We start from the raw sequence: 117,008 nt of genomic DNA on the forward strand, positions 1-117,008 counted from the left end.
GATGGAAACTGCCTAGAACTGCTCCAGATCTGCCATGCAAGTGTGAAGCATGGAAGATCTGAGAATTTTAAGTAATATTACAGATCTGTTCTACTGGTCTTGGAGCCAAAATCTGGCTGTGCATGGCTACACTACCAGATGCACTGTTATTTGGTTGTTGGAGTCCTGGATGTAAGCCCTGGCTGCATGGGACCTAGCCCTAGGTGGTAGCAGCCTTGGATCATCATTTTACATCTATTTCAGGCTTTGCATGTAGCTAAGACTGAGTTTTATACCTGAAGAAAACCTTGTGATACTATTCACTAGGCAGTCTAGGCAGCCTCTGGCAGCCAAGTGGTGGGCCCAGTGGAAAATCCACATGGACCAAAATGGAGATCACCCCTGGGGTCACCTAATACCCTAACATGCATGGGGAGATGATTTGGTCACTGCCCATAACCAGCAACCTAGGAATCTCAGCCAGATCTCGATTTGAAGACTCTGGGCGATGCACCCAACGCCTAGAGACATCGCCCAGTGAGTAATTTACTGCTATTTTGATGTTTTGACTTGGGGGACCTCACCCAGTGGCCATGGTACTGTATGGGAAGGTGGAAAATTACCTAAATGCCCCTCCCTACATCTGTCCATATGAGGGAATGCTTGGGAACCCAAGTGGGCCCGCAGGACTTGGAAACCCTGCTTGTGCTTGGTCCTGCAGCACTGTTAACCTGGGGACAGCACTGTAAGCCTATTATGACCTAGGGTCAGGTACTAATACTATAAATGATCATTTTACCCCTAGGCCACCATCTTTGGATGATGCACCGGGACATAGGCCTAAGGCCCAGTGCAAAGCCCAGAGAATTCCAAGTGAAAACCAACTGAACAGTGGGTAAAGCCAGTGAGCTCAGGTTAATCCTAGGACCACCAGTGATAGATTGGAATATTAAAATGATAATTTCTGATTTATATCTAGGATTTGATCCCGCGCTCGAGGCCTACAGCCAGACTGCAGTTGGAACTGAATTTGCAACCGAGTTCTTAGCACCAGACCCAGTTGAGTGAAGTAGTTTCATATATGTATGTGTAACTGTGTTACTATGCCGGCAGTTAAGAATCTTAAATTATAAATGTTGTGTTATCTAATTTTGTTTAATTACTCAAATTACTACACATTGACTGTTTGTTGATCAACACTGTGAATTTTATTTGATGATTGTTAATGTTAGACTAGATGCCGTAGTCGGCTTGGAAATGAGGCCTATGGTAGCCTGTAGAATGGGATACGATTGACACCGCCCGACTCATACGATACCATATAGACATGGGGTTAGAGTTTCATCACCCATGCTACGCACCCTTGCCAACAGGGGTTAAGGTGTTGGATGCCTGTGAGGGTGACCATATGTGTATATGAGAAAAGAAAAGAAATGCAAAGAAAGAAATATGTTTGCACCGGAATGGTGAATTTGGGCTATAATCCAAGAAAGAAAAGAAAAGAGAAAAGTGATGGATTGTCCTACAGGTTAATCACAAAGGGCTGGTCGGGCTGACCTTGGTGAACGAATGCGGGAGCTGACTGGTCCTCTCCGACAACTCAATGGCTGTATCATGGAAAGGGGTAACCAAGCCCGCACCAGGGATATATGTATTGGGGATTGTAGTAGCACTGACCTGACTTAGCTGTATTGTTAGGTGGCTAATAGATAAACTAGACTTGCATATCATGTAGGATCATGGGGATTGTGGTTGCAATATGCATGCATGATGATATATTTTACTCACGAGCTCAGTGGGGCTCACACTCTGTTATACATGTTTTTTCTTTAGATGATTTTGCAAATCGATGCCGCTGTGGCATGGAGGCTCATTACGAGGAGGAGAGCCCTTGTTATTATGATGATATTGGTGTGGACCCTGACGGAGGTTGTGCCGATGATGCGTGCATTCTCGGTGGTCATTGATGAAGACCGTTGAAGAGTGTACTTGATGCTTTTTGCCTACGGGACTCCTTTTTGTTTTTTATAGTAGTTTGTCCCCGTCTTGCTTGTGGTTTTGCTATAGTTTTTCTTACTTTCTTTTTGGGGTTGAGACAGCTCACCCTATATATATATATATATATATATATATATATATATATATATATATGTATGTATGTATTTTCTTTGGCTTTTGTTCTTGTCAGCTTTACTCATCAGTTTATGGGTAGTTTGGGGAATGTATCAGGACAAACAATTGTATGTATATATTATCATCATTTCCCGTATCTCTACGCTTCTCTTTGTTATTGTAATTGTAGTTTATCTACGGCACTCTGATCTTACCCGTAGTAATGTGATGAATGTGGGACCGTGAATGTAATAACTGCTTCTAGATCCGTGGGATTTGGCGGATTGCCGTTACGCAATTCGGATCACCTACCTAATCCTCTCAGGGGGTGATTTGGGGTGTGACAGTAAGAATCTAATCTTATGATGTCACATGTCATAATTGGTTCCATCCAACTTATTGACTTGGTTAAGATCAGCAATAACGGTCTTGGTGGCCATCACTACAATCCATAATATACAAGAGATGACATTTACTATACATTCAAAGATTTTGTTCAAGAAACCCTTATCAAAATTAACTATTCCCTTCTCCACAAGGTAAGATCAAAAATTTTGCTAGGCTCGTAATCAAATCTCACAAGTGTGTGGATTTGGGGACGTATAATTTCAATCAATTTTGAACAAAAACAAGTCAAAGAGGAATGCGTCATCCATCGAGTGCGCAAGGATCTCACACAAGAGACCCAAATTGGTATTTGAAGTGATATGCCGAGTCGATACAAGAACATGATACGCAGTGCAGTAGCTTCTCTTTACATGGCTTCTCAACACAAAAACTTAAAATTACAACCGTCTCTTTACGTTGAAGAATCCTACTACATTACTACTAAAGAGCACGCACTTTGCATCACATTCAAATACCAACTCTATTGCACATACACAAAAATACATATCCCTTACACAAGCACCAATAAATTTTCCATCTCATAAGATAAAAAAAAATATATAGATTGCATGGGACGGGGTTTGACCTCTTACTATTCATATGATGCGAATCAAACAAATTCAATACCGCCACGAGAGGGTAAAATTACCAATTTAAATTTGCAAACACATTATAACAAAAAAAAAAACTCAAGGACAATTAAAAAATTTGGGCATACAAACACAATTATAGCCTAATTAGGAAAAAAGAAAGAGTGTGGGTAAAGGGATTCCCACTTCACCCATTTCCTTCCCAAAAATCCTAAATCAAATCCCTAAAATAAAATTTTGAATCTACCCTTTTTTTTTTTTTTATCGTGTAGCAACTCCAATGGAATTCAACAGTACAAGCTGTACGGCCTACGTACATGGGCAACAGCCCTTACGCCCGAGCCTAATTTAGCCCTCCTTATGTTCCACATCCACTCATGCGCACCAATAAAAACAAAAAATAAAAACCGTACGTTTCCCAGACTTACATAGATATGGTATAACATAAAGTTACATAATGACAGTTTTTTTTTTTTAAATAATGGTGGGCTTTTAAACACTCATGAAAGCCATCATTATGTCTTTTGAAAGTCATGATTATGCTATTCATGACAGTAGCATCAATGTTGCTTTATTTTTTTTTTATTAAAAAAAAAAAATGGAAGCATCATAACTTGGTGTGCATGTTCAGGGCGAGGGGTAACGACTCGTGGCCAAGGCTGCGTGGCAACAAAGGTACATGCGGGGCACATAGCAAAGGCGCCAGCAGTGCGAACGGGTAGCCAGTTGCGATGCATGTGTGCTGCCATTGCAACATCCACCTGGTTGCGGTCTCAAGAAACTTTAAAAAAATTCTTCTTAAGTCAAGACCGAACCAAACTCTAAAGGCTCTAATGCTAATTATGTAAATAAATCATCACCCTTTAGGGTGTTACCTGAACGGAGATGGGAACGGAGCGGAAGAGGATCTCGTACAGGTTTGTTTACTAGCTTCACGAACTCAAACAATCTCTCTCACGATCTTCGAATATCTTGAAAGGTTTCTCCACAAAGAAGAACTCCACACCACAAATCTCTGGGAAGAAATGGAATCCCAAAGAGAACACAAAATACTGGAGAGAGGGAGAATTAATTGATTTCTCATATGATATGGTCTTAGGGTTACAGGCTTTCTATATAAAGCCAAAAACCTAAAACCCCTGTCCATATTTAGACTCCCACTAGGAATCGATCAAAGAGGGGGGAAGAGACCCAACCACCTAAGTGGCTGGTTCTCTCCACGCGCAACAGGTCGGGTCAGGTCCGACCTGCCCCTTCTGGGCAGCTTAGACCGAGCCGGACCCGTGTTCGATTTACATACTCTATACCAAGTCTCAAATTTCTGTTCTATTTTTTTACCCAAAAAAAATATTATGTTCTTTTCTCATATTATTGAAGAGAAGCAAGCAATAAGATAATTAGTTTTCTATTTTTATGGAAGTTCTGGTATTGATGAGTTGCAGAAATCTGTACTCCTTGAAGAGGACACGATTAAGATTTAAAAAAAAAAAAAGTTGTAAAGGGACTGGTGGGGTGGGGCTGTGAAAGGTCGTACGGGGTGGGGGCAGGGAATGGGGAAAAAGGACAGAGGTAGAGGGGCTGGGGGTGGAGAGTGAAGGTGGGGTGGGATGAGGTGAGGCTGCAGAACAGGATAGGGCGGAAGGATTAAGGAATAAGGTGGTGTTGCCAGGGAGGGAATGCGTATGGGAAGGGTAAAATTGGGATTATAAAAAAGTAAGAAACCTCAAACAAGATATCATGAAATGCGAGGTACCCTAAATAACATTTCACATACGTTAGGTATCCTAGGTGAAATTTCACTAAACCTTGGATACCATAGATCTCATTCAGATATAACTTGTATTATGCCAGGTATGTTCTAGATGGAATCGCAAATCTTCCTTCATTGTAGTGACGTCATCTCAGTTCCTTCTTTTTCTGTTTTTAGGTAAGAATTCCGGGAGGTTTACTTCATTAGGATATTTAATCTGATATCTTAAATAAAAATTAAACTCAATATTCCGGGAGTCTCACAATATTTTCATCCCATTCTCTCCGTTAAACAAACGGGGCCTTAATGTCATACGGAACATGCAAGATGCAAATGATGGAAAATGATGCAAACGAACAATTTTCAAGTTATAAAATTGTCACAATCATTGAGATAGATCCAATGGAGTTCCAATGAACGATTAAAATAAGTTGTTTTTAAATCGCCCGTATTGATTGTGCTGCTGACCTTTTCTTGAGTGTGGAGAAGTTCCTATAAAATAAAACTTAAGAGGAAAAGAGTAATCAGAAAAGGACATGAAATGAAATGGGGAGTTTCATACTGTTTCAATGGCTAATGGTTTTGTTGTCATAATGACCGTACTTCCATTTCCTCAACACATGCTCACAATTTTTTTTTTTTGATGGGACATATGCTCACTATTTATTTGTGAAAGTATAAATAAAGAAAGAGAAGTAGTTTTCTGCACTTGAGTGTGGCCTACGTCAGCACTCCCTTGTGTCTATCTCTATCTTCCTTAAAACAAGGGGTAGAGGTGTCTTTTCACATGAAAAGAAGAGAGATAAACTCATGAGAGTGCTGGCATAGGCCACATTCTCGGACAGAGAATTTTTTCCCATAAAAAAATATCACTTAGTTTTTTTTTATGGAACACATGCTCACTATTTATTTGTGAAAGTATAAATAAAGAATGGGAAAAAGTTTTGTCCGAGAGTGTTGGCGTAGATCCGGGAGTGTGGCCTACGCCAGCACTCCCAGGAGGCTATCTCTCTCCTTCCCATGTGAAAAGACACCTCTGCCACCTTGTTTTAAGGAGGAGAGAGATAGACTCATGGGAGTGCTGGCATAGGCCACACTCCCGTATAGAAAAATGCTTCCCATAAAGAAATATCACTTAGTTTTTTTTTTTTTTTTTTTTTGATTAACAAATAGTAGCTCAGTTTACGTGCCAAGAAAGAAGGATTTAAAAAGATGCATAGACAAATTGAGAGAGAGAGAGAGAGAGTCATTATTGTTAGCTGACTTTAAAGTTAGGATTCTTCGATTAGAGAAGAACATTATTGTTAGCCGACTCTTTTTCGCATTATTATGATCTATGATTAAGGGTAATAGAACACTACATCCATAACTAACCCTCCAATTGGAATTGAATTACCAATTTAACCTAAAAATTGTCTCAAAATTCAATTTGGATTAAGGATGTAAACAGCAGAATTCGGTCCGACAGTTACATTATCATATACGTATTCGATTATATTCAGACAAATTCGAATAATATCCTATTAATTTTTGAACGTATTTGAATAGTTCTCAGATAATGATTTATTTTTTTTTAATACGTTTCTTCTAAATGGACATTTTTACCGTTTTGTTGATGATGGTTATGGTTGAGACTTGAGAGTTCATCAATTACCCTTTCTTCTACTCTTCTTAGTCTTTGATTATCTTACGTTTCTTTTACTTTTACATTTATCTTATATTTATATTAATAGATATGTGATTTAATGTATCACAATGCATAAAACAATATATATAAATGTTGCGTCAAGAAATCGTCGAGCGGTCCTACGAGTGTCGTCACCTGCAAGAGGACCAAGTAAGTCATCAAAGAGAACTGGTGTGGTTCCGGCCTAGGGCTCTTCGATGCCAAAGTGAGATCTCCTGAGCAAACAGATGAATAGAGATTATTCAAGATGAGTTGAGGGTGTGAGATACCTTCTCTTTTATAGTAGTGCATGGCGGAGTGGAGAGTCCCTAGTTGATGTGAAGTCTTCTTCATAGGTGGAGGTTTCCCTGAGTAACAGGGCTCCTCTCTGGTTGGTCATCTTCCTGCGAGATTTAGAGTCCCAGTAGGGTTGTCCTTCTAGATGGATAGATCCTTCCGGAGGGATAGATCCGTCCGGATGACTAGGTCCTTCTTGAGTCCATGTGGGTTACGTGAGTAGTAAGCCAGGCTCCGGAGTCCTGTAGAGGTGTTCATCTTGTTGTTGACGTAGTGTAATCTAACTCGTACTTATATCCCGTTGGAGTACGTTGCCTCGGAGGAGAGGACGTCCAGGTGGATCTTCTTTCTTAGGGACACGTGGCATCTTTCGATTGGTGGGGATGATTTGTGGTTCATCATTTGCCCCCCACTCTCTTGGAACAACATGCTCAAGAGAGTTCTTCATGCATTTGTATGTCATCGAGGGGGTTGTTGGCAAATAATTCCTCTCTAGGGGTGAGTCTACAAATTGTTGATGTGAGGAGGTTGTGGGTTCAAATCCCTCCTCTCACATCCTTTTACCTTTTTCCTTTCTTTTCTTTTTTGTATAGATATATATTCTTCTTCCCCTTTTTCATTTTCACTTTTTCTCTCTCTTGTCTTGTGCTTCCTACTTTTTGATTTTTGGCTTTTCTTCCTTGCCTTGTTCTTTGTCCCCATCTTGGTTTGCCCCCCAAGTGTTTGTTACATGTCCTTTCTCAAGCTTTCTCTTGCCCACTAGCCTTGGGGCTTAGTGTCTTGTGGTTTGCTTTGAGCTTACTCTTGTAGTTGCTTTTGCCTAGATCGTCTGCCATCGCCTCAAGTGCCTTGGTGTGTCACACTTGCCCAGGTAGTCACGCCCTCCTGGGTCATTGTGCCTTCGTCCGTCGCGCCCTCATCTTTGCGCCCGCCTGGTCCATCGTGTCCTCGATCACGTCACACCCACCTGATCACGTCGCGCCCCCCTGGTCCGTCGCACCCTCGGTTACTCACACCCGCCTGGTCACATCACGTCCGCCTGGTCTATCACACCCGCTTGGTCACGTCGTGCCCTCCTAGTCTGTCGTGCCCGCCTGGTCCGTCGCACCCGCCTGCTCACGTCGCGGCCATCTGGGTCCGTCACCCGCTCGGTCACGTCGTGCCCGCCTGTTCCATCGTGCCCTCCTGGTCTGTCACGCCCGCTTGGTCACATCGCGCCCTCGGTTACTCGTGGCCGCCTGGTCACGTCGCACCCGCCTGGTCATGTCGCGGCCTTCTGGGTCCATCACGTCGCGCCCTCTTGGGTTTGTAGCATCTGCCTGGCGTCGTGCCTGCCTACCGGGGCTTTCCCTGTCGCATCCCTAACCGCTGAGCCCTCCTTGGTTGTTGCGCCCGCCAGGGTCACGGTCACGCTCTTGTGGTGTTTGGTAAGAACTTATGCATTTTCTCTCTTTCTTTCTTCTTCTTTTTTTTTTCTTATTTATTTATTTATTTTTTGGATATGATCTTCCCTGATTATTTTCACATGTTGGTGCTTGTAGGTTGACGTCTCTTTTCAGGTGTTGGAACTGTCGCTCCGAGTACATAGCTTCACCCTTCCCTTTTTATTCATGTCATCCTCCGACGACCCCTATCCGAGTACAGCATTGGTTGAGTCTCTTGGGGAGTCCTTGTCGGGGTCGTCCTCTCCTATGGGTACCACCTCGCCGTTGCCTTTGCCCCCTGCTAGTGACGAGGAGGAGGAGGTCCCTAGAGGCTCTACTTCCAGTGTCGACAGGGCTCGCAGGGTTCCTCGGGCCTTGCTGGGAGATCCTCACAGTGTGTTGGCCCAGACTACTAGTGTCTTGACTGCCCCGAACTTAGCTTCCATCCGTTGCAAGTTTCACATCCCTCCTGAGATCATTCTTCGTGTCCCCGATCCCGACGACCGTGCCTACTCCCATAGAGCATATGAGGTTTGCCTCTTCCGCGTTTTCTTCCCCTCTGGTCTTTGTCTCCCCATTGTTCGCTTTGTGGAGTTAGTCTTGGAGCACTGGTGTCTCACCCCTAGGCAGGTGGTGCCCAACTCGTGGCGAATTATCTTAGGAGTGTATGTGTTTTTTGCCCGGGCGGGGCGTGCAGCCACTGTTCCCCTATTTTCGTACTTCTATCTTCTGAGGAAGGGGGACAGTGGGTGCTACCACTTTGCCAGTCGCGTACCTAAGGCCGCTCTTGCTACATTTGATCCTATTGTGGGGATCACCGACTCGGTGAAGCATTGGAAGGATCGCTTCTTTTTCACCATGATACCTCGATGTGGGTTGCGGGCCTCCTGGGAGGCCGTTGGTATCAGGGAGGTGAAACGTCCACTTGCGCTGAGTGACTCGGAGCTCGATACCCTCCGGCAGTGTCAGGGATTTGACCCATTCAATGTTCATCAGTTGGATTCTGAGGCCTTCTTGTGCCTCTAGAAGTTGAGTCTCGGTAAGATGTTTCCTTTTTTGGCTTGCACCTACATTTATCTTTTGCTTTACTAATTGCTTGACTCATTTTGTGGTCTTGATGTGATGTTGTCATGCAGTGGATACGCGTCCGGATTTCAGCTTGCTCCGTAGTAACCTACGGAAGAAGGTTGCTTCTCAGGGAGGTTCATCTGCGGGGGTCGCATATGTCGGTGGCTTTTCCTCGCCTGTGGTTGACTGGGCCAAGCGGAAGGGCGCTCCAGGCTCTACTCACGTGACGAGCTCTGGTGTATGACTCATCCTTCCTCGTACTTCTTCTGCTATTGACGATGCCTCGGGATCTCCGCCTCCCCCTTCTACTACCGTTTCCTCAGGGCCTTCTGCATTGCCCCCCTCCAAGGGGAAAGGGGTGAGTTCTTTCGGTGGTGCTGCCGCTGATCTTCTCGTTGGGAATGAGTCACTGGTGATCACTTTGGGCATGCCAGAGGGTTCGACCTTGGCCGGGTCTGGCGTGTCTCGGGAATGGGTGGATAAGGGGAGGCTTCCTACCGCGAGAGTATCCTTGTAGAGGCTCAGCGATGCATGTCTAGTCTAGATTCTCTACCACGATATGGCTTCGGTGAGTTATTCATCATGTTCGTCGCTCCTCCCATGTTTAGAGTGTTTACTGCTTGTTATGCTGATTGTAGGTCCATCACCGTCTTGCTGAGGCGGTGCTTCGACTGGAGGGTCACGCTTCCCGTGAGGTACAGATACAGTGCGCTCTGCGCAAGGTGGAGAAGGAGCTCCAGGGGCATCGTGATGCCCACGAGAGAGTTGAGGCCCGTACGCAGAGGGCGTCGGAGGAGCTTGTGGTGGCATCAGGGAAGCTTTTGGAGGTGTCCAAGGAGCTTCGAGTATCCTCTGCTGTCGGAGCTGAGAGTTCGGCTAGGGTTCTTGCTTTGGAGGAGGAGCTACATGCGTTGAGGGAGAGGCATAAGGCAGAGCTAGAGTCTGCGGGCGAGCGAGCTATGGCTGAGTTCCAGACGTCTCCAGCGTTCTAGGTGTTGTACCAGGCTCAGCTTCAACCGGCGTATGAAGGGGGGATCCGGGACCTGGCGGCTTGCGTCTAGGAGGTGACCCCCGATTTTGACTTCTCTGACCCGGGGTTCTCCGAGTTTACGGCGGCTCTTCCTGATGTTGCATTGGTGGCCAGCGTCCCAGTGCCGGTGGTGGATGCTGCTTTGCCTGAGGAGGGTGCTATTTGTTTTCCTCAGGTTGACATGATATCCCCCGCTGAGTCGGACGTGACTCTTCCTTCCTAGGCTCCTTAGTTTTATGGTTGTACCGGATGCATAGACTTGTCTAACTTTTGTGTTTTGAACTTCGAGCTATACATATCATGACCTCGGTCATTTGTAGTTAATGTGTTTTCCTTCTATTATTATTTGCTACGTAGGACCTTAGTGTTTCGACAGTCTGGAGACCTGTGTGGCTTTGTCCCTTGGTGGCCTATGGGCCTCGGTGGTCATCGGACCTGGGTGGCATTATGCCTTGGTGGCCTTTGGGTCTCGGTGGCCTTGTGCCTTGGTGGTCAGCGGACCTTGCGCTTTGGTGGTCAAAGGACCTTTGGTCATCGGACCTTACGCCGGGTGGCCTACGGGCCTCGGTGGCATTACGCCTTGGTGGTCAACAGACCTTGGTAGCATTATGCCTTGGTGGCCTTCGGGCCTCGGTGGCATTGTGCCTTGGTGGTCAACGAACCTTGCGCTTTAGTGGTCATCAGACCTTGCGCCGGGTGGCCTACGGGCCTTGGTGGCGTTATGCCTTGGTGGTTAACAGACCTTGGTGGCATTACGCCTTGGTGGACAACAGATCTTGGTGGTATTGCGCCTTGGTGGTCAACGGACCTTGCGCTTTGGTGGTCATCAGACCTTGCGCCGGGTGGCCTATAGGCCTTGGTAGCGTTATGCCTTGGTGGTTAATAGACCTTGGTGGCATTACGCCTTAGTGGCCTATGGGCCTCAGTGGTCATCGGACCTTGGCCTTGGCGGTAGTCGGTCAATGAGCATGAGTAGACAATCGCATTGTAATCAAATTACCAGACGTCTTTCATAAATAAAAAATTTCAAATGGCTGACTGCCAACTTTGCTACTATTGCTGGTATTCTCCTCACTAGTAATACTTCATCAGGTTCTCCAAGTTCTAGGTGTGGTCTATCTTCTTGCCCCCCGGAGTCTTCAGGCGGTAGGTTCCTGGACGTATCTGCTTGGAGACTACGTAAGGTCCTTCTCAATTGGCTAGATGGATCAATGTCAGCTTGGTGGTGGGTAGATGGGGAACAAGGGCGAACAACTGACACTGGCACTTCCTCACGCACTGTATGGCCTCCTCCTGCATTCGTGGCCAGTAGAGTCCCTGGTGGAGGACCTTGTAGGCTAGGGCTCGTCCTCCCATGTGGCTTCCGCATATCCCCTCGTGGACCTCAGTCAGGGCATACTCGGCTCCTTTGGGTCCTAGGCACCGGATTAGTGGTGCCGTGGCCCCCCTCTTGTTTAGTACTTCGTCTAAGACAGTGTACTTCGCAGCTCTCATCCTGACCTTTCTTGCCTCGACCTTATCCTCCGGTAGGATGTCGTTCTGTATGTAGTCAAGTATGGGGTCCATCCAGCTGGGCCCTTCCTCTATGGTATTAACCTGCTTTTCCTGGTATGTTGGTTCATGCAGCACCTCAATGTACACTGCTCCTGCCAGGTCCCAAAACTCGTCATTGGCTAGCCTGGACAAAGCATCGGCAGTCGTGTTCTCGATCCTGGGAACGTGAGCCATCTCAAACTTCACGAACCCCTTGATCAGTGATCGGGCACGTGCTAGATATGCTGCCATTCGCTCGTTCTTTGCCTCATATTCTCCATTCACCTGGTTCACGACGAGCTGAGAATCGCTCCAGATGGATAGGTGTGTTACTTGGATGGCCTTGGCCACCCGGAGTCCAGCTAGTAGTGCCTCGTACTCTGCTTCATTGTTGGATGCCGAGAAGGTGAATCAGAGTGCATACTGGATCCGGAATCCCTCGGGGTTGGTAAGTATGAAGCCAGCCCCACTTCCTGCTGTGTTACTCGAGCCATCCATGAACATCTCCCACGATCCGTGATCCTATTCCTCTGGTTCATCTGCCTCAGGGTCGGTCTCGGGTAGGGTGTACTCGACGATGAAGTCTGCCAGGGCTTGGCCCTTGATGGCAGTCTGTGGTTGGAATCTAATGTCATGCTCACTCAGTTCCACCGCCCAGGCTATGAGTCTTCCAGATACATCTAGCTTGTGGAGTACCTTCTTCAGGGGCAGGTCAGTAAGGACTGTGATGGTGGGCTTGGAAGTATAGTCGTAGTATGGTCATAGCTTCCTTGCTGCCATCACCAGTGCATAGGCAACCTTCTCGATCCTTGTGTACCTGGTCTCTGCATTGATCAGAACATGGCTGACATAGTAGATAGGCCTCTGGACCCTGCCCTCTTCTTTCAGGAGTACTGCGTTTACGACAATCGGGGTGGCCGCCAGGTAGACCTACAGATCTTCATTGGGCTCTGGTCGCCCGAGTAGTGGTGGGCTTTCCAGGTACCCCTTTAACTCTTCGAACGCCTTTTGGCACTCCTCTGTCCACGTGAAGTCCTTTGGACTCCAGAGGTTCTTCAATGTCTTGAAGAACGGCAAGCATTTGTCTCTTGACCGCGACACGAACCTTGAAAGGGCTGCCACCCTTCCATTCAACCTTTGTACTTCTCTGACTGTTCGAGGGGGTGACATCTCCCGGATGGCTTTGATCTTGGACAGGTTGGCTTCTATTCCCCGTACTGAGACCATGAACCCCAGGAATTTTCCTGACGTTACACCGAAGGTGCACTTGGTAGGGTTTAGCTTCATCTGGTTCCTTCTCAGTATTTTGAAGGCTTCCTCCAGGTCGGCTAGGTGCCGGTGGGCCTGGGTGCTTTTCACAAGCATGTCGTCTACTTACACTTTCATGTTACGCCCGATCTGCTCCTCGAACATCTTGTTGACCATCCTCTGGTAGGTGGCCCCTGCATTCTTCAGCCTGAATGGCATGACGCAGTAGTAGTGGTTCTCCATGTCCGTCCGAAAGGCGGTATAAGACTCATCATCCTCATGCATGAGGATCTGGTTGTATCCGGAGTAGGCGTCCATGAAACTCAGCATCTCATAGCCAGTAGTAGCATCGATCAACAAGTCGATCCGGGGCAGTGGGTACTTGTCCTTCGGGCATGCCTTGTTCAGATCGGTGTAATCAACACACGTCCTCCACTTCCCGTTAGGCTTCAACACCATGACTACGTTCGCCAGCCAAGTGGGGAATTTCTCGTTCTTGATGAACCCAGATTGGCTGAATTTCTCTACCTCTTCCTTGATGGCTGCTTGTTGATCCAGGGCAAAATTTTGCTTCTTCTGCTGGACAGGCTTCCGGGTCAGGTCTACATACAGGCGATGTTCTGCTATGGAACATGGTATGCCAGGCATGTTGGAAGTCGACCATGCAAAGACATCCACGTTCGCTTGGAGGAGATGCCCTAACTCGTTCTTCTGCTCGTCGCTCAACAATGAGCCTATCTGTACAACCCTGGAGGGGTCATCCTTGCTGAGTGGCCATGGGACGAGATCCTCCACTGGCCTACCCCTTCTTTCTGTCAATTCATCTCTCTGGTCGCTGACCAGATTCTCTATGCAGAGTGTCATTCTGCGGGTGTTACCATTATTTTTCTTCATGAAGGTCGCGTAACACTCCCTTGCCTTCTTTTGATCTCCCTGAACTTCGCCTACCACGTTCTCAGTGGGGAACTTAACCTTTAGGTGGAGTGGTGACACGACTCCTCTAAGGGCTACCAGGGAGGGTCGCCCTAAGAGGCCATTGAATGACACCACGGACTTGATAACCATGAAGTTCACCATGATCCTCACTTGCTGGGGGTGCACTCCGAACGTGACAAGTAGTTCTATGGTACCTCTAATGGAGGCAGTTGCACCAAAGAATCCATGGAGATAGGTAGGCTCCGGCTTGAGCTGATTGTCTCCGAACCTAAACTGCCGGTAGGCATCCAGGGAGAGCACGTCTACCGATGCCCCTGTGTCTATCAGTACCCTGTATACGGGTCGGTTGGCTACCTCCACCTGTACCACCAGTGCATCCTCATGTGGGAAGCTCAGTCCTTCTAAGTCTTCCTCTGAGAAGGAGATCACTGTCTCGGTCTTGGCTATCTTGCTTGGCTTCTCTGCAACTCCCACAAACCTGGCATGGGCTTTGGCCTTTCGGGTGGACTCCTGCCCCGGTCCCCCTAGTATGGTGAGGATGGGGGCTCCCTTGGTGCCACTCGGTTCTGCTGCATCTCTCCACCCTTTTGGGCGGTCCCTCTCTCGATCCATCCTTCTTTCCTCTCTCCTTGGTTCTTCTCTTTCTTGGTCATCACCTCTGTCTTCCTGACCCGAACGGCCATCACGCCTTCCTTTCACGTACCTGTTTAAGCTCCTTGCCCTTACAAGGCCTTCTATCTCTCTCTTCAACAGAAAGCAGTCCTCTGTGTCATGCCCATTCTCCTTATGGAAGAGGCAGTACTTGTTAGGGTTTCTCTTCTCAGGTCCTGCTAGCATGGGTCGTGGCCACCGGATCAGGCCATGGTCCTGGATCTGCATGAGGATTTGTGACCTGGTAGTGTTCAACGGTGTGAACTCGGGGCTGTTGGCTCTTTCACTTCTCTCAGGACGACGATCAGTTCTTTCGGAGGGAAGATCTTTCTTCTCCAGTCGGCGCTCGGTCCTTATCCGCTTGCCTTCCTTACGGTCATCCGATGCTGACCTCTTGTTATCTTGGGGCTTGGCCGTATCACTTTCTTCCTGGCTTGCAGTACCTCCGCCATATTGGCGAACTCGTTGCACCGCTCCAGGAGCTCCTTCATGGTCCTGGTCTCATGACGTGCCAGGTCCTTGATCAAGTCCAAGTCTCTGATGCCTCTTGCCAAGGCTGCATGCTGGGTCTGGTCGTCCAAATCTCGAACCTCTAAGGACTCCTTGGTGAACCTGTTGACATACTCCCTGAGAGATTCCCCAGGGTTCTGTACCATGTTCAGTAGGTTGACGGTGGTCTTCTTCAGCTTGACGTTGCTCTGGAAGCTGGTGACGAGCTATTCGCATAGCTCTACAAACGAGCCTATCAACCTTGGTCGTAGCCTGGAGAACCATGATGTAGCTGCACCCTTGAGGGATGCAGGGAATGTCCGGCAGGAGACCATGTCCGACCCACCATACAGTGTCATCATGCCATTAAAATAGTTGATGTGGTCATTAGGGTCCGTGGTACCACTGTATAGTTCAAAGGTAGGCAGTCGAAACCCGGAGGGGAGTGTGGCTGACATGATCTCTATGGAGAACGGGTGTTGTCTAGGTATGGAGTGTGTCTCTCCTCTGGCCTGTTTCTTCAACCCTTCCAGCTTCTCGTCCAGGTCTCGGAGCCTTTGGTCCAACTCTTCCTCTCGTGCCTATCCTTCATGTCCGGTAGGACGCTCACTACGACCTCGTTCACGACTTCTCCTTGATGTCCCCTCCCACCTTGAGTGTTGGTGGGATGGTGAATGGTTACGTCGCGATGAACCCTGACGTGATGGGGAGGGGCTCTCCTCCCGTCGGATCCGGCTTTGTCCTAGCCTGTGACTCTCCCCCAATCGACCTTGGACCACCGACCTCCTGGCGGATCTCTCTGGGTTTGGCACCCGTGCCACAGGCGCCGGTGTCCTTCCACGGTCTGACCGCCCCAGGAGGTCTCTCGTCCTTCTAGGGTGCTGAGAAGGCTCCCCCGGTGGGGGAACGGGTGTTCGCCTGGCGAGTTGCTGCTCCCTTGGTGGGGGAACGGATGCTGATCGCCTAGCGAGTCTCTCTGACCTTTCCTCTCGGAGTGGTGGTCCCTAGGATCAGGCTCTTGTTGAGGTACAGGCTCTGCCCTTGCAGCTGCCGATACCCTATGGCAGTGGGACATCGAACGCTGCGTCAGATAGTCTCGAAAGAGTCGGCGATCATCTAGTATCTGTCGCTGTAGGTCATGGACCTGACCTACAGTTACCGGTGCATTGGGGTCGGGTACCACCTCCACCACCGCCTCGTTGTTAGGTTCGACTACGACAACCTGATCATTGTTTGGGACCTCCGCCTCCAGAGAGACATGGTCATGGCCATTGGTTCTACGACGACGAGAGCTCTCCGGGGGTGGTGATCCGTTCCTCAGAACATTATTGGTGGAGGCAGTGGTCTTCCTTCGTGGCAACATTGTATGACTATGGAGGCGAGCTAGTAGGTGTAATGGCTAGCATCGTTCCCACAGACTGCGCCAATCTGTTGCATCAAGAAATCGTCGAGCAGTCCTACGAGTGCCGTCACCTGCAAGGGGACCAAGTAAGTCACCAGAGAGAACCGGTGCGGTTCCGGTCTAGGGTTCTCCGATGCCAAAGTGAGATCTCCTGAGCAAACAGATGAATAGAGATTATTCAAGATGAGTTGAGGGTGTGAGATACCTTCTCTTTTATAGTAGTGCATGGCGGAGTGGAGAGTCCCTAGTTGATGTGGAGTCTTCTTCATAGGTGGAGGTTTCCCTGAGTAACAAGGCTCCTCTCTGGTTGGTCGTCTTCCGACGAGATTTAGAGTCCCAGTAGGGTTGTCCTTCTAGATGGATAGATCCTTCCGGAGGGATAGATCCTTCCGGATGACTAGGTCCTTCTTGAGTCCATGTGGGTTACGTGAGTAGTAAGCCAGGCTCCGGAGTCCTGCAGAGGTGTTCATCTTGTTGTTGACGTAGTGTAATCTAACTCGTACTTATATCCCGTTGGAGTACGTTGCCTTGGAGGAGAGGACGTCCAAGTGTATCTTCTTTCTTAGGGACACGTGGCATCTTCCGATTGGTGGGGATGATTTGTGGTTCATCAATAAATTAATATAAAATCTAGAAAAAGAATCACATTATCTTAACTTATAAAATTATAAAAATGAGAAAACAAAATCCAATAAGGTAACTTAATCAGCTAGACATACAAAAAGATATATTTCAGACATTTTATTATAGTCGGATTGCTAAACAAAGTGGATAATAATCAACCGGATAGAGAGATTATCATATTCGTATCCGATTAGTTTTCGAATGGATTCGAATTCTTCTAAACAGATACGAACACGGATCGAATATGAATTTTCGAACATCCGTTGACATCCTTAATTTGGATTCTCTATTGTCGTCTACCCATGCGTCCTGACATGCAGCCACACACAGGTAAACGCAAAATAACCGCTCTACCCACCGCCCAAGCACCTGCCAGGACCAAATCAAAACTTCAAAGAGTTAATTTCATGCCATATCGAAAGTGAATTAATGTTGTAATTACTCCAAGTGAGGGCAACAGGGGAATATTCTTTTTTTCCTTTTTTGGTAAACACCAGGGGAATATTCTTGTTGTTTATCAGTTTGTGTATAAATAATAATGATGATGTATATACTTTACCAAAAAAAACAATTTTTTTTTTATGGAGTAGACAGTTTTGTTAAATTGTCCAAAAAAAATATGACTGTTGTACCCAGGATTGTATAACACTGTTTTGCCTATTTGTGTAATTGTGATCTTTTCTTTGGTTATATTTGTTAAATTAAAGATGGAGTAGACAGTTTTGTAAAATGAAACTCATTTGTGGTTAATCTCGTAATTTTCCCAAAAAATAATAATAATAATAATGATGATGTATAGGCAGTAGGGTTGGGCCAGCCCTACTACACCGTGGGAGTCTGATTTTGTGTGAGTGGAAAACACAATCACCGAATTACCAAAAAAATAAAGGGTTAAATACACATACCCCCTGTGATGCACCCAATATTCCTCGTACCCCCCTAAGCTTCTGATAAGTCCACGTACCACCCCTGCTTTGCCCCCCTAATGTCAGACAAGTCCAAACTGTTAAGTTTAGCCGTTAAGTGCTAAAAACTTAACCATTTTACCCTTTCTTCTATTTTTATAAATATGAATAGACCTAATTTCCCTAACCTAATTTGAAAAGACCATTTTACCCTTTCCCTCCTTTCTTGAACGAACTCCCTCAACCCTAATCGCCCTTTCACTTTCACGATCGAACTCCCTGAACCAGCGGCAACCCCTTTCATCTTCCCCAATTGTTGAACTCACGGGAGGCTTGGAGCTCCCCTTCCTCTTCTCCGATCGTAGAACTCATTAGAGATTGTGCGCTTGCCTTCTTATACTAAACCAACTTAAGATGCCAATCAGAGCCAATTTAGAGTGGGAAACCATTGACCCACCAACTCAATAATAAAATGGCAAACAATTTGAAAGGTGCAGTCACCACCATATCCCTACTTGGGAAACTATTAATGGATCCTACTAATTTTAATGCTGCTAATTAGATGACTCAGCGAGAGACCCGTTTGGTGAAGAAGCCCAGAAACATAATGGCGCATCTTGTACTCTTGTTCGATAGTGGTCTTGAGCATTCTTGCTGTTCAGAAATTCTATACAACCTCTTTAATTGGTGCAACAAGAAAAATTGACAAAGATGGGCTAACAAAACAGTAGTATTCAGTAGCTAGCCAAGACCAAATCATTGGGACAAGGCTTAGCTTAATCTGTTTGATGAGTAGCTCGAGGATTAAGCCAAAAATTTGATACCCTAAAATTTAATCCTAAATTGAAATCATACGAAGCAAATCAATTAATTGAAGGCGCAGAAGAAGGAGCAGAGAAGGAGCAGCCACGGAGCAAATAAGAAGCAGAAGGAGCAGAGAAGAAGCAGAAGAAGAAACAGAGGAGCAGAGAAGAAGAAGTCGAAGAAGGAGAAGCTGAGAAGAAGTTACCTGCAGAAGATTGTCATCGCCGGAAAAGGAAGTCGTGGATGGAGCAACAATGGTCACGGAGCAGGGAGCTGGACGCCTCGCTGGAGCAGCAGGTTCTTCTCCCAAGCTTTTCGTTTCTCTCTCTGCTTGGTAAATAGTTGGGGTAAAATGGTCTTTTCAAATTAGGCTAGGGCAAAAAGGTCTGTTCATATTATGAACAAATAAGTGAGGGCAATTAGGTCTTTTTAAATTTATAAAAATAGAAAAAAGGGTAAAATGGTCAAATTTTTAGCACTTAACGGTTAAACTTAACGGTTTGGACTTGTCTGGCATTAGGGGGGTAAAGCAGGGGTGGTACGTGGAATATTGAGGGATGATACGTCGACTTATCAAAAACTTAAGGGGTACAAGGAATATTGGGTGCATTACAAGGGGTACGTGTATTTAACCCAAAAATAAAACGAAAACATCATCACCATTTCATTATTTATATCCTCGTCGCTGCTGCTCTCTGCTCTCATCAACTTCTGCTTAATATTCCTAATCACAATTTACAATTTAAGTCTCAATATTCTCAGTTTTCTACAACTGATCCTGTGTTCGAGTTTGATTAGCAGGTAGTGATGGGGAAGATCGCGTTAGGCAATGGTCAAGAGGCAGTCCAGCCTGACTGCATCAAGGCACTGGTCGCCGAATTCATCTGCACTTTTCTCTTTGTCTTTGCCGGCGTCGGTGCCGCCATGACCACCGGTACTCTCTCTCTCTCTCTCTCTCTCTCTCTACTTAAAATTGTGTTGTGTTTCGTTTCGTCTCATATTTCGATCATTCATTAATTAACTAGCTATTTAGCTGATCGATCTGCTTCATTAATTTAGGTAAGATGCTTGGAGATTCCCTGGTTGGTCTGTTCGTCGTTGCGATGGCGCATGCAATGGTCGTGGCTGTTATGATCTCCGCCGGATTCAACACCTCCGGTGGCCACCTCAATCCCGCTGTCACTTTGGCACTTGCCGTCGGGGGTCACATCACCATCTTTAGATCTATCCTCTATTGCATGGATCAATTACTAGCTTCTTGCCTTGCTTGTATTCTCCTTAAATACCTTACCGGAGGACAGGTATACCACAACAAAATCTAATACTTGCCTTAATTTTTTTTTTTTTTGGTAAAGAATACTTGCCTTAATTTTGATCTTTGACAATTGCATGCATAATTATAATAGGGAAAATTGGAAAAGGATTCTGGGGAGCTGGAGCGATCAGCCCCGCTAAACCACAACAAAAACAGGAGTGGTATGATCATTTCACATGTGGGTCCCACCTAGGCCCACATGTGAAATAACCACCCTTTTTTGGGTGGTTTTCCAGCGCTGGACCGTCAATTTCCCGCCACAATTTAAAAAAAGAAAAATCTTAATTACAACTGACATTGATTCCATGATTGCAGGAGGTACCAGCACACACACTTGCCAGTGGGGTGGGGGTCTTACAAGGAGTGATAATGGAAATAGTTCTCACCTTCTCCTTGCTTTTCGCAGTCTATGCGACCATTGTTGATCCCAAAAGGGGATCTGTGGATGGGTTTGGTCCACTGCTAATTGGGTTGTTGGTGGGTGCTAACGTATTGGCTGGTGGGCCTTACTCTGGGGCTTCTATGAACCCAGCCAGATCCTTTGGACCGGCCTTGGTCAGTGGTGTTTGGACCGATCATTGGGTCTACTGGGTTGGACCGCTTATTGGTGGTGGACTTGCCGGTCTTGTGTACGAGAACTTTTTCATCGTCAGATCTCATGCTCCTCTCGCAGGAGAAGAAGAAACTTTCTAGACCCTCCATGAGCCCAATATAACGTCTCTCTCTCTCTTTTACAACTATCTATGCTTGTATGTTGTAGCTCATGCTCTTGTTTCTCTTGTTGTACTTTGTGAGTGCTGTACTTATCTGTTACAAGGTTAGCTCCTAGCCTCTTATCTTCCACAAGCCCCGTAACTATTATAATCTATTCTGGGTTGTTGTACTTTAATGGTTAATAGAGTTTCTTCAAGAAATGATATTGTCATCGTTGGTGCTCCAATCAACAAATCCGGCATCTAGAATCAAAACAAATCATCCGGTCTTGCTCTCTTACTCGTATGTTGATGATAAATAATCAAGAAAACCCTTTCAAATACTCAACGATCACAATCTTGATCCGAGTCTTCTACAACCTTCTATCAGTCTTTGTTTCTGTTCTTTGGGGGAAAAAAGAGGAATGCTGAACATAGAATACAGGGATGCATGATCACAATATTTATAATACTGCCCCAACCCTACTTCACTTCTACAATGTATAGGATTGGCCTATCTCTAAGATTGACAGACCAAAGTGGTTCATGTATGTAGACTCCCACCAAATTACTAATTCTATAATTAATTAATCCCACTTAACCGAGAACTCCAATAGTCTCTCACTTGAGCTACACTAATTAAAAAATCGTCATAGAGTGATGTGACAATGGAATCACATTACAAATAATTATTACAAAATTTTAATTCATTCAATAAACATACTCATGTTAAATAATAGCAGAAGATATACCTCAATATATAACAAACAACTTTCTGTCATTATAAACAAAAGTCCATTTATTAACATGAACCGCCTTGAGACAGATATAACCATGGAAATAATAGTCCATATAAGTATATTTCTTTGACTTTACAATCAATCTACTTAAGAATATCCTTCTAGCAATAAACTTTGATATTAATCATTATTTTGGCAAACTGCCATATACTTGGGTAGAAACTTTGATAAACCATCATAACAACATTGGTCAAATAAAACTGTAAAAGAAGTACCATCCAATAGAATGAATAATGAAATAATTCCTCATAAAAGTAAAGGTATATATCATAATCACTGTCAATAAAAAACTGTACCCAGACAAATAGACTAAGGTTCCAAACATAAATAAAATAGTCATAGGATACAAAGCTCCTACTAATCTAACATATCAAAATAGTTAATTATTCCCATGTTAAAAGCATGACTTTTGACCATTTCCACCAGTAAATGATAATTAACATGATAGGGACTATAAACTAAGAAAACACAAAAAGTCTACCGAATATTCATTTTATGACGATTGTAGGGCCGGGTTATATATATTGACATCCTCTTCCACCTCTCCGTCTAGTGTCCATGTTGCTGACTGTATTTCCATCCATAGGTGGTACCATCATCTTGATCACCCTCACGAGAGTCTTTTGTGTTTTATTTTACAAGTTAATAATATCCCGTGTCAGTCCACATAGTTGCACTCTGATTAGAAGTGGTTAATGATCGTTTCCCATCCCATTAAAAGGTTATTTTGTTTGTAGGAATGAAATGGGTAAGTGTACTTTTTTTTTTTTTTGGGTAAATGAAATGGGTAAAGAGAGTAAGAGTCTAAAAGAGAGAGAGAAGGATGAGAAAAGGGCATGAAATGAAATAGGGAGTGTCATACTCTATCAATGGTTAATGGGTTTACTGTCACAATGAGTGTACTTCCATTTTGTCAACAGTGCTCACTATTTATCTGTCAATGTACACTATGTGTATTACACAAGAAAGAAGGATTTAAAAGTTTGAAGTGAGGTAGACAACACCAAAACTCTTTAACTCCACAATTTTAAAGTTGAGACTCAGACGTTTTGCATTATTATGATCTATGATTGAAGGTAATAGAACACTACATCCATAACTAACCCTTCAATAATTGGAATTGAATTACCAATTTAACATAAAAGTTGTCTTTAGTTGATGGATCTGCGTCATCAATTTAGGTAAGATGCTTGGAGATTCCTTGGTTGGTCTGTTTGTCGTTGCGGTGGCCCATGCACTGATCGTGGCTGTTATGATCTCCGCCGATTCAACACCTCCGGTGGCCACCTCAATCCCGCTGTCATTTTGGGACTCGCCATCGGGGGTCACGACACCATCTTTAGATCTATCCTCTATTGGTTAGATCAATTGCTAGCTTCTTCCATTCTCCTTAAATACTTCACCGGAGGACAGGTGGAATTTTTATCCGTTGCTGTAATTGGAACGTTATTGTGTGCATTGTGCGGTGCAGCAGTGGTCATGTGGGCATAGCGAGTCCCACTGTGCGCATATGGCCGTTGCTGCGCTACACGATACACACAACAGTGCTCCAGTTACAGCAACGGATAAAGGTCCATTCCATGATTGCAGGAGGTACCAGCTCACACACTAGCTAGTGGGATGGGAGTCTTCCAAGGAGTGATTATATATGGAAATAGTTCTCACCTTCTCCTTGCTTTTCACAGTCTATGCGACCATTGTTGATCCCAAAAAGGGGTCTGTGGATGGGTTTGGTCCACTGCTAATTGGATTGTTGGTGGGTGCTAACATATTGGCTGGTGGGCCTTACTCTGGGGCTTCTATGAACCCGGCCAGATCCTTTGGATCGGCCTTGGTCAGTGGTGTTTGGACCGATCATATCATTGGGTCTACTGGGTTGGACCGCTTATTGGTGGTGGACTTGCCGGTGTTGTGTACGAGAACTTCTTCATCGTCAGATCTCATTCTCCTCTCCCTGGAGACGAAGAAACTTTCTATACCCTCCATGAGCCCAATATAACGTCTCTCTCTCTCTCTCTCACAACTATCTATGCTTGTATGTTGTAGCTCATACTCTTGTACTTCTCCTGTTGTACTTTGTGAGTGTTGTGTCTGTAGCAAGGTTAGCTCCTAGCCTCTTACCTTCCACAAGCCCTATAATTAATATGATAATCTATTCTAGGTTGTTGTATTTTCATGTTTAATTGAGTTTCTTCAAGAAATGGTATTGTGATCTTTGGTGCTCCAATCAAATACGCTATGGCTAAGTAACTTTTCTAACTCAGTTTACGTGCCAAGAAAGAAGGATTTAAAAAGATGTAGAGACAAATTGACGGTAAGAGAGAAAAGAACATTATTGTTAGCTGACTTTTTTTTGCATTATTATAATCTATGATTAAGGGTAATAGAACACTACATCCATAACTAACCCTTCAATTGGAATTGAATTATCAATTTAACCTAAAAGTTGTCTTAAAATTCAATTTGGATTAAGGATGTAAACAGTTGAATTTGGTCCGACAATTACATTATCATATTCGTATTCAATTATATTCAGACGGATTCGAATAATATTCTATTAATTTTTGAACGTATTTGAACAGTTTTCGGATAACGATTTTTTTTTAATACGTTTTTCGTAAATGGACATCTTTACCGTTTTGTTGATGGTTAGGGGTGAGACTTGAGAGTTCATCAACTACCCTTTCTTCTACTCTTCTTAATCTTTGATTATCTTACGTTTCTTTTAGTACTTTTGCATGTATCTTTTATTTATGGAAGAATGTTCTCTGTGCCGTAGCGCACGTTGCGCCCAAACACATGGGCCTGCCAAACTCAGGGGGTAGAGTGGTCGTTGTGCCAACCTCCATGTGTCTGGGCGCAGCCTGTGCCCCCGGTACAGAGAACATTCTCCCTTTATTTTATATTAATAGATATGTGATTTAATGTATCACCATGCATAAAACAATATATATAAAATTATAAACTAATAGAAAATCTAGAAAACGAATCACATTATCTTTACTTATAAAATTCTAAAGATAAGAAAACGAAATCCAATAAGGTAACTTAATCAGTTAGACAGACAAAAATATATATTTCAGACATTTTATTATTGTCGGATTGCTAAACAAATTGGATAGTAATCGGTCGGATACGGAGATTATCATATTCGTATCCAATTAGTTTTCAAACAGATACGAATGCGGATCGAATAAGGATTTTCAAACATCCGTTGACATCCTTAATTTGGATTCTTTGCTGACGTCTGCTTATGCGCCCCTGCATGCAGCCACACACAGACAAACGCAAAATGATCACCCTACCCACTACCCGAGCGGCCCGAGAACCCTACCAGGGCCAAATCAAAACTTCAAAGGGTTAATTTCATGTCATTTCGAAAGTGGATTAATGTTGTAATTACTCCTAGTGAGGGCAACAGGGGAATCTTGCTGTTTATCAATTTGTGTATAAATAATTTTTTTTTTTTTAGTAAAAGAGAATGTATTGATTCAAGAAAGAGCTAGATTCAAGGAATCTAGCAGCCAAGAAGGAGAAGAATATAAATAATAATGATGATGTATACTTTACCCCAGAAAAAAATAATGATGATGATGTATATTTTACCAAAAAAAATAATAATGATGATGTATAGGCAGTAGAGCTGGGCCTACTACACCGTGGGAGGCTGTTTGTGGGAGTGGAAAACATCATCACTATTCCATTATTTATAGGGTTAAATACGCATATCCCCTAAAATGCTCTCAATATTTCTCGTACTCCTAAGGTTTCGACAAGTCCACGTACCACCCTTGAAAATTCCACGTATCACCCCTACTTGATCCCCCTAAAGTTATTTAAGTCCACACCAGGTAGGGCTGCAACAGGGTTGGGTTGGGCCGGGCTTCATAGAACCCTAGCCCAATCCTAAGTCCCCTTAGCTGAGCCCAGGCCTGACCCGACCCTGACTCAGGGCCAGAAAAATCCAACCCTGACCTGCCCTCAGGGTCGGGCTGGGTTGACCGTGATTGGCCCTGATTATGGGGAGGGGAAAGAAATGCACGGGCTGAAATGGGCCGAAGAGAATATTATCAATTTTACATAAAATAACACTATAATAAAATGTATTATATCACTTATTTTATTCATATATAATATATTATATAAAAAAAAATGTGGGTGATGTTTAAAGTTTATAACGTATATATTATATCAATATATATTTTATAGTATAACTTAAATCAAGGTCGGGTCGAGCCGGGCCAAGCTTAGCTCGAGGCCTCAACCCTAACCCGACCCTGACTTAGGGCCAGAAATTTTCAACTCTGACCTGCCCTCAGAGCCAAATATCTCAACCTAGGCCCTGTTCGGGTTCAGGCCAACAGGGCCAAACTTGCACCCCTAATACTAGGTGTTAAATGCTAAAAAATTACCAAACTATCCTTTCTTCTATCTTTTCTAAAATTTGAAAAGACCTAATTGCCTTGAACTATTTGCTAAAATTTAAAAAGACCAAAATGCCCTCATCTTTCCCAAATAATCATTTCTTTTACATACTCAATAGCACCACCACCACCATCGCCACCCACCATTAACACCATCACCACTGTGAAGCCCCACCTCCAGCACCATCACAATACAATATAATGAACCACTCACCATCACACACACACTGTGTTTTCTGCAACTGAGAGACACAGAGAGAGAACGTCAATAAACACTTCAATTTCTACCAAAAAAAAACACTAAACACTTCAATGGCGTCACCAGTGCTACCATGGAAGACGAAGATCGTCCTCACCATCCTCTCCACAGTTACAGGCACCGTGCATCGCCCTAACGGCACCATCAACCGCCGTTTGCTCAAGTTCTTAGAAGTCAAAGCCCCTGCCAACAACAATTTTAAAAGTGAGGTAGACGACACCAAAACTCTTGAACTTCACAATTTTAAAGTTGATACTCTTCGATTAGAAAAGGACACTATTGTAAGCTGACTTTTTGCATTATTATGATCTATGATTGAAGGTAGTAGAACGTACGCTAGATCCATAACTAACCCTTCAATTGGAATTGAATTACCAAATTAACCTAAAAGTTGTCTCAAAAATAAAAACTTGAAAGGGTTAATTTCATGTCATTTCGAAAGTGGATTAATATTGTAATTACCCCAAGTGAGGGCCCAAGGGCAATTTGGATCCTCTGCTGCCGAGCTGCCCGGCAGAATCGTGCTGTTTAGATACGGTAAGGTATGCAATTGTTGCGTGTGAAAACCTCCGGTGCTTGGTTCGCCCGTGGATGAACCTGCAAAAACCAAGCAATGAGCGCAAGAGGGCCGGTGTGGCTCCGACCTAAGACTCTCCGATGCTCAAGTCAGGTCTCCAACGCGACAGCGTAACTGCGTAATAAAAAGCCAGATGAGGAATAGTGCTCCATACCTGGGTATTTATAGAGTAAGGAGGAGATGAGACGGTTGGAAGAGTCCTAGTATGGTAGGAGTCCTTCTTTCGGAAGGTTCTCTCGCGTAGAGCGGAGTGGAGAGTTATTTTCGGGGTCGGACTCTTATTAAGGTAAGAGTCCATGTAGAGTGCGATTCCGTGATGCGCTAGGATCGTGGCTGGGTCCTTATCCCGTGATTCTCGGGATGTGCTGACGTGGCCCGGAGATCCCCGGTGGGATGCTATGGGAGCTTCAATGGAGGAGGGCTCGGCCTACGAGGTCGGCCCATGGGGTCGGCAATGGAGGTCGGCCCAGGAGGTTGGTCTCGGCCATGAGCTCGGCTAGGAGTCTATGGCTGACCCGTACAATCTCGGCCTCAGCCACCGGCTAGCTCGCTCCACTCAGGCTTTGTCAGGTGACTTATCGGAGATGGGGTCGGCCCAATTTCCTGCTCGGCCCAACTCTGTTCTCGGACTGAGGTCGGGTCGGCCACGTGGCAGCCTCCGATAGGTGGGATGTTTTATGCCTCATCACAGGCCCCCCACTCATCAGGGGTCGGCTCGGCGTTGATGAGTGAAGTTTCCTGGTCGCTTGTCTGGAAGATTCTTGCGGTTGAGCCGAGATTATTTATTGCTGCGGATTTGACGTTGCACGATCTGACGGTTGGGTGTCTGTACCACGTCAGCAAAGTCATTATGGCGGGCTCGGGAATTCGAAACGTCCTTTGATCTGGGCCGTTGGATCATGTTGAGCTCTGGTCGGCCGTTGGATCAGTAAAACCCAAGGATTATAAATAGGCGACTCCTAACTATTCATTCTTCACTGCTTTAAGTTATTGACTTCTCGGCAAGTTTGGATCCGTCAACTCGGTAGATCTCGTCGTTTGCTTGCTCGTGATCGACTCGGCCGTCGTTTCGTTCCCGCTCAGCTCTTCTTCAACCAGTAAGTCTTCTCCGCCTCGTATGTCAGTTGGTAGTAGTCCTATGGGCGAACTGCTCGCCAGGGTGGCAGAGGGCGCGAGTTTGAGCCGAGAACTCCCCGCTCGCTCTCCCACCATAGACCTATTGGGCTCGACCTCAGACGAGCTCGATGTAGTGGAGCTTCGTTAGGCCGAGGTGGCCGAGCCCCCGTTACCCATGGAGTTAGACCACGCGGCCCAATCCACAGTCGCAGACCGGGCCGAGAACTCCGGGTCGTCGTCATCCGATGAGGAATCAAGTGAGGGAGATTCGTCCGAGGTGGGGGTTGGCTCGGTCAGCTCGTCTACCGACGCCCCTGAGCCCGAGGAAGGCAGTGTCGGCACTGTTCCGAACACGATCTCGGAGGTCGACCTCGACTATCTGAGGACGACCTACGCCATCCCCGAGGACATTCAGCTCCGAGTTCCTAATCCCGGGGAGATGGCCTGCTTCATCAGGCCCGACGAGGTGGCTCTGTACGAGACACCCTTCAAGTATGCGTTCCGACTCCCCGTTCTTAGCCTGGTGGACCAGATCTTGGACCACTTCCACCTGTCTCCTGGTCAGTTGGTGTCGAACTCTTGGCTGGCCGTGTATGGCTTCTACGCTTTGTTCTGCGAGATGGGCCGAGGTGCGAGCGTGGCGCTCTTTTCTCGGCTCTTCTTCCTGAAGAAGTCTCCCGAGAAGGGGTGGTACTACTTCTGCCGCCGATCGGGGAAGAGTGCGGCTCTAGGCGGCCACAAATTTCTGGTCGGCGCGCCGACCTTCAACAAGTATTGGAAGCCCCGTTTTTTCTTTGCTTCTATTCCCAACAGCCCTCTCCGAACCGAGTGGAAGGAGATGAACCTCAACTATGTCAATAGGGTACTACCCCTGACCGAGAACGAGATGACCTCGCTCGACCTAATCCCCCAGCGTCCGCCCTTCGATGTCCTCCAGCTTCAGGACGAGGGGTTTCTTCAGAGTTGGCATATGACCCCTGGTAGGAACCCTTACCGAGCTTGTCTCTGTACTCCGAGCTGACCCCTTTACTTTAGTTTTCTTTTCCTTTTCTGACTTGTTTTTTATGTTTTCGGTTTCTCTTGCAGTGGTCGGCCATATTCCTCCTATGGACACAGCTCGGCTAAGGGCCGAGACCATCGCAGATAGGAAGAAGAAGAATTCAGAGAAGAAACCCCGGGGCGAGTCCTCCAAGGCCTCCAAGGGCAAGGCCGTAATGCCGGGACCGTCGGACGCGGTGGTCGGTCTGGAGGCCGAGAAGAACACGGGTCAAGCCGGGTCTCTGAGGAAGGGGAAAGGCCGAAAAGGCGAGAGGAGCCCGCCGAGAGATATCAAGCTTCAAAAGCTCTCGGTAAACCTGACGAGTGGCGGCCTTCCGCCCGTGGCTTCTCCCACCAACATCTCCCGATACATCCTTGGGAGGGCTTCGGCTAACACTCTTCCCGGGGGACTCGGCCTTGACGTCGGCCGCTCATGCCAAGGAATGGCTTGATGCAGGTCGGCTTCCGGCCGACAAGGAGAAACTCGAGGCGCTGTCCGACCCCGAGCTCCTCTCCACCTTATTCCAAGATTTTAACATGGTAAGTTTTCTTGTCGGCTTTCGTAATTAGATATGATCTGGGTAATTTGTCTTGATTTTTGTTCTCATGCTTTTTTGTAGGAGTTCGCCAAAGCAGTGGAGACCATGCTCCGCTTCGAGCGGCTCCTGACCGAGAACTATTCCTTGGACGTCCAGTGCAAGAAGGCTTATCAGGATGCCCAGGATGCCGTTCAGAGGCGTCGGGAGACCCAAGAGAAGCTCACCGCTGCTGAGACCGAAGTGGAGAGCTCTCAGGCCGAGGTGGCCAAACAGAGAGAGAAGGTCCGAGCTCTGCAGGCTCGGCTCACCGAGGTGAAGGAGAAGGCCAAGGAAGATCTGGCCACGGCTCGGAGCGCGGCAGTCAGCGACTATCTTCAATCGGAGGAGTACGCCGATATCTGCCATGAGATCAGGAAGCCACCCTTCGCCGAGGGTTTTGAGGCAGGCCGAGCTGAACTTTTGGCCGAGATCAAGGCGGCGTACCCTGATCTCAATCTCTCCCGTTTTGATGATGATGCGACTACCTTCGCAGGGGAGATGGGGGATGAGGAGGGAGCCGAGGTCACCCAAGCTCTGCCCCTTGAGGCCCCTGCTCCGACCGACATCTTCCCTCTGGGAGCCGAACCCCAAGACCCTGCTGCTGAGCCCAGTACCGTGGATGCTTCCGAGGTCGCCTCCAAGTCCCACGCCGAGGAGACGGAGATGTAAAAATTTTCTTTTTCTTTTTCTTTTTTTTTTTTTTGGGGCCGAACTGCCCATTTTGTAACCGTGCCGATCAGTCGGCTTACAATGAATTAAAACAACTTATTTTTGCCAGAATTTGTCTAAGTATTTTAACTCGGCGCCCTCAGTATTCTTTTCCTTGCGTATTCTGTTTTGTCTGTGGCCAAGTTGCCGAGTCATTTCACTAGCCGAGCTTAGGAACTCGTATCTTTTTCATCGATGCCTCATGTGGTCGGCGGTTTCGGCCATGCCACGCCCGAGGTCAATGTGATCCTCGCTTTGGTTGGTTAATTCGCCTCTTCCTTCGGTCCGATTGGAGAGGCTATCATATAAGCGGACGCGTGGCCGAATATCCTTCCTGGCCGAGCCTAATGCCTTAGCTTAGTTTTGTACTTTGTTAGGCTCAGCCAAATAGGGATGTCGGCCCTTGAGAGGTCGGCCAGGTCTATGAGGACAGGTCTTACGACTTGACTGCCGACCTACAAGGGTCAGTCTTTGAGGTCGGCCAGGTCTATGAGGACCGGTCTTACGACTTGGCTGCCGACCTACGAGGGTCGGTCTTTGATGTCGGCCTGGTCTATAAGGACCGGTCTTACGACTTGGCTGCCGACCTATGAGGATCGGTCTTTGATGTCGGCCTAGTCTATGAGGACCGGTCTTACGACTTGGCTGCCGACCTACGAGGATCGGTCTTTGATGTTGGCCTGGTCTATGAGGACCGGTCTTACGACTTGGCTACCGACCTACGAGGGTCGGTCTTTAATGTCGGCCTGGTCTATGAGGACCGGTCTTACGACTTCGACTTGGGAGCTTGCCAATACGTTAAGTGGTGGAGAAAAGACTTTATTGAATCGAATGTCGGAACTGAAGCCGAATACAAGCATGCTCAATTATTGAAAAAACTTCTTCAAATTTTCCGAGTTCCAAGGTCTCGGTACCTTCTTGCCCCCCGGAGTCTGCAAGCGATATGTGCCAGGGCGAATTTGCTTGGAGACTATGTACGGGCCTTCCCAATTTGGTGCTAATTTTCCTTGTTGCCTCGGCTGGGATGCGCTGAGTTTTCTGAGAACAAGGTCCCCTTGACGGAAATGCCGCTCTTTGACTCTTGAATCATAGTAGCTCGCCGTCTTCTGTTGGTACGCCACGTTCCGGAGTAGGGCATTTTCTCGGACTTCATCGAGGAAGTCAAGATTGGCTCTCAGCCCATCTTCATAGGTTTTCTCATCGAAGTTGAGCACTCGGTACGATGAGGCCATAACTTCAACCGGTGTGAGGGCTTCGGTCCCATAAGCGAGGCGAAATGGACTCTCCCCGGTTGGAGTTCTTACAGTCGTCCGATATGCCCATAGGACGCTTGGGAGTTCTTCCACCCATCTCCCCTTGGCCTCATCCAACCGTCTCTTAATGCCGGCGAGTAATGTTCGGTTGGACACTTCTACTTGTCCATTTGCTTGTGGATGAGCTACCGAGATGGGTCGGAAGTCAATGTGGAAGTGCTCGCAGAACTCTCGGAAGGCCGGGTTGTTGAATTGTGTGCCATTATCAGTGATGAGAACTTTCGATAGCCCGAACCGGTAGATGACCTTATCTCGGAAAAATTTCTCCATGTTCTTCTCAGTGATGGTGGCAAGGGGCTCGGCCTCGACCCACTTGGTGAAGTAATCGATCGCTACTACTACGTATTTTCTGTTTCCCGATGCCGGGGTGAAATCTCCGAGAATGTCCATTCCCCACATAGCGAATAGGATTGGGCTCAGCATTGAGGTTAACTTCGTTGCTGGTTGGCTTGGGATTGGCGCGAACAGTTGGCACTTCTCACACGTCTTCACGTATCTCATGGCCTCTTCTTGCATTCTTGGCCAATAGAATCCTTGCCGAAGTATCTTGTATGCAAGAGCTCGGCCGCCCATGTGACTCCCGCATATTCCCTCATGCACCTCGGCTAATGCATACTCGGCCCCTTTCGGTCCCAGACATCGGAGAAGAGGGGCCGAGATTGCTCTTTTGTAGAGTACTCCGTCGATCATCGAGTACTTGGAGGCTCGGATCTTGACCTTCCTTGCTTCGTCTCGGTTCCCCGGGAGCAGGTCATTCTCCAAGTAGTTGACAATGGGGTCCAACCAGGTCGGCCCGTCCTCTTCAATGTGCTTTACGCTTTCTTCTTGTAAAGAGGGCTTCTCCAATATTTCTATGTATACTGACCGGCTCAGGTATTGGAGGTCGGCCTCGGCCAGCCTGGATAAGGAGTCAGCCGCGGCATTCTCTTTTCTCGGTATTCTAGTCATCTCAAAGTGCTCGAGCTAGGAGATCAGATCTCGGGCTCGGCCCAGGTATGCTATCATCCTTTCGTCTTTCGCCTCGTAGTCTCCGTTGACCTGGTTGACCACTAGTTGGGAGTCTCCTCGCACCTTCAACCGCTTTATGCCCATAGCTTTGCTAACTCGAAGTCCAGCTAGAAGGGCTTCATACTCAGCCTCGTTGTTCGAGGTGGGAAACTTGAACCTTAGGGCATATTGGACCAGAAACCCTTCGGGGCTTACAAGTATTAGGCCGGCCCCGCTTCCTCCAGAGTTGCTTGAGCCGTCGACATTCATGGTCCAAATTGGGTCGGCAGTAGCCCCGATCTCTTCGACTGTCTTTTCTTCTCCGACCTCATGTTCGGGCCCCGTGCATTCGACAATGAAGTCGGCAAGGGCTTGTCCTTTTATCGCCGTCCTCGGTCGATAGCTTATATCGTATTCACTCAGCTCAACCGCCCAGGAAATCAGCCGTCCCAAAATGTTGGGTTTGTGCAATATCTTCTTGAGTGGCTGGTCGGTCAGTACCGCGATCGGATGAGCTTGGAAGTATGGCCTTAGTTTCCTTGCAGCCGTGACTAGAGCGAATGCTACTTTCTCGAACCCAGAGTACCTGGTCTCGGCATCAACAAGAACGTGGCTGATATAGTATATCGGCCTTTGAGTTCGACTCTCTTCCCTAATCAACACCGCACTGACCGCTACGGGAGTGGCGGCTAAGTAGACTTGAAGCTCCTCTTTTGGTTCAGGTCGGCTGAGAAGAGGCGGGTTCTCCAAATATTTCTTCAGCTCATCAAAAGCTTCCTGGCATTCGGACGACCAGATAAAGTCTTTTGGGTTCCGGATATTCTTTAGGGCCTTAAAAAACGGTAGGCACTTGTCGCCCGATCTCGACATGAATCGCGCCAACGCCGCCACACGTCCGTTTAGCCTTTGTACTTCTCGGATCGTCCTTGGAGGACTCATCTCTTGGATGGCTCTAATTTTTGCCGGATTGGCTTCGATGCCTCTGATAGAGACCATGAAGCCGAGGAGCTTTCCCGAGGTTACGCCGAATGCACACTTGGCGGGATTCAGCTTCATCTGGTTCTTCCTCAATACGCCGAAGGCTTCTTCCAGGTCGGCCAAGTGGTGCTCGGCCTTCAAACTTTTCACCAACATGTCGTCCACATAGACTTCCACGTTCTTTCCGATCTGCCCGCTGAATATATAGTTCACGAGGCGCTGGTATGTCGCTCCGGCGTTCTTCAATCCGAACGGCATGACCTTGTAGCAGAAATTCTCTTGGTCAGTTCGAAAGGCCGTGTACGACTCGTCCTCCTCATGCATCATGATTTGGTTGTAGCCGGAGTACGCGTCCATGAAGCTCAGCATCTCATGACCTGCATTGGCGTCGATCAAGAGGTCGATCCGAGGTAGTGGGTATTCATCTTTTGGGCAAGCCTTGTTGAGATCGGTGTAGTCGACACACATTCTCCACTTCCCATTCGGTTTAAGGACCATGACGACGTTAGCCAACCAGGTCGGGAATTTCTCTTCTCGGATGAATCTTGATCGGCGAAGCTTCTCCACCTCTTCTTTGATTGCGGTTTGTCGATCAAGTGCATAGTTCCTTCTCTTCTGCCGGATTGGTTTTTGACCCGGATCCACATGGAGTCGGTGCTCAGCTATATGTCTGGGTATGCCCGACATGTCAGCGGTCGACTAGGCGAAGACATCGGCGTTCGCTTTTAAGAAAACTCCGAGCCGCCTTCTTTGATCTTCATTTAGTAGTGATCCGAGCTGGACCACCTTGGTCGGGTCATCTTCGCTGAGATGAAGTGTGGTGAGGTCTTCCACGGGTCGTCCTCTTCTCTCGATCAGCTCATCCCGCTGATCTTCGGGGAGATGCTCGGCGCACATGGCCATTCCTCGCACATTACCCTTGTTTTGCTTGATGAAAGTAGCGTAGCACTCTCGTGCCTTCTTCTGATCGCCTCGGACCTCGCCGACACCGTTCTCGGTGGGGAACTTCATCTTCAAGTGTGTCAGGGAGATGATGGCTTGGAGGGCGATCAATGAAGGACGGCCGAGTATGGCGTTGAAAGCCACTACCGACCTTACCACCATGAATTTGACTTGGATCGTCGCCTGGCATGGAGCTTTCCCAATTGTGACTAGTAGGTCGATCGAGCCCTTGATGGTCGCGGCCGCTCCCGAGAACCCGTGAAGCGAGGTGCCTTCGGGCTTGAGCGCTTCATCGCCGAAGCCAAATTGTCGGTACGCTTCTAGTGACATAAGGTCCACGGATGCGCCGGTATCGACCAATACACGGTGGACGGGTCTGTTCGCAATTTCTACCTGCACCACTAAAGCATCGTCATGAGGTAAACTTATACCTTCAAGGTCGGCTTCGGTGAAGGAGATCGTCACCGCCGGCTAGAGTTTCTTGGCGGGCATCTCGGCCACTCCGACAAAGCGCGCGTTTGCCTTAGCCTTTCGAGTAGTCTCTTGCCCGGGCCCTCCGAGGATAGTGTATATGGGGGCTCCCTTGTCATTGCTCGGCCCGGATCCATCCTCCTTCTTATCGGCTCGGACCTTGTCATCGTCTCTTTCAACTCGCCTATTTTCGGCCCTAGGCTCGGCTCTTCTTTGATCTCGGTCATCAGGCCTCCGACCTCCACGATCTTCTCGGCCTCCTTTGACATATCGATTCAAGTGGCCCGCTTTTATCAGCTCTTCGATTTCTCTTTTCAGCTGATAATAATCTTCGGTGTCGTGACCAGTGTCCTTGTGGAACTGGCAATATTTGTTGGGATTCCGAGATGACCTCGCTTGCATCGGTTGGGGTCGGCGGATGTACCCCCATCTTGTATTTGCATCAGGATCTCCTTGCGAGACGCATTCAATGGTGTGTAGTCGGGGCTCCGAGCTCGATCCGACCTGTCAGCTCGGCAATCCGTCCTTGGCCTTTTGTCTTCCCTTCGGTCGTCTGTTGTCGGCCTTTTCTTGTCGGTACGACCTTCGTTGCCCTTCCGGGCTTGGAGGACCTCGGCCATATTTGCGAACTCGTTGCACCTCTCCAAGAGCTCGGCCAGGTTTTTTGTCGACTTCCGGGCCAAGTCCTTGATAAGGTCCATGTCGGCCAAACCGTTGCTCATAGCCGTATGGGCCGTGGCCTCATCCAAATCCTTGATATCTAAGGATTCCTTGTTGAAGCGGGAGACGAATGCTCGGATCGACTCGTCGGGCCTTTGCTTCACGCTAAGGAGGTTGACCGTTGTCTTCTTATGTTTCATACTACTCTGGAAGCGCGTGACAAAGGCTTGGCAGAGTTGAGCGAAGCTTTTTATGGAATTCGGTGGCAACCAGGAGAACCATGAGGTCGCCGCACCCTTGAGGGATGCAGGGAAGGCTCGGCAGGAAACGATCTCGGTTCCCCCGTACATGGTCATCATCGCATTAAAGTAGTTGATGTGATCTGTCGGGTCGGTCGTCCCGTCATATCGGTCGAACGGGGGAGGTTTGAAACAGTTTGGTAGCGGTGCAGTCATGATCTCGGGAGGATAAGGGTGACGCCCGACCAAAGAGTAGGCGTCCGGGGTCGCCTGTTTCTTCAACCCCTCCACTTGCTCGGCCAAGTCTCGTAGCCGATTCTCCAGCTCAGTCTCAAGTGCTCGGCCAACCGGCTCCTCGGCCCAGGGTGGATAGGGTCGGTCGTCCCGTTGTAGTCGACCATTCTGGTCAGCTCGGTCCTCACCATCCTTCCTTGTTCTTTTTTCTTCTTGGAAGTTGGACCCTCGGGGGCTCCCCTGTTGTTCTTCTCGGGGAGGTGAGTTCTGATGCCGAGGAGTATGACGCGATCCTGCTCCTTGTCTCGGCGCGCGCCTTTCAACCGGGTCTTTCCTTTGTTCTCGAAATCTCCTCGGCTGTTCGTCCTCTCCGATCCGTCCAGAAAATACCGACCTCCTAGCTACAGAGCCGGCCGGTTCGATTTCCTGCCCTGTTCGCGGGCTTTGGCGATGTTCTTGTTCACCCCGCCGAGCTCCTCTGCTGGGGCGCGGAGGTGTAGTCTTCGACGAGACGGGTACGAGGACGTGGCCCGACTCGGCTCGGCTCTACGCCGGCCACCATTTTGCTGCAAGTTTCTTTCGCCGCGCACCAGTCTTTGGGGGCGCGCGGCTGGCTGGCCCATCAGCCCTCCTAGGGCCATCTGGTTCATGAAGGTGCGCAGCATCTCGTTGGTGTGGAGCATCTGCAGCTGCAAATCCATAACCTGTCGATTATTTGTCGGGGCTTCTGGGTCCAAACTCTTCGGCAAGGGTGGCGGTGCTGGTAGGCCGTTCCCGTCCAAACTTGGCTCGGCTGTCCTCGCTAGCCGCTGCCGTGGTTAGCGCACCTCCCCATTCCCACTCTCGGAGGGGAATGGTGCCCGTGATGGGCTGCGCACCACCTGCCCTAGGGGGTCTTCTGTTTATCCCCTGCCGAGAGGCTTCAGGGGGCAGTGATCGCCTCATCTGCACAACGGGTTGCGGCTCCTCCGTGCGGGAAGTAGAGCCATGCTGCCCTGACCTCGTGTGCACCATTATTATTGCTCTGGGAATTGATAGAAACGACGATGCTTGCTGATGTCGTTCCCACAAACGGCGCCAAATCTGTTGCGTGTGAAAACCTCCGGTGCTTAGTTCGCCCGTGGATGAACCTGCAAAAACCAAGCAATGAGCGCAAGAGGGCCGGTGTGGCTCCGACCTAGGACTCTCCGATGCTCAAGTCAGGTCTCCAACGCGACAGCGTAACTGCGTAATAAAAAGCCAGATGAGGAATATTGCTCCATACCTGGGTATTTATAGAGTAAGGAGGAGATGAGACGGTTGGAAGAGTCCTAGTATGGTAGGAGTCCTTCTTTCGGAAGGTTCTCTCGCGTAGAGCGGAGTGGAGAGTTATTTTCGGGGTCGGACTCTTATTAAGGTAAGAGTCCATGTAGAGTGCGATTCCGTGATGCGCTAGGATCGTGGCTCGGTCCTTATCCCGTGATTCTCGGGATGTGCTGACGTGGCCCGGAGATCCCCGGTGGGATGCTATGGGAGCTTCAATGGAGGAGGGCTCGGCCTACGAGGTCGGCCCATGGGGTCGGCAATGGAGGTCGGCCCAGGAGGTTGGTCTCGGCCATGAGCTCGGCTAGGAGTCTATGGCTGACCCGTACAATCTCGGCCTCAGCCACCGGCTAGCTCGCTCCACTCAGGCTTTGTCAGGTGACTTATCGGAGATGGGGTCGGCCCAATTTCCTGCTCGGCCCAACTCTGTTCTTGGACTGAGGTCGGGTCGGCCACGTGGCAGCCTCTGATAGGTGGGATGTTTTATGCCTCATCAGCAATGACCGCCTTAACCCTGCCCAAACGCCTTGCCCGAGTAGGAATAAGGCGATCATTGTGCACCTCAACGTGTCTGAATAGCACGGCCCTACTGAGCAGCTTGGCAGTAGAATAATAATGATGATGTATATGCAGTCTCGACTGGGGAAGATCGCAGCAGGGCAAGTGGAAAACATCATCACCATTCCATTATTTATATCCTCATCGCTGCTGCTCTCTGCTCTTATCAACTTCCACTTAATATTCCTAGTCACAATTTACAATTTAAGTCTCAATAGTCTCAGTTTTCTACAACCCCTGTGTTCGAGTTTGGTAATAGTTTGATTAGCAGGTAGTGATGGGGAAGATCGCGTTAGGCAATGGTCAAGAGGCAACCCAGCCTGACTGCCTCAAGGCACTGGTTGCCGAATTCATCTGCACTTTCCTCTTTGTCTTTGCCGGCGTCGGTGCCGCCATGACTGCCGGTACTCTCTCTCTCTCTACTTAAAATTGTGTTGTGTTGCCTTTCATCTCATATTTCAATTGAAAATGGATTCTGTCCAGTAGTAGCGGGAGTTGAAACGTCCAGCCTGATTAACAGGGTGGGCCCCACATGTGAAACGACCACTCATGTTTTTGGGATGGTTACCGAACGCTAAAACGTCCAGCTCTCCCCATGGTTAAACACGGTTGAACAGGAGCCAGGTCCATTTCAATCATTCATTAATTAACTAACTATTTAGCTGATGGATCTGCTTCATCAATTTAGGTAAGATGCTTGGAGATTCCCTGGTTGGTCTGTTTGTGGTTGCGGTGGCCCATGCACTGATCGTGGCTGTCATGATTTCCGCCGGATTCAACACCTCCGGTGGCCACCTCAATCCCGCTGTCACTTTGGGACTCGCCGTCGGGGGTCACATCACCATCTTTAGATCTGTCCTCTACTGGATGGATCAATTACTAGCTTCTTGCCTTGCTTGCATTCTCCTTAAATACCTCACCGAAGGACAGGTATGCTGAGTTACCAATATTATTTGTCTTAATTTTGATCTTTGACGATTGGATGCTTAATTAATTATAGCTTCAAAATTCATTCCATGATTGCAGGAGGTACCAGCTCACACACTTGCCAGTGGGATGGGAGTCTTACAAGGAGTGATTATGGAAATAGTTCTCACCTTCTCCTTGCTTTTCACAGTCTATGCGACCATTGTTGATCCCAAAAAGGGGTCTCTGGATGGGTTTGGTCCACTGCTAACTGGATTGGTGGTGGGTGCTAACATATTGGCTGGTGGGCCTTACTCTGGTGCTTCTATGAACCCGGCCAGATCCTTTGGACCGGCCTTGGTCAGCGGTGTTTGGACCGATCATTGGGTCTACTGGGTTGGACCGCTTATTGGTGGTGGACTTGCTGGTCTTGTGTACGAGAACTTCTTCATCGTCAGATCTCATGCTCCTCTCCCTAGAGGCGAAGAAACTTTCTAGACCCTCCATGAGCCCATTTTAATATCTCTCTCTCTCTCTCTCTCTCTCTCTCTCTCTCTCAACTATCTATGCTTGTATGTTGTAGCTCATAGCTCATGCTCTTGTACTTCTCTTGTTGTAAATTGTGAGTGCTGTGCTTATCTTTCCACAAGCCCCGTAACTATTATAATCTACGCTGGGTTGTTGTACTTTTGTGGTTAATTGAGTTTCTACAAGAAATGGTCTTGTCATCGTTGGTGCTCCAATCATCAAATCCGGCATCTAGAACAAGGACAACTTATCCTGTCTTGGTCTATTCTCTTGATAGTTGAGACAATCAAGGATGCCTTGTTATGAAATTCCGATCATAAACCATACAATAAATTCAGAACACAATGTAATGAAATATAGGACAAAATTGTGCTGCTACACTTGCAGCAGGAATGTTCCTGCTACAAGGTTGGCAGCCAAGGAAATGACATCTTAAAGGATATTTTCCCAAAGGGTAAGTGATCGAATTATTCCATTTCCTTGGTTGCTAGCCTTGTAGAAAGAACATTCCTGATACAAGTGTAGTAGCAAAATTTTTTCCTGAAACATAAAGAAGAAATTGAGCATACATTGCACTGTTCGTCTATTAATGGTGAATAATCAAGAAAATATTTTTCGAATACTCAACGATCACAACCTTGATCCGAGTCTTCTATAAGCTTCTGTCAGTCTTTATTTGTTTCTCTTCTTTGTGGGAGAAGAGAGGAATGTCAAACATAAACTGCAGGGACCCATGACCATAGTATTTATAATATTACCCCAACCCTACTTCACTTCCATAATGAATAGGATTGGCCTATCTCTAAGATTGACAGACCAATCCGGTTCATGTACGTAGACTCCCACCAAACTATTAATTCTATAATTAATTAAGCTCACTCAATTGAGAACTCTAACAGTCTCCCACTTGGGATACATTAATTATAAAATCACCATAGAGTGGTGTGACCATAGAATCACATTACAAATAATTATCACAAAACGTTGATTCATCCAATAAACATACTCATGTTAAACGATAGCAGAAGATATACCCCAATATATGACAAACAACTTTCTGTCATTACAAACAAAAGTCCATTTATTAACATGAACCGCCTTGAGATAGATATAACCATGGAAATAATATTTCATATATGTACTTTCTTTGATTTTATAATTAGTCTACTTAAGAATATCCTTCTAGCAATAAACTTTGATATTAATCATTACTTTGGCAAACCGACTTTGGTTATTACCGTTAAAACAACATTAGTCAAATAAAATCATAAAAAGAGTACCAATAAAATGAACAATGAAATATTAATTCTTCATAAACATAAAGGTAAATATCATAATCAATGTTAATAAAAAACTTTGCCCAAACAAATAGGCTAGGGCTCTGTATGGTAATGTTCTATTTTAGTGTTTTTGGTATTTTTCCATTTTTTTGGACTAAAAACTGAATGGTATGTCCAGTTTGATTTTTTTATTTTTTGAAACAAACCGGGCACTTGGCATACTTTTAGCACACATTTGCAAAATTCCAAATTGGTGTTTCTCACTTGGTAGAAACACTTCTATCAATTTTCGGAGAAACACAAGTCCGACTTAAGTTGACGAGAGCAATAATAGAATTTGCCATCTAAAACATAACAATGTGTAAAAGTAGCCCTAAATCGCAAAGGTCTCTCATCTTCTCAACTCATCTAAGCAAGAACGACGACCTCTGCAACTCGCCCTCTCCATCTTCGCGCAAAATCTCTGCAACTCAACCTCTCCATCTTCGCGCACGACCTCTCCTCTTCGCTCATGACCTCTGCTACACAACCTCTCCTCTTCGTGCTTGACCTCTGCAACTCGTCCTCTCCATCTTTGCGCTCGACCTCTGCGACTCGAGCTCTCATCTTCACATTCCGACTCTACTTCTCTGTGAAGATTCACCTACAACCTCTGCTCCTCATCCCAAGACTCACCGATGGTTAATTTGTGATTTATGATAAACCCTGATCCACAAATGGCCACTCCCAAAGTACCTCCAACTATGTGCAGCTTCTTATCTGGTATGGCATCCTGCCCGCTTGTACTTTTTGTTTCTGCTCTTTCTAGTTTTGTCTCTATACAGAAAGTCTTCGAGGTTCATTTATTAGGGGGATCTAATGTTGGAATAAATCGATCCGAATAGGGACAAAATCCCAAAAGCCAGGATCTCCATAGGGCATTCAAGAACACAATCAAATAAATAATAGAAAATAGGGATAGAACCACTGACCTTGTTTCGCATCCATAGTGATGATGATTGCAGCGGAAAATAAAGAACAAAGATCTAGGCGCTTCCCCTCTATTCCCAAAGTAACTGGCCTGATGAGAATACCGAATGCGCAGGGACGACGAACACTGAATATCTCTCTCTCTTTCTAGAATGCACTCCTCAATAGCAATTGAGAATAATAAGTTGTGTTGGGTAGAGAGGGGACCTAGCTCTCCTTATATAGTAATCCCTATAGGGTCTGACTCATCACAGTCCCAATAGGAATCTATCTGGCCCACACTAAGCCAGTCCACATTAGACTTCTAATATAACTTAATGACCCCACTTTATTAGACCAAAACCCTAATTAGCCTGGTTTAGGGATTTAATTATGTCCATATAGAATTTTATTAGAACTAAAATTCTAACATTCTCCCACTTGGACTTACATTAAATTCCTTATTTTTAAAAGGATTTAAAAACAGTTTTGACCAAAACAAATCACAGGCTAACAACTCTTTAAGAAAACTTTATGTGCACAATTTTTAAAATAAATTGGTCTAGAGGTCATATTAGAAAGTCAATCCTATCCCATAGAGTTTTAGACACCGAATCATGGTGGTAACTGCATCTATGATCAAGCGACACAGAGCCTTCCATGGTCACGAGAGTCCTCAACTCTACTAACATGGATACAATGTGGTAGTGTGGCAACGAGATAATAGTCACGCAGTGATTCCTTATGTATTATCCGTTTATCAGTCCAAAATTTCTCTTCTTTAAGTGGCACAGGCTCACTAGAGAAATAAACTTCGTGATTCTAACAAATCTGTATGTCTCATCATAAATAACTCGAGTTATACTTTATGTGTTACAAGACATACCTTTAGGCTAACAACTTAATGCCCCAGCCTTGCTTAAGGTTAACACATTCCTTAAGACTTTAAAATCAGAAATATATACATCATGTCAATAAATAAAATACTCATGTGTTTAAAAGAAACTGCATGCAATGACACCTGATATGTATATAAATCAAAGTTTACCATAAGGTAAAAATACAGATGAAAAGAAACTTTAAATTGAAATGAAGCAAAATAAAACAAACTCCCACTAACTAACCACATCCCATGATGCAACTAAGCCCATGCCCATGACATGTCTCTCAAAAACACAAGGGCGAAGACCTTTGGTTAGGGGATCTGCAACCATATCATCTGTACTAATATGCTCCACTGTAATGTCACCTTCCTTTACTCTCTCCTTTATGGTCAAATACTTGACCTCCATGTGTTTAGACCCTCTAAGTCCTTTATTGTTGTTTATAATCAACACAGCAGAGCTGTTATCACAGTATATCTGGATGGGTCTATCCACAAAATCTACAATAGTCAACTCCTTTATGAGATTTCTGAGCCAAATAGCCTGAGTAGCAGCCCCATAGCATGCCACAAACTCTGCCTGCATAGTCGAAGTGGTCACCAATGTCTGCTTTTTACTCTTCCATGATACTGCCCCTCCTGCCATCAAGAAAACATAACCTGATGTGGATTTCCTGTCATCCTCACAGCCAGCAAAGTCAGAGTCTGTATACCCCACTAGCTTGAGTTCAGGAACGTGTCTGTAAGTCAGCATATAATCTCTTGTCCCCTTCAAGTACCTCAATACTTTCTTAGCAGCAACCCGGTGACTAAGACCAGGATCTCGATGATACCGCCAAGAAGTCCCGTCACAAAAGCAATATCCGGTCGTGCATGCACTGAGCATACATGATACTACCAAGTGCGCTAGCATAAGGCACCTTCTTCATTTCATCCTCTCAGCTTTATTTTTCGGGCACTTTGTCGAACTCAGTTTGTCACCCTTGAGAATAGGAACATTCCCAGGTTTGCAATCCAGCATATTGAACCTCTCCAGAACACGATCAACATAAGCCCTCTGAGAAAGACTTAATAAACGGCGAGAACGATCCCTATGGATCTCAATCCCAAGAACAAAAGAGGCCTCACCAAGGTCCTTCATGTCAAATTCCCTAGATAAAAGTTGCTTTGTATTATGCAACATCCCTAGGTCACTGCTTGCAAGCAGGATGTCATCCACATACAGAATGAGAAAACAGAATTTGCTCCCACTGACCTTGTGATACATACACTGATCCACTTTGTTTTTCATAAAACCAAACGAAGTCACAACACTGTCAAATTTCAAATACCACTGCCTAGAAGCTTGTTTGAGACCGTAGATAGACTTCTTGAGTCTACACACAAGATGATCTGAATCATCCACTACAAAACCCTCAGGCTGAACCATATATACTTCCTCATCAAGATTGCCATTAAGAAAGGCGGTTTTAACATCCATCTGATGCAGCTCCATATCAAAATGAGCTACCAATGCCATGATCACCCTGAAGGAATCCTTCGAGGAGACTGGAGAAAAGGTCCCATTGTAGTCTACTCCCTCTCTCAGAGTGAATCCCTTGGCTACCAGCCTGGCTTTAAACCTCTCAACTTTTCCTTTGGAATCTCTTTTGGTTTTATACACCCATTTACAACCAATGGGCTTACAACCTTTAGGTAAATCAACAAGCTCCCAAACATCATTATGTTTCATTGATTGCATTTCATCTCTCATCGCATCTATCCACAAATCTGACTGAGGACTAGAAACAGCGCCTGAATAAGTAACTGGATCGACCACACAACCAATATCATAGTCATGTTCTCCCAGATAGACCTCATAGATAGGTGATATAGCTGACCTTCTCTCCCTGGTGGATCTCCGTAATGGTGCCACTACTGCCTCAACCTGAATCTGAGGAATCTCAGCTGGAACTACATCAATGATAGGATCCTCAACCGCATCCTGAATAAGAGGAATCTCAACAGGTGCTACATGAATGTCGGGGACGGTATCAATATCAGGCTCCTGAACTCCAGCAGGTGTAACCAATGGCACAGTATGCCCCACATCAGTCTGAATAGGTAGAAGAATGGGTACCGATGTACCAACCATGTGACTATCTTGAACAGTCTGAGAACAGTCATTCTTTTCGGCCACATCAAATTCCAGAAACTTCGCTGTCTGTGACTCCACAATCCTAGTGCCTCCGCAGGGATTATAAAATTTATATCCCTTTGAATGATCTGGGTAGCTGACAAAGTAGCAACGAGTAGTCTTGGGATCCAACTTGTTTAAAGTTGGATTATACAACTTCACGTCTGCAGGGCACCCCCAAACTCTAAGATGGTTTAAACTGGGTTTACGGCCTATCCATAACTCAAAAGGTATAAGAGGAGCGGCTTTAGTAGGTGCACGATTAAGGATATAAAGAGCAGTTTTCAAGGCTTCACCCCATAAGAACTTAGGTAAATTTGTCCTACTAACCATACTCCTCACCATGTCCATAAGGGTACGGTTACGCCTTTCGGCGACCCCATTTTGTTCAGGACTTCCTGGCATAGTAAACTGACTAACTATTCCAGAGTCCTCAAGGTATTTGGCAAACGAGCCCTTAAGCTGTCCAGCATCGCCATGTCTGCCATAATACTCACCCCCACGATCAGATCTAACAATTTTAATAACTTTCCCTAACTGTTTCTCAACTTCAGTCCTAAAAATCTTGAACTTGTCAAGAGATTCAGACTTTTCTTTAATTAAGTACAGGTATCCATATCGGGAATAGTCGTCTGTAAAAGTGATGAAATAAAAATTTTTACACAATGTGACTGAATAGGGACCACTGATGTCAGTGTGAATGACCTCTAACAGGTCAGAACTACGGACTGCAGTTTTCTTCTTTATTTTGGTCATCTTTCCCTTACAACAGTCTACACAAGTTTCTAGATCACTTTTGAGAGTAGGCAGGATGTCAGACTTTATCAGCCTTTCCACTCTTGCCTTAGAAATATGACCTAGCCGCTTATGCCACAATGTGAAAGACCGTTCTTTAGGTAAGGGTCTTTTAGAAACAACACTTTCAACATTACAGGAGACGTAGATATCAGTGGGAGACAAACACAATCTGTACAATCCGTTGGACATAAAGCAGGAACCAACTTTAGTTGAATTAAAAAATAAATTAACCATAGTATTCTTTATTTCAAAATAGAAACCACTAATGTCCAAAACTGAAACCGAAATCAAATTCCACCTAAAGGACGGTACATAAAAAGTGTTCTTTAAAGTCAATTTAAAACCAGAATCTAATAATAAAATGACATCTCCCACGAACTCTACGTCAGAATGTCCATCATTTCCTACGACCAGCCTTGATTCATCCTTGTTTGGCCTCCTCCGGTTTATGAACCCCTGTATGGTAAAAGCAACATGGTTAGTTGCACTGCTATCTAGCCACCAAGAACTGGATGGGGCTTCTGATAGATTGGATTCACAAACAAAAGCCAAAGAATTATTACTGATGGCTGCTTGGGCTTGAGTAACCAAGCCTTGTATTTGTCGATCCTTCTTCATGTGACCCTTCTTCTTGCAAAAGAAGCAGCGATCACTCTCTTTCTTCAAAGAGTCTTTCTTGGGTCCCAAATTGTTAGTCCGATCGTGTTTATTGCGAGACTTATGAGTATGGTTTTTAGACTTTTTACTCTTACGGGCTTTGGAAGTAAATAGGGCGTAGGCTTTTTCTCTTTCTTCAGTTTCTCTTCCTCAGACACAACCCTAGAAATTAGGTCATTAATGCTCCAGACTCCATCTTGGAAAATGTAGTTGGTTTTTATGATGCCAAATTCAGAAGGTAGGGTATTTAAGGCTTGATGGACAATTAGGGCATCTGGAAGAGGAATGTCTAAGGCCTTGAGTTTAGTTTGGTAATCAACCATCCTAATAATGTAATCCCTAACACCCCCAGAACCATCATACTCCATATTAAATAACCCTTGCAGAAGTGTCCCAATCTCAGCATTCGATGAAACTTTGTATCTCTTGGAAATTGCATCTAGCAATTCCCTGGCAGTACATTTCTCAGGCAGACCACTTTTTAGGTGTTCCGGTATCGACCTCTTTATGGACAGTATACTGAGTCGATTACTCTTTTGCCATGCAGCATGCACAGACTTTTCATCCTCAGTACTATCAGCAGTTAGTTCCATTGGTGTGTCCATAACAAGGGACGTGTGCACATCTGCCATTTCCATAGCAAACATAATGTCCTCTTTCCACTTCTTAAAGTTTGACCCAGTGAGGAGCTCAATAGTAACCATGTTATTATTGACAGAGAAGGTAACTGAAAATTTAAACAATGAACAGTATAATAATTAAAATGATGCAAGTACAGCTTGAAAACTTTATAAGCTAATGAGAATTTTACACACATCATTGTGAAATCACCTTTGGGCTGAATTCTCAATATGCAATTGTAAAAATCCCTACATACCAGTGGCCATGGGAATACAGCTCAACTTTCAAAATCCACCACCTTTGGGTGTGCAGAATTCTAGGGTCAACCTATTCACAAGCATACTGTATATGTACCCCTTCAAGTACCAATACATGACCACCACCTTTGGGTGTATGACCACACATTAGAGTTGAAGGACACCCCACAACTGTATGAGACCGGTGTTTCACAAATCCAACAAGGAAGGTCGCTTTGGCGGCTGCATCCTGTCGAACCCATGGAACCCTCTCTTGGGATATTCCAAAATTACTTACATCCTTAAACAAATTGTGTTATTTTATACTTTATGACAAGGGGCTTTAAATGTCTTAAAATTAACACAAAAATAATAATAATACTGTTCATCAAGGTAGGTATTCCAGCAATTGAGAAATTGGTTCGGTTCCCAATAGAACGAACCGATAAATTATATAAAGGGCATGCATCAAAAGAATACCAAAAATATTTAAAATATTCATATCTGATCAAAACAGATGGCACCACTGTGTAGAGCACAGAAAAACAGAGCCAACGCAAAAAACGGGACCCCAAATGGAGTCTCGTAGCCCCCAGAAAGCCCGATCAAAGTTCAAGTCAAAATCTGGTTGACTGTACTGGTCAAACGGTCCGAAAGTCAAACCAAATCAATTTGGTTCAACCCCCGGTCCGATCGAACCGGTTCAGACCCGGTCCATCCGGGTTCGGGTCAGGCCAAATCGGGCCATTAGGCGGGTCAACGGGTCGGGTTTTCGGGTCAAAAATCGGGTTGACCCGACCCGAGAGGCGCACGTTAGCATCGTCTGTACATAGAATCAGGCGCACGATAGCAAAACCCAGATTCTTTGTTTTTTTTTTTTTTTTTTTTTTTATAACATCTGCCGGCGAGTGAAGATCACCCGCGGCTGCCGCCGGCGCGTGAGAGCGCGTCCGGCAGCCGCCGGCGGTGATCCACCCACCGAAAACTCTGATTTTGCGAGCTCTACGCCCCCATGTGATCAGATTCTGTTTTCGCCGGCTAAAAAAATCGGCAGAATGCCAGTGTCCGTACGGGTTTTTGGAAAACTGGAAAAAACCCTAAAAACCTTGATTCGAATCGAAAAATTTTCGATTCCCTTATTATGTTCTATTATTTTGAATCCATATAGGTTCAAGAACGGATCTATGGAGGCTCTGATACCACATGTTGGAATAAATCGATCCGAATAGGGACAAAATCCCAAAAGCCAGGATCTCCATAGGGCGTTCAAGAACACAATCAAATAAATAATAGAAAATAGGGATAGAACCACTGACCTTGTTTCGCATCCATAGTGATGATGATTGCAGCGAAAAATAAAGAACAAAGATCTAGGCGCTTCCCCTCTATTCCCAAAGTAACTGGCCTGATGAGAATACCGAATGCGCAGGGACGACGAACACTGAATATCTCCCTCTCTTTCTAGAATGCACTCCTCAATAGCAATTGAGAATAATAAGTTGTGTTGGGTAGAGGGGGGACCTAGCTCTCCTTATATAGTAATCCCTATAGGGTCTAACTCATCACAGTCCCAATAGGAATCTATCTGGCCCACACTAAGCCAGTCCATATTAGACTTCTAATATAACTTAATGACCCCACTTTATTAGACCAAAACCCTAATTAGCCTGGTTTAGGGATTTAATTATGTCCATATAGAATTTTATTAGAACTAAAATTCTAACATCTAAGGCTCAAGCAGGGGCTAATTCTATGCGAAAATATATCAGTGATCTACCTATTTCAATTTCACGAAATGAGTCTTTCTTATTTGCTATGTTAATGTACTTGGTGTTGATTGCAGTATTGTTTAAACCGTTTAAGAAACCCTCCTCTAGTAATATGCATTGCTCAGATTTTGATTGTTATATCTACATTTTGTGCTTTCCTATCTCATCTTTTAGTGCAGAAATTTCAAATTATTTAAAAGGAATTTAGTTTCAGAGAGATGTTGAGCAATTAAGCAGCGGATTTTCATGAATCAAATAGTAATGATTTGTAGCTTCTTGTGTATGCTAAAAATATCTGGAACGAATGATACATCAATGTATTTCTGGGTTTTTCTGCACCCTGGGTCAGTGAAACATCAGACCTATGAACTATGAGATTGAATTGATACTGTTATTATTTCAAGCTATTTTTGGAATGGAAGATGAATTTGAATTATTGCCTGGATTTAGAGTTTTGGCCTCTTTTATTACAGAGTTAATCACTTCCAGTTTATTACCCATTGATAACAAAAACACTGATCTTCCTTAACATTGAATAGATGGGGTTATTGACCAATCCACTCATTGGAGTAGGTAATGGATCAAGTGATCTTAAGGAGAAAGTTGATGGTGAAAGGGTGAGGAGAAATAGCTCCACTAATACTATGACCTGAATTGTAATGGATGTTTAGGTTATGGGGTGTGTGGTATGTGCCTGGACTGCATGTCTAAACTTAAAAGGCTGTGTTTGAATTGACTGTTCTCATCAATTACGTGGATAAGTTTGTCCTACTAGTTATTGTGGTCCCTTTGTATCGAATTCTTACTTGGATTTAGAGTTTATGAACCCATCTCTCTCTCTCTCCAAGTGCATCTGTGTATTTAAGGTTTAATGGAGAGTTTTGATTATTATGTATCTGTTTGCTTGTTTACTAGCTCAATTATGAAGAAAGCTTGCATCACCTAATATTAGAGAATCTAAAAGTTCTCAGCTTGCATATGCTACATTCAAGGATTTGCAAGGAGCAGACACAACAGCTCTTCTATCGGTTAGAATTTAGAGGGTTAGACCTTTAGGGTATCACTTTGAATCTTTTCTGTTAGGGTTGTCGTTGAAAAATTCATGCAAGAAGCCATCATCTTTGATCTTTCTGTTGATATAACACTAGTTGAGAAACGATCTGTTAAGTGCAACCCATACAAGTTTCTGTTTCTTTTTAGTTACAGATACATTTTTTTCAATGTTACCATACAACATTTTAGGACCCAGAAGCATTCAAAAAAAACACAGAAACACAAAGAAATGTTTCGGACCCAGAATCGAGTTTTTAAAACAGAAAAGTTGCCATATAGAACCTAACAGTCCAAGGGTTAAACACTTTTTCATGTAGATTATACAGTCTAACTAAATAAACCAAATAAGGGGCACAACTATTATTACATTCCAATCATTTGAGCTAAGAATGCTTGTTAATCTGTATTTACTGCGAAAAGAACAACAATTTTCAAAAAAAATTTAAATCTTTGGGCAGAAGGAACCCCTAGGTTATTGTCTTTTCTAATATTTGTTTACTTACATCACCTTTGGGCATATTTCACCAATTTTGATGCGGAGATAAAACCATAAAAGAATAGGATGTGCCACTTTGGTGAATTTCACCCAATCCTTTCACGATTTTCCAATACACTGTACAACTAAAAATGTGCGAAAGCTCTTAGTATACAAGATAAATACATCCAATTTATTCATATGGTGTTCCGAACATGTCATGTATGCATTAAAATGCCATGAATTTTCTATCTACATTTGGTCATGAATAACTTTTCAAGTTCATGGTAAACATAAACCAATTCATAAATAGGTATAGACAGAGATATTTATAGGAATACATATTTTAAAGTGTTTCTGACTTAAACTGAAACAAAAATAATGCATAAACTGGTCAACGACGTCGGTCAATTGCCAGTCAACATCGATAATAGTCGCCATTGGTAATAGAATTCCTACGGGTGTTGACTCGATAGGTCGGATAATTGGGTCTCTTAACAGGGTTATCGATTTAATCTGATTATCAAAACTGGTTTGATTCAGTTCAATTGATTCAATTCGATTCAACCCACAGATACATTATATATCAATTAGGGATTCAAGAATACAAAACCAAACAAAAATAGCATTGTTCATGCAAAACAATTTAAAATTAGACCCCAAAACCACCGCCATTGCGTCCTGAAGGGTCCAAAACCCTTAAGTGCAAGAGTGGCGACTCTAACTCTCTGTAAAGTAATGGCAATTTAAATCAGAACACAAATAAACCTTATGGAAATAGAAACAGTTTCAAAAACTGTTCCAAACACAATATTCTAAACTGTTTCTCTTCCACAATTTTTATTTTTTTTTTTATTAATGAAGGACCTAAAATTTTGAAGGAAAAAGTTTATGCTCGACTGAAATTCACCTTGTAAAGAGGCTTGGCGGCTGCATTTGTTGCCCGCATGTCCATGTCCGGTAATGCCTTCATATAAACAGGAGAAGATACCCTGTTTGTCTTGTCATAAACTGTATAGTAAATTGGTTCGGCTGTGTTTGGATTATTTATTTATTCATATTTTTAATTATGAAAAGGTTTGACTTATAAAAAAAGAATTTATAAAACTAAAAGATAACCTTTTGACGTCTACCAAAAAAACAACCACGATAACCTTTTGACTTTGTTACATTTCCTTTTCTTATCTTTATTTTTTATTTTTTATTTTTTCTTTTAATAATTATTTCCAATCCAATCACGATAGGTCATGATACCTACAAATGGTACATTATATAGTCCTTTTGGCTTTTTAGACTCCTACCGCAACAGAGTTTAATAAGACCCAAAAAACACCGTCATCCTTTTTTCTTTTTAAAAAAGGGAAAATTTCACGGACACCCCCTGTAAGTATATGAAATATCACGAACACCCTAAACTATGTCAAAGTATCAATTTTCCCCGTAATGTTAAGTATAGTTAGCACCCAAAGTTGAAATGTCCATTTTTTTTGGGTCAAGAACAGAAAATTTTATTAAGAGAAATCGACAACAGAGAAACTCTGGCCGACTGAAAAATGTACAAGAATGGGGGGTGGTAGGGACCACCAGTACCGAAACGATGTAAACCTAGAAGCTCCTTTAGCAAGAAGATGAGCTCCTCTAACACGGTCTCGAGAAACATACAAGAAAGAAATAAAAGAAAAACTACTACACAGTGACAGGATATCATCAACCACAATCTTTGCTACCCAGTCCAAAGTAGACGGCAACCCTTGAAGAGCAAGGACAACCGAGAGGCAATCCGAGAGAATCTGCAACCTAGGCAAGTGGAGCCTGCTGGCGAGAAGGACAGCATCATGGACAACCTCAGCTTCAAGGGACGCGGCAGAACTACCAATTGAAGCTTTGCAACGGGCCACTAAGAACGATCCAGAATCATCCAGCATTATAACGCTACAGCCACCTTTGCAAGAGCTAGCAGACCAGGCTCCATCAATAATAGCGTAACAACAGGACACCTGAGGCCGTAACGGGGGCACCACCTTTGCCGAGGGTATAGAGCTTGGTGGAGGGGATGTTTGTAGACCAATCGTACTTTCATCCAAAAACAAATAAAAGGAAGACATTAGTGTATGGAGATCAGGTTGAACAAACTTGAAAGCGAATCTATTTCTAGTATTCCAGATCTCCCAACAAAGGGAAGTCCAATGCAAAGTAAAATCGCCTATGTTTTGGCAGTTTTGCCCTATTACTCCTAAAAAAGAAACCCAATCCCTAAAGCTTGAGCCATTAAAAAGTTGAGTGTCAATTCTATGAGGCAAAAAACGCCGTACGGTGGAGGCAAAAAGACAAAGGACTAAAGTATGAACAATGGACTCTTCAATATTATTACAGAAAGGACAATAGGGAGACTGCACCAAAGATCTCCGAAAAAGGAGGTCATTCACTGCAAGGGCATCCGAACTAGCACGTCACAAAAACAATTTGATTTTAGGGAAAAGCTTCAACCCCCATAACCACTTCCAAAACGAGTCGGAAGAAGAGGAAGGGTGAGAAAAGGTAGCCCCAAAGATGATGTGATAAGCTGATTTAACCGAAAAACTACCATTTTTTGTAGGAGCCCAAACCCAACTGTCTACAACATTTGAGGTAAGTAAAGGGAGACACCTGATAGCCAACCCCTCACTAGGTGAAAACAGGTTTAACAGAGCCTGCGAGTCCCACTCTCTAGTCATCGGATGGAAGAGATTAGAGACCAAAGTATATTTATTATTAAGATAACAACTAGAAATGTGCCCCCCAGGGAGAGAAGCAACCCAAGCATCCTCAAAAGTTCTAGTAGTTTGGCCATTACTTATACGTCTTCGCAAGGCAAGAGAAAGGGAATCGCTACCTCTAAGGATGCTTCGCCAGCCCCAAGAACAATTCTGCTTACTCTTAGCTTCGAGAAATGACGAGTTGGGAAAATATTTTCCCTTAAGGACTCTGACCCAAAGGGCCTCGCTATTATGGAGAATGCGCCACCCTTGCCAAGCTAAGAGCACAAGATTAAAAGACCCCAAGTCTCTAAACCCCAAACCACCTACAGCCTTGCGGGAACAAAGGACATCCCATTTCTTCCAACAAACTCCCTTGCCTTTCCTATCTTTCCACCAGAACTGACGTATAAGGCTGGTGATATCATCAATGGTAGAACAGGGTAGGGAGAACATAGACATAGCATAAGTTGGGATGCAAGTAGCAACCGATTTAACTAGGACTTCCTTTCCCGTAAGAGATAGGAGAGATTCCTTCCACCCAGATAAGTGAGATTGTACCCTTTCAGTAACACTAGAGAAAAGCATTTTCTTAGAGTGACCAAAGTCTGTTGGCAGACCCAAATATTTCCCATGATTCTCTACCACCGGGAAACCAGAAGCAAGGGCAATTGCATCTTTAGTCTGAGAGGGTACCCTAGGGCTAAACAGGATGCAGACTTGCGGATGTTAACAGACTATCCTAATACCAAACAATAATCTGTTAATAAAGATAACAGAGTCTCACTGTTAGCAAGGTTTGCCTTTGAGAATAACATACAATCATCCGCAAAGAGAAGATGAGTGACCTGAGGGCCAGTTCGACTGGTTTTGATGCCCCTGATTTGATTACTAAGCTCAGCCTTCAATAGATAAGAAGAAAAGGCCTCTTGGCAAAGGATAAAAAGTTAAGGAATAAGTGGGCATCCTTGTATGAGTCCACGCTGAGGGAGGACTCTTCTAATAACAGATCCATTAGCCTTAATGTGGTAGGAAACAGTAGAAACACATTCTATAATCCAATTAATCCATTTTCCCTCGAACCCCATCTTAACTAAAAGGCTCTGGAGAAAAATCCATTCCACTTTGTCATAGGATTTGTAGAGATCAAGTTTCATGGCCATAAACCCTGATTTGGACTTAGAGGAGCGCATTTGATGGAGAATTTCATGAGCAACATAAACATTATCTGAGATTGCTCTTGAAGGGATGAAGGCGCTTTGGTATGGGCTGATTAAAGAGTTTAAAAAAGGTTTAAGCTGATTGACAAGATACTTGGCAATGACCTTGTAAAAGACACAACAAAGGCTGATAGGCCTAAACTGGGTAATATTTTCAGGGTGTTTCTGTTTAGGGATTAACACAATGGCTATACGGTTAAACTCCTTAAGCATGTGCCCGGTTTCAAAGAACCACTGCACAGCACTAACCACATTCTTCCCTACAATGTTCCAGTGGGTCTGATAGAATTTGGCAGGGAGTCCATCTAAACCAAGGGCTTTATCAGCTCCTATTTAAAACATAGCTAACTTTATTTCTTCTTCAGAAAAAGGATGGCAAAGAGCAACATTCTGTTCTTGGGAGACACAGGGGGTCACACAATCCAAAAAGCTGTCAATGCCAATAGGATTCGACGTCTTATAAACGTCAGAGAAGAAATCAACAATATGTTGAGAGAGCTCTACTTCTTCGATAATCCAAGCTCCCGACAGCCCAGAGAGCCTAGATATATGGTTATATTGCCTCCTACAGGCAGTAGCTGTATGAAAGAAAGAGGTATTCCTATCTCCAACCTGAAGCCACTTAACCCTAGAGCATTGTGTCCAATATTTCTCCTCTTAAAGTAAAAGCTCCTCCAACCTCCTACAGCATTGGCCTTCCTCTAATTGTAAAAAAGGTCGAGTGGGAGAACTTTGTATGGAGGAGAGGGTAGCACTAATCTTTGCAATTTCTATACTGTTGTTTTGGAACTGGTCATTACTCCATTTCTTAAGCCTAACCTGGCAACTAAACAATTTGCGGGCTAGAAGGAAAGAAGGTGACCCATAAAAATGAGAGGCCCAACAGCTAGAGATCACATTTGGGAGGTCTGGGTGACCCTCCCATTTTGTTTCATAATAAAAAGTTTTACCTTTCTTCCTATTTGGGGCTAAGAGCTGCGCCAGAAGCGGTGTATCGTCTGAACCAACCATAGCCTGGCAATGGATATCCACACAGCTAAGGGTTCGAAGAGCCTCCCCATTACAAAAAACTTTATCAATGCTTGATAAGATCAAATCAGCTCTTGATCGCTTGTTAGACCAAGAGAAAGCAGGCCCAGAGAAATGCATCTCTACCAATCCACAATCATTGATAGCATCTTGGAATGGCCTATTTCGGCTTGGTTCTTCAATCTGCCTCCAGATTTCTCTGTTATTGATAATACTTCGTTGAAATCTCCAAGTCAAATCCAAGGCCCAGAGATAGTCCTTCCTAATTGAGATAGCTCGTGCCAGAATCCATTCTTAAGCTCACAGCGGGGTTCACCATATATAAACGACATTCTTACTGATTGTGGTAGAAATGAAGCCATGACGTGTGTATCTATTAGCCTAACAGAAGAAGAAAGAATTGAGAGTGAGACTGAATTATTCCAAAATAGGGCTAAACCACCTGATTTATCAAATAAGTTAAAAAAATAGGAAAAAGGAAAACCTAACCTTTTCTTTATCTTCTCCATATAATCCTCAGTTTGTTTAGTTTCTATAAGGAAAACTAAACACGGTCGCTTTATAGAAACCGTTCTACAAAGATATTGGACTGTCAAGGGGCGACCGATCCCTTGGTAGTTCCATACCAGTAAACTCATGGCTCCTTAGGGGGGCTGGTTAAGGGCAGCCACCCAAACCCTTTCAGTATTTGCGGAGGACGATACTGACGAGAAAAGTAAATGTCATTTCCGGGCTTGTACTTTGATCCCCCTTTGGGGGGAGTGAGAGGTGAATAGCGCCAGAGGGTGAACTCCAAGATTGAAACGCGGTGATATTTGAAGTCGTTGGAACTTTTTAAGCACAGGACTTGGCATATAGGTAGCTTTCCATTTTAGCGCATGTGCTCTATCCTCGTATTCTAGCTCAATTTCTTCAATAACCATAGCTAAAGGAGCAAAGTCCTCAACTGCTGCAGGAGGGGTAACAAGAATAATTTTTGCAACTTGTGCCAGGGTCAAATTATCACCATTAGCGGCTTGATTTTTTGTCTCTGCTGGGGCTACCAGATCTATCTCCCTATATTGATTGTTGCTACTTTCTTTTGGATTAGCAAAGCCCAAAGGGATAACAGCTCCCAGCTTGATATTTCTGTTTGGAGAATGAACCTGGCCTGCTAGAGGGGACCCTGGAGATTGTGGCACTAGGGGGGGTATCCAAAAGTATCTTAACATTCCGCTGGGTTTTAGGAGATTGCATGTAATCCTCTATAGAAGTCTTCTTAACCATGGCTAACGCAGGATTATCGTCCACTGTAGAAGTCTAATTTATGACTCCCAACGGTCCATCACCAGATCCTGAAGTAATGGGGTCAAAACTGCTGGCAGGTTTCCCAAGAGCAACCGGCTCCATAACATCCATTACAACAGAACCCTGCCTATCCATGTCACACCCTTGTCCACCCCGCCATCCCCTAGTAACCCCACAAAACAGTGCAGGCCGAAATGTTAAGGGCTCTGAGCCTCGATGGAGTTTTGGAAGTGGGTTCAAGAGGGACATAACGAGATCCCTGAGATGGTGCAAGGCTTCAGGATTTTGGGCCTTTACTTGCCCAGGCATAAGGCTAAGTCTCTCAGTCTCCATCAAAATTATTTTTGCAGTTAAATGCATCTGAACTACAGGGATAGGCCTGCCAGACAAACCCCCTAGGCGAAGCCAATCTTCAAAGTTAACCATAAAGCAATCATCCCTAAGTTCTGGAGGGATTGATAGGAACAGCTCGGGAAATGTCCATTTTAACCCCCAAGTAGTTATTTGAATAAATAAATTTAAGAATGAAATCCCATCCTCTAATCTTCTTCAACTTTCCTATAGAAAACCAGGCGACAACTCTGGCATTAGTTCACCCACCGGCGGTAAAGTCAAATATGCAAGATCGATGGTTCTTTGTTATGGGAAAGCTTTTAAAACATATTTAAGTTGTTTCCAAAGGGTAGAAGGTGGTGGTATAGTCCTTCAAGATTACAGCAAAGATTTTGTGAGAATTTTGGTGGTTGGTGATGTGCATCTCTTCAATTCCTGTATGAACAAACCAGATTTACCAAAAATTTAAGAGCTCTTCAATTTTTTTTCCAATTCAGTTAATCCATTCTTCTTATTATGGCTCATTTTGCCAACAAAAGAAATAAAGATTTTTTGCCTGTATCTTCAGAGAGAGAGATCCGTTAGTTTTCCGACGAGTGATTTTCCATCAGTTTTCGGCTTTTCATCAGTTCTTAGAAATCTCTGTTTTCTGATTAAGGGGAGATTTCTTCTTTTCCAGGTTTTTTTTCCCTCCTCAGAATTGTTTTTCCTTTTTTTCTTTTCACCCCTGTTCTTGAGCATCTAAGATTATGGGGTGAGTATAGTCTGGTTTTTGTCTGCAAGTTTTGGAGCAGTGTCTGCAAATGGTGATGGAAGGTTTTACAGGGAAGTTTGAACAATGGAGTTTGGAGAAGAAGGGGATATAAGAAAATCGTCAATTTGTATTCAATTTAAGCTTGGAGGAGGAAATCAGAGATTTTGACTTCAACTATATCATTGCATCCATATGGGAACAGTAGAAAAAGCAAGGAAAAGTGACAAAAAAGATAGGACTTATGAAGAATCCCCCAAAGTCTAGAGATGGCCTTCAGTAGAGGTCTTTCAATTCCTGAAGAGAAAAGGAAAGATTTCCAGATTCAGGGATCCTAGAAGCCAGTGACACCGGCAGAGCCCATTCCGATGAGGTTACAACCGATCCCGGCAGAGAGGCAAGGGAATCAGATAGGCAGGACGAATTGGTTGGAATCAATGGGATTCCCTGCTAGGTTCTGTCAAGAGACTCCCTCTGCAAATGGGGCAGCTGCATGTGTTGATTCCATGGCGTCTCTCGGTCAGAACAGGAGCTTAGTAATTGGGAATCGGCCATGAATTGAAGACAGATGAAGAGAATGGTTTGTAATCTAGGGTTTTACCCTTAAGGGTATTATGGGAAGTTCACCCTGTGGTAAGGGTAATTTTGCCATTATAAAATAATTAACAGTGACTTAACTGCACAGATCTAACAGAGTGGATTAAATTGAAATAAAATCAAAAAGTAAGGATTATCTGTGATATTTTGGCATAGTTTGGGGTATCTGTGATATTTCATATACTTATAGGGGATGTCTATGAAATTTTGCTTTCAATATGAGTTTGCTTTCAGTATGAGTTTGTCGCAGGTGGAGGCGGAGGAGGAGGAAGGGTGCAGGTCGTCGATGGTGCTCGTAATGGTCGCCTCCCTTTGAGTTGCAGGTCTTCAATGATGAAGAGAATGGTTTGTATTTGGAGTTTTATCCCTAGAGTATTATGGTAAGTTCACCCTATGGTAAGGGTAATTTCGCCATTATAAAAGACTTAACAGCGATTTAACTGCACAGACCTAACGGAGTGGACTAAGTCAAAATAAAGTCATAAAGTAAGGTGTTGTCTATGATATTTTGATAGTTTCTATGATTTTCGACAAACTTACATAGGGATGTCCATGAAATTTTTCCTTAATATTTTGATAGTTTTTGGGATATCCGTGATATTCGATAAACTTATAGGGGGTGCCCATGAAATTTTTTCCATTTTTTAAGGTATAATGTTAATGTTTCCTACTCAAGGTTCTTAATCCCAGGATCGGTCAACGCCGAAATCGATTCGATACCAAGCCGGATTGGTTAAAATCATTCTAGATTTGTCTAAAGTAAAAAAAAAAAAAAAATCTCGGTTTTGTTGGATAGGTCCTAGAATCTGTTAGTACTGGTCAGAAAAATATTTTAAAATTAAAAAAATATAACCTTCATGAGCCCATTATAACCTCTCTCTCTCTCTCTCTCTCTCTCTCTCTCTCTCTCTCTCAAGTATCTAGTGCATGTATGTTGGAGCTCATGCTCTTGTACTTCTTTTGTTGTACTTTGGGAGTCTTGTGCTTATCTTAATTAAGGTTAAGTAGTTGTAGTTGTTTAAGCTTTAGGAAGACTAATGTACTCCTTTAAGCTAATTATTGTGGCTCTCTCTCTCTCTCCCCATCTCCCATCCCCCACCCTAATGGAAGGTTCAGTTCAGGGTTGGTTGAATGGATTTAGATCCTCTCCAACTCCCTAATGGTGTAGGGCGATGCAATTTGGGGTGGAGAGGTTGACATTGGTAGGTGCGACATCCAATGGTCCAAGCTCATTGGCCCAGTTTTTTTTCTTCTTTTTTCTTGAGCTCAGCACTGTTGAATGTCACCGCATCTGCCAAGTGTCGATCTCTCCACCCAAAACTACTCCGCACTGCACTTTTATAGTGAATTGGAGAGAATTCTTTTCCTGGTTGAATCGAGTGTTTTCCTGGTTGAATCGAGTGTTTCAGGATGAGAGATGCAAGCCCAGACTAAAAAGGAACCTAGCAGCATTTTTGGGGTCTAAGTCAATAGGTCTCAAGATAACTCATGGGTTTTACGTGTACAAACCCATAATAGGTTGGGCTACTCCAACTCTTGTTCTGGACGGTGCGATGGGCCCATATGTATATTTATTGTATAGATGGGGTCCAGTTAATGGTAGGTCCCAAACATTTAAGTTGGTATTTCATCATGCCAAAAGTTGATTGGATGATCTTGACCGTCGGAACCCTTTTGATTTTTTTTTTTTTTTTGATAAGAACTCTTTATTAATAAGGGAACAATGTTCCCACCGAGTCAGCAAATAACAACAAGGAAATAGAGGGGGGAGGGGTTGGAAACCAAAAGGAAGAAAGCTGATTCTCTGCAGCTAGCGTGGCCAGAGAGTCAGCCACAGAATTGGCCTCCCTAAGTGAGTGGGAAAAATACACTTCTGAGAGTAAGGGAATGCAATTGAAGCAATCAAACAAGATGTTCCTAATACGCCATGGGATCGACTTTGAATCAGCTCCCTCAGGACCAGCTTGTAGTAGGGAGACCAGCAGAAGATTATCACTTTTGATAATCACTTTATGGAAGTTTAGATTCAGTGCAATGAAAAGGGCCTTCCTAGCCGCCAATGCCTCAGCTACAAGGGCTGAATTCCAACCCACTCCTTCTGAGAAGCCACAAACAAAGGATGCTGAGCTATCTCTACAGACACCTCTGATCCCAGCGAATCCAGGATTTCCACGGCTCACTCCATCCACGTTAAATTTTAGATAACTGAGCTTGGGCCTAGTCCAAAAAATCGTGCGATGCCTTCTACTTGCTGTGAAGTGAAAGTGTTTGATGACTTCCTTGGCTCCAGACGCTGCCCGCAGAAATATAGAAGGAGGATTGAAAGGCTTTTATCGATAAATATGATCCCAGTAGGCCACCCATATATTCCAAATGATATTGCAGCATAAGGCTATAGCAAGAATATTGTCCCTAGACCCATTGTTTTGATGCTTGATTAGACTAGTCATCGCATTTATGAAAGGTTGGGCAGTGAAGTGTGTTGAAAACCCTGCATGTTGCCAACCTGAACCGCAAAAGGACACTCCCAAATGAGGTGCTCTCTAGTCTGAATATGTCCTTGACAAAGAGAACAATTAGAGTTGTGGCACAGTCCTCTGCGACTGAGAAGATCTGGCAAGGGTAACTTATTATGAAACATTTTCCACAAGAGGTGTTGAACTTTGGGAATAGCAGGGAGATGCCAGATTCTGAGCCATGTTGAACTTGGTGGTTGTAAGATTCCTTTCGTGACGATACTATATGCAGATGCCACCGAAAAATTACTTGTGGAGGTAGCCGACCAAATTATTTTATCTTCCACTTGAAAGAAGGGAATTGGAATTGATATTATAAATGCCGCTATATCCGGTGACCACCAATGGAATATAAGATCGATCCTCCAGGTTCTGGATGCTTCATCAATGAAATCAACTACATGATTGGGGCATCTCTATGAAGTGGGAATGGGGCCACGCCTGGAGGATGTTGCGGAATCCAGTAGTTTATCCAAGGGTTAATCGATCTGCCATTACCTAATTGAAAGAAGATGCCCTTACATAGGAGGTCTCTAGCCGACCAAATTGATTTCCATCCCCATGATGTAAATTCTGGACACTTGGCCTCGAGGAAGGAGGAATTTGGAAAGTACTTATTTTGCCATAAGCCTGCCCCAAAGTGAGTTGGTAGTGACCAGAAGATCCCAGGCTTTCTTTGCTAGCAACGCCTAATTCATTTCAGCCGAACGTTTAATATTTAGACCACCAAATCTCTTGGGTTCACAAATAGTTGTCCACGAAATTGTAGGGATCATGTTCTTGTTGTTACACCCGTAACCAAGTCATAACTAACTTAAACCTTTGTGTAGGGGCGGAACTCAATTATGTTGGTGACCTCTGGAACATTATTGTGAAGCCAACCTTTAAGATATTCGACATGTCCAGTGGCGAGCCAGTTAATGAAAGCTTTCTTGATAGGGATTGAGGAAGGTTCATTGATGACTCCGCGTACGTCAACCTTCCCCTGGGACCACCCCTCCCGAATGTGGGATGAAGGTACGTACCGTTCTCATTGTCGAGTCCCAATTATACCCCTTAGGTAAATGGTGTGCCGACCCATAGATGTGACCCTTAATATCCCCTCAGTAATCGGGACCCACCCTAGAAGCCTAGGTATATTGGGGGCCTAAGCTGCCAAGTCTGGGACTGGCGGATCATGCATGAGCCGCCAGCCCATGATCCGCCAGAGTGCAAGATTGTCTCTGTGAGGCTGATGGCTACTTGGTTCACCATTGCCTTGACCCAAGGCTTAGCCAAGGACTGAGCCTAGGTATTTGGGACCCCAAGGTTCACTATGGGCTTCTAATCATGAACCTTTGGACCACTTGGGCTACACCTTAAAGGCAAACCCATTTTTGAGTCTCAAACTCAAACCCAAGCCAAACAAGACTTAGACCACTTATATAAACCAAGCAAACCCTATTCCCCTTCATTTCCACTTATCTCCAGCCTTTGAGAGAGAGCCAAAAACGTGGAGAGCAAGCTTGGGTGAGAGAAGGAGGAAGAAAGGAGGAGAAAGAGAAAGAGAGGGAGGCCTCCATCCCCATTGGAGCTATTCTTGAGCTCACCTCTTTCCCCAACCAGCCCATCACTCACCAATGGAGTAGGAGTCCGTAGAGAGGCTGTCTTGGAGCTCAAGCTCAGCTTAAGGACTTCTCTCCTTGTTGCTCTTGCCTAGAATTCATTGTAAGCCATCTCTTCCACCTTGTTTCTATGTAAATCCATGGGGAATTCATGTATGGGTGCCCAATCCATGCTCCTATCAAGGGGCTTTTCATTTTTAAAGGCCTAACCCACTAATTACTACCTGTTTGAGCCAATTAATACTGAAGGAGGGGCCAACCCCTCAGCTATTAGCTTAGATAGCTTGGAAACCTCCAATGGACACCACTTCCATAGATGTTGGGAGCTTGGATAAAGCTCCAATCTATTGGGCATAAACCAGAGTCTTAACCACTGATCTAATTGCTTCATTTGGATCCCTCAGTACCCCCCTTGCTGTCCCTAATGAGCCCCTAAACTCTGACCCCAATTTGGGAGCTATTGAAGCTGAAGAAAGCTCGGACTCCGGTGGATGATGCAGTGGCGGATAATGCATGATCCGCCAGACAGCACAGGGTATCATCCGCCAAGGCCAGAATGCTTTGTCTTGGTTGGTTCCAGTCTTGGGACTTTGTTGGGGCCTCCTCTCACACATTACACCTTGTTATTATGACATGATAGGCTGACGTACGTGTGAGGGTGGGACGTACATTGCACGGAGGTCCTTATTTCCCCTATGTGTGGTACTCGGTGAGTGGATTGAACACTTGAACTATTTTATGGAGTGTTTCTCATTAGGCATCCGATTAGTTGTGCAGGTTGAATTAATTATGGATCATGAGCATGACTATCGCTCCTATGTTATGTGTAATGAATGGGGGCGGGTTTATTCATGTGAGAATAGTAATGGACTTTACATATTGATCATGAAATTATGGGGGGTGTAGATTATAAGATGCTTTATTTATAATTCTTTATTATGATGGATTGTGGAATTGATTCGGGTGTGACTGGCTGACCGTTATCTCGGTATCACACCCACCATATTGCTACTTTGGTGTGGGTGTAAGTTGGAAGATGAGAAGGTAGTGACCTCCGAATTAGGCACTACGGACTCAATCTCCTGATTACACTCGCAGGGTGTAGGATTGTAACCACTATCATTGCATTCTATGGTGGGGGAGATCCGTAGCTTTTTGGGCCTGGCCGACTACTACCGGTGCTTCATCAAGAACTTCTCACGCATACCTACCCCCATGACCAAGTTAACTCAAAAAGGGGTAAAGTTCGTGTGGTCTGATGAGTGTGAGAAGAGTTTCCAGGAGTTGAAGGGAAAGTTGACTACTGCACTGGTCTTGACATTACCAGAGGGCACAGGTGGGATGGTTCTTTACAATGATGCTTCAAGACTAGGGTTGGGGTGCGTGTTGATGCAAAACGGGAAAGTCATAGCTTATGCTTCGAGACAATTGAAGGAGTACGAGAAGAGCTACCCCATTCACGACCTTGAGCTGGCGGCGGTCGTTTTTGCATTAAAGATTTGGCGCCACTACTTGTATGGTGAGAAGAGCGAAATTTATAGTGACCACAGGAGCTTGAAGTACTTCTTTACACAAAAGAAGTTGAACATGAGGCAGAGGCGATGGTTGGAACTAATAAAGGATTACGACTGTGCGATTCATTATCACCCTGGCAAGGCGAACGTAGTCGCGGATGCCCTCAGCCAAAAATTATAGACTACATCTTTGGTAGCCTTGACCACTTGTGAGCATTTAATCGAGGAAGCTAGCCAAATGGAGTTAGAGGTGCTGACAGAGGGAGAGTCAGTCTCTATGGCCACCATGATTGAGCAGGGAATGATTGACGAGGTGATGATATCCTTGGCGGCTCTCACCATGCAATCGTCCTTGCTCGAAAGGGTTAAGGAGGCCCAACCCAATGGCCCAGAATTTCAAGGGTTGATAAGGAAGGCACTGGATGAGCATAACCCCGATGCAGACTTCACTGTGTCCAAGGATGGCATTCTGAGGTTTCGGGGAAGGATTTTCATACCCAATGATGATGAATTGAAGAAGGAGGTATTGAGCAAGGCCCACCTCTCACCATACACAGTACATCCTGGTAGCACCAAAATGTATAAGGATTTGAAACAGAGATATTGGTGGTACGGTATGAAGATTGACGTAGCAGTCTACGTCTCTTGGTGCCTAACTTGCCAGCAGGTAAAGGCAGAACGGCAGCGATCCCATGGGCTACTACAGTCGATACCTATCCCGGATTAGAAATGGGATAACATCACCATGGATTTAGTCATTGGGTTGCCCCATACTCCAAGAGGGGTAGATTCTATTTGGGTCATTGTGGATAGATTGACCAAGGCTGCACACTTCATCCCCATAAAGTTAACATATAGCATGGACCGGCTGGCCAAGCTTTACATTAACAATGTGGTTTGTTTACATGGTGTGCCGGTTAGCATTGTTTTGGATCGGGACCCAAGGTTCACTTTGAGGTTTTGGAGCGGGTTTTAGAAAGCCATGGGCTCCTTATTGCACTTTAGCACTGCCTTTCATCCTCAGACCGACGGGCAGTCGGAGCGTACCATCCAGACATTGGAGGACATGCTTAGGGCATGTGCTATCGATATGAAGGGTAGTTGGGATGAACACAGTGCTCTGGTCAAATTTGCGTACAACAATAGCCAGCAAACATCCATTGGCATGGCGCCTTTCGAGGCCTAGTATGGGAGGAAGTGTCGGACACCATTATATTGGGGTGAGTGGGCGAGCGACGCATCTTAGGATAGGATCTGATTCAGGAGACAGTCGAGGTGGTAGACTGGATTTGGGAGAGGTTGAGGGCTGCTCAGGCAAGGCAGAAGAGTTATGCTAATATTAGTTGGAAGGACCTCGAGTTTGACGAAGCGGAGAAAGTGTTCCTCTGAGTTTCACCTACTAAAGGGGTGATGAGGTTTGGGAAGAAAGGGAAGCTTAGCCCACGATACATTGGGCCATATGAGATCTTAGCTCGTGTTGGACAGGTGGCATATAGGTTGGCCCTACCTCCTATGTTGGTTGGGGTACATGATGTATTCCACGTGTTCATGCTGAAGAAATATGTTCCAGACCCGTCTCATGTAATCTCCCAAGAACTACCGGAGGTAAACGAAGACTTGACATACAACAAGCGGCCTGTGGCAATATTGGACCGAAAAGAGTATAACCTTCGGAACCGCTCAGTCCTGTACGTTCAGGTGCGCTGGAGCAATCACGCTGATCAGGAGGCGTCCTGGGAGCTTGAGAGTGAGTTAAGGGCGAAACATTAGAAACTATTCGGACTATCAGGTATGTCAAATTTCGAGGACGAAATTTCTGATAAGGAGGGGAGATTGTTACACCCGTAACCAAGTCATAACTAACTTAAACCTTTGTGTAGGGGCGGAACTCTATTATGTTGGTAACCTCTGGAACATTACTGTGAAGCCGACCTTTAAGATCTTCAACATGTTGAGTGGCGAGCCAGTCGATGAGAGGTTTCTCGATAGGGATCGAGGAAGGTTCGTTGATGACTCTGTGTATGTCAACCTTCCCCCGGGACCACCCCTCCCGAATAAGGGATGAAGGTACGTACTGTTCTCATTGTTGAGTCCCAATTATACCCCTCAGGTAAATGGTGTGCCGACCCATAGATGTGACCCTTAATATCCCCTCAGTAATTGGGACCCACCCTAGAAGCCTAGGCATATTGGGGGCCTGAGCTGCCAAGTCTAGGACTGGCGAATCATGTAGTAGGGAACTAGTGGATCATGCATGAGCCACCAAACCATGATCCGCCAGAGTGCGAGATTGTCTCTGTGAGGCTGATGGCTGCTTGGTTCACCATTGCCTGGACCCAAGGCTTAGCCAAGGACTGAGCCTAGGTATTTGGGACCCCAAGGTTCACTATGGGCTACTAATCATGAACCTTTGGACCACTTGGGCTACACCTTAAAGGCAAACCCATTTTTGAGTCTTGAACTCAACCCCAAGCCAAACAAGACTTAGACCACTTATATAAACCAAGCAAACCCTATTCCCCTTCATTTCCACTTATCTCCAGCCCTTGAGAGAGAGCCAAAAACGTGGAGAGCAAGCTTGGGTGAGAGAAGGAGGAAGAAAGGAGGAGAAAGACAGCACAGGGCATCATCCGCCACGGCCAGAATGCTCTGTCTTGGTTGGTTCCAGCTTTGGGACTTTGTTGGGGCTACCTCTCACACATTACACCTTATTATTATGACATGATAAGCCGACGTACGCGTGAGGGTGGGATGTACATTACACGGAGGTCCTTATTTCCCCCTACGCGTGGTACTCGGTGAGTGGATTTAACACCTGAACTATTTTATGGAGTGTTTCTTATTAGGCATCCGGTTAGTTGTGCATGTTGAATTAATTATGTATCATGAGCATGACTATCTCTCCTATGTTATGTGTAATGAATGGGGGCGGGTTTATTCATGTGAGAATAGTGATGGACTTTACATATTGATCATGAAATTATGGGGAGGTGTAGGTTATAAGATGCTTTATTTATAATTCTTTATTATGATGGATTGTAGAATTGATTCGGGTGTGACCGACCGACCGTTATCTCGGTATCACACCCGTCGTATTGCTACTTTGGTGTGGGTGTAAATCGAAAGATGAGAACGTAGTGACCTCCGAATTAGGCACTACGGACTCAATCTCCGGATTACACTCGTAAGGTGTAGGATTGTAATCATTATCATTGCATTCTATGGTTGTCAATCGGCTAGGAGGGGATGTACCCAGTACTACAACCCTTCCGATAGGGGTGTAGGTGTCGGGCAAACCCATGGGTCCCGATCGTATTTTGGGATAGCCCACCGTGAAGTCATCGCCGTACTTCAGTGACGCCAGGACGGGATTTGTATTGGGGGCTCGCGGATAACTAGATGAGTGAGTCCGGTCTCATAGGTTTCCTTGGTAACATGGGGTTGACATGGTCGGAATACCATCCGTTATGACACCGTTATTTGTCATCCATTTATGGCACCGTTTTTGTCATCCGTTTATGGCACCATTATTTGCCATCCGTTTATGGTACCATTGGCCGATGATGCTCCTTGTGTTACTGTAGTACTCTACCTGACTTAGAGTCCCATTGTTAGGGGGGAAAGGTATCGATTAAGGACATTCATGCATCAAGTGTGGTGAGCATATTTTTGCATGCATTGATGATGTATCTATTTTATATACTGTGATTGGTTTGATCGCTCGCTGGGCTTTGTAAGCTCATCCCTCGGGAACCTTTTTTTTAAATATGGATATAAGGGTTGCCGATACTATTGGAGGTGATTCGACGGCGCCCTCGGGAGAGGACTATGTGGCTTGGGGATCTCAGTCGGATGTAGAGCCGACGTCGGATTATCTTTGAGATGATTGCACTCAGGAGGGTTACTAGTTTGGGCTTGGGTACCAAACTAGGTTCGATTATTTGGTACTTAGGAACTCATGGATGATTGTAATAATAACTTGCACCTTTTACCTCCTCCTGCCTTTCAGTATTAGTATTACTTATCTCTTTATCATACTTTGTTGTTGAATGACTGAATTCTTTATATTACTTATATAGTATCACTTAGACTTCCTTATTTATGATGGTCTCTATATGAAAATCCTGTCGCCAATCTCTGTTCCCTTCTTATTTCCCGAATAAGGAGTCGGGTTAATGTACATGTCACAGCAAGGGATGTCGATCCTGCCGAATAGCTTGGGATGTGGGGACTTTCCCATCATATTTCCCATGTTTCCATTAGACCAATAGAAATCTTTGCTAATAGCATCCAAGGACTTATGGACCGCAGATGGCAATTTAAAGCAGGACATGACATAAAGGGGCATTGCTGATAGAGTTGATTGAACTAGGACGACCTTCCCTACAGGGCTAAGGAATTGTGTTTTCCAATGTTGGAGTTTATTGTTGACTCTAGTAATCAGCTCATTGCAATGATGCTTGGCCAGTTTTCCGCCAATGTAAGGGATTCCCAGATATTTATCAATGGATGATGTGGGGCTGATTTGGACGAATTCGTGAAGTGCCCTTTTAACTCCAGAATCCACATTGGGGCTAAAATAGGCCTTAGTTTTGTTGATGTTCAAAGCCTGTCCTGAGTAGGAACAATATTCCTGCACCACCTCGTTGAGCGCTCGAGCCTCCGCTAAGGTGGCGTCCCCAAAAAGAATGAGATCATCTGCGAAGGCCATGTGAGAGATACGCTCTCCCCCTATTAATTTGAATGCCATGGATACGTTTTTCCTGAAGGGCAATGGCCAGCTTTGTTGATAGGACTTCGGCACAAAGAACAAACAGATAGGAAGAAAGGGGATCTCCTTGTCTAAGACCTCTTGTTGGCTTGAAGAATGAAAGTGGGGATCCGTTCAAAAGAATGCCAAGCTGAGTAGTTTCGACGCAGAACATGACTTTTTGAACCCAGTTAGCATCAAATCCATAGCTCAGCAGGGTATTTCTGAGACAACACCACTCCAGTCTATCATACGCCTTATTCATATCTATCTTGATTGAAACGAAGCCCTTTTGACCTCTCCTAGTCTTCTTGATCTTATGAAGAAGTTCGTGACAGATGAGGACGTTATCCTGAATATGCCGCCCCTTAATGAACCCATTCTGGTTGAATGAGATAATCTTGTTAAGTATAGGTCGCAGTCTATTCACCATAATCTTTGAAATGATTTTGTAAATGAAATTACAAAGACTTATGGGCCTGAAATCATTGACTGAAGAGGGGTAATCCACCTTAGGAATGAGAGAGATAAATGTATGATTCATCTGAAGCGAGAATGTGCCCATGTTAAAGAAGCCCTTGATGCACTTCACAATATCACTGCCAATAACCTCCCGTGCTTTGTGAAAGAACATTCCAGATAAGCCGTCTGGGCCCGATAACTTATTCGAGGGCATGGCCATCACTGTGCGATAGACCTCATCATAAGACACAGGCTTAGTGAGAGAGAGGTTATCCTCTGAGCTCACTCTACCATGAATTGGCTCCAGATAGATGTCATTGTTGGGGGGATTTTGAGTCTGATAAACTGACTTGTAGAAATTGATGAATTCCCTTCCAATGTCTGAATCTTCTGAGAGGGTGAGCCCATTTGAACTTAATGACTTGATTGTATTCCACGCACGCCGTTTAACTGTTGTCAGGTGAAAAAATCTCGTATTGCGATCCCCCTTTTCCAACCAATTCGATCTAGACTTTTGTTGCCATAATACCTCTTCTTGGTGTTGGAGTTTGATGAGCAGCGCAGTGTGCATTTTCTCATTCAGAAACCAGTCCTCAATTCTCAATTCCGGTGGAACTTCATAAATATCCGATAATGTCCTCCTAATTTCCTCAGCCCTTTTGAAAATATTTCCAACAGAGTTCTTATTCCAATCCTTGAGAGCTTGTTGAATATTTCTAAATTGACTGCACACTTTGAACGAAGAGGAGCCAGACAGTGCTTGTATGTTCCAAGAAGAAGATATAACTTGCAGGAAATCAGGTTCCAATAACCACAGTGCCTCAAATCTGAAAGGGCGTTTCCCTTTAGACCTATTCTCCTCAAGCTGAAGAACTATCGCTCTATAATCCGAAGTTGCGATGAATTCAGTTTTGACAATTGCCCTTGGATGCAAAGCCAGCCATTCAGGGTTGTATAAAAATCTATCCAAACGGGCATCAATTCTTCTAGTTCCCCACTGTCGATTACTCCAAGTGAACTGAAACCCAACTTGGGGTAAGGCATCAAGGCAATTTGAGTAAGCAAATTGATTAAATTCTGTGAGTTGAGAACTAGAAAGGGCTCTTCCTCCAATTCTATCTTCATTGTGTAGATACGAATTCCAATCGCCCACTAGAAGCCATGGGGAATGATCTTGCACTGGGAGAGACCGAATAGCAGCAAATTGATTTCTACGAATTATATCATCACAGCTCATATAAACAAAAGTCATAGTCCACATTTCATTAAGATCATTCACCATAAGATTAGCATGGATACACCATTCTAACTGCCATACAATGTTTACTTGGACAGAATTACTCCACAACAAGATAATTCCTCCTGCCCCATTAACTGCTGGTGAACACACAAAATGATTGAAAGAAAGTGACCGACAAGGTCCATGTAGGTAGGTTGAAAGATTCAGACAAAAAACCCACAAAAGGTCTGTACTTAAACACCAGTTTGCGGATTTCCCGCCTTGTCCTGGGTTGACCAATCCCTCGACAGTTGAGAGCTATAACACTCATTTCTCCCCGGGTGACTGTTGTTGGCCAGTCACTAGAGCCTCAGCATCAATGATTATTGCAATCTTCTTGGATGTCTTCGCTTTCTTAGAAGGTTCTCCTTCCCCCATCGGGAACAGTTGGAGAGTAGGAGGCTCAGTATCCTTGATTTGCAGAGGCCTCTTCGATGGTAAATTAGGACGCAATCCTCCTATCGCAGGTGCATTAAACACTGGATAACCTGTGAGGGCTATAGCCGCTGCATTGTTCGCCCACATGGTGTTGCATATGGGTTGTCATTGTTGGCAACCAAGCACAGAGCAGTGATGAGGTGGCCAGTCTTTAGGCTATGACAGTGTCCAGTGGCTTAGGAAATGTTGTTGGTTGCAGTTCAGAGCATTACAAGCATGGGCAGCAGCGATACAAAGTGTTTGGAGGCTTATGGGTTCCTATTTCATAAGTCACTGCAGCTGTGCTACCTTCAGGTATTTTTTCAGTGGGTACCGCATCAAAATTTTGAAGAGGTTTAAACTAGAAAAAGTTAGTTCGTCGAGTCCTCTTTCCAATGGTTCAAACGGTTTGTCAATCCAACGTCAAATGAGGGAGTTGTGATTTTTTCCGTTTGGATGCGCAAATTACAAGCAAATTTGGAAAGTTGGATTTCAAATTTTGCTCGCGGCCAGCATCTTAAGATCACTTTTTGGTCTCAGGGGTTTACATGCAAATAAATTTAATTAATGTCTATGATGACACAAATAAGTGAGGTTAGAGGGGCTCTTTTTGAAATTATCAAAGTTGAAGAGATTTTCCAAAAAAAGGAAATCATTACTCTCCCACGTGAAGGTTGTGAATGGATGAGTTAAAAAGCTTTTCAAAAAGTCTTTGATTCCATTTAAAAGTTTTTGATTGGTTCTTCAAAAAGCACTTTGGAAACTGTGCCAATCTCTCCCTACCTTAATAGAAGTATTTTAATCAATGCTTGATTGAAGATTCTTTTTATGTAAATTCCATTGACCCATCTAAAAAGGGCTATTTAGTCTTTCACTTGATCTTTCGTAGAAAGAAGAGAGAAATGGTTCTTCTTCTTCTCTAAGTGAAAAAGAAGCTATAGAACCGTGGAGAGGTTAAGAAAAAAAAAAAAGGGAGAAAAGAGAGGGAAGAAGAAGAGAAGAAAAGAAAAGAAGAAAGAGAGGTTTTTGCTTGAAAAATAGAGCAACCAAATGGGTGAAGATGGAATCTGATTTCTCTCTCTACATTTTTTATTTTTGAAGAAATAGAAGGCTGTTGTGGGGTTCCATCAAGCTGGTTCTCAATGGTTTTTGAAGATCTATTTATGGAGAAATTGGGATTTTTGATTGATTCTTGAAGAAATACAAGAAGAGGAAGAGACAAGAAGAAATGAGCAATCTGTGATCCCCTTATAGCAGCGTGCACTTGAAAACCCAAGTCTCTCCTTGCAAGGGAAGAGTTAGTAGTTCCAGTGGGCTCTATCACATCTGAGATCAGTACAGACAAATCGTTGTAAGGCTTCCAATCTTCCATTTTTCTTTGTGATTGTCTGTGTTCTCTATTTTTACTAGTGTTAGGTGATACATGTTGATAACCTAAGCTAGTCTGAGCTTATTTGAAGGGTATTGATATAAACCCAACTCTATTGATTTTTGTCTTGTATTTAGTGGGTGCTAAATACTAGGAGTGGGTGCTCTCAGGCATTGGGTACTTTTTGTACTGGCTTAATTGCCCTCTCAGTTCTATACTGAGAAAATTTGGGTGTGGGTGCTCCCAGCTATAGGTGCAGCGAAGTTGAGTATTTGAGCAAATACGAAGCCCATAGTGGCATTGCTCCGTGGATGTAGGCAACTTGCCGAACCACGTATACCTTGTGTTGTGCGTGTGAATTTTTGCATTATATCTTTATTGTTGCATTTGGAGTGTGTGGGCTGCAGAATGGGTGTACACACTTGGTAGAACCTTTAAGTCTGGCTAGGGTGTGTACACGACCTTGTGGTTTGTTTTCAGATCCGCCCAATAATTACCAGTGCCAGTGGCGAAGAAATTGAAAATTTTACATCACTGATTCACCCCCCCTCTCAATGATAACCATTGAACAACAAGTGGTATCAGAGCTTGGGACTCAGTGACAGCTTCAGAGGCCGCTAAGTGGTTCAGGGTCAGTATGGCTTCAGGAGAAGAGTCTTCAGGAAAGGCACCACACTTTGATGGAACAAATTATGCTTTTTGGAAGAATAGAATGGAGACCTATCTAGGGTCTCTTGGATATGATATTTGGGCTTCAGTGTTGAATGAATACACCATGATTGGTGTTGCACCTACAGACAACCAAGAGAAGAAGAAATATAAAAACAACAGTAGAGCCATGCATGCAATCAAAGGTGCTCTTATTGATAGTGAGTTTGTAAAAGTGATGGAATGCAAGTCTGCCAAACAACTCTGGGACAAACTAAAAAGCATCCACGAAGGAGATGCAAAAATTAAAGAAGCTAAGCTCCAAGTTTATAGAGCTCAGTTTGAAGGATTGAAGATGTTGAATGAAGAAAATATTGAAGATTATATGCTTAGAGTCAATGGGGTTGTAAACTCCATCAGAGGACTGGGAGAGAGTCTAACTGACTCTGTTGTTGTGAAGAAAATTCTTAGATCTCTACCAGATAGACTTGACTCCAAGGTTTCAGCTGTTGAGGAAGCTAAGGATCTAGAAGGACTTAGCTTAGATGAGCTACATGGGATCTTTACAGCTTATGAGATGAGAAAAGGCAAAGGGAAGTTAGTTGACAAAGAGGCAGCATTTAAGGCAATAAAGAAATTAAAAATAAAAGAGCAATTGGAAAGTGAAGAAGAAGACAGTGATCATGATGATGAGATCATAGCCCACTTTACCAGAAAGCTAAAAAAGGGGACAGGGAAGTAGAAAAATAAGCTTCCATTTAAGTGTTTCAACTGTGGTAAAGTTGGACACTTTGCAACTAAATGTCCCCACAATGGGCAAATGGAGCGTGATGATGAAGAAGAAAAGAAAACAAGTTTCAAGGGAAAGAAGAAGAAGTTTTTCTCCAAGTCATCCAAGAAAAATCAATTCAAGAAAAGAAGCTTCATTTTTAAGAAGAGCAATGACACATCTGAGGAAGAATCTGAAGATGAATCAGATGATGATGTAGATGATCATGCCATTTTTATGGTGTTTCAAGAAAAAGAGGATGAATTGCCAAGAACATGCACAACTTCTGAAGATGTAGAAGAAGAAGGAGAAGTGAACTTTGAAGAAGAGTTTAAAGCTGCTCTCAAAGAGCTCAAGAAAGAAAGAAAGAAGGTTAAACAAGTTTCACAAAATCTTAAGGAACAAGAACAATTAGTTCTTCAGCTGAAAAACCAAGCAGATGAATCAAGAAAATTTTTAGAAGATCCTGAAGAAAAGTTATCACAGAAAACTACAGAATGCACAAAGCTTGAATCAGAAAATCTATCTCTGAAGGCTAAATTGGAAGAAGAGTCCAATGTCCTAGCTGAATATTCTGATTTTCAGAAGGAGATTGATGCTCTCAAGGCAAAGGTAGCAGAGTTTGAGAATGACTCAAGTATGCATGACATAGAAACATCTTCACAAGTGCATCCTAGTAGCAAGAAGCTTGATGAGATCCTTAGTTCTCAAAGATCAACTCACAACAAATTCGGTCTTAGATTTGTAGGAGAATCATCAAAGAGTGCCAAGGGTAAAGGAAAAGGCACAGCTCAAAATCCTATTACTGTGAAGGATAAGAGAGTTGAGAAAAACAAAACTCCACCCCATAAGACTAACCATGCTAGACAACAACAAATGGCATGGCCAGGCAGGAGAGTAGAGAACTTTGGTTATTACTATCATTCTCAACAGAAAGCTAGAAATATTGTTGATCACAGGGCTCAGTACAAATGGCAAAGAGAGCCAATGAGACAAAGACAGTTCTTTCAAGGTCATTGTTTCAAGTGTAATACTTTTGGACACAAAATTTCAGATTGCAAATTCAATCTTGGTCCACCAAACTTTGTTGATAGGAATCCTTTTGCACGCTTAATGGATGTGATGGTTGAGTGCTATAAATGTAGCAATTATGGACATATTGCCAGGGACTGCAGAACTGTATTTCCTCTACAGAGATCATATAACAGAGATAGACAGGGTAATGTCAGAAGTGTTAAAGCAACCAAGCCTAAGAAACAGATTTCTAGAGAGAAGCAGAGTATGGGTTCAGAAGAGCAGTGCAGAAACGGGCAACAATTCTATGGTTGTACAAACAGCTTTCAGAGCTCAAGGGGACTCAACACCATGGATTCTTGATAGTGGCTGCTCAAGTCACATGACAGGAGACAAGAAGAGGTTTGAGAAGTTAGAGACCTATGCAGGTGGGTCAGTGAAGTTTGGGAACAATAATGGTACCAAAATAGTTGGAAAGAGTACCATTAGTCTCAACAATGGGAAGGTGCAATCCCAAGATGTCTTGTATGTGGAAGGGCTTAAACACAACTTACTCAGTATCAGTCAAATCTGTGATAGGGGACATTAAGTGGTGTTTAATAGCCAAGGCTGTGAAATTAGGAGAACAAGCACAGGGAAGTTGATGGCCACAGGAAAAAGAACTTCAGGGAATCTCTTCACCTTGACAGAGTCAGTTAAAGACACTTGTATGCTAAGCATAGAGGAAGAGACATGGTTATGGCACAGGAGGCTTGGACATATTGGGTTTAACAGTCTTGGAAAAATTTCTTCAAAGAAGGCTGTTAGAGATATACCTATTTTGAAAAAGCCATCAAACCATATTTGTGGTTCTTGTCAGAAAGGAAAACATACTAGAGTATCTTTCAAGTCAAAAGAGTATCATACTAGTCAACCATTGGAGTTGGTGCACAACGATATATGTGGTCCTATGAGGACACAGAGCATCACAGGAGAGAGATATTTTATCTTATTTATTCATGACCACTCCAGAATGACATGGGCATATTTTTTGAAGCACAAATCAGAAGCATTAGAAATATTCAAAGTCTTCAGAAAACAAGTTGAGAAACAAACAGGGAAAGTGATTAAATGTCTGAGATCTGATAGAGGAGGTGAGTACACCTGGACAAACTTCAAAGAATATTGTTATGAAAATGGCATCAGAAGACAGACCTCAGCTGCAAGAACACCTCAACAAAATGATGTTGCAGAAAGGAAGAACAGGACTATTCAAGAGATGGCAAGGACCATGTTGATTGAAAATGACATGGGTAACAAATTTTGGAGAGAAGCAATACACACTACAGTATATATTCACAATAGGTGTATGTTGAGAGCTCATGAGAACAAAACTCCCTATGAGATTTGGTTTGGTAAGAAAGCTACAGTAAGACATTTCAAAGTCTTTGGTAGCAAGTGCTACATCAAAAATACCAATCAAGATTTGGGGAAGTTTGATGATAGAGCTGATGAGGGCATCTTTCTAGGCTATTCCACCACAAGCAAAGCCTACAGATGCTACAACAAAAGACTTGGCAAAATTGTGGAAAGTGTAGATGTCAAGGTTGATGAGAAAAGAGATTCCTCTACTAGCTTAGGAGCTGATTCTATTGAAATTGAAGACCTCACTGAGGTGAGTGAAGCAGGTGAGGATAGGCAAGAAGGAAGAGATGAACATGGGCATGAACATGACAAGTTTGACACTGAGGTAGATGAGCAAGAAAGGCAAAATAGGACTGTTAAGAATCATCCAAAAAATCAAATTATAGGTGATCCTAGTGCAGGGATGAGAACCAGGAGTACAAGTAAGCAAACTAGAAGAGTGTACTCCAACACCTACTCTCTTCTCTCACAAGTTGAGCCAAAAACTATTGAGGAGGCAAGTAGAGATGAGAGCTGGATGAAAGCCATGAATGAAGAGCTTGACCAGATTGAAAGAAATCACACATGGGATTTGGTTCCTAGGCCAGTTGACAAAAATGTAATTGGCACAAAATGGGTCTTCAGAAACAAACTCAATGAAGATGGTCAAGTTGTAAGAAACAAGGCTAGACTTGTATGCAAGGGATATGCTCAAGTAGAAGGTATTGATTTTGAGGAGACTTTTACTCCAGTGGCAAGACTTGAGGCAATCAGATTATTCCTAGCATTTGCTGTTCACAAAGGTTTCAAGGTTTATCAGATGGATGTTAAGTCTGCTTTCTTGAATGACACATTGGATGAAGAAGTTTACATAGAGCAACCGGATGGATTCCAACTTAGTGAAGATTCTACACTTGTCTGTAGGTTGAGGAAGGCTTTATATGGGCTGAAACAAGCTCCCAGAGCTTGGTATGCTAGATTAGACACCTATTTATGTCATTTGGGTTTCAAAAAGGGCATGGTGGATAGTAATTTGTATGTGAAATCAACTGTAGATAGTCAGCTTGTGGTAGTTGTGTATGTAGATGACATCATTTTTTGTGGCCACAAGGATGAGATGTGTAGAGATTTTGCAGAGAAGATGCAGGCTGAATTTGAAATGTCTATGTTGGGTGAACTCTGATTCTTTTTGGGGTTGCAGATCAGTCAACTAAAAGAAAGAATTTTTATCTGTCAATCCAAGTATGTGAGAGAAATGTTGAAAAGATTCACCATGGAAGACTGCAAATCTGTCAGTACACCCATGATGACTGGATGCAAGTTAACTAAAGATGATGCATCCCCATCAGTTGATCACACCACATATAGGTCAATGATTGGAAGTCTCTTGTATTTGACAGCTAGTAGACCTGATATTCTGCAGGCTGTGTGTATGGTTGCTAGATTTCAGGCTGGGCCCAAAGAAACTCATGTAGCAGCTGTGAAGAGAATTTTTAGGTACTTAAAAGGTACCAGTGACTATGGCCTGTTGTATCCCAAAAGTAAAAACTTCACATTGTCGCTTTTTCGAGATGCATTGGGAGTGATGTGGATGACAGGAAAAGCACCGGTGGTGGTGCATTTTATTTGGGTGGCAGTTTAGTGGCTTGGCATAGCAAGAAGCAAGATTCGGTCTCCCTTTCTACTGCAAAGGCTGAGTATATAGCAGACACATCATGTTGTACACAGGTGTTGTGGATGAAACAGATGATGAAGGATTTGAGTGTTGAGGTTGATAGGTCTGTGGTGATTTATTGTGATAATACAAGTGCTATCAACATCTCAAAGAATCCAGTCATGCACTCCAGGACAAAGCACATTGCAATAAGATATCACTTTTTGCGAGAGAAGGTCACAGAAGGAGTGGTGAGATTGGAGTTTATCCCCACAGCAGAACAGTCAGCAGATATCTTCACAAAACCATTACCCAAGGAGCAGTTTGAGTTCCTCAAACAGAAGTTGGGAGTGGTTCTTATTCCTAGGCATTGAGGTGCAGAGGGGCAGGGGGAGCATGCTTATTGTAGATGATTTGCTCCCATTATGGGCTCAGGGGGAGTCCTTGTACATCCCTTTGTACTTGTTGTCAAAGGGGGAGAGAGAGTCTTCATCACTGTATGGGGAGAATTCCTGTCTTTCATAGGGGGAGAAAATACAGGCTTTGCAAGCAGGGGGAGTTTGAGTATGTTGTGTTGGTTGTAGATGCAGGCACACAAATGATGAGAAGGTTGCCAACAACTCCAAAGGGGGAGATTGTTGCATATGGGTTGTCATTGTTGGCAACCAAGCACAGAGCAGTGATGAGGTGGCTAGTCTTGAGGCTATGACAGTGTCCAGTGGCTTAGGAAATGTTATTGGTTGCAGTTCAAAGCATTACAAGCATGGGCAGCAGCGATACAAAGTGTTTGGAGGCTTATGGGTTCCTATTTCATAAGTCACCGTAGCTGTGCTACCTTCAGGTATTTTTTCAGTTGGTCCCGCATCAGAATTTCGAAGAGGTTTGAACTAGAAAAAGTTAGTTCGTCGAGTCCTCTTTCCAATGGTTCAAACGGTTCGTCAATCCAAAGTCAAATGAGGGAGTTATGATTTTTTCCGTTTGGATACGCAAATTAGAAGCAAATCTAGAAAGTTGGATTTCAAATTTGCTCTCGGCCAACAGTTTAAGATCACTTTTTGGTCTCAGTGGTTTACATGCAAATAAATTTAATTAATGTCTATGATGACATAAATAAGTGAGGTTAGAGGGGCTCTTTTTGAAATTATCATAGTTGAAGAGATTTTCAAAAAAAAAAGGCAATCATTACTCTCCCACGTGAAGGTTGTGAATGGATGAGTTAAAAAGCTTTTCAAAAAGTCTTTGATTCCATTTAAAAGCTTTTGATTGGTTCTTCAAAAAGCACTTTGGAAACTGTGTCAATCTCTGTCTATCTTACGAGAAGTATTTTAATCAATGCTTGATTGAAGATTCCTTTTATGTAAATTCCATTGGCCCATCTAAAAAGGGCTATTTAGTCTTTTACTTGATCTTTTGTAGAAAGAAGAGAGAAATGGTTCTTCTTCTTCTCTAAGTGAAAAAGAAGCTACAAAACCGTGGAGAGGTTAAGAAATAAAAAAGGGGGAAAAAGGAGAGGGAAGAAGAAGAGAAGAAAAGAAAAGAATAAAGAGAGGTTTTTGCTTGAAAAATATAGCAACCAAATGGGTGAAGATGGAATCTGATTTCTCTTTCTAGATTTTTTATTTTTGAAGAAATAGAAGGCTGTTGTGGGGTTCCATCAAGCTGGTTCTCAATGGTTTTTGAATATCTATTTATGGAGAAATTGGGGTTTTTGATTGGTTCTTGAAGAAATACAAGAAGAGGAAGAGACAAGAAGAAATGAGCAATCTGTGATCCCCTTATGGCAGTGTGCACTTGAAAACCCAAGTCTCTCCTTGCAAGGGAAGAGTTAGTAGTTCTAGTGGGCTCTATCACATCTGAGATCGGTACAGACAAATGGTTGTAAGGCTTCCAATCTTCCATTTTTCTTTGTGATTGTCTGTGTTCTCTATTTTTACTAGTGTTAGGTGATACATGTTGATAACCTAAGCTAGTCTGAGCTTATTTGTAGGGTATTGATATAAACCCAACTCTATTGATTTTTGTCTTGTATTTAGTGGATGCTAAATACTCGGAGTGGGTGCTCTCAGGCATTGGGTACTTTTTGTACTGGCTTAATTGCCCTCTCAGTTCTATGCTGAGAAAATTTGAGTGTGGGTGCTCCCAGCTGTAGGTGCAGCGAAATTGAGTATTTGAGCAAATACGAAGCCCATAGTGGCATTGCTCCGTGGATGCAGGCAACTTGCCGAACCATGTATACCTTGTGTTGTGCGTGTGGATTTTTGCATTATATCTTTATTATTGCATTTGGAGTGTGTGGGCTACAGAATGGGTGTACACACTTGGTAGAGCCTTTGAGTCTGGCTAGGGTGTGTACACGACCTTGTGGTTTGTTTTCAGATCCGCCCAGTAATTACCAGTGCCAGTGGCGAAGAAATTGAAAAATTTACATCACTGATTCACCCTCTCTCAGTGATAGCCATCGAACAACACATGGTGCTCAGCAAGGGGTAGACTTGGGCCTAAATATTAGTAAGCGAACCATGCTCGAGTGCCTGAAGTTCTTTGAGCCACATTGGAGATTTTTGTTTTTGATCTGAAGCCTTAACAACTCGGGCTACAGTATGGGACGTCCCTTCTCCTCCATGCACATGCTGATACTGAACATTGGAAAGAGAAGGGTTGTTTTTCACCAGGTCCACCATAATCTTCCTAGTGTTGGAAGATGTGAGGGGAAGTTCGATTCCAAAAAGATGAGCCATGTGGATTATTGATTGAAGAATCTCCACCCTTCTCTTCTGAGAATATGCTGAGTCTTGCCGCTGTATATTGTCCTTGTCTCCATCAGCATTAGTATTGCTCCTGCCCTCCAGATTAGCCAAGAAGAACTCATCATAGATCTTACCCACCTCCGTGAGAAGGCTAGCTCGACGGGGAGGGATTGCAGCCCTTGGAAGGAGCTTTATCTCAGCATTCGGATCTGCCTGTGCAATGGTAATTAAATATTCATTTTGTGGCTTAAAAGGGCACACACGACCAAGATGTCCGAAATTCATGCAATTTGAACATAAATTTTGGGGATCCGACCTCCTCTACTTCCAAGGCTCAACTTCCGTACGCCCAACTTTGCCCAGCATACAAGGCGGGCGGAAAGTACCGCCTTACCCCTGCTTGGGCAGGGGCAAGGCGGTACTTTCCGCCTTGTATGTGGGGCAAAGCTAGACGCACGGAAGTACAGCCCGCATTAGAAGTAGAGAAATCTTTTCCAAATTTTGGGGCCTATTTTCAAAGGCAAGATGCAGAGTTGTGGAGGACTCCTGGTTCATGTTAAACAACACTTTTGTCACCCACGGGTGCGAGAGTGGTATGACCACACGAGCCGCGGGGTTGTAGTTAGAGCCTGCAGTTCCAGATGGACACTCAATCTCCAAGCATCGACCAGCTTTAGAAAAAATCGATGCAAAGAGATCATGTTCATGATACATCCAGTGCAATCCTTCAAGCTGGATCCAAGTCACTGCCATGGTAAAGACTACTTGATCTGCTGGAATTTCAGGCTGCCATTTCTGGAGTACCACTAAGTGGCCCAAGTACGTCCAGGGCTGGGAAAACAGAATAATATTCATATCGCGAGCATTTCGGAGCTTGATGATGAAGCGATCAGGTGCGTTTTCCACTAGTTGTATTTCTTCGACTTTCAAAGTCCTGTTGCTGCCGGCCCTACTAAACATTGCCCTAAGCTCCAACAGTGAGATGTGCACTTTGTCAAGCACCCATCCCACAATGGTGAACCGAAGATTACGCCTCGCGCTTTGCATGATAGACTCGGATACAATAACAGAAGGAATCTGTGTCACTGGTAGATCCAGCTTGGATGCAAACTCAGCAGCCAGATGCTCTGCAAACGCTATGCCAGAACATTCACCAAAGAGAGCCGAAGATGACGAAGCTCCGAGAGGATTCATAATAGCAGTGTAGAACTGAACTTCACACGACTCGATCACAGGCTTACTCACACAAGGGAGGAGAAATGCTAGGATCGTTGAAGGTGGCGATCGTCTACCACAACCATCCCCCTTAAATAGTTCAACCCTCCATGGAGAACACCAAAGCACAGATGTATAACACATTCCAAAGAAAGCACCAACTTGGAAGAGCATAATTAATAGGGTCATAGAGCTCATAATGAAAACGTAAAGCGAGAAGAAATGAGGCATAGATGCAATAATCAACAAGTAGATAGGGCGCATGCAGGGTAAGCTTAGGATAACCAAACGACGAGAACATCACACCATCAATAGAAAGAGAGTCTATACAAACAATCTCGAGACCACATCTCCAATACAGCCATAGCAAAGAAGAGAGAGACTTACAGCATTCTATTAGCCATAATAATGATCGATCTGCTGAGAATATCCAGATGACATAAATCATCACATCCATATAGAGATCGCTGCATGCAGGATATACGTACGGCGGCTGAAAACGGCAATGTTTGCTCGATCGGATTAACTTAATCCTGAATCTGGTGGCTAATCTTCATCAGTGATTGGTGAAGAGAACCAAGTTGCCTAATAAGTCATTAATGAAGGACGCATGCACTTGATCTTTGGATCAATCTTCGGAATAGATTGAGGAGAAGAAGCCACCCGGCGCAAAGAGACTAGCTGTTCAGTAGTTGATCAATAACCGATAAAAACATTCACCGTCCCCTATCTATGCGTATCCACCGCAAACCAGCCAGAAAGGGCTATGATCCACTGATAGAAGCTGTAACCCTAGTAACCTATCCAGGTGTTCAGAAGGAGGCGAAGAAGCAACGATACTAGCAGACACAATTATGAAGGAGCCACAAATCTACACGTACTTAGAGAAGAAGATTAGAAGGAGAAGGAAGAGATCTTCAGTTTAAGCCATCAGAACCCTAATTCAGGCTTAATGAAGGAAGAAGAAGAAGTTCCACATTAGCTCCGCTTGCCCCTCGTTAGCTGCGCTTCCCTCTCATATTGGATTGAACAATGGATACTACTTCAGGATCTTTATCATCTCCAGTTGGTTGCCCGGCCCAATTCCCCAGTTCATCTAACAAAGGGGGATTGAAATGACCTCTCTACCCATGCCCAAACATTCTACCCGGATGGAATCCACCATACCCTATTAGAGGAACTGGGGAACTAGGCTGGACCGATCAGCAAACTGGAGGAGATCAGTCAAAAAAATTCCTTAAAGCTCAAATAGTGGCAATTGGTGATGAGTGATGGGTGATGGGTGATGGGTGATGAGATGAGATAACAATTGGAAGCCAAAAGACAGATTTTGTCTTTTGATTGTTATGAAGGGTATGGAGAAAAGGAGACAAATGGTTGATTGGTGGGTTTCCAGTGTGGAGTGTGTTGGGGCCTGAAATCATTTAATGGGCCCAATCAGATGGAGGGTTCAGTTCCCCCTTCTGGCTGGCCCAGGTGTTTGTTGGCATTGTCACTTTTTTTATTATTTTTTTGGAATTGGCATTGTCACTTTTTTCCTGTTTCGGAAAAAAAAAAAAAAGGCTTTCGGGTCGCATGACATATAATGTACATGATCTTTTACCAAAAAAACAAAAAGACATAATGTACAGGATCATTATGGGCTCCATTTATTGGGCAGTTTCATTTCTTCAAGTTCCTCAAATGAGGGGCAAAAATGACTATCCAACTCCTGCTCGATCACACTGTCTGAGTGGGGTCCACCCCCCCCCCCCCCCTCTATTAGAGGCAGTTGGGGAAATGGAACGGGCAAGAAATGGAGTTGATAATTTTCCACCAAATTATCACTCCCCCCTAATGAAATAAAAAATTTCATCCATGTTGATGTCCTCACCGTGACTTCGTCAAGTTGTGTGGCTCTTTCACAAGCACAAGACCAATAAGAGCACGTCCAGCCGTAACATCAAATATGGTACAATTTTTTTATCTTTTTCATTTCAAGAGGGGTGGGATGTTATTTCACATGGTCCTGTATAGGCGTAGGCTCCGCACAGCCTGGCAAGATCTGTTTCCCTATATCTTTTTTGGGTGTCGCATGGTTTATGTATGGGGTCTCATACTCTCATAAGACAGGTAAAAGAGAGTGCATACACCCCTTGACATCTATAAATACACCCGTCTCACGTTGAGGAGGATCCCTTAGTCACTCCTCATTGGTCTTTGGTCCTTGGTTCCTCAATTGCTCAATTGGTCCTCTTCCTCAATAGCCTTTGGTCCACCATTTGGCCTTAGCCTATTGTCTCCATTGTCCATTGAGTTCATACACTTGAGACTTCAAAATCAAAGCTTAGAGTCATCCATTCGGTGATTTTGATGTTTGGACAACGAAGTGTCGCATACAAGAAGACAAGAGAAGCCACTACAAGCGGCAAAACTTGCTCCACATACGAATCTCTTGATTCACGAAGGGAAACCTCCACATCTTCTTTTTGGTCGTCTCCTAACTAGGTAGGTGACACTTTATTCTCAAATCTTTTATTTAATTCATGTTGTTTCTTATTGCTTGACTCGTTTTGCATCTCTAGGGGAGTGTGATCACATCTCTTTAGATGGTGATCACACCTCTTTCTTCCCCTTTTCCCTCTTTTCATGTTGTGAATCTTATGCATGCATGTATTATAAGATATTTTTTTAATTTCTTATTATTGGTTAGCCCAATTAACCAAGTATTCCAACGTTCATGTTAGTTACACTTTGGATGCTTAGTTCCTTATTTGTTAGGGAATTCCTATTTGTTATGGATTAATACATTATGGGATAAACCACTTTCCTACTATCCATTAATATCTAACCATTATGGGATGCTAGATATTAACTATTTAATAAGGAGATGATGAGCACATTTATGTGTGAAATTATCCCATTTAATTCTGTATTTTTATCTGCTTAGAATGGAGCTATTCGGGTACTTTTTTGTATTTCAGGGTACAGGGGTATTTTTGGCATATGGGAAGAATTGGAGAAAAAGTGCATTTTCAGAGTCTAAATTGAGAAAATCAAGTTGGAGGAATTCAATGCTACACAAGTCCGGCCCAATGAAGACCACTTGTATTTTTAGGTTCAAGGAGTGGTCTCCACCTAGTTCCATCGAATTTGATCTCAGGGGTAAAAATGTAAAAAAGGTGTTACAGGGTCATGCACATAAAAGATGCTGAGTGGAAGGATTCGATGCAATCTAGACACCAGTCTTCCCATGGATCGACTCACATGTGATCAAGGGCGAGATGGGAAGAAGTTTCACTGAAGACCCAAGAGCATAACTATAATTTCAAAAAATTGGAAAATTTTCAGAAGATATCCGATATAGGGCTCATATCGTCCAGAATATTAATTGGAGCAACTTTAATTCTCAGATTGGATCCACCCGGGGCCAGGAAGGAGACATATTCTTAAAAAGAAAATTTTAATCAAATTTATAATTTAAATTAAATTCTCTCTCCTCCCTAATATCTCTCTCTCATCTACTACGGTTCCATCTCTCCAACTTTAATTCTTTCTCTCTCTTCCTCTCCCTCTCCCTCTCCCTCTCAAATCCCTCATGGGTCCCATCTTTCTTCATTCTATTTCACTTATCTCACTCCCTCACAAACACTACCTCTCTTTCTAATCCCTCACAGACTCTCTATCTCTACCTCTTTTCCATCTCTCACGTTCTCTTTTTCTTTTTTTTATTAACTTCTTTTTAAAATAGCAACTATAAAACCCACGGATTTAGTCCAAGGCAGCACAACCGTGCTCTCTCTTTCTCTTCTTCTCTCTATTTTTCCTCTTTCTTCTTTTGTTTTTTGTTTTGTTTTTTATCTCGGGTTCGGCAAGGGGAGGAGGATCACCGTTCCAGCAGTTTCATCTCTATAGATTATCGTCACCATTGCTGCCCTTTGTCTCTTAGCACCATGATTGGCTAAGTTTCCTCTATCTTTAGGTGTAGATGAACTAATGGTGTTTGCTATTTAAAATTCTAGTTTATATTCTTGATTGCTTGATGTTGAGACCCCATCCCTATTTGGATGATTTTAATAAATATATTTAGTTAGAAAATTCTGTTTCTGTGATTCATTATTTTTCATTCAAGCAATGGTATTTTGTTCTTATGTGGTTGTACCGATGATGGATTATAGCTGAACAAACTAAGCGTGCCAAGCCCTATAAGTGAAGGACGATAGTACTCGTCAAGATAGTCCATACCTAGGAGGAACCCTACATTCTGTGCTATTATTAGGCCTGTGGTTATAATAAATCGAAGCATGCAACCAAATTGAATAGCAATCCATTGGGGATTCGAACCCTAAAGATAGTCTTCTCCCATTTTTGCATACCGTTGTTAGCTTAGATTTGTTTCTTTCGTTCGTAGTTTAAAACCAGATTTATTGCAATTTAATTTTCATCACTTTCATCTTATCATCTTAGTAATTTAGCCTTCCAGTTCTCCGTAGATCGACCCCTTACTTGCTACTTGCTAGATTAATTTAGGGTTTTATTTTTTACCGGTTAACGACACGATCAGGAGACTTAGGTCCCCTCTCTACCTTAACGTATACTCATACCCATTGATGAGTGAGCATACGGCTAAGGCAAGGGAGAGAAACCTAGCTCCATTAAAGTCTTTAGGAAAGGAATGTCAAGCAACGACATCAATGGCTTCATCCAACTCTGTCGGATCGTTGGTGAACGGTACTTATCTCTAATACCAAATGTACGATTAATTCCCTTCTATATACACATATAAATATGATCTTACCTTAAAAAAAAAGGTTTCTGGGTAGCCAAAGGCTGCCATTAACGGCAGTCGAGGCTGCCATTACTATGAACCAACAAAGGGGCTAATGGCAAAACCTTTGTAGGTAAATTTTTTTTTTTTAAGGAACATGGTGTAAGCCTTGGGCTCCTCAACTTATTAAAAAAAATTTCTAGGCAACCAAGGCTACCATCAATCGACAGCCAAGGCTGCCATAACCATGTTAATTAAAAAAAAACCCTACGAAGGCAGCCATGGCCACCATGAATCGGCAGCCAAGGCTGCCATTATTGGACTGTAGGGAGATTGCAATGGTGCTCGCCCCATTCCGTAGTCCACCCATGTCACACCCCAAACCATCCCCTGGGAGGATTAGGTAGGTGACCCGAATTACGTAACGGCAATCCACCACATCCCATGGATCTAGAAACAGTTAATACATTCACAAATACACATCCATAGTAATACCACATGTAAACTCAGAGTGTTGCATCAAACTATATATACATTGATAAAAGGAAACGTAGCGGTACGGAAAAAGATAATATATACATAAGTAGGTTTGCACTTTCCCCCACACATACCCATAACTGGAACAGTAAGAACTAATATATACAATAGCTAAAATAAAAGAAGATATACACAGGGCGAGACAACTCAAACCCCAAAAAGAAAGGAAGAAAAACTAAAAGCAGGGATGGGGATAAACTCCTGACAAAGTCAAAAAGGAGTCCCCAAGACAAAAAGCATCAAGAGCACCCTTCATGGGTCATCTTTAATAACCACTGAGAATACTCGCATCAACGGCACGACCTCCGTCGGGGTTCATACCAAGATCGTCATAACCACCATAGCTTTCCTCCGGGAAATAAACCTCCCCGCCACAGTGACATCGACTTGTAGAATCATCTAATAGAAAAAAAACATACATAACAGAGTGTGAGCCCCACTGAGCCCATGAGTAAAACATATCTTCATGCATGCATATGCAATCACAATCATATAGATCCTACATGAAAATGCAGTCCAGTTATTTATTAGCCACCTAACATCACAACTAGGGCAGGTTAGTGCTACTACAACCCCCAATACATGTACCCCTGGTGCGGGCTTTTAACCCCTTCCCGCGATACACCCATTGAGTTGTCGGAGAGGACCAGTCAGCTCCCGCATTCGTTCACCAAGGTCAGCCCGACCAGTCCTCTATGATTAACCTGTGAGGTAACCGTTGACATTTAGCTCAATAATCACATTTCTTTTTTTTTCTGGCTCAAAGCCCGACATATAGCTCATATTTCTTTTCTTTTCTTTTTCTGGATTTAAGCCCAGCATATAGCTCAAAATTATCTGGCTTAAAACCCGGCATATAGCTCATATATACGGTCGCTCCCACAGGCTTCCAACACCTTAACCCCTATGGGCTACCACAGGCCTCATTTCCAAGCCGATTACGGCATCTAGTCTAACATTCACAATCAGCATAGAATATTCAAGCAGAGTTGATCGACAGTCAACACAGTGTTGCATTGTATTTATAAGACTTGAATTAAACATGAATCATATTATTAATATTTATGAAAATTAGATTCAGCATATTATTCATGTTACACATACATACACGATGGCATTTTACTCACCTTGGTCTGGTTCTTCAAGTTCAGTCGTTGTTTCAGTCCCGGCCGGTGCCTGGCAGTGTACCTCGAGTGTAGGATCAAATCCTATAGTATAAATCAGAATTGTGTCATTTAATATTCCAAATTGTTTTTGGATGTCCTAGTGTTGATCTAGGCTCACTGGTTTGACTCGATGCTCAGTCTGACATCACTTGGAATTCTCTGGGCCTTGCACTAGGCTTTAGGCCTATGTCTCAGTGCATCATCCGAAAAATGTGGTTTAAGGTCAGTATGGTATTTTACCACTGTAGTACATGGTTCATGGTCCCAACAATCTTATAACATAGTCCCTAAGTCAGCAGTGCTACAGGACCAACATAGACAAGGTTTCCAAGTCCTACGGGGCCCACTTGGGTACCCAAGGTACAAATAAATGTGGACAGATGTGAGGAGGGGTATTTTTATCATTTACCACCTCCTTACACTATTTATAGTCCATTGGTGGAAGCCCCATGGTCAGATCTGCAAAATAGTCCATTTTAATTCTTTGGGCTTTGCACTGGGTGATGTGTGCATCGCCCAGTGCATCACCCAGTGCCTATTCAAAACGTGAACAGGCCCATTTTCTTGGGTTTTGCACCATAGGCAGTGCCATGTTCGATCCCCCTTGCATGTTAGGTCATTGTGGACCTCATGGGGAGTGGTTTGCAGTGGTCCACTCAGATCTTGACCTGGGCCCACCACTTGGCTGCCAGGAGCTGCCCAGGCAGCCCAGTGAATAGTAACCCAGCTATGTTCCAGCATATGGGCATGGATTGGGCTGCATGCAAGGCTGATCCTACGTGAAGTAGGGTGGTCTAGGGCTGCAACAACACAAGGCTAGGCTGAGGGTAGCCTGTGTGCACAGATCCAAGCCCAGACTGCCTATTCTTGGTGCAACAGTGCAGTGCAGTTTGGCACAGAGATGGATTTCGGTCTCAGGTGAACAACAGCAACCAAAATCACCTCAAAATGCTCAGATCCTCCATGCAATATGGTTACATGTTGGATCTGAAGCAGCACATGGCAGCCCCCAGGTGTTCTGGGCTGTCCATGACCAGATATGCTTCAAAAAGACCAGAGATTCATGGAGAAAAATAGTAACAGCAACATAGCAGCAGGTATGGGTATAGTTTTTATACCTGAATCAGGTTGGGTAGGCTGCTGGAACAGATTGGATGCAAGGGTGAGCTCCTCCCATTCTTCCTCCTTCCTTCCTTCTCCCTCTCCTTCTCTTTTCTCTCTTCTGTCTCTCCTACGTTTTCAACAGTGTTTGGAACCTCTAAAATGAGGCTGGGGTCCCCTATTTATAGACCAGCCCCCTATTGAGGCCTGGTTGGCAGCTTAGGTCCATTCCAAGAATGCATTTTTAGACTGATTCTCAGTCATTCTGGGCACTCTGGTGGGGTCCACAGGGGTCCAGGGGTATGTGGTGGTTCCCAAGACTCCCTTCTACCACTGGAGAGTGTTTATGGCTAGTAGGGGTGGTCCCCACACATCTGCTGATTAAAATACCCATTTTCCCCACTCTGGGCAATGTCTCTGGGTAATGTGTGCATCGCCCAGTGCATCACCCAGAGAATACAACAAAGTTGTTTCTCAATGGGGCTTGCACAGGGGTTTGGCTTAGGGTCTTGGCCTTACACCCACACCTCACCCAGGATCAAATGCACCATTAAATTCAATCACTGGAGTGATACTCCACAGTGTACTTGGATGCCATGTCAGGGGTTCCTGTCCTTCATTCAAATTCCCAGCCAGTTAGGGGCAGTTTTGATAACCCACCCCATGTCTTCTGTTGCGGTCGCCGATCTAATAGGTGACCTATAGATTCAAAAAAAAAAAAAAAATACTGTAAAAGAAGGGATGGTGATAACCAAACAGAGAAGTAATTTTTTTCTTTTGGTTGTTTTTTCGGCGATTGAACTCCGGCATAAAGGCCGCTAGAGTTTCACAATCCTTCGCCATAGTTTACGGAGACCGGTGCACCATCGGGTGAGGCCGCAATATGCGCCTAATTTTTTGGATATGGTTCTGTTATGTTTTGGCCAAAGGTTAAAGACGGGGATATGACCCCGTCATTTTGGTAATTGTTTTGGACCTTTAGGTCCATTAAGTTTCTGAATTATTAAAGAATAAGTTAACAAATCTGATGGGTCATTCCTTAAGAGTCTCTTTGTGTTTTAAAACCCATATTGGGCTATTTCTTTTTTTTTTTTTAAAGCCCATAATGGGCCTTAGCCCATTCATACATGATCTATTGGAATCCTTTTGTTTGGTTTAGCATGAACCAAACCGAGTGAACCAACTGAATCAACTCGAACTGGGTAGAACTGATCAGGTCACCGATTCGAGTTTTTGGGTTACCCATGTACTCGACCTGGTAACCCGTATTTTTTACCCGACGGGTTGCCTGCCGACCTGCCGGATTTTGGTTGCCACCAGCGGGAATTTTCAGCGTTGACTGGTGAAACAGAATTTAAAAAAAAAAAACAGAAATAAGAGAAGAAATTGGTTTGTATTCTGATTCCTATTTATGATTTATGTTTATTAAAGTATTATGTTTGTTTTAGTTTCTGTTTATGAATTCTATTTCTGTTTAAAGAAATCAATTTGTCTCTATCTATTCTGATTTCTATTTATGCTTGATGAAATCATTTATGATATAAACAGTTTATGGATTCTGTTTGTTTAAATTTTTAATTCTGTTTCTGTATGATTGAAACTTTATTAGAATTACTTCTGTTGCGATATCTTTATCATTTTGATTTCGTTTATTTCTATATTTCTGTTTTTTGGAACACTTTAATATGATTGAATGATATGATTAGTTGTATTTTGATTTGATTTAAGTTTTATTCCTGTTACATACACTTAGATATTGGGAACTTAGGGGATAAAACCAAGAACTTAGAGATTAAATTGCTACTAAAGTAAACATATAATGAAAATATTCAAGGGGATTGAACCCAAAAATCATTAATGAAAGGGGAAATATTATCCCCTTCCCCTCTAAGTATCCCTTATATCAACCCAATACCCAAATTTTGACAAATGATAATGCCCTCTCCTACTTTTCAAAGATTCTATCAACGGTACCCTAACTATTAAAAAATGTCATTAATTGATGATGTGGCATGTCCAATTTTTCTAAAACCCCAGATTACCCTTAATCTAATTTAGGGGATTCCATGTTTACCCTTTTTAGTCCCCAAACCCCTTTTGCAGTGTTTTGTCCCCCCAAAATCAAAAGCCCTTTTTTCACACCTAAAACAACAAAAACAAAGAAGACAAATGAAGAAGACAATGAGGATGAACAGTACTTTTTGTTCCCCTCCTTCTTGCCTCTAACTGTTCTCCGCGTTTCTTCTTCTTCCTCTGCTTCCTACCCGCGTTTCTCCTTCTTCATCTTCTTCCGCTAGCACCACCATCACCACCGATCGTCTTCTTCTTTGCCTTCTTCTTCATCTTCTTCCGCCAGCACCACCATCACCGTCGATCCTCTTCTTCTTCATCTTCTTCCGCCAGCACCACCCTCATAGCACTAGCGCCAGCACCACAACACTGCCGCCGGTCTTCTCCTTCTCTTCTGCGAAACCCCTCTGCAACTTTCATCATCTAAATGTAAGCTATCAACGACCCTACCTCTCTATCGTCTCTTCTTCTTGTGATTTTACTAAATGCAAGAACTGAATCGACTGTGTTGTTCATTTAGATTCCTGGGTTTTTTTGTCTTCTTGTGCCATCTGTTCTTTTATGTTGTCATGGTCATTGCTTTTCTTGAAATCAATTTTTAAGGTTTAGATTCTAAATCTTCTTTGTAATTGGTTGTATTACTTAATCTGGGATCATCAGTTGTATTTTTTGTATTTGTCCTCAAAGCTTTTGCTGGTTTATCTGAGTGTTGCTATAGTTGCGTGGAGCTATATCTTGTACTCTGGTAGTTTGTATTTTGTTGTGTTGGGCTTGATGGAATTTTTTGGTATAGTGCAAGTGTTATTGGTCTGGGCTTAAACTAAGGCACTTCTATGAAGACAAACCTCAATCTTGGTGCGGATATCTTAACTGGGACCTTGTGTTGGTGGGGAAGATCTTTGGTCCATGGATAAAGGAGGGTGGAGGTGGTCAATGGACCCTGGCTAGTGAAGCAGTTTCTAATTGTATTTCAACCATGGATAAAGGAAACTCCCCCGGCTATGCTTTGATTGGATGGAGCTTTGGGTCCATGTGTTTGACCTCCCCTTGTATCTCCACACAAGGGTGATTGCTAAGAGAATCACTGGGTCAATAGGAGTGTTTCGTGTTGTGAGGCTCCCTGTCTCACTTAGGGATTACTCATTGGAAATGATGGCAAACAGAGGAAGCACCTTCAATGTTTAATCTTAAACATTTGAATTTAAATGATTGGAGAGCAGGGGTACCACCACTATGAGAAAGATTTGGTCACTAACTGGCTGGGGGAGTAGGCGGGGGAGTGGGGTTGGTGGGTGGTTGGGCATCACTGGAGGAATAAAATGCAGCTTCTTACATGTTTAAAATGGAAAAAATATAATTGGTTGAGTGATGTCTTAATCTTTGATCAAGTGTTGCCATGACTGCTGGTTCCTACTTTTTCCTTTGCTTTGTTATAGTGTTGCTATGTTATTTCTGTTTTAAGGAATAGGACATCCAAATACTCTTTAGTGTGTTGTATTTGACTATTTTCAACATTACCTTATATCTATGTGAAATAAGCATATAGAAGAGAAAAAATGCTACTTAATTTCAGGTTTATATTGATCTAATTTGCATCTGTCTTCAAGTAAGGTGAAAGAAACTTCAAGTGGATGTTATTGAGTTATCTAAATCTGTTTAAATATAAAATATGGATGTAAACTGTAAAGCACAACTAAGATAGGATTTGCTTGGACTTGATTTCATTTGGTTAATTTGGATTTGATTGCATTATACCCTTCCCTTATGTTTATCTTCAGGGTAATTTGAATATTTCAAGTAATGGAGATTAGGGCAGCAATATGTTATCACTACTACATGGATTCCTCTAAAGTGACTATTGCTGACCCAGACTGGTATGGCTACCGGGACATGGTATGCGACATATACAACACAATTATGAGGTATGTCCCGGTAGGCCATACTGTGACATTCAAAGTCAAGTGTATACTACCAAACAACCAGGACATGCAATTGAATGAGGAATCAAGTGTATATGAGATGTTTGAATTGAACAAGAAAGTAGATGTCATTAATTTGTTTGTATATGATGTTGAAGTTGATGACCACGCGAGCTATACTTATACAGTCAATGACTTCCCTGGTGCACTAGTGATAAGGGAAGGCGGACATGATATCCAACAGACTCAGAATGGTTCTGGTACTGTTATCCAGCTAAGTCAAACTTGGGAAGGTGGAAAAGGCATCCAGCAAAGCCAAACTGGGTTTGGTAGTGGGATCAAACAGAGTCAGGTAGGGGAGAGTAGTGAAATTCAACAGAATCAACTTGGGGATGGTAGAGTAAAGATGCAAAGTAGAAGGGGTGGTGGTACTTTTAGTAGGACTGATCCAGAGGATAGGGTTACAATTGATCTTTAAGGTATTGATACTGATTTTGAGGAGTAATCTGATTCTGATTGGAAATGTGCAACTGTTGATGATAACATTTTGGAGGAGAGTGATAGTGATGATATTGATACTGAATTTGAGGAGGAAAACATGGAAGAAGACAAGTCTCAAGAGGAAGATATGGCTGCTGCTAATGCTTGGAGTGATTGTGATTCTGAGGATTATTATGGACCTTTCACTGATCCTGCTCATAATGTTGGAGATGGTAAGTTAAAATTAAAAATTGGGATGCTATTTGATGATGTGGGACATTTCAGGAAAGTACTTCAAGAGTATGTTATTCAAGAAGGTTTTGATAGACTATTTGTTAAGAATGAGAAGCGAAGGGTTACTGTTGTGTGCAAAGGAGATGGATGTACATGGAGAGTACATGCTTCAACTTGTGCAGATGGAATCACATATGGAATTAAGTCATTGTGTGATGAACGTACTTGTGCTAGAGGAGGATCAAACAAGGCTATTACATCTTCTTGGGTAGCCAAGAAGCTTGATGTTCATTTGAAAGCAGATCCTAATATGAAGACCCAGGTAATGGAAGCCTATTTCATGGAGAATTATAGAGTTAAAATACCTTATCTTACACTACACAGAGGCAAAAAAAAAAAAAAAACCCCTTGCAAAGCATGAAGGCAGTCATACAAAATCATATGCCAAGCTACCTAATTATATTGAAGCACTTAAAGAGAAAAGTCCATTAAGTGTGATGAAGATCCATCATGTGCCAAAACAGTCACTGACAAATCCTCCAATTTTTAAGAGGTTGTCCATTTCCTTCCAATCTTGCATTAGTGGTTTTTTGAATGGTTGTAGACCCTTTATAGAACTTGATGGTTGCCACCTCAGGGGTGTGTATGGAGGGGTCCTATTGGCTGCAATATTTGTTGATGGGAAGGGAGGATTGTTCTGCATTGCTTATGGTGTCGTTGAAAGTGAAGGTAGAGAGAGTTGGCAATGGTTCTTGAGTTGTTTACATAATGCAGTCTACAAATGGATAGATGAGTTCCAGATCACTTCTATGTCTGATAAACAAAAGGTATTTTTCTTTTCTCCCTATTAATTTCTTTTTGGATGTTGTGAAATAAATCTATAAAATAGTCTAAAGTAAACCTTTTCCTTATTTATGTTGTGCAGGGGCTACATCAGGCAATCCATGAGGTATTTGATGGGTATCTTCATAGATCTTATAGTAGACATTTGTACCAAAACTTCAACAAGAAGTATACATGTGTGATACTAAGGAGGCTTTTTTGGACAGCAGCTAAGGCAACTGCTGCAAGTTCTTTTGAGCAATGAATGAAATTAAAACCAATGACAGAGAAGCCTATGATTGATTAAGTAAAAATTCACCTAACTCATGGTCTAGGCATGCCTTCGATTTCAAATGCAAGAGTGACCATATCACAAATAATTTGTGTGAATCATTTAAACAATGGATTAACCCTTTTAGAGGCAAGCCCATTCTGATTTTAATTGATGAGATAAGGAAGCAAATGATGGTTTGTCTGCAGAATAGGTATACTCTGGGTTGCAAATTAAAGGGAAAAGTCACACCAAAAGTGGAGAAAAGGTTGGAATGGCTAAAAAATGAAGCAAAGAGTTGTATGATCTTTCCTTCTAGATTAGATGGGTTTGAAGTGACAGATAGTCAAACAAGGTATGAAGTTGATTTGAAGAAACACACTTACCATTGTAAGGTTTGGGAGAGTACAAGCATACCTTATAGACATGCAATAAGTTGTATTAAGTACAAGAGGCACACCATGGAAGACTACTGTGATGAGTATTATAGTGTCAAAAAATACTTGGCAACCTACAAGGATATAATTCACCCATTACATGGTCTAGATGAGATCAAAGAGTCTCATCCTATTGTTGGAAGTGTTTGGCCACCACCTGTTGCGTCAGAAAATCGTTCAAGGGTCCTTTCGAGTGTTGTAACCTACAAAAGAACCTGGGTGACAAAGGAGAACCGGTGTGGTTCTGGCCTAGGACTCTCCGATGCCTAAGTTAGATCTCTCTGAGCAAACAGATGAATGAATAGAATTCAAGATGGGTTGATGGGATAGAATACCTTCCCTTTTATAGTAGAGTGTGGTGGTATGGAGAGTCCTAGTTGATGGCGAGTAGTCCCCGTAGTTGATAGAGTCCCTGGGTAGCAAGGTTCTTCTATGGTTGGTTGCTCCTCTATGAGAGGGGGTGTCCCAATAGAGTTGAGGTCTCTGATAGATAGACGTTGATGTGTTGTAGATAGGGTGTCTGGTGCTTGTGTCCGTTTGGGACTATACAGTTGATGGGCGGTGGTCTAGAGTCCTGGAGATGATGCACGTCTTGTAGATGACGGTGGTAGTATCCTAGTCCAGGTTTGTGGAGGGTGGTCGTTTGGTCCAAGCTCATAGAGGGCCGTGCGGTTTGCGCCCGCGGTTGGTCTTTCGCTGGTCCGGTCTTGGTCCACCTCCTTGGGCCGGGGACACATGGCGACCTCTGACTAGTTGGGGTGAATTTGGGTTTATCATTTGCCTTGACTCTCTTGGGTCAGAATGTCTAAGAGAGTAGATTCTGTATTTTTGCATTCACAGGGGCCTTGTCGCGGATTCCTTCTTGTTGAAGGGTGTGCCTGCAAATCATTTGGTAAGATGGGAGAGGTTGTGGGTTCAAACCTCTCCTCACACCTTTTTGTCTTTTCTTTTCCTTTTTCTTCTCTTTTTATATCTTTTTCATCTCTCTTCCTTTTTCACTTCTCTCTTTTCTTCATCTCTCTCCCTTGCTTTTTAGCTTTTCACTTTTTCTTTTTGGAACCTTCTCCCTTCTTTGCACTTGCCCTTTGTTCTTTGGTGCCCGCTAGGTGTTCATTTTTGGGTTGCAAGGAACTGTAGTGTTGCGTATGCCTTCTTGGCCTTGCTTGGCCTTTGGCATTGCTTTGGTGGTTGGCCTTCCCTTGTACTTGTTGCTTGTATTTCTGTGCTGCTAGCCGCCACTAGCCTACTAGCTGTAGGCGATCAGTGCCCCTCCTCTTTAGCCTATGTCTGGTGCATTCGATCCCTTCTGCTCGGGCCACACCCATCGATCCGCGCCCGTGTACCGATTGGCGCCTTCATTGATGGCGCCCCTTCACGATCAGCGTCCCCTTCGTCGATCAGCGCCCCTTCATCGATCAGTGCCCCTTTGCGATCAGCGCTCCTTCGTCGATCAGCACCCCTTCGCGATCAGTGCCCTTTTCAGGATCAGTGCCCCTTCTTCGTTCGATCGGCGCCCCTTTGCGATCAGCGCTCGTGTATGCCTTTATCCTCTTGTTCTACTTCTTTTTTTTTTTTTTGAATACCCTTCCTTACGAATTTACATATTGATTGATTGTCTCCTTCTTGTGTCGTCTGCTTGACTTTGGGAGAACACTGTTTTCAGTAAGTAGTTCACTTTATGTTTATGTCTTCGTCCCGTGATTCTGATGTTGCCACTGTTGTGGTTGGGTGCTCTCAAGAGCCCTCGTCGGGGTCGTCATCCCTTGCAGACACTCTTTCCTTACTGCCCTCCCCCATTACTAGTGATGAGGAGGATGGGGCTTCTAGTGACTCTGGTCCTAGTGGAGGCCCTGGTACTTCTAGGGTGGCGACCCCTGTTGCTGACCCCACTAGCATGTTTTCTCGGATCTCTAGTGTCATTTCTACCTTCGATCTGGTTTCACTTCGTTGAGAGTTTCATATACCTCCCGAGATAGTACTTCGTGCCCCTAGACCTGCTGACCGGGCTTTCTCACACCGAGTGAATGAGATCTGTCTCTACCGCATCTTCTTCCTTTACGGTCTTCGTTTCTTTATTACTCTTTTTGTTGAGTTGGTGCTAAACCACTGGCACCTTACCCCTGGGCAGGTATTATCCAACTTCTAGAGGATAATCTTGGGTTTTTATGTATTCTTTGCCCAGATGGGGCGCGCCGCCAACGTTCTCCTGTTCTCATTCTTCTATATGTTGAAGAAGGGAGAGGGTGGTTGCTATTATTTTTCTCGTTGCCTCCCTAAGGCGCGTCTTGCTGAGCTTAACCTTCTCGAGGGGATCACTAGCTCGGTAAAGCATTGGAGGGATCGCTTCTTCTTTGCTACGATCCCCCATTGTTCACTGCGGACCACTTGGGAAGTCATCGATATCAAGAGGGTGAACCACAGTCTCGAGTTGAGTGACTTCGAGAGCGAATCCCTTTAGCGGTGTCAGGGACGTGATCTATTCAACGTCCAGGAGTTGGACTCCAAGGCCTTCCTGCTTCTTTGGAAGCTGAGTCCTGGTAAGACGTTTGGTTCTCTGTACTGGATACTTGTATTTGTGTTTTTCTTTTGGAATCTCTATTGCTTGACTCACTGTTGTTGCTGTGCAGTGGACCTTCAACCAGATATCAGTGTCTTTTGCACCAACCTACCGAAGAGGGCTGCTCAGGGTGGTTCATCTTTTGGAGTTGGGGGTGTGGATGCTCCCACGGTCCTTAGACCTTCTCCTGCTATAGCTGCTGGTACCAAGCGCAAGGGGGGTCTTGACCCACCTAGTACTACGAGGAGTGGTCCGCGGGTTAAGCTTCCGAAATCGCGCCCTATTGCCAATGCCCTGAGGCCTTCCGTTCCCCCTTCTACTGTAGTACAGGGGGTGGCTTCTTCTGTTGGTGCGTCCATCAACCTGTCGACTCCATCTACTTTGGTGCTTCCCTGGGAGCTTCAGGAGGGTGCGGTCTTCACTTGTTCTGGTGTACCCTGGGAGTGGTTGGACTTGGGGAGGCTTCTAGCTGAGCATTCGGCCTTGCAGGGGATGAGTCACTCGATTCTAGTGCAATCTCTTTACCAGGACATGTCTTCGGTAAGTCATACCTCTCCATCCTTTGTTTTTAATGTCATTGTGTGATGGGCTTCTGATGATCCTGTCGTTCGCAGGTCCAGCATCGCACTACCGAGGCAGTGCTCTGTCTCGAGTGTTTCGCATTCCAGGAGATCCAGCAGACTCACAGGTTGAGCAGTATGGAGAGGGAGCTCCAGGAGCACCGGGTCACCCAAGAGGAGGTTGCTGCTCGCGAGAGGAGGATGGCTGATGAGCTCAGGTTTATGTCTTCTCGGAGCGTGGCCATGGAGCCTGGGAGTTCAGCCAGGATCCATGCCTTGGAGGAGGAGCTCTAAGGTTTGAGGTAGAGTTGCTTGAGGCTGGCGGGCGAGCCGTGGCAGAGTACCAGAAGTCCTCGGAGCTCATGGATTTGTTCTATAAGGAGAACCAGGGGATATATGATGTAGGGATTCAGGACTTGGCTGCCTATGTTCTTGAGGAGACCCCTAGTTATGACTTCTCTCGGTTCGTAGGAGTAACGACGTTGACCTCGGTTGTTGCTGTGGCTACTAATGTCCCTACGGGGGAGAGCGCTGTGGCGCTTGAGGAGGGTATTACTCAGCCTGATGAGGGCATGGCTCCTGCAAAGGAGGGCGTGACGCACCCGCCTGAGGCTGAGATGGCTTCTCCTCCAGAGGAGGATGTGACTCCCCTTGCGGAGGTTTCTTGACTTTTTGTGCATATGGCATGTCGAACTTGTAGATTTCAAACTTTGAGTTGTAATTACTGTGGCCTTCTTCACTTGTTATGTGTAGTTAAATTCTTATCTTCTTCGTGCACCGTTCCTTATGATTGATGTGTATGGTCTATCATCTTTATATTGCTTTGATTGTTCTCAGACCTTGGACTTTGGTGGTCTACGGACCTTGGTGGTCTACGAACCTTGGTGGTCCACGGACCTTGGTGGTCTACGGACCTTGGTGGCATTGCGCCTTGGTGGTCTACGAACCTTGGTGTGGTGGTAGTGATTTGATTGATGTGTAGTAGGAGTAGACGAGTAGATCCCAAATCAACTATTTACTTCAAATCATCTTGAATAAAATTTTAAATTATCCTTGAAAACTGATCTGTACCATGGCTAACATCTATCTATGTTCTCGCTCATCGCTCATCGCTATCCTGCTACTACTATTACTACTGGTGACACTTGCCTGCATCTGCTACTACTACTCTTTCTGGTAGTACTTCTTCAGGTGTTCTGAGTTCTAGGTACGGTCCATCTTCTTGCCCCCTAGAGTTTTCAAGCGGTAGGTCCCTGGACGTATCTGCTTGGAAACTATATAAGGTCCTTCCCAGTTGGCAGGCAGCTTCCCTTCTTTCTGTGGCTGCGATGCACTTGCTCTCCCTGGTGGAATAGTCTTTCTCTTACTCTGACGTTATAGTACTTGGCCGTTCGCTGTTGATATGCCACTTTCCTCAGGAGTGCTTTCTCGCGTACCTCATCTAGGAAGTCCAGGTTTGCTCGTAGTTCATTGTTGTAGGTGCGCTCGTTGAAGTGCAGTACTCTGTGGGACATGGCGAGGACCTCTACTGGTGCCAATGCCTCTGTACCATATACCAAGCGGAATGGACTTTCTCCTGTAGGCATCCTTACTGTGGTTCGGTATGCCCACAGGACGCTTGGTAGTTCCTCGACCCACTTCCCTTTGGCTCCTTCTAGCCTCTTCTTGATTCCGTCTAACAACGTTCTGTTTGTCACCTCCACCTGACCATTGGCCTGTGGGTAGGCTACCGAAACAGGCCGATAGTTAATGTTGTAGCTTTGACAGAAGGCTTTGAACTTGGGGTTATTGAACTGTTTCCCATTGTCTGAGATTAGTATCCTTGGTACCCCGAACCTGTAGATGACGTCGTCACGGACAAACATCTCCATTTCATTTTTTGTTATTTTGGCTAATGGTTTAGCCTTGACCCATTTTATGAATTAGTCTATGGCGACCACCAAGTACTTGCGGTTTCCCGATGCTGCTATGAAATCGCCTAGGATGTCGACCCCCCACATGGCAAAGGGAATGGGGTTAAGGATCGATGTCAATTTGGTGGCGAGTAAATGGGGTACTAGGGCGAACAATTGACATTGCTCGCGATCCTTGACATACTGTATTGCTTCCTCTTGCATCCGTGGCCAGTAGAACCCCTAACAGAGGACTTTGTAGGCTAGAGCTCGTCCTCCCATGTGGCTTCTGCATATCCCTTCATGGACCTCTGCCAGGGCATATTAGGCTCCCTTGGGTCCTAGGCACCGAAGTAGTGGTGCTGTGACCCCCCTCTTGTATAGTACTCCGTCTAAGATGGTGTACTTTGCAGCTCTAATCCTTTCTTCCTTGCTTCGACTTTGTCTTCTGGTAAGACGTCGTTCTGTAGGTAGTTGAGTATAGGGTCCATCCAACTAGGCCCCTCCTCAATCTCATTAACCTGCTTCTCCTGATGTGTTGGCTCATGTAGTACTTCAACATAGACCGCACTAGCCAGGTTTCAGAGCTCGTCATTGGCTAGCCTGGACAGGGCGTCGACGGTGGCGTTCTCGATCCTGGGAACCTGAACCATCTCGAACTTCATGAACTCCCCGATCAATGCTCGAGCACATGCTAGATATGACATCATTCGTTCAACCTTCACTTCATACTCTCCATTCACCTGGTTCACTATAAGCTGGGAGTCATTCCGGATGGATAGGTGTGTGACTTGGATGGCCTTGGCCACCCGGAGCCAGTAATGCCTTGTACTCTGCTTCATTATTGGATACTGGGAAAGTGAATTAGAGAGCATACTAAATTCGAAATCCTTCGGGGCTGGTGAGTATGAAGCCAGCCCACTACCTGCAGCGTTACTTGAACCATCCACATACATCTCCCATGATCCTTGATCATGCTCCTCTGGTTTTTCTGCTTCTGGCTCGATCTCAGATAGGGTGCATTCTGCGACGAAGTTCACCAGAGCTTGGCCTTTGATGGCCGTTCATGGTTGGAACCTGATGTCGTGCTCACTCAACTCTACTGCCCAGGCAATTAACCGTCCGAAGACGTCTGGCTTGTGTAACACCTTCTTCAATGGTAGGTTGTTGAGTATTGTGATAGTATGGGCTTGGAAATAGGGTCGTAGCTTTCTAGCTGCAATCACTAGCGTGTAGGCTACCTTTTCCACCCTTGTGTATCTGGTCTCTGCGTCAATCAGGACATGATCGATATAGTAGATAGGTCTCTGTATCTTTCCTTCTTCCTTCAACAGTACTGCGCTCACTGCAACTGGGGTTAAAGGCCGGTAGATCTGTAGCTCTTCATTGGGTTCTGGTCGCCCAAGCAGTGGTGGGTTCTCCAAGTACTCCTTCAATTCTTCGAATGCTCTTTGACACTCCTCCGTCTATGCAAAGTCTTTTGGACTTCGAAGGTTCTTCAATGTCTTGAAGAATGGTAGACATTTGTCCCTCGACCTGACACGAACCTTGAAAGGGCGGCGATCCTTCCATTTAACCTTTGTACTTCTCTGACCGTCCGAGGTGGTGCCATTTCTTAAATGGCTTTGATCTTGGATGGGTTGGCTTTGATTCCGCATACTGAGACCATGAACCCTAGGAACTTCCCTGACATTACTTCGAAGGCGCACTTTGTAGGGTTCAGTTTCATCTGGTTCCTTCTCAGTACCGTGAACACTTCCTCCAGGTCAGTCAGGTGTTGGTCGGCTTGGACGCTTTTCACGAGCATGTCATCCACGTACACCTCCATGTTGCGTCCGATCTGTTCCTCGAACATCTTATTGACCATTCTCTGATAGGTAGCCCCTGCGTTCTTCAATCCGAACGGCATGACGCGATACCAATAGTTCTCCTAGTCTGTTCAGAATACAGTGTAAGACTCATCATCCTTATGCATGAGGATCTGGTTATACCCAGAGTAGGCATCCATAAAGCTCAGCATCATGGCCGGCAGTTGCATCGATCAATAGATCAATCCTGGGCAGTGGGTACTTGTCCTTTGGGCATGCCTTATTCAGGGGTGTGTAATCGACGCACATTCTCCACTTCCCATTGGGCTTTGGTACCATGACTACATTTGCAAGCCAAGTAGGGAATTTCTCTTCTTTGATGAACCCCGATCGGCTCAACTTCTTGACCTCTTCCTTGATAGCCGCTTGTCGGTCAAGGGCAAAATTTTGCCGCCTCTATTGGACGGGCTTCCTGGTTGGGTCTACATGTAGCCTGTGCTCTGCTATGGATCTGGGTATGCCAGGCATGTTGGCGGTCGACCATGCGAAGACATCCATGTTGGCTGGGAGGAGGTGTCCTAGTTCTTCTTTCTGTTCATCGTTCAACAACGAGCCAATATGTACGACCTTGGAAGGGTCATCCTTGCTAAGTGGCCATGGGTTGAGGTCCTCCACCGGCCTTCCGCTTTTCTCTGTTAGTTCATCTCTCTGGTCGCTGACTAGGTGCTGCATGCACAGTGTCATTCCCTTGATGTTACCATTGTTCTTCTTGACAAAGGCGGCATAGCATTCTCTAGCCTTCTTCTGATCACCTCAGACCTCACCCACTTCGTTGTCAGTGGGGAACTTCATCTTTAAGTGGAGTGGTGATACGACTCCTCTGAGGGCTATCAGAGATGGTCACCCTAAGAGGCCGTTGAATGACGCCACGGACCTGACGACCATGAAGTTTACCATGATGGTTACTTGTCGAGGGTACTCTCCAAAGGTGACGGGTAGCTCTATAGTGCCTCTGATGGAGGCAGTGGCGCTCGAGAACCCATAGAGGTAAGTGGGCTCTGGCTTGAGTTGGTTATCCCCAAACCCAAATTGGAGGTAGGCTTCTAATGAAAGCACGTCTACAGACGCCCCTGTATCTATCAGTACCCTGTGCGCTGCTCGATTGGCTATCTCCACTTGCACTACTAAAGCATCCTCGTGTAGAAAGCTCACACCTTCCAGGTCTGCATCCGAGAAGGAGATCACTGTCTCGGTCCTTGCTACCTTGCTTGGCGTCTCTGCTACTCCCACGAACTTGGCATGGGCTTTGGCTTTCCTAGTAGATTCTAGCCCCGGTCCTCCAAGTATGGTGAGGATGGGGGCTCCCTTGGTGCCGCTTGGTTCTGGTACCTCTCTCCTCTCTTCTATGCGGTCTCTCTCCCTATCTCGATCCGCCCTCCTTTCTTCCCTTCTTGGTTCTTCTCTTTCTCGATCATGACCTCGGTCTCCTTGGCCCGAATGGCCGTCCCGCCTTCCTTTTATGTACTTGTTCAAATTCCCTGCCCTTACAAGTTGCTCTATCTCCCTCTTCAGTTGGTAACACTCTTCTGTGTCATACCCGTTATCCTTGTGGAAAAGACAGTATTTGTTAGGGTTTCTCTTCTCAGGTCCCGTTAGCATGGGTCGCCGCCAACGGATTAGGTCACGATCTTGGATTTGCATAAGGATCTGGGACCTGGTGGTGTTTAGAGGCGTGAACTCGGGGTTGCTTGCTCTCTCACTTCTCTTTGGGCTACGATCGGTCCTCCCTGACGAGTGATTGCCCTTCTCCTGTCGACGTTCGGTCCTCGACCTCTTGCTTTTCTTGCAGTCATCCAACGCCGACCTCTTGTTATCCTAGGGCTTGGCCTCAATCACCTTCTTCCGAGCCTGTAGTACCTCGGCCATGTTGGCGAACTCGTTACACCGCTCCAGGAGCTCCTTTATGGTCCTAGTCTCATGACGTGTCAGGCCTTTTATCAAGTCAAGGTCCCTGATATCCCCAGCCAAGGCTGCATGCTGGGTGATGAGCACATTTATGTGTGAAATCTTAGGGCATAAAGCATACATTTTATCACATTAGACTGAGTTACTTTAGTGCTTTCTTGTGCTTTTCAGGTTTTAGGTGAATTCTTGTGAGAATGGAGCAAAAGATGCTAAGAATAGCCGGAAGCGCCCAGGAGTCGAGAAAATCAAGTTTTGATTAAGCACTGAAAGAATCACGCCAATCAGTCAAATTTGAACGTGAGTACAGTGGGCCCCTTAGCATAATTTTGAGGTGTTAATAGTATGGATGTGTAGCCCGTCGAGTCAGCTTCGCAACGGTTCAAACGACACTTGATTCAGAGTTGAAACAAAGAAGTTACAGCCGTTTCCGTGGATAGGGGTTTATTTGTAATTATTCATAGTCGGTTGGGGATAAAGTAAAGCAAAAGTTCAGATTCTAGGGGCCTTAGTGTAATTATCAGAAGTTGTCTTTCTGTCAGCCGAAAGATTCCATTTGGAAGGCTCTGGAGTCCAACTTCAACTTGAGATATCTTGGGCTCCCGAATTCCAAATTGGACGAAAATTGGGTCTATTTTGGGGTGATTTTTCGTAAGGAATACAATAATGAGGCCCATATAAGCATCCCATGCTCCACGTTTTTTGAATGATAGATTTGACATTTCATTAATTGTGAGTGGAATCCTAGTCATCACCCTTGCTCTTTCTGTCCTCCAACTTTTCAAGGGCACTTTTGGAATTCTACTTGGGATAGATTTCTTTTGAGAGATATTCTCTCATCTATGGAAGATTGAAAAGTCAAATATGCCTTGATCTCATTGCTTGGAGAAGACACCTACAAAGAAAATGAAGCACAAGTTAGAATTAGAAAGTTACTTTTTAATAAATAAAAGGTTTATGTAGCTAGGATTCTCTTCTCTCCCTCTTTCTATTATTTCTCTTTTTTCTTGGGAGTCAAAGGCATTGTAAAGGAGGAAGGAGAAGAGAATATTCTCTTTTCTTAAGGAATATTTCTCCTACCGCTTCCCACTTCTCTCTTCTCCCTTCCTCCTATAAATACCCCTTGCCCTTTGGGTTGTAACAAGCTAGTTCTAGTTCAGTGTTTTTTTAGTTAGTTTTAGTTTAGTTTTAATTCAGTTTTTAGTTCAATTAATTAGTGAAATTTCTTCTTCTCTTCTTCTAGTTTTTGGCATTCTAAGTTCTAGTTTGATTTCATGCTTTCAATTCCATGGTTGTAATGCTTTTGATTCATGCTTTAATTTTATGTCGTCAATATGGTTGTAATAATTCTAGTTCAGTTTCAAGCTTTCTAGTCTAAGTTCCTAAGTTTATGACAAGGCTTGGAGATTTAGAAGAAGAAGCCATGCAAGGTTTGTTCAAGTAGTCAAGCTCTTCAACTACATTCATGCAAGCACATCTAGGTTTTTACTCTCTAAACTATTAAACTCATTCTCCCTCTCTTCTATCTCATTCTCTCTTCTTCTATCTTATTCTCCTTCTTCTTCTTTTATTTTTTATTTTTATGTGGTTGTGGTTTGTGGCTGCTTTTTTTATTCCTTCCAATTCGCGTTAGTTTGATAGGTTAGATGCTCATGTGTTAGGACGCCAATTTAATCCCTTAGATGCGTAATTTTGTTAGATGCTTGTGAGTTAGGACGTGTTAGTTTAACCATCATTAGTTTAATTTAGTACTTTAATTAATTTGGTTCACTTTGCATTGCTTTAAAGTTAGTGAAATAGAGTGGCGTACATCTCCTCGTGTTTGACCAGTAGCTACGATTGACCCGTACGCTTGTGGTATTATTTTAAACTGAAACACTGGGTCTGATCGTCTAAATCTCGGACCTCCAGGGACTCCTTAGTGAACCTGCTGATATACTCTTTGAGGGACTCCCCAGGGTTCTGTATCACGTTCAATAGATTGACCATAGTCTTCTTCTGCTTGACACTGCTCTGGAAGAGGGTGACGAACTGCTTGCATAATTCTGCAAACGAACCTATCGACCTCGGTCGTAGTCTGGAGAACCATGATGTAGCTGTACCCTTAAGGGATGCAGGGAATGCTCGGCAGGAGACCACGTCCGATCCCCCATATAAGGTCATCATCCCATTGTAGGAGTTGATATGATCATTAGGGTCTGTGGTTCCACTGTAGAGTTCAAAGGTGGGTAACCTGAACCTAGATGGAAGTGAGGCTGACATGATCTCTTCCGAGAACGGATGCTATCTGGGGATCGAGTATGTCTCGCCCTTAGTCTACTTTTTCAGTCCTTCCAGATTCTCGTCTAATCTCGGAGTCTCTTGTCTAGCTCTTCATCCCGTGACTGTCCCTCATGTCTGGCTGGTCGTTTACTGCGACCTTGTTCTCGTCCTCTCCTTGAAGTCCCCTCCCGCCTTGAATGTTGGCGGGATGGTGAAGGGTCACGTCGCGATGAACCTTAACTTGAACGCGAGGGGCTCTCTTCTTGGGAGGTCTGGCTTTGCCCTGGTGTATGACTCCCTCCTAGTCGACCTTGGAACACCGACCTCCTGATGGATCCTTCTAGGTTGGGTACCACGGATCGGTGTGATGGTGTTCTCCCACGGTCTGATCGTACTGGAAGGTCTGTTGTTCTCCTGGGAAGTTGGGAAGGCTCCCCCCCGCTGCCTGGTGTACCTCTTGAACCTATCACCCCTGGGAGGTGACCTCCTAGGGCTTTGCTCCTATCGAAGATCTGTCCTACGATGGTGTGAATAGCACACTGCCTCAGGTAGTTACAGAAGAGTTGTTGGTCATAGAGGATCTGTCACTGCAAGTCATTGATCTGACCCACAGTCGCTGGTGCATTAGGATCAGGTACTGGCTCCACGATGGCTTCCATGGCTGCTTCAGGGTTGAGGTTGACTACCTCAACCTGTTGGTTATCTGGGACCTCCCTCTCCTGAGAGACATAGTCAGTGGCTCTGTGACGCGAGCTCTCTGGAGGAGGTGATCCGTTTCCCTTCCTCACAGCATTGTTGGTGGAGGGAGCGGTCTTCTTGTCTCGTGGTGCCATTGAGTAATTAGGAAAACAAGCTAGTAGGTACGATGGCTAGCGTCGTTCCCACAGACGGTGCCAATCTGTTGCGTCAGAAAATCGTTCAAGGGTCCTTTCGAGTGTCGTAACCTACAAAAGAACCTAGGTGATAAAGGAGAACCGGTGTGGTTCCGGCCTAGGACTCTCTAATGCCTAAGTTATATCTCTCTGAGCAAACAGATGAATGAATAGAATTCAAGATGGCTTGATGGAGTAGAATATCTTCCCTTTTATAGTAGAGTGTGGCGGTGTGGAGAGTCCCAGTTGATGGCGAGTAGTCCCCATAGTTGACAGAGTCCCTTGGTAGCAGGGTTCTTCTATGGATGGTTTCTCCTCCATGGGAGGGGGTGTCCCGATAGAGTTGAGGTCTCCGATAGATAGACGTTGATGTGTTGTAGATAGGGTGCCTGGTGCTTGTGTCCGTTTGGGACTGTACAGCTGATGGCGGTGGTCTAGAGTCCTGGAGATGATGCACGTCTTGTAGATGACGGTGGTAGTATCCTAGTCCAGGTCTGTGGAGGGTGGTCGTTTGGTCTGCGCTCATAGGCGGCCGTGCGGTTCGCGCCCGCGGTTGATCTTTCGCTGGTCTGGTCTTGGTCCACCTCCTTGGGCCGGGGACACGTGGCGACCTCTGATTGGTTGGGGTGAATTTGGGTTTATCACTACCCTTTAAGAGGTTATCAGGAAAACCACAAACCAATAGGAGGAGGGATCCTAGTGAAGGACCACCTACAACTCTTAGAAGAAGAAGAAATAACTCTGTCAAATGTAGCAGATGCCAAAAGTAGATCACAACATAAGGAAATGCCAAAGAGCTCCAGTGAAAGGGAATGAGACTACTTTTAAAAATCTTAAGGTAAATCAAGTTTTAATTTTTCCTCATAAAGTAACAGGAGTAGAGCTTTGCTAATGTTCTCTTATTGTATAGTTGTGTAGAGTAAGGACACAGGTGGGAACCAATCTGATGCCAACACATCTCAAAGAGCTCTAGTGAAAGGGAAGGAGACTACTTCTAAAAATCTTAAAGTAAATCAAGTTTTAATTTTGTCTCATAAAGTAACAGGACTAGAGCTTCACTAATGTGCTCTTATTGTATGGTTGTGTAGAGAAAAGACACAGGTGGGAGCCAATCTGATGCCAACACATCTTAAAGGCTCTAGTGAAAGGGAAGGAGACTACTTCTACAAATATTTAGGTAAATGAAGTTTTAATTTTGTCTCTGAAAGTAACAATAGTAGAGCTCGACTAATGCATTTGTATGGGTGTGTAGAGAAATGATACAAGTGGGAGCACATCTCAAAGAATGACCACCAGATCAAAGGCATCTTCTAGCACCACTAAAACTAAAGAGAGTATACAGTCCAAGACTTTAGCACAACAAAAATCCAAGGAAGAGAAAGGAAAAATAAGAGAAAGTCAAAGAGCAAAGCAACAAGAAGGGACAAGGCATGGGACAAGGCGGTGAAGACATGAGTGGAATGGAATGAGAGAAGCCAATGAAGATATGATTTGATGTGTTGTTTAAAGTTTTTGAGTTGATGTGGATGTAGTTTGAATAGTTTCCTTTTTGGGTTGATGTGTATAAGTTTTAAACTAAGGGTAAGTTGATGTGGATATAATTAAGCTATGGCTGTAATTTGGGACCATCGGATCTGTTTTTTCAGCAGGTTTTAGAAACTGAAGAAAATACTTAGGTTGATGTGTATATGTTTTAAAGTAGGGGTAAGTTGATGTGGATATAATTAAGCTATGGCTGTGTTTTGGGACCATCAGATCTATTTTTTCAGCAGGTTTTGAAAACTAAAGAAAATACTTGGGTTGATGTGTATATGTTTTAAATTAGGGGTAAGTTGATGTGGATATAATTAAGCTATGGCTGTGTTTTGGGACCATCAGATTTGTTTTTTCAGTAGGTTTTGGAAACTGAAGAAATATCTGTGATTCTATCTTTTTTTTTTTCTTTTTCTGGATATTATGCCTTCACCAGCAAATAGTACAGCTTGACTCTTAATTTTTTCCCTTCTGTATTTCTCTTTTAACTCATGAAGCCTTGCTGTTTTTTTGTTTAATTTCTTTTAGTTTTCCCTTTCTTTGATGATGATTCCTGTTCTGTATCAGATCATACATGAGATGGTGTCATACAGCCCAGATGATGCACCATATTAAGGCAAATGGGCAGCAATAAGTCTACTGTATTTTTGTCCAACCCTAATATTTAGGGGATATTTATCATAAATGGGAAATGTATAAAAATGACACAAGGCGACAAATAAAAATGGATTAAGAACCTGTTAGAAATAAGATGAGTGTTAATGCAAGGCAACAATAACATAAAAACATAACAGGTCTGAACTGTTCTCTGAAATAAAAGCCTCTAGATAAATTACTGAATGGTTCCGTACATCAAACAGTCACACTTTTTTGTCTACTCTTGTCTGCTACAAATACACTAAATGGTTCCTTACATACAAACATTCACATTTTTTTTTGCCAATAAACACTACTACAAATACAGTAAAAAAGAAAACCAAAACATAGCTACAAACAAGCTTCATTGAACCAGCTATTTCATCCAATTTAGTCTTACAAAGGTGCACCTCCTGCTGTAACCCTTGGTTAACCTCTCGCATGCCTTGGATCTCCTCTCCCAATACTCTCACCCGCTCTTCCAACTCTTGTACATCATGGGTCATTGGTGCATTAATGGGATCACACCAAACAAAATAGTTACAGCCTTTATAATCTGGGCATGAGTAAAATAGTCTATTTGGATTATCATCCATCTTTGAGAGCCTAATCGCCGCTTTTCGATTACATTTACACCTCAATGATCGGTACTTGAGTACAGCAGATTTGCTAGAATTAACATTTTCAATAGACATTTTTCTGTCAAATATACACAACATAAGAGTGTTAAGGAAGTATACATTTATCCAACAATATATTATAGCTTTATATAAAAAGCATTAAGATTGAATTGAAGTTACCAACTCACAATACAGGAGGACCACCTTCAGATTCTAACATGGTATTTTCAGTAGGTGCATATGGAAGTCTTTGAGAGCCCAATATTGTCCAGATTCCCTTTCACCTTTTAAGTTTTAACCTATGTCTTTGAGAGCCCAATATTGTCCCTTCTTATCCTTACCCACTGTTTCTCCACTCAGGTGGTCATATTTTGTGTCCTGCCCAGATTCCCTTTCACCCCACACTTCTTGATGGCTTTATTAGTCCTTGATATGAGAATAGAGTAACTTTGTGGTTAGACTAACCTTCTTAATGGCTTTATTACCAATGTAATTGTTTTTTAATTGAATTTACTTCAGATTGGTGTAGCTTTTCCAGGAGAAAGAGCTAGTATTTCCACGATGGAACAGTAATAATAGTTGTATAAGGTGAAGTTTGAGATTACGAACTCTTTGAACAGGTGTTCTAATTTCTTATGTGATATAAATATGCACAACATATGCAGGTTTTACATGAACCTGCGATGCCTTTATATTCTCCACCTACTTGTTTGTATTGCATTAGTTCATCAGTCTGAAAACTTAGTGCTACATTGAGCTTGCTGCTCAAAAATTGGGACTTGGAGGTGGATTGCGGTGGGGTCAAAGTTGTTAAAATCATAATGAAATGAGAGATGAAAGTAAGAGAAGAGAGTGTCTAGTTGATTCTGATCCGAAATAGCCTATTCAAATATAGGAATGTATATTATGACAGATTGGAATAATCAGTTTTGCTCTAAAACAACTTATAAAAGGCGGAGGACAAACCCTAACCTAAAGAAAACGAATTAATGAGAGATGAGAGTGAGAGAAGAAAGAGATTAGAGTGAATGGCGGAGGAAGCTTGCAGGTCGTCAATGGCGAACGAAGTTTGCAGGTCTTCTTTCTCCTCCTTCTGTGTATCGATTTCCCTGTTGTAAGGAAGAAGAAAGGCTTCTGCCTTTTAACTCTAATTAAAAAGGGTAATATCATCTTTTCATATGCAAGGGAGAAAGACTTTTGCTTTAACTCTAAGTAAAAAGGATACTTTCATTTTTTCATATGTTTTTTTTAACAGAGTTAGTCATTCAGGGTACGATCGATAGAATCTTTGAAAAATAGGGGAGGGCATTATCATTTGTCAAAATTTGGGTATTGGGTTGATATTAAGGATACATAGAGGGGAGGGGGATGATATTTCCCCTTAATGGAATGACATCAATAAAACACTATTTAGGACATCAATGATAATCATATAGTTGAGTTTAGTGGGAGTGTCTAAAGACACACACCTCTCTTGATTATATTGATTTATTTATGTTTAGACCTAAATATTATAGAGAAACATCTCAAACAAGAATGCAACTAGTTTAGGGTATTTGGACATACAATTAAGTTGAATCGGAGTATCCAAAGGTACACATTCCTCTTGGTTGTGATGCCCTTGATTGTTAACCCTAGACATAAGTAAAGAAACACATCAATCATAATAAAATTGTTTAGGGCATTATATTAAAATCATTAGTCTAACAGTCAGGTTAAAATGGGAATATCCAAAGGTATACATCTTAGTTTGACTGTGTAGATAGATTGTCTAGCCCTAAGGATTCAAGATCCTTTGAATGAACCACTAGTGTGTTACAGTCTTGATCTCAAAGGATAGATTGTAATGATACAATAGGTTGCTCCTTTCTAAAATTAATAATTTTAGTATTACTGAAACTTGAAGCATTATTGATAGTAAACATGTATTGTTGTTCTATTTTAGAGGGACCATCACCTATGACAGTACTTAATACCGTCTGTTTGAGTTAAACTAATACCGCAAGCGTACGGGTCAATCGTAGCTACGAGTCGAATACGAGGAGATATACGCCACTCTATTTAACTAACTTAAAAATAATGCAAAGTGAACCAAATTAAAGTGTTAAATTAAACTAATTAAACTAAGGAAAATTAATGCATCCTAACTCATAAGCATCTAAAAAAATTAAGAGATTAAATTGGCGTCCTAACACATGAGCATCTAACCTATCAAACTAACGCAAATTGAAATGAATAAAAATGCAACCACACATAATAACCATATAAAAAGGAATAAGGAAATAAAAGTGCATCCACAAACCCCAACCATATAAAAATAAATAAAAGAACTAGAGGGAGAAGAAGAAGAAGATAGAGAGAGATAGAGGAGAGGGAGAATGAGATACATTGATGTGCTTGAACAGGATTGAACTTGCTTGCATGAATACTTGAATAAAGTTACCATGGCTTCCTTTTCTAAATCTCCAAGTCTTGTCATCAACATAGGAACTTAGACTAGGAAGCTTTAAACTAAAACTATTATAACCATATTGAAGACATTTAAGCATGAATTAAACCCATTACAACCATTAAACTAGATTTATGAAATCAAAACTAAGAACTTGAAAGAACTAATCTTATGAAATCAAAACTAAGAACTTGAAAGAACTAATCTTATGAAATCAAAACTAAAAACTAGAAAGCCAAAAATCACAATTTAGAAGGAAAAGAAGAGAAGAAATTTCACTAAAAATTTTAACAACTTTACAAGAGAGGGGCTAGGGGTATTTATAGGGGGAAGGAGAGAAGAAATAAGAGAAGAGAGAAGAGGGGGAGGAGCTCCACGATTTTGGAGCTCCTCTCCTTCTAAAAATCATGGAGAGGAGAGAGAGTGTGAGAAGGGAATCCAAAAATAGGAGAAGATTCTCTTCTCCTTCCTTCTTTACAATGCTTTATCCCCAAGAAAAAAAATATAAATTGAAAGAGGGAGAGAAGAGAATATTGTTTACATAAACCTTCTATTTCTAGAAAAGTAAATTTCTAATTCTAACGTGTGCTTCCTTTTCTTTGTAGATATCTTCTCCAAGCAATGAGATCAAAGCATTTTTGACTTTTCAACCTTCCATAGATGAGAAAATATCTTTCAAAATAAATCTATCCCAAGTAGACTTTCAAAAGTGCCCTTGAAAAGTTGGAGGAGAGAGAGAGAGTGATGACTAGGATTCCACTCAACCAAATAACAAAATCCCCAATGTGTCCTCTAAAAATCGTGGGACATTAAATGCAGTCCAATAAAAATCGTGGACACCTTGTGGGCCTTCAAAACTATGGAATCTAGTGGCAGTGTGGGTCCTTCCATGTGGGTAGCAGTTCTTCTCTCTCTTCAAGAATGCAAAATTACTGAAACGGCCCTATACTTGCAGTAGATCTTCACCATTGCTTAGAAATATCTTCTACAATATCAAAAATGTCCTTGGGCACTGGTAGAATGACTATGGGTTTGCACTACAGCTCCTTTCTGACCCATTATCCTTTCTTGGGCTGAAAAGAATAATCAACTGTAAAGTGGGCTAGACGAATGCGTACTTACGTTCCATCACATCCAACCTGCTCCAAATTTAATCATCTTTACAGCCATGGAAAGAAAAATGATAACTTTACGTGTAAATTGGGACATGCAGCTCCCGATAGTCTAGAATAGCCCAAAATAGCCCAAAACCTGAAAAGCACAAGAAAGCACCAAAGTAACTTTGTCCAAGGTGGTAAAATGTATGCTTTATGCCCTAAGATTTCACACATAAATGTGCTCATCACCGTCCATATCCTTATTGGCTCAAACTATCCGGATTGGCATGAGGAGTTGATTTACTACTTAGCTGTCGTTAATCATGACTATTGCTTCCGCATTGCAAAACCTGCTGATCTCACTGATAATAGTACACTAATTGAGAAAACTGTTCATGAGAAGTGGACCTGATCGAACCATTTATGTCTCTTGTTCATTAAGAAGACCATTGGCAAGATTATTAAAGGACCAATCCCTGAGTCTGACGATGCAAAGACCTATCTGGCTTCTATTGAAAAGCGGTTTGCTTTAGCAGACAAGTCTCTTGCAGGCACTCTCATGGCTAAATTAGTGACCATGAAATACAATGGCAGCAGTGACATAGCCCAGCACATCTGAGAAATGGAAAACTTGGCTGCACAACTAGAAAAGCTGAACCAGAAGATGAATGAATCATTCCTTATTGAGATGATTCTGCAATCACTCCCTGATAAATTTGAACCATTCAAGATCCATCGTAACAAGAGGGATGAGGTGGAGGACACATGGTGATCCCCCACCATGGTCATTTATCCTCACAAAGGGCAAGTGCCAAGTTGCCTCATCAGGTCCTCCTCTATGAATTCTTACGCACCGGGGTGCCTCGTCACTGCCTCACTATCGAAAGATAGGCCAGTATACAAGAAGTAGCATAGAGCGATGATAGCCATCTTACCCACGGGCAAATGGAAAGTATGGATGGTATGCCACCACCTCTCCACCAGAGCCTGTGCTAACGATGTGTCAAAAGACTGGGTCTGCAAGAGAGCCAAGTCCTCAAAGACAGCAGTCGCTACTCGTTGTCAGACAGTACCACAAAGCTGACCATACCAACTCAACATGGTTGAGCGTAACCCATACTTGTGGTAGGTCATGGGGTCTTACACGTCAAAGCAAGGCAAAACTTTGAAATAGCCTTAAAATTCCCAGTGAGTCAAACAAAAACTTTCAAAGAAGGAAGAACACAAAATTTTCAAGTAACAGTTCCCAAATGGATTAATCCTATACACCATGAAAATCAATAAAACGAACCTATCCCCAGGGAAATGCCCAAATATGAGGCAAAACACAAGATGAGTACACACCATCAATCCATGGGATCTAATCCAAGGTTTACAATGGACCCGGGTTAAATATAAATTTAATTAAGAATGTTCCCCATGAGAATCCCAAACATAGACATAGCAAGCAAAGCCAAGCAATACAAGCATCCAGTTCAAGTCAATACAAAGAATCCAAGTATAAAGCACAGGTTCCATAATGGGTCGCCCCATACATGAACCTAAGCTAGGGTCAATCAAATTCCCAATGGACCCCGAAGACCCAGGAATCAACAAAGCAAGCAAAGGATGCTAGTAATCCCCAATGGAATCCAACCTAGAGATTATCGCAGAACAGTTACAAGAGGTCTACGGTAAATCAACCCAATGAAAATCCCTCACAACAGTACAAACATCCACATAGGCATGGCAAGCAAGTTTACCAACATACATCCATTTGGTCAAAATCGACACAAGCCAAGAACCACTGGTTTAACAAGAGCACAGGTTTCACAATAGGCAATTATACACAACAAAACCCAGAAATAAACCTAAGCTAAAATTGGCTACTTCCCAATGGATTTCCGAAAGGAAAACAATACTAGCCATTAGGGGTGAAATAGGGTTGGGTTGGGCTGGGTTTTCCAAAGCCCTAGCCCAACCCTAGAATCCTTTAGCTTAGCCCAGGCCCGCCCTGACCCTGACTCAGGGTCTAAAAAACTCAACCCAGGCCCAACCCTGTTGGGCTCAACCCAGCCCAGGCCTGCCCTGATTGACCCTGATCGGTCAGGTTGGTTTGGGTTGGCCCTAATTGACCCTGAACTGCAAAGGTTAAACAAGGAAAATAGAGCATTTGCAAACAAAGTGGAGAAGCGAAGAATTTGAGCATAGAATTAGAAGAAATCAAGACTATAAATATTATAGAAAGATAAAGCAAAGCAAATACACAAAGTTGGAAGGACCAAACACATTACAAGTAAAAATAGGAAACAAAATTATAAAACCCATATAGTAAATTCATTTGAGAATTAGTTGAAACTTACTGATGGAATCACCAACATGGAAGTTCTTACTGAAAGCCCAGGCAGTAAGTTAATTTTGCCAAGAGTAGTCCGACCTTTAGCATCCCCAACCTTGTAGATAGCACCCAAGGAGACCTCCAAAGCAGTAGCCATAACCAAGAAGAACATAGACATGGCTCTCTGAGCAAAAGCCATGGCTCTGAAACACAATAAAAAGAAAAGAGTAACAACACAAAGAGAAAGGATTCTACAACGCTAGCAAAGAGGAATTGCAGAAAGGACTTAATGTGTGAAGGTATTAATATAAAGCTTTTTGAGCATCGGATTACTCATTCCGATTCCGATTTTCGAGATTAGTTTGGAAAGCACATCTGGATAAAGTAGAGAGAATTTTCTATTTTATCCTACCAGAATCACAGAAGTCACAGATTGGGAGAGGAAATAACGCGTAGCTTATGGTTTTACCTGAGGGAAACGTAGATGTGCTCCACAGCCTGCTCCGTGCTCTTGAGTTGCAGAAGCTAGAAGTAGAAGATGAGATTCAGAGAGTTGCAGAAGCCAAAAGCCAAGATTGGGAGAGGAAGTAGAGCGACAGAGAGGACTTGAGATCTCGGCTGGGGACTTGGGAGAGAAATGACAAAGTGAAGAAAATGAAACCCTAAATCAGTATAAAGCCAAATAAGGGGAAAGTTGGGAGACTGAAAGGGCAAAGGCTAAAGCGATAAAACCACACACAAAAAAAAAAAAAACCAGGGTCGGGCTGGGCCAGGCCAGGCTCAGCCCGAGGTCTCAACCCTAGCCCAACCCAACCCTGACCTCGGGCTTGAATAATCGAACCCTAACCCACCCTCAGGGTTAAAAAAGCTCCAACCTAGGCCCTGTTCGGGCTCAAGGCGGGCTAGGGCAAAACTTACACCCCTACTAGCCATATCATGCAAATTTTATC

General features: G+C 43.8%; 3 protein-coding genes and 1 long non-coding RNA gene across 4 annotated transcripts; 3 read left to right on the forward strand and 1 right to left on the reverse strand.

The window, feature by feature from the left end:
- The first annotated feature begins 19,695 nt into the window (after window positions 1-19,695).
- On the forward strand, window positions 19,696-21,093 carry LOC122652424 (aquaporin TIP4-1-like). Its single transcript, XM_043846159.1, has 3 exons — window positions 19,696-19,829; window positions 19,955-20,196; window positions 20,526-21,093. The coding sequence occupies exons 1-3, from the start codon at window positions 19,703-19,705 to the stop codon at window positions 20,901-20,903; spliced, it is 747 nt and encodes a 248-aa protein (XP_043702094.1). The 5' UTR covers window positions 19,696-19,702; the 3' UTR covers window positions 20,904-21,093.
- Window positions 21,094-38,350: 17,257 nt separating this feature from the next.
- On the forward strand, window positions 38,351-39,508 carry LOC122652423 (aquaporin TIP4-1-like). The gene is made up of 3 exons (XM_043846158.1): window positions 38,351-38,490; window positions 38,775-39,016; window positions 39,113-39,508. The coding sequence occupies exons 1-3, from the start codon at window positions 38,364-38,366 to the stop codon at window positions 39,488-39,490; spliced, it is 747 nt and encodes a 248-aa protein (XP_043702093.1). The 5' UTR covers window positions 38,351-38,363; the 3' UTR covers window positions 39,491-39,508.
- On the reverse strand, window positions 39,428-59,282 carry LOC122652425. The gene is made up of 2 exons (XR_006331595.1): window positions 59,242-59,282; window positions 39,428-39,547 (listed from the first exon to the last, which is right to left on the reverse strand). It is a non-coding gene; the product is annotated as an uncharacterized LOC122652425 (long non-coding RNA).
- A 6,130-nt stretch (window positions 59,283-65,412) lies between these two features.
- Window positions 65,413-65,772, forward strand: LOC122650762. Its single transcript, XM_043844147.1, has one exon. It carries the CDS (start codon window positions 65,413-65,415, stop codon window positions 65,770-65,772), a length of 360 nt encoding a protein of 119 aa, XP_043700082.1.
- The last annotated feature ends 51,236 nt before the right edge of the window (window positions 65,773-117,008 follow it).

Source organism: Telopea speciosissima, chromosome 2 (genome assembly GCF_018873765.1).
Source record: "Telopea speciosissima isolate NSW1024214 ecotype Mountain lineage chromosome 2, Tspe_v1, whole genome shotgun sequence".
In the NCBI taxonomy this organism is placed as follows: domain Eukaryota; kingdom Viridiplantae; phylum Streptophyta; class Magnoliopsida; order Proteales; family Proteaceae; genus Telopea; species Telopea speciosissima.

Bases quoted from the DNA above. Each gene is read 5' to 3' on its own strand.
- LOC122652424 (XM_043846159.1), top strand. From the start codon at position 19,703: ATGGGGAAGATCGCGTTAGGCAATGGTCAAGAGGCAGTCCAGCCTGAC. The intron at 19,830-19,954 runs GTACTCTCTCTC...TCATTAATTTAG, and splicing joins CGGTGCCGCCATGACCACCG to GTAAGATGCTTGGAGATTCC. The intron at 20,197-20,525 runs GTATACCACAAC...CCATGATTGCAG, and splicing joins AATACCTTACCGGAGGACAG to GAGGTACCAGCACACACACT.
- LOC122652423 (XM_043846158.1), top strand. From the start codon at position 38,364: ATGGGGAAGATCGCGTTAGGCAATGGTCAAGAGGCAACCCAGCCTGAC. The intron at 38,491-38,774 runs GTACTCTCTCTC...TCATCAATTTAG, and splicing joins CGGTGCCGCCATGACTGCCG to GTAAGATGCTTGGAGATTCC. The intron at 39,017-39,112 runs GTATGCTGAGTT...CCATGATTGCAG, and splicing joins AATACCTCACCGAAGGACAG to GAGGTACCAGCTCACACACT.
- LOC122650762 (XM_043844147.1), top strand. From the start codon at position 65,413: ATGAGGTTTGGGAAGAAAGGGAAGCTTAGCCCACGATACATTGGGCCA.